At 46.0% G+C, this 116,828-nt stretch overlaps 1 protein-coding gene across 1 annotated transcript; it reads right to left on the reverse strand.

Moving 5' to 3' along the window:
• Nucleotides 1-7,634: 7,634 nt before the first annotated feature.
• On the reverse strand, nucleotides 7,635-98,613 carry gng12b (guanine nucleotide binding protein (G protein), gamma 12b). The gene is made up of 5 exons (XM_084338202.1): nucleotides 98,413-98,613; nucleotides 53,359-53,434; nucleotides 8,915-8,955; nucleotides 8,692-8,815; nucleotides 7,635-7,983 (listed from the first exon to the last, which is right to left on the reverse strand). The coding sequence occupies exons 4-5, from the start codon at nucleotides 8,782-8,784 to the stop codon at nucleotides 7,858-7,860; spliced, it is 219 nt and encodes a 72-aa protein (XP_084194328.1). The 5' UTR covers nucleotides 8,785-8,815; nucleotides 8,915-8,955; nucleotides 53,359-53,434; nucleotides 98,413-98,613; the 3' UTR covers nucleotides 7,635-7,857.
• Between the last annotated feature and the right edge of the window lie 18,215 nt (nucleotides 98,614-116,828).

Here is a 116,828-nt window from a genome sequence, read left to right on the forward strand (position 1 = left end):
ACCAGTGTCATTGCTCAGTTGACTGTTTTTCTGTCCACAATGGTGTCGGGTAGTGGGGCTGTAGGGCCAGCCGACGCCGAAAACATTGCGCGTGTTTTTGGGGTTATAACCGCAGGGAGGATCAGGATGCTATCAACTCTTATTCACAGGCATCTCTGGTTGGGGCAGTCTTCCCTTGAGGGCTCCCCTTTCCGCAGAGGGACTCTTTGGTCTTGCCGCGGAAACGCGGGCGGTATTTGACCTGGGCCCCACACCGCCTCGCACCACGCAGCCAGAGGTCAGAGCGCGGCCTCGTCAACGACTGTGGCGAGGCCCTCAACCAGCGGCCATGTTTCCCCCGCCTGAGGTACCCTGGACACAAAGAAAACAGGTGATCGCAAGGCCGACAGCCTTGGCGGCCAAGGGATCGGCTACATTAGATGAGCACGCCCTAAAAAAACATTGCCGTCTAGCTGTGTCTAGCTCGCTCTTCGGTCACTCCCCCCCCCCAATACCAGCGGGATAAGGGCTCTGATTTGTTTCCTTTGGTTGCGGGCCGCGTGCCTTCAATGAAGCGCAAGGGGCCCCACGTTTCGCTTCTCATGGGGACAGGGGCTGACACCCAGTTGATGGCTAGGCCTGGGTCTGTCCGTGAGAATGTTGTGCTGTCAAGTGGCTCCCACGCCACACGTTCTGTGTCTGTGTTTGGTGAGCCTGGTGTTATGTCTGTCAACAACAAAGGTTGTCAGCGGGGGAGCTCAAGGCCTCTTGGGGCACAGCGCGGGTTCCCCCAACCCCGCCTTCGCCAGGCCGGGTATCACGTTAGTGCCTCCCACGGCCGGATGACCGGCAGTGGTTAGGCAGGCGCTCGTGATTTGGGTGGTAGTAATATCACTGCAGGGCTACGGTGTGTAGGAACCCACCCTATCGGGCAGTGTGGGGTCCTCGCACCTCGCATGTCCAGCTGTAGAACAGTTCCTCAGCGATCCATGCTGGGGAGGTGTTCAGTGGGGGAGTTTTTGTCACCCAGTGTGACGTCAGCTTCCCCCGTATCAAACCGGCCCTTTCTGTCGGGGTCCCCCCTTGGGTGCGATTGCCTCGTTAGTAGTGTCAGGGTCCGATGTCCCGACTCCACGAGACACCCTGCTCGCGCGGTTGGCGGGTCCAGGGTTGGCAACGCACAGCGGGTGGGACCGGGCCACCTATCTACGGTTCCTGGCGGACCAGCGCCAAGTGGCGGCGGGTGCGCTTTGGGATTATCATCACATATGGCTACAGCAGTACCATATGTCGAGGTGGATGGAGAGAACGCTGAGGCGGGGGCTTGTGTTGCAGTTTGCGCTACCCCACCCTCCGTTTTCAGGTTTGGTGCAGACCTTGTTGTCAGGGTCAGCAGCAGTGACAGCTCTGGCCGACGAGATCCAATCTCTGCTTGTGAAGCAAGCCATCGTTGTGGTCCCAAGGGAGGACGCGATGTGTGGCGTTTACTCCCGGTATTTTCTGGTGCCCAAGAAATCGGGAGGTGTCAGACCTATTCTGGATCTGTCTGCGTTCAATCGGCTGATTGTGACGAGGCGGTTCAGGATGTTGACCGTCAAACACCTGATAAGCTCTGTCAGAGTGGGAGACTGGTTCACCTCCATAGACCTGAAGGATGCGTACTTTCACATCCCGATCTTCCCTCCTCACAGGAAATTCCTTCGCTTCCTCTTTCAGGGTGTAGCGTACAAATACCAGAGGCTGCCGTTCGGCTATTCTCTGGCCCCCCGCACATTCACCAAGTGCGTAGAGACCGCGCTGGAGCCTCTACGTCATCAGGGGATACGAGTTATTTTCTATCTCGACGACATTCTGCTCCTCAGCCGGTCGGAGGAGGTCGCCAGGTCTCATACCAGGCTGGTGGTGGAATTCCTCACCAGTCTGGGTTTTGCTGTGAACTGGGAGAAGAGTACTCCTCTTCCCAGTCAACAGGTGGAGTACTTGGGCTTGGTTCTAAGCTCAAGGCCCATGAGGGCAACCCTCTCGGAGCGGCGGCGAGTGGCTATTCTCGACACGCTCAGGGGGCTCCGTCCTGGCAGGACGGTTACGGCGCTGTCTGTGATGCGCCTACTCGGTATGATGGCATCTGCTCACTCTGTGGTCCCTCTTGGCCTCCTCTTCATGAGGAGGATACAGAGGTGGTTTTCCAGTATGAAAATAGACCTGGTGAGAGGCAAGTGGAAACGACTGAAGGTTCCCATGTCAATACTGGGGGATCTCGACCACTGGGGGAGGACTGGTACCCTCACCAGCGGGATCTCAATGGGCAGCAGGCTATCACACGTCACGGTCTTCACCGACGCCTCGCTCACGGGATGGGGGGGGACGTGTCAGACCAACGCAGTAGGGGGCAGCTGGACGTGCCATGCTACCCGGTCTGCACTGCATATCAATGTGTTGGAATTGAAGGCGGGCCTTCTGGTCCTCAAGTGGCTCGGCCACCTGGTGGTGGGCGAGCACGTGTTGGTCAGGACGGACAACATGACGACAGCGTCGTATATCAACAGACAGGGTGGAGTACGCCCCATCCGTCTGCACCGGGCGGCGGTCGAGCTCTGGCTATGGGCGTCTCTCAATCTGCGCAGCCTGAGGGTGCTCTACATCCCTGGCAAGCAGAATGTGGGCGCGGATGTGATGTCGCGGGGCGGTCCACATTCCGACGAATGGGGACTATGTCCAGACATAGTCAGACAAGTCTGGGACCGGTTCGGGGAAGTCACGGTGGATCTGTTTGCGATCAGACAGTCTCACCAGTGCCCCTTATGGTTCTCGGTCAGTCAGGGGGACAATCCTCCCTTGGGGGTGGATGCCTTCTCGATGTATCCATGGCCTTCCGGGATTCTGTATGCGCTCCCCCCCATACATCTGATAGCTCATCTGGAGCGGATACGTCGGGAGCACAGGACTTTGATCCTAATCGTGCCGGACCGGGCACGGCTGTGTGGTCCCCGGTCCTGATCCAGCTCTTGGTAGCCCCGCCGTGGCCTGTTCCTTGGTCATCGCGGGCCCTCGGGTCTCTGTGGCTGTTCCCTGTTCTGGAACAGCCACTGATGGTTTGGCTGTTGAGGGGGTGAGTCTGGAGGGGATGGGTCTTGACCCTTCTGTGGTCGACACCATCCGAAACTTTTTTGAGGGCGTTACATTGTTCAGCCACCCTCTTGTGAAACGTTTCCTGCTTGGCGCTTGGCGTCTCAAGCCAATGGCGGTGCGTCATATAGTAGGATGCGGGGGCGTGGCCTGGTCACGTGCATGTGAGTGCAATTGTTTGTTCGTGAGCATAGTAGGTGCTAGGAGATAAGAGATATCTCATTATGGTGAAGAGCGAGACGCTCAACCAGTATTCATATAACTAGGTTATAGGATAACCTTTCGTTATGATCACTCACTTTAAATAGTGCCGTCCACTAATGTTAATGCTCTTTTATAACATATTATGATGACACAATTTAAAGTGAATGATATAGTCCCTTCACCAAATGGGCCTTGTGTTAAGTTATTCACAGTATTAGTCAACAGCACTTGGAGAGTGTGATTGAAAAGGTAGTTAATCATCAGATTAGCAGGAATACTTCATTAAGGCCCTGGGCTGGTTATTAAGCTGCTGACTCACATCCTGGCTGCTTACACTTGACACTTTGCCATGAGACGTTTGTCATCTACTCCACCAGGATGCATTATAAACACCCTTTCTGGTGTACAAGCTCAATGGCAATGACATTAAAATTAAATACAACTCCAAAACTTTACTGCAAACATGTTGTGACCTGTGTATATTTACCATGTGGAGAAATATATATATATATATATATTTTTTTTTACATTTTCGTTTTCTAAGCAGATATACACTGCACTGCAGTGGTTCAGCAAACAATTGTTCAGAGTATATATCTGCTTGGAAAACGAAAATGTCTAATTATTATTTTTTATTTCTCCACATGGTAAATACACAGGTCACAACATTTTTACAGGAACGTTTTGGAGTTGTATTTTGAGTGTATTTCGTGACTGTTGGGAACTAGGCTACACTGGCACACCTACTTCCAGTGAATGACGCTAAGCTAGGCTAACGGTGCGGCTGTTCCCTAAGCCTAATGCATGCACAGAGAAGAAAAGGGTATGTATGTGCTTGTCTAACTCCAGGGTAGATGGCAAATAAGCAAATTTCCCAAAAAGTTGGTGTGTTCCTTAACAGTACATCAATGGCGTCTGGCTGGTTTCAATGGCATTGTGTTGCTAGGGAACGGCTTGGATTGCAGTTGATTACCTTGTTGCAGTGTTTGCCAATATCAAAACATTTAATCCCAATTAGAATTGTTTATGATCTCACGTTGGGACCCTATGATTGGGTGGTAAAATTCTAAAATAGGGTTCTGAGAAAACATCCTTAAAAAATGTGTTTTAACCCTCCAGTCACCCTTCAATAAACCCACTAACTGTCTCCCTAGTGACCGAAACTGCGATCTCAGTAAAACATATCTTTTTCATGTATTGTTCAATTTTTTTTTCATGAATATCATTAACTTCAGTCCTCACCATACATATAGAATATTTATTCATTTTCAGGATTTTAACCATTTCTTAAGTGACAGGTCTGGATGTAAAAAAAAGATATTATAAAATACTATAAAATAAAAAACATATTTTTCTTGCTTTGATATTGAATCTCCAAAGCCTGATTTAGAGGTTATAGTCGAGCAGTCACAATGCACTAGAGATGGAGAGGTAGAGCAAGAAAAAGTATTGCAGACATATAGATGTGAATAAATACAGCCACAGGAGACGCGCAAGACAATTTAAAGGTAGAATCCGCAATACGGTCACCGACCTCTAGGCAATGGAACCCTGGTTGGTGTTGCGCTTTGTTTACTTTTTTGTTTTGGTCTGACTTGTTGTGAGTTGGAGTTTAGGAACTTATCTTACTGTGAATTTCCCCAGACCTCTCTTGGTAGAACCTGGGGTAGACCTGGTAGAACCTCTATCTATACACACTGAAATCCAATCGACAAATCAGGACTAAAAGAAAAACCGTAAACAAAGCACAGTACCACGTTTTCATTTAAGGCCCCTGGTCTTCACTGAGCTCTTTGGGGCCGCGAGCACAAACACACAGCCGCTAATACATATAGATGGAACTCTTTTGAGTCACTCAATCTTGAGCCACTCGCGCACATACATGATCAAACGAGTAAATCGCGAGAGCTGAAGTAAACATGGAATGTTTCAAACCCATATAACAGTCTCTACGCGTTGACAGATTGCAAATTGCGTAAGAAGTAAGAGAACTTCTAGGAATAGCCTGAACTGTTTACGTTAAAACACTGGGAAAGTACTGGTGATACAAAAAAAAGAGCATTTCCTTGGTGTTGGTCAAGGAAACAATAAAATAAGGAAGGGTCATCATGACCTCACAATACCAGCGTTCTATGCTCTGCTCGGTGCCAGACATTGGGGCCAGTTCTATTGCAGCCTGTATTACGATTCTAAATACACAAGCTATCTGAGGAAATATACACCAACCAATATATTATCAAACGCTATCTAGTTAATAATGCAACATTGAGTTGATCCCATTCAACTCAATGTCGGCCAAACTGAACGTTTCTACACTTGGCACCAATGTGCTTCCTTGCGCTACACAGTGAGGTGATGACCCTTCCTTCTTATGTAGTTTGCTTGGTGTTAGTACAACTGCTGGTAATGAAATGGCACTGATGGCCGTGGATTCCTTCTTTTTACACGTGTGTTCTGCGCATTCTCACTGTCTCACTGCGAACAGACCAGAGGAAAGAATGTATTTTTACATCATTGTAAGGCATACCTCATTAAAGGGTCATGTCTGAATGTAGCATGATCTGCAATCGTATTTCATATTGCTGGTTTATCTACAGTACTATACATAATATTGCATGCTATCAAGAGATCTACTGCAAGTTAAGTCACATATAGATTCATTTATAAGGCAAATGCATGAGAAAATCTGTAACATATAGGGTCCAAAGGGAATCTACATTTCCTAGCAAGCATTCTTATCGGCATCTGACGTCCTTGTCTCAGATATAAATAGATGGCATTCTTATATGGTAAGTACATTGTGGAAATAGCTAACTGGAATTCGGATTGACATTTTGCATCAACTTGTAAAATCCCAAACCTATAAACAACACTAGAAACCTGCAAGAAAAATGCTCCACTTTTAAAAACCCTATGTATGTGTAAAGTTGGTTGTTGCTTCTCAAAAGGTTTACAAATAAATAACTGCTGTAACGGTCACAAGCCCCAATGAATATTGAACTGATTTCTGCCTAAGAAAGGAAATACCCTCTAATGCCCTGTCTGCAAAACACGTCATGTGTAGAGGCCGTAAATCAGCCGATGACCTTCGACCCCCTCCGTGTTCCCATCCTGTGATGGGCAGTGTGAGGTTCACAGGCTCAGCAACAGGGATTGTTATCTTTGGGACAGTTTTACAAAGTGGGGTTCTCGTTATCAGTAGCAGACAAACTGGAATAACTACCCTCCCCCCTCCCCAAAGTCGGGGGGTGGGGCTGACACAACCAAGGGACAGAGAGCTGAAAGACTAGGGAGTGAACGGTCCAAAGATTTAGTGGCTTTCTTTAACGCCCGCGGGGAAGATAAGAGAGTGAGGAACCTCTCAGCGGAAGGCCTGGACAGAGGCTATAACTACAGCGCTCACCACTGAGCCTCGACACAAACATCCACTCGAGGCCACAGCTGAGTTCTCCTGGCTATTGTCTCTCTGGTGGTCTCCGGTGTCGCTCCTATCTGACTGAGAGTGGAACGCGTCCCTTATCAGTGCTCGTGAAACTGGCCGCGTGGGGAGAAGGTACAGGGGGGGGGGGTTGGCTGTAAGGCGAGAAGCGTTAAAGGTGTGATCTGTAATGCCGTCGAACTGGGACCTCTAGGCGAAAGAGCCCCCCCCCCCCCCCCCCGCGCTCGGTATCGCATTTCGTTTACTTCCTGTTTTTTGTTTTGCTCTGACATGCGGGTAGGAGTTTAGTAACTTATTATGCTGTGAATCTCTCCAGGCCTCTCTTGGCAGGCAGAGCCTGGAAGTGTGGCCAGCACTAGCAACCACTCCCCCCCTATAGACCACCGCAACACTTCCGGTATTCTGAAATCATGGGAGAGAGAGCGGGGGGAGAAAATGAATGAATGTGGATGAGAGCCTTGACATTAAGTGGTTGTAGCTACGGCTGTGGGGGTGCTGGAGACATGATCCAATATACTTTTATACGACTGAGTCTCCTGAACACGGAGTGACCAATCCCAAGTCGATCGGCACTTTCTCGGCCGAGCTATAGTCACTTTTCCGCACCTACTCCCGAACTATGCATGCGCAGATTGCCCACGGAGTCTAGGTTCATCAATCTGCGTGCATGCGTAGTTCGGGAGTAGGTGCGAAAAAGTGACTATAGCTCGGCGGAGAAACTGCCGATCGACTTGGAACTGGTCTCTCCGTGTTCAGGAGACTCATGCATATAAACGACTATTGGATCATGTCTCCAGCACCCCCACAGCCGTAGCTATAACCACTTAATGTCAAGGCTCTCATCCACAGTCATTAATTTTATTCCCCCACTCTCTCCTCCATGAGCTCAATGTAACGCGGAAGTGCAGTGGTCTATACCCACTGAAATCCAATCAAGACAAAACCTGTAAACAACTCATAGTACCATGTTGCCATCTTTTGACTAGAGGTCGCTGTTTGACGACGTTACAGATTCTACCTTTAAGTACAACTAGGAAGGTTTCTCCCTATGAAAAATAATAGTAATCACAATAATATGAATAAGAAGGAGCCTGAGTCCAAGTGGTCCACTATAATATAGTGCAGGGTTTCTTGTCCTTGAACGGGTTCTCTGAGGCCGGGATCCCCATGAGTAGCGGGTCATACTTGGCGTGTTCTTCACAGTAGTGCATCAGATCTGATGAAGCCTTGGACACCTGCCAGAAACAGTCAACGCATCTAGTTACTCACAGGGGTGTAAAGTACTTGAGTAATTGTACTTCGTTACAATACTTAAGTACTGTTTTGGGGGATTTGTACTTTACTCAAGTATTATTAGGTTTGTATACTTGTACTTTTACTCAATTACATTTCATAGACAAAAAAACATACTTTTTACTCCTTACTATTTTACTATACTATTTTAATTAGTATATTTGTTTCTCTGGCCGAACTAACAATAACGTTATTAATCCTGCAGCTGCTAAAAACAGCCAATCAAATCCCCATCAATGGAAAATGAACCCGCCCATACCCATGCTGATTGGTCCTTGTGCAAGACTAGAAAGAGTGACAAGCTACAGAAGATGGCCACAATGAAACAATAGTAAGAGTGATGAAGAGGACGAACCGGAATATTTCATTGCCCCGGAATAAAAAAAGGTTTTTACTTTTACTTTTTAGTACTTAAGTACATTTAAAAGTAGAAACTTTTACTCAAGTGTGTTTTTAGCCAGATACTCTAACTTTTACTTGAGTACGATTTTGAGACGGTACACATACTTTCACTTAAGTATAATTTCTGGGTACTTTTTACACCCCTGCAACGCATGTAGTTACTCACAACGTCGCACACAAAGAAGAAAGAGCCCCCCCCCCCCAATCAATGTAACTGGGAAAGGTGAGCTAAAATGAGTGGATCACACCTTTATCCTCTCGATGCTGGCCTCTATCCTCAGCTGTTGTACCGACCTCCGGGCCATGGCTATGTTGTTAGAACTCTGCATTCTCGATGACATTGTAGTCCTCCTCGCACGCCTTCGATCCAACCTGTGCGAGTGAACACAAACACTGATTTAACAGTCTACTTTATTTAAGCAAACAAAAGAGAAAAAAAGGAATTATCCTGTGATGGTAAAATAAGATTACCTTCCACGGCGCTGATGACCCCCTGTGGCTTCCCTCTCTATCTGAAACACAGGAAATTAAGCCAAATGAGCACTTCAAATTAAACAATAGTAATATCTGCGTGGATGTACGAAAGCTCACCCTTTGCACCATTTTTATTATAGGCCAACAGACTGCAGAAAGACATTAAAGTTACACAATATGCGAGTGAGCAACACTGTGTGAAGGACATACAGGAGAGACGAGCGGACGCTATTGTAACAGGGTTGGTCCAATATAGCCTTGCAACTTCCCAAAAGCAACAGTTGAATTAATGGAATTGCCTCAACCTACGCAGGAGCCAGGGCCAATTTACGTCACAGATTCCTGTTTCACAATATTCACGCTACAGGGATGGGAGGGCCTGCTCGCGCTGGGGTTGACAGAGGGAAGTCACACTGTGTAATAATTAGATCTGATCTTGAGGAGAGCTGCAGCAGGGCTCCAGGTTCCTCTCTCTCACCCTGGCATGGGTGGATCGTATTCGCTTTGAGTTTGCATTCTGCAAAACACTTCAGTGCATTTCAGTAAACATAATACACGTCAAATCATAGGTTCAACTGCCCGACCTCTTTAACTAACAGGATGATGATATATTTTGACTTCAAGGTCTATTTAACCCTTTACCGGTCACTTCTTGAAATACCAGGAAATTCACAATTCCAACTCTAGAATGTTATTTTGGTGCTATTTCAAAAGTTATCTACAATTTTGAATTTTCTTTTTAATGATTTCCCCCCTGTAAATTAATGTTAACCGAAGTGTACTCAAAAAACTGAGTGCCCTCCAACCGAACAAGGCCACTGGCCATGACAACATCCCCTCCAAATTCCTCAGAGACTCAGCAGCCGCCATCACCCCAGTCATCACACACATAATAAACCTCTCCATAAAACAGGGACACGTCCCCAAGGACTTCAAAATTGCGAGAGTAACACCCCTGCACAAAAAGGGCAGCAAATTAGACCCAGGCAACTACCGCCCTGTTTCTATCCTTACATCCATCTCGAAAGTCATGGAAAAAATAGTATACGAAAAGGTTGAAAAGTACCTCGCGGAAAAAAATCTCATCTACGAATTCCAATCTGGTTTCAGAACATCCCACTCCACTGACACATGCCTTCTCCATTTGAACGACCACATCAAACAAGAGGTGGACGCGGGCAAATACTGCGGCATGGTCATGCTGGACCTACAAAAGGCCTTCGACACTGTCAATCACACCATTCTGATTGACAAGCTAAAAGCAATTGGTTTTGATAGTCTATCAGTGAGCTAGATACAATCCTACCTGGAGGGGAGAGAACAGATGGTGGAGGTAAACGGTACCCTATCCCCCCCCTCACAGTGAGCTGTGGTGTTCCACAAGGAAGCATACTAGGACCGCTACTATTCCTAATTTATGCAAATGACATGTCGTCAGCTTGTGACTGCAACTTGTTCCTGTTTGCGGACGACTCAGCCCTGCTGGTCTCTGACAAGAACAAGTTACAGGTTGAAAAAGCCCTCAGCTCGGAACTAGGCAAAATCTGCATATGGCTCACCGACAACAAACTATCATTACACATGGGCAAAACAGAGTCCATTCTCTTCGGTTCAAATAACAAACTCAGCAAGACCGACGGCTTCTCAGTTACAGTGGGTGACAATATTGTCACAAGGAAAGATGAAATTACCTACCTGGGTTCCATCCTAGAGGCTAATCTTTCCTGTGACAAAATGGCATCCAATGTAATAAAAAAAGTCAACCAACGAACTCGATTCTTGTACCGGATCTCCTCTCTGGTAAACAAGAATACCCTGAAGACTCTGGCAGGAGCACTCATTCAAGGGTACTACGACTATGCTTGCACCTCATGGTACCAAAGCACCTCAAAGGCACTAAAAAACAAATGACAAACATCTCAAAACAAACTAGTCAGACTACTGCCTGACCTGACTCCTAGAACCCACCTCACCCCTGCCCACTTTGACAACCTAGGATGGCTTAGAGTAGACGACAGAGTACAGCAACTTGCAATGGGCCTGGTCTACAAGATACACTACACGACCAAGGTACCCATGTACATGTCAAAATACTTCCCAAAGGTCAGTGAATACCACGATCACAACACCAGAGGGAGCTCCACAAATCATGTTAAACCCAGATTCGGCTCAAACAAGGGACTAAACACGTTTCGCAATTATGCCACATCAATGTGGAACGCCCTACCCAAAGCTGTAAAGGAATGTGAATCACTACCCACCTTCAAAAACACTCTCAAAAAACACCTACTGCAATTCGAAACTGGCCCCTACAAATGTCCTAACCCAGTTGTACAGTAAATGACCAAGTATGGCTTTGTCAGTATTCCAATGTACAGTGTATGTCATATATGTTATGATGAATTGAAAATGGGGGACCCTAATGTAAACAAGACGAAAGTCTATCTCTGGTCTGCATCCCCTTAACAATTGTATGTATTGAGCTGTACTGTACTGTACCCACTCTGCAATCTGTTAATAAACTTTTCAATCAATCAATCAATCAATCGAACAGGCCCTCGACCGGTACCCTAAAAATGTGGGGGCTATGGGGCATATTTTTCCTTAGGAGGCATATCTATGAAACTTGGCAGGCTGATTCATAACATAAAATAAATAAGAAAATGTATTGGGAGTTTTCTTGAATTTGCGTTGCCATGGCAACAGTAGCCGATAAAGGCCCAAAGAAGAATAGCGGACAAAACTATATAACTACATGGTACTACAGGGTACTACATGATACTACATGGTACTACATGATACTACATGGTACTACAGGGTAATACATGGTACTACATGGTACTACATGATACTACATGGTACTACATGGTACTACATGGTACTACATGGTACTACAGGGTACTACATGATACTACATGGTACTACATGGTACTACAGGGTACTACAGGGTACTACACAGGGTAATACAGGGTACTACATGGTACTACAGGGTACTACATGGTACTACATGGTACTACAGGGTACTACACAGGGTAATACAGGGTACTACATGGTACTACAGGGTACTACAGGGTACTACATGGTACTACATGGCACTACAGGGTACTACATGGCAATACAGGGTACTACATGGTGCTACAGGGTACTACATGGTACTACATGGTACTACAGGGTACTACACAGGGTAATACCGGGTACTACATGGTACTACAGGGTACTACATGGTACTACATGGCACTCCAGGGTACTACATGGCAATACAGGGTACTACATGGCAATACATGGTACTACAGGGTACATGGCAATACAGGGTACTACATGGCACTACATGGTACTACAGGGTACTACATGGTACTACAGGGTACTACATGGCACTACATGGTAGAAGTAATACCCTAAGTGTGACTGACTAGATGCATCGGGCATATGTCTAAAAATGGACACTATGTCACTTCACCTGAAGGGGCATATGACCGTTTATGGCTTCACCACTTTTTAGCTAATAACAAATCCTGATTTCACTAATCCTATGCATAAAACACCTATCCCCCTGTCTGTAGTGTGGTAGTGTAAGGGTTAACCTTCTGTAGTGTGGTAGTGAAAGGGCTAACCCTTTGTCGTGTGGCAGTGAAAGGGTTAACCTTCTGTATTGTCGCAGTGAAAGGGTTAACCATTTGGTAGTGTGGCAGTGAAAGGGTTAAGAACGCATATGAACCCTGGAACAACAGGGTTGAACATAAACAGGTGATGATTCCCTCACATCTACGTACGCCATAACATCTACATTTATAATTCATAAGTTGGATAACATGCATGACAAGATACCATACATGCTGTACCCAGGGTTCCCACAGACATTGCAAAATGAAATGCAAAGAGTTTCAAGTACTTTTCCAAGCACTATTTTTAGGGCATTTAAAAGGATACAATTCACTTTTAAATACAGTTTTTTTATTGAACAAAAAAATCTGATCCAATATTTATGGCTTAAAACCAATTTCCGACAATTAGTTACACTTTAAATAAAAAATTTCTTGATTCAGAACAATTTGATCATGGATGAACAAAACATTCAATGCAAATGGTTGATTTGAATTTCAAGGACTTTTTAAGCACCTTGTTAAAAAATTGGCTGCTTTCAAGGAATTCCAGGCCTTTACTTTTAAAGTTTTTAAGCACTTCAAGGACCTTGTGCGAACCCTGTGTACCTACATGGGATCGCTGTTGTGCTTGGCCTTGGTAATGAGGATTTCTGACATACAGTGAGGTAAATGTTTTTTTTATTTATATATTTTTTTGGGTGGGGGGAGGGGGGGAGGGGCAACGGAACGGGAATGGATTAGAACATGGACAGTGAACGAGAGCAGAAAACACAAAGGACACGAGGCCATGCCTCTCTCTAATCCCCCCCACTCGCCCCCGTCCCGGCCACCCACTCCCTTCCGCTTCCTCCACAGGAAACACCATCGCCTGTTCCCCTCTGAAGTATAAATGATTAAATATGGTGGGGCCGCTTTAAAAATAGAGTCAAGGCATGCCGCTGCAGAGGCGACTGTAAATAACCAACCAAAGAAACACAAAGCTGGGCTTCTGTGGCCATCCCATTCTGACTGCGTGGCTTTGTAATCGCGGGCACAGGCAGTACTACTATACCCCCGAGGAGAAACGATGGTGGTCTCTCTCCAAGCTGACATGTACTTTTTCAAGTCAAGTCAAGTGTCCCAAAGACAACACACTCAGCAGTGCGACCTGAAATGACTCGCACACAGCACTGCAATCTCGTCCCATCGTAATCTGGGTTGTGTTTTTTTGTATCCGTGGCCTGTGCACGCACAAGCACACACACACACACACACACACACACACACACACGCACACACACCTGAGTAAGCAACTCTTTAAGTGCACCGTGGGTCTTTAACAGTAGGTTTGAAACACTCCGCTGAACTAACCAGACGAGGACGGACCCAGGGACGTCATGCACTGCCAGCGCCAGGGAAAGCCTACTCGTCCCTGCCCTCCGACGTCTGCAGAGACGCTGCATGACGCCTGTGGCTGGAGCCTATATAGCCGAGAGGTCCATAGGTCTGCAAGGAGGCCCTTGAAGGTCGACAGGCCGTGACGAAGGAACACAAAAACATGCAGGCTATTGTCTGCCAACCTCAATGCTAGGTTAAGTGTTTTCTGTTCCGTGCCCATTGTTGTTGTCTCGGTTTCTTTCTAACAAGACATTACTGACACGAGTGCCGACTAGTAAAGAAACCTTTGTCCGAGGAGAGTCACTGTGTGCACGCCACTCATGCACTGTTTTTTTTTTTTGGTCCACTTTTTCTCCCATTTTCTATTTTTCTCCCATCCCAATTTCGTATCATCCAATTCAACCCTCCCCTGTCACGAACGCTGTTTCTTGCCTCCCACAAGGCGGCTGCAATGTGGACTAAGTCATACATAGCACAAGTCCCCTCCGGTACTTGAGGTAACAGCAGTCGCATCTTTTCACCTGCGCAGCTCGATCTCTCAGTGGCGAGGAGTAACGCGTGGGAGGCTCACGCTGCCCCCGACACTTCCTGATTCTACTGCGCAGGCGCACCAACCGACCTGTAGGAGTCGCTGTCCATAACGCCCGATCCCCACCCATCAGTTTCCCACCCCCTAATACGGCCAATGTGTATTAGTATGAACGACCAGCTAAACTGAAAGCAATGTGGAGCGCTGGGCTCGAACAGGCGAGCCCAGCGTCTCCGCATTCGTGGCGAGCGCCTTGCCCACTACGCCACGTAGCCGCCCTACTCATGCACTGTTTTTATGACTGTTCTCTCTCTCCCTCTTTTGCAACTCTGAAACATGCGTCAGTACAAGTCTGGAATTTGGCACAAAAGGCCTCGAGGTGGGAAGCAGGAGGCATCTAGCGGACACTAGAGAGATAGTGATTCTCCACGTTTCCTGTACGACAGCTTCATCAAAACAGATTTCAACCAGGGCGGAGAAGCGTGCCATGATTCTCTACAACATGTGGAAATGTTACTGTGACGTCAACATTCTGGCCAGCACTGACGTCTAGATTGAAAGAGAAATAACAAAAATATTATAAACAAATACATTCTAGAGAGTAAGGTAACCTAACCCCTTAATGTACGGCTCTTGTCAAGTGCCTTCTACAAGTAAGATATGATATGAATGCAGCTTAAAGGAACACGCCAACATTATGGCAAATGCGCGTAGGCAATATGATTTCCAATTTCCTCTCTGTGCGTTCAGTAGAGAGCTATCCGGCTGCAAGCTGGCCTAGCTTAGCACAAATTAATGGAAGTGGATACGGACCACTAGTCTAGCTGTTGGCCAAAAACACCTCTCCCAGAGTTTTAATCTAGGCTTGTGGTCCGTATTCGCTTCCATTCATTTGTGCTAAGCTAGGCTAGCTTGCAGCCAGATAGCGCTCTACTGAACGCACAGAGAGGAAATTGCCGCTGCTGCCATTTTGGTGGTGTGTTCCTTTAATATCTTTAATATTGGGATATAAGTAAAGTAAATAAGAGTGTTACGTTATTAGCAAATTCCCCACGTGTGTGTGGGGGTAGCAAATTCCTCATTTGTATCTTTGCAAGAGTACATTAGTTGTGTGTGTACTCTCGTATGTGGGTTGGGTAAACACTGCTTTTGGCCAGCATTGCATGTTCCGTCAGTTGCACACCCAGCCAGCCGTGTGGAGGCACAGAATGATCCACGTGAGCTCTGCCCGCTCTGCCAGGGAGCACAATGTACCCTGCAGTCACAGCCTGGCAGAGATGCCCGTTGGAGGACACACCTGCTGGGACGGGGCCATGATTCCCCTCTGGTTTTGGACAAACAACACACAACACGACTTTTACAGATACTAGGCTCTTCCTCCAGAAGCCGTCCGATCCGACGAGGTCGTCTCGAGTCTCAGATGTGCCGTCTTCTGGTAGAATTATCCATACATGTGAGGACAGGAGAGGCCACCGCAGGGCCACCCTCAGAGCAAACCCTGCAGACCTTCTCACCTTACAAGCAACTAGGCCTGTCCCCGACTAAGGATTTGTATAGTCGACTTTGATTGGCCAAAATTTGCAGATAGTCTCCCGAATGCAAAATATATATATATATATATATTTTCTTATATATTTTATCATTCTATTTGGGCTGTGGGGGGTGCTTAATGTCTGAAGGAGTCGACGGAAGGCTCCTTGTCCTCTGCGAAAGCATGCAATTGTTCCACTGATGGATACATCTTGATATTTGTCTAGTCTAGTGTGTTCATTAGACGGCTGCAATCCTCTTTCAGTGCCTCTGTGCCCGTTTTCTTAGGCAGTTAGCCTCGCTGGTATGTGCGCCATTAGCGTTAGCTACGCTTCTAGGCCTCTTTGCTTTTGGAAAGAATGATACAAATAAATAAATAAATAAATAATAATAATAATATTATATATATATCTTTTCTTTTTCTACTTTTTTTTGCATTCGACTAAGAGGTTGGCAGTCGACTACGGCTCCTTTCGATCGATTAGTCGACTACTCGACTAGTCAAGGTCAGCCCTACAAACAACCATAACGAGCTAAGCCACAATCCAGGATTTATAATTTTGTTTGTCTATATAAATTAAAGGTAGTACAATGTAAGCAGTGCACATTCGCAGCTTCAAATGAAACGTAAATGAAGCCAGTAGCTGAGGCCGGGGCCGTCGCATCACGCGGGCGGTTATACCCAGATTCTGGATTCCGCCTTTTCTTTTCCAAAAGAATGTTGGAAATACCTGCCGCCTGCCCCGCAGCCTCCCAATGTGCATCCCAGCTGCCTGAACGGGCTGCGGTCGCCGCGTGTTTACTGACGCCGGGACGGTGGAACCCTAGCGGCACACTGGAGCCTCTGATTACTAAATATATTCATATTCATACTTCATAGGCCTCACTGTACGGCGGGAGCCGCTGCTTTGATGTGTGACTGACGGCGTTGTCTGCACAGGTGGCTTTTTTTTTCACTGCACCCCATAACCAGGTTCTGAGGAGGTCATAAAACCTACGACTACCCCCGCGGAGTACTGTGTGTGTGTGTGTGTGTGTGTGTGTGTGTGTGTGTGTGTGTGTGTGCGTGCGTGTGCTCGTGTGTGTGTGTACGTGTGTGTGTGTGTGTGTGTGTGTGTGTGTGTGTGTGTGTGTGTGCGTGTGTGTGCGCGCGTGTGTGTGTGTGTGTGTGGCGATAATCATCGCCTTGACTGGGTCCTCTTGAGGCTGCACCCAAATAAAAAAATAAACAGACACACTTAATGAGATTGCATGTACCGCGCGCCGCTTGGCAAGTCCGCACTTGTCCTCCTCTCTCCTATCGCCCGCCCAGAATAGCCCTGACATTTGTCACGTTAATCAGTACAATATCTGTATCTGATTGCATTAATAACATATCGTGTGTAAATAACAGAAGACGACTGGGCTGGGCCGCCAGTGTCGACAGTGCTGGGAGAGAGACAGACCAGGGCCGAGCGGCGTAGCCTAAATTATCCGCTATCAGACGCCCGGTCCCTTTGCTCCTGGACCACAGGAGATTAAGGGACTCCATTATCTCTCTCCCCCTGCACCACTAAACTGCTTAGCAACATCACGGGCCGGGGCTCCGCAGTCCAACAGGAACTGCGCCTGACTCTGACGATAATCCCCCCCCCCCCCCCCGGTTTAGACACATTTAGAGAGGCACGGTGTGACAATGCCGGTCAAGCTATCAGTGTAGCGCCACACACACTCTGCACCACTATGTGTGTAATGTGTTTGAAAATAGACGTGAGACAACAGGAGCCCCCCCCCCAACGAGCCCTTTACGAGTTTAACTGCACCCTCATAAGTACTAATCTCAGACACAGCCTGATGCTATCTGATGGGAGCCAGACTGTCCAGGAGCAATGGGGCCAGTCAGGCGTGCAGAGGAGGAAACTGACAGACTCCCAAAAAAAATAAAAGCTCCCCACACACAAACAAACAACTGATTGGCCGGAGACAGCCGGTATGAGCAACGCTGCAAACGGCGTCCTCCCTGAAGGCCTAGCTTTGATTATGGATTATGATGGTGACGGATGATGTTCAAACATCAAAAGGGCGTCAAGTGCGGCTCGTTCAAAGCGGGGCCCGTCTGGAGACGTACACAAAGTGGGAAGTCAGTCTGGCGTGAAAGGAAACATATAGAAGGTGTTTTATTTTTGCAGGAGAGGAGGGCTCCAAGGGGCTGAGTCAGAGGCTGGGTCTCTCTCACCTCCACGGAGGCGACTCCTAGCCGGACCCCCTTCCACAGCTCTGTGGAGGCTTGTTGTAGGGTGAGGTCACATACGGGACAACTGATTCTCCTCATCCCTGCACTGTCTCTTTGTCTCTCTCTCTCTCTCTCTCTCTCTCTCTCTCTCTCTCTCTCTCTCTCTCTCTCTCTCTGTCATTCTGTCCGCTCTGCCCACCTGGGCCCCATGTGCACACAAACAGGTTCCCTTTGTGTGTGTGTGTGTGTGTGTGTATGTGTGTGTGTGTGTGTGTGTGTGTGTGTGTGTGTGTGTGTGTGTGTGTGTGTGTGTGTGTGTGTGTGTGTGTGTGTGTGTGTGTGTGTGTGTGTGTGTGTGTGTGTGTGTGTGTGCGTGCGTGCGTGCGTGTGTGTGTTTGTGTGTTAGAGCCTGACACAGAGTGGATTTTCAGTGATTCAATGAAATAATCCTCCCGTCCTGTTCCCGTTTGAGGGGTATAGGGCAGGCCACATTCCGACTGAGAAAAATATGAAGCTCTTTGGTTCGGGACAGAATTCCGTTCAGAATCATACTACAATATAGAATAATACTAACTGCCCAAATGACATCACCCAAAGTAGTTAACTACTGAAAAAAACTAAGCTCTAACTGTGATTTGAATGTAGTAAAACTACATTCAAATTGTAGTTCAACTCAAAATCTCGAACCCCGTCCTCTCCTCTTGATCCTCCAATCACAACGAGGGACGCAACAGTTGTGATTGGAGGATCAACAAAAGGGGGTGGGCCTTGAGATAGGTCAATTGTACTACATCTGTACTGTGCACCCCAGCACTGTGCATTGTGTGCGTGCACCACAGTATGCATGTGTGTGTGTGTGTGTGTCCACGTTGCATGCTGCAGACAGGGGGAGTGAGTATTTAAAGAACACTGTGAGTAATACGCCTTTGATTCCCTGATAAATGAGTTCCTCTATAGCACTTCACCCCCCCCCCCCCCCCACCCCCCCCACTGAAGTATAGTGAGTAAACCCCCGTGGATTAAGGTTCTCTTTGAAGTCCAGCGCTCCCCCTTTCATGTCCTACTACAGGACCTCAGGAAGTCAATGGACGACAAGCAAACGGAAAAAAACAGGTGTTGCCACACTGAACTACACACTGTACTACACACTGAACTACACACTGTACTACACACTTAACTACACACTGAACTACACACTGTACTACACACTGAACTACACACTGAACTACACACTGTACTACACACTGTACTACACTGTACTACACTGTACTACACACTGAACTACACACTGTACTATACACTGTATTACACACTGAACTACACACTGTACTACACACTGAACTACACACTGAACTACACACTGTACTACACACTGAACTACACACTGTACTACACACTGTACTACACACTGAACTACACACTTAACTACACACTGAACTACACACTGTACTACACACTGAACTACACACTGTACTACACACTGTACTACACACTGAACTACACACTGAACTACACACTGAACTACACACTGAACTACACAATGTACTACACACTGTACTACACACTGAACTACACACTGTATTACACACTGTATTACACACTGTACTACACACTGAACTACACACTGAACTACACACTGTACTACACGCTGAACTACACACTGAACTACACACTGTACTACTACACACTGTACTACACACTGAACTACACACTGAACTACACACTGAACTACACACTGTACTACACACTGTACTACACACTGTACTACACACTGAACGACACACTGTACTACACACTGAACTACACACTGAACTACACACTGTATTACACACTGAACTACACACTGTACTACACACTGTACTACACACTGTACTACACACTGAACTACACACTGAACTACACACTGTACTACACACTGTACTACACACTGAACTACACACTGAACTACACACTGAACTACACACTGAACTACACGCTGAACTACACGCTGAACTACACACTGAACTACACACTGAACTACACACTGAACTACACTGAACTACACACTGAACTACACACTGAACTACACTGAACTACACACTGAACTACACTGAACTACACACTGAACTACACACTGAACTACACACTGTACTACACACTGAACTACACACTGTACTACACACTGTACTACACACTGTACTACACACTGAACTACACACTGAACTACACTGAACTACACACTGTACTACACACTGAGCTACACACTGAACTACACACTGAACTACACTGAACTACACACTGTACTACACACTGAACTACACACTGTACTACACACTGAACTACACACTGAACTACACACTGAACTACACTGAACTACACACTGAACTACACTGAACTACACACTGAACTACACACTGAACTACACTGAACTACACACTGAACTACACACTGAACTACACTGAACTACACACTGAACTACACTGAACTACACACTGAACTACACACTGAACTACACACTGAACTACACACTGTACTACACACTGAACTACACACTGAACTACACACTGAACTACACACTGAACTACACACTGTACTACACACTGAACTACACACTGAACTACACACTGTACTACACTGAACTACACACTGAACTACACACTGAACTACACTGAACTACACACTGAACTACACACTGTACTACACACTGTACTACACACTGAACTACACACTGAACTACACACTGTACTACACACTTAACTACACACTGTACTACACACTGAACTACACACTTAACTACACACTGTACTATACACTGAACTACACACTGAACTACACACTGTACTACACACTGTACTACACACTGAACTACACACTGTATTACACACTGAACTACACACTGAACTACACACTAAACTACACACTGAACTACACACTGTACTACACACTGTACTACACACTGTATTACACACTGAACTACACACTGTACTACACACTGTACTACACACTGTACTACACACTGAACTACACACTGTACTACACACTGTACTACACACTGTACTACACACTGTACTACACACTGAACTACACACTGAACTACACACTGAACTACACACTGAACTACACAATGAACTACACACTGTACTACACACTGAACTACACACTGAACTACACACTGAACTACACACTGAACTACACACTGTACTACACACTGAACTACACACTAAACTACACACTGACTACACACTGAACAACACACTGTACTACACTGAACTACACACTGAACTACACACTTAACTACACTGAACTACACACTGTACTACACACTGTACTACACACTGTACTACACACTGAACTACACACTGAACTACACACTGAACTACACACTGAACTACACACTGAACTACACACTGTACTACACACTGAACTACACACTGAACTACACACTTAACTACACTGAACTACACACTGTACTACACACTGAACTACACACTGAACTACACACTGAACTACACACTGTACTACACACTGAACTACACACTGAACTAACACTGTACTACACACTGTACTACACACTGAACTACACACTGAACTACACACTGACTACACACTGAACTACACTGAACTACACACTGTACTACACACTGTACTACACACTGAACTACACACTGAACTACACACTGAACTACACACTGAACTACACACTGAACTACACTGAACTACACACTGAACTACACACTTAACTACACTGAACTACACACTGTACTACACACTGAACTACACACTGAACTACACACTGAACTACACACTGTACTACACACTGAACTACACACTGAACTACACACTGTACTACACACTGTACTACACACTGAACTACACACTGAACTACACACTGAACTACACACTGAACTACACACTGTACTACACACTGTACTACACACTGAACTACACACTGAACTACACACTGTACTACACACTGAACTACACACTGTACTACACACTGAACTACACTGAACTACACACTGAACTACACACTGAACTACACACTGTACGTACACACTGAACTACACACTGTACTACACACTGAACTACACTGAACTACACACTGAACTACACACTGTACTACACACTGAACTACACTGAACTACACACTGTACTACACACTGTACTACACACTGAACTACACTACACTGAACTACACACTGAACTACACACGTACTACACACTGAACTACACACTGTACTACACACTGAACTACACACTGTACTACACACTGAACTACACACTGTACTACACACTGAACTACACACTGTACTACACACTGAACTACACTGAACTACACACTGAACTACACACTGAACTACACACTGAACTACACTACACTGAACTACACACTGAACTACACACTGACTACACTACACTGAACTACCACACTGAACTACACTGAACTACACACTGAACTACACACTGTACTACACACTGTACAACACTGAACTACACACTGAACTACACACTGTACTACACACTGTACTACACACTGAACTACACACTGAACTACACACTGTACTACACACTTAACTACACACTGAACTACACACTGAACTACACACTGTACTACACTGAACTACACACTGAACTACACACTGAACTACACACTGTACTACACACTGAACTACACTGAACTACACTACACTGAACTACACACTGAACTACACACTGAATTACACACTGTACCACACACTGTACTACACACTGAACTACACACTGTACTACACACTGAACCTACACACTGTACTACACACTGAACTACACACTGAACTACACACTGAACTACACACTGTACTACACACTGTACTACACACTTAACTACACACTGTACTACACACTGAACTACACACTGAACTACACACTGAACTACACACTGTACTACACACTGAGCTACACACTGAACTACACACTGAACTACACACTGTACTACACTGTACTACACACTGAACTACACACTGTACTACACACTGTACTACACACTGAACTACACCCCACCCGTGCACATGCTCAGATGTTCTCATCAGGGGCGCCGCTGTTCTCCCTTTGATTGCTTTCCATAAACTGTGGCTTTTTGTAGGATATAATATAGAGAGACCACTCAGAGAGATTGCTTGGATTTTGACTAAGACAGAGAAGGCAATGAGGGAGCATGTGTGGAGTGGGGATAAACAAGAGAGAGAGAGAAAGAGAGAGAGTGCAAGAAGGAGAGAGGGAGTGTAAGAGAGCAAAGAGAGAGTGCAAGAGAGAAAGAGAGTGCAAGAGAGAGGAGAGAGAAAGAGTGCGAGAGAGGGGGAGAGAGTGCAAGAGAGAGAGCAAAAGAGTGAGAGAGTGTGCAAGAGAGTGTGCAAGAGAGAGAGGGAGAGAGAAAGAGTGTAAGAGAGAAGAGAGAAAGAGTGTGAGAGGGGGGAGAGTGTGAGAGGGGGGGGAGAGTGCAAGAGAGAGAGCAAAAGAGAGTGAGAGTGTGCACGAATGTGCAAGAGAGAGAGAGAGCAAGAGAGAGAGAGCAAAAGAGAGTGAGTGTGCAAGAGAGTGTGCAAGAGAGAGAGAGTGCAAGAGAGGGGGAGAGAGAGAGAGAGAGAGAGAGAGAGAGAGAGAGAGAGGAGAGAGAGGGAAAGAGAGAGAAAGAGAGAAAAAAGAGAGAGGGAGAGAGAGAGAGAGAGAGAGAGAGAGCAAACAGTGTCTGGAGCAGAGTCTAGAAGGCCAGATGCAGTGAAACGTCCCACCATCTGTTTCTATTAATACACAAGTGCTCACACACACAGAGCGTGGGCGTGGGGGGGGGGGGGGGGGGGGGGTCGCGGGGGGGGGGGGGGGGGTCATGCAAACCTGTTGCATGCAGAACATCACTTTGAAAAAAAGCACAATAAAAGGCCTCGCACTCAACTCTTGCCAAATCTTTTAAGGGCTTTTTGAATCTGTCAACTAGTGAGCAAAATGCTTTCTTTGATCTTATGTTCAGTAATACGTAACAGGAAAGAAGATGAGGACATGGAAAAGGGTGGTGAAAGATGGGGGGGGGGGGGGGGGGGGGGGTGTAGGGGAGCGGCACTCCAACACGTTTTAATTTATTTTTTGCTTTTTCCAGTGATAAACCAAATGTAAGCACTGTCAGACCGGTGGTTCCCAAATCCAGGGCACACCAAATCTCAAGGCACACCAACTTACAGTCACGTAAGTTGACTCAATTATGAAGATGTTATCAAATTCCCCTATGATATCAAGGCCTATGACAGACTATGCCTTGTTTAAGTGCAATCAGAGATTTCAGAAGCATAGATGAGAGAACAGTGTCACCGTCAAAAACAGCACAAGAAGCACTTCTATGTGGAAGTAATAGGCATCTGAATAAGTGCATATATTGTACAGTATTTGTATGTACCTCTTATCAGGATTAAACAAGTAGTAAGCTCATTCATATATGGAGGTATATAAAAAGATTCCCCACTAGTTATGAATAGGTGAGTGCTGAGTACTGCTGACATACTTTATCTTGTGCCGTGGCACACCGGTTGAAAACCACTGGTCATGGCTGTGGCTAGCCATGTTCTAGCATGGTATGGTGTGGTTGGGTTTGTGCCTCCATTGCGTTTCTTGTGAACTCTCTAGGCAACCATTCAAAATTCATACCACCAACTGTGGTGCACAAGATAAACCATGACGATACAGCAGTCCCAGCTGGCTTTGGTCAGGTCTGGCCAGGTTGCGAGAGGTGGCCATCTCAGCTGGGGTCCAGCCAGGTTCTAAAGACAATGGAGATGCTCACTGTGTGCCAGGGCTAAACCCTGGCTAGTGGAGACAAGGCACTAGACTCTTTATAATCACAGTCAGACAGTCAAGTCAAGTCATCTTTATTTATATAGCACATTTACAAATGACTAAGGCCAAACCAAAGTGCTTTACAGGTACATGATAAAAAACACATACACTACAGTAAAGTAAAAATACACCAAAATTACAGAAAAGGTACTGTAGTACAATTAAGAAAAAGCAAGAAACAAGGTGCAATATAAAAGAGACAAGAAATGTAATGAAAAGTCCAGAGTAGCAGCAAAAGTGGCCGGCTAACTCTGGTCAGTCAGTGCGCTTCATGTCTCTAGCAGGTGATCTTTGTGAATAGCACCACCGTTCAAGTAGCAAAATTACACAAAACCTTGCACACCTCTTCGCTATCACGGAGCAAAGACGTGTATCACGAGTGTGTGCAAATAGTCAATAAGAGTGTCCACAAGTAATAATAAGTCACTTCCTGTTTACAGTCCACTTTTCAATCATTCGATTGGGTGTGGTGGTCATAGTACGGCTTGGGCAACTTTATGAATTAGACGTGTGAAGATGTCGGTCACAGCATTCTCATAAAACACAGCAAGTTTTATGAGAATCGAGCAAAACTGCCTAGAAAAAGAGGGAAAATGTGATTATCCAAATATTCAAAGGCGGAAAATCCAATAATATGGCAGACATACTGCATTAATAATAGGTGGATATTGTGTTTCGAAATCTCATGTCAATCTGATTTATGGTGTAGAAGTTATGGCTTTTCAAAAGTTGCACATTTTGACCTTTTATTATAGTGCTACCGTCTGGCCGATTGGTGTGATATTTGTTGTGATGCCTTTGCGACCAATATCTATCATTGTGCCATATTTCACGTCTGTAGCACGAACCATGACATGTCTGTAGCATGTACTATGACATGTCTGTAGCATGTACCATGACATGTATGTAGCACATACTATGACATGTCTGTAGCACGAACCATGACATGTCTGTAGCATGTACCATGACATGTCTGTAGCATGTACCATGACATGTCTGTAGCATGTACTATGATGCGGCAAACAAAGTTCTGTGTTTTCTGAATTTACTGCATATCTTACATGCAAAATCTTGTGTTAAAGGTAGTTACTAGTAGTGCATGTGTTACAGATAAATGTAGTGGAGTTAAAAAGCAAGAGATTTGCCTAGATAAGAGATGCAGTACAAATATAAAGAGGAAATACTCAAAGAAAAAAGTACTTAACTGTACGAAAATAAAAGTACTTACGGTAGTTACTAGAAATCACATAAACACCCAATAATACGTTAAAAAAACAACCAAAAGAACAGAGATCTCTTTTGCTCAGACAGAGCGTGTACTTGGCTCCCTGAGAGGCCCAGGGGGCACGACTGAGGATAGGAGTTAATGAACCCTCAGTCGACCCTATTGTCTCATCTACCTCCTCGGAGTCTATGCCTTATCTATTGTACACAGTCCAATGAAAGACAATAGAGGCTTAGTGAGTGGTTCCATGACCTGAGAGCTGACTGTCTCCTCGTCCTGTTCACCTCATGATACCGTCTTCTGCACGCTGCTGTCTGGGGGGGGGGGGGGGGGTGAGAGTTAGGGAAACTCACTGTGAGTGAGTGAGTGAGTGAGTGAGTGAGTGAGTGAGTGAGTGAGTGAGTGAGTGAGTGAGTGAGTGAGTGGGTGGTGGGTGGGTGAGTGAGTGAGTGAGTGAGTGAGTGAGTGAGTGAGTGAGTGAGTGAGTGAGTGAGTGAGTGAGTGAGTGAGTGAGTGAGTGAGTGAGTGAGTGAGTGAGTGAGTGAGTGAGTGAGTGAGTGAGTGAGTGAGTGAGTGAGTGAGTGAGTGAGTGAGTGGGTATATTTACACCTCTGGCAGCTAAGGGTCAGTGGTATTGTTTGTATGAATATATAATGAATGAATGAATGAATGAGTGAGTGAGTGAGTGAGTTATGTGTGTGGGTGTGTGTGTGTGTGTGTGTGTGTGTGTGTGTGTGTGTGTGTGTGTGTGTGTGTGTGTGTGTGGGTGTGTGTGTGTGTATCTGTCTGTGCATGTGAGATGCAGGTTTAATTCTACTAGCTGCAACCAGCAGCTCTATACAGCAGCTCACTCTGTTGGTTGGCCCACAAAAGTGTCCCCAGCCTCTAGCAGCCACGGTTTTCACCCTAGGAGGCTGAAATTTGGCATGGAGGTCAAATGTGTGTGTGTGTGTGTGTGTGTGTGTGTGTGTGTGTGTGTGTGTGTGTGTGTGTGTGTGTGTGTGTGTGTGTGTGTGTGTGTGTGTGTGTGTGTGCGTGCATTGCGGATTCATGCTGGTTTCCTCCTCTAAGTGGTCACGATAAACACGTGGGAACGTATGCAGAGAGGTGTGCGGGGGGCCAGGGGCTGATCAGACTGGCCAGGGGCCGTGTGTGGATGGCGTGGTAAATCTGTCTGTGCAGAGGGGCAGCCCGGGAGGCTGCTTCCTGTCGAGTGGGAGACATGAAAGAAGCCCAGCGCTTAACCCCTCTGATATCACCGCTGCGAAATGCACTGAGCTGTCTCCACCCCATCATGGGAGAAAAACTCCCACTGCAGGAGAAAAGAGAGAGAGAGAGAGAGAGAGAGAGAGAGAGAGAGAGAGAGAGAGAGAGAGAGAGAGAGAGAGAGAGAGAGAGAGAGAGAGAGAGAGAGAGAGAGAGAGAGAGTTGACCCGCATTTTGTTCAAAATCCCCCCAGGACTGAGGAGTTCGCAGAAAAAGAAAAGAAAATCCCCTCTTCTCTCTCTCCCACCAAACACTTCCTGCTGGCTTGGGAGTGCAAAGCAAAACTGCTTGCGGCTGCATCGCGGAGACAAGGTTATAAATGCATGACAAATGATAATAAATCAATTATGGGATGTTGAGACTTTAACCCTTGCACTGCCGCACTACAAAAGCGTTAACGCTTTCACTACCACACTAACAAAGGGTTAACGCTTTCACTACCACACTACAGAAGGTTAACCGTCTGTCGTGCGGTAGTGAAAAGGGTTAACTTTCGATGGTGCGGTCGTGAAAGGGTTAACCTTCTGTAGTGTGGTAGTGAAAGCGTTAACCCTTTGTTAGTGTGGTAGTGAAAGCGTTAACCCTTTTGTAGTGCGGTAGTGCAAGGGTTAAAGTCTCAACATCCCATAATTAATTTATTATCATTTGTCATACATTTATAACCTTGTCTCCGCGATGTCTTGTCTCTTAACGTCACCGGTTTTCCACGTCAGACGTAATTAACTCCCATTCGTTCCGGCTTTGCGATTCTGGTCCCACGTACTGTATATGTATGATTTATTACGGTGTGCCCACACACACACATTAATGCTGAAAAGTCAGTCTCTGGGCTACAACTGCTGACAATACCTTCTTCATCCTTTTAGTTGCCCCGCTGCCCGGGGCAGTACTCCTGAATATGCCCGGGTCTCCCCGACAACTGAGCTTTGTCTAGACAGAGGCGACGGCTCAGCTCACTGGATAGGAATTCAGCACAAGCCCACAGAAACCTCGTTCTCACACTACCTTTACCCTGCCTCTCTCTCGCTCTCTCTCTCTCTCTCTCTCTCTCTCTCTCTCTCTCTCTCTCTCTCTCTCTCTCTCTCTCCCTCTCTCTCTCTCTCACATGGCACCAAACAACCGGCTCACAGCTCTCATTGTTAACAATAATCCAGCACTTACCCCGGGCTGCGACAAAATGCAGCGGCGCCCTGTTATCCGCTACAATAACCGACGGTGTTTATAACTACTGTCATTATGAAAATTGTTCCATTTTTGCTGAGCGACGGGGTTCTCTGTGCATTGGGGAAAAGTGGGACTTTTTTTTATTATCACAGGGCGGTAATCGCGTGGAGAAAATAAATAAAAAAGTAATGAGAGTGAAATGGATTGTAGAGAAGTCTGAATGAGACAATGCTGCGTGTCGGCTAGTACTATCTGGCTGGTGGGAACGTGGACCTTGTGCATAAAGTAGTGCAGGGGTAGGCAACCCTAGGCACGCGTGCCTGCATAGGCACGCGGGGGCATTTGCATAGGCACAGGAGGCAGCATAATATAAAAAAAAAAAAAAAAAAAAAAAAATTGAAATATTATAATGAAATATTTTGCACTGTTGTCGCATTTATCTTGTTGAAATCCTCCCACAGGTTCTTTTTACTACCACATATTTAATTGAGACCCTTTATTTGTTTATTATTTCAATTTAGATGGAATACATTGCTACATCATTCAGTAACATTTGCAGAGCCTTATAACAAAAACATTATTACGGTCACCATTGTGACCAGTGGGATTAATCAACTAATTGTATTATTTATTTTTCTATTTCATTGAACATTGCACATGTTAAAAGCCATTTTTTTTACTCAAAATGTGAGTATTACCAAGTCAACTTGTGTTCTTAAAACAATGACAATAAACATAGTTTTATTAGGTTGAAATAATGTGGTTGTGTACTTATTTTTCTGTTAACTTATTATGGATTGAAAACTGAAAACCTTAATGCACAGTAACTGAACTCAATATTTTTAAGTTCTGGTAACTTATTATATTTTTTTTACAGTGTAGTCTTGCGATCAATCAAAACTTATTTACACGATATACCTCACATTCACCCTCCATTCACATCCTGGTGTTCTCCATTAGGCCTGTAGGTGGAGCTATGACAGCACACGTACAGTACACACACCAATGGTGTGTGATGTGTCCAAAAATGAATGGGCAAATGTGAGTGAAATGGTCGCACTGTATGCAGCTGTTTGTCTGCATTGCATTCCCCCCCCCCCCCCCAACTCAGATTTAGGGTTGATACAACCATCATAATAATATTGTTAATAATAACAATAACAATAATGATGTAATAATGTAAAAATTATCATTAAAAAGACCTGATTATGAGAAAAAAATATTATGATGCATGGAATATTGTTGAGGCACACTAGTTACAACTATATTTCAAACAGGCACTCCATGTCAAAAAGGTTGCTGACCCTAGTAGTGCCTTAACTTTCCTCGATTACATTATTCTAGAATCGCCACCAATGGAGCAATACAATGCACACGCAGAACTTCTGGTACATCTGTTATTGTTACTTTAATTTTACTAGCTGCAACTAGCAGCTCTATGCAGCAGCTCACTCTGTTGGTTGGTTGGCCCACAAAAGTGTCCCCAGCCTTTAGCAGCCACGGTTACAGACATGTCATGGTCCGTGCTACAGACATATCATAGTACATGCTACAGACATGTCATAGTACATGCTACAGACATATCATAGTACATGCTACAGACATGTCATAGTACATGCTACAGACATGTCATGGTACATGCTACAGACATGTCATGGTACATGCTACAGACATGTCATGGTACATGCTACAGACATGTCATAGTACATGCTACAGACATGTCATGGTACATGCTACATACATGTCATGGTACGTGCTACAGACATGTCATAGTACATGCTACAGACATGTCATGGTACGTGCTACAGACATATCATAGTACATGCTACAGACATGTCATAGTACATGCTACAGACATGTCATGGTACATGCTACAGACATGTCATAGTACATGCTACAGACATGTCATGGTACATGCTACAGACATGTCATGGTACATGCTACAGACTTGTCATAGTACATGCTACAGACATATCATAGTACATGCTACAGACATGTCATAGTACATGCTACAGACATGTCATGGTACATGCTACAGACATGTCATGGTACATGCTACAGACATGTCATGGTACATGCTACAGACATGTCATAGTACATGCTACAGACATGTCATGGTACATGCTACAGACATGTCATGGTACATGCTACAGACATGTCATAGTACATGCTACAGACATGTCATGGTACATGCTACAGACATGTCATGGTACGTGCTACAGACATGCCATGGTACGTGCTACAGACATGTCATGGTACATGCTACAGACATGTCATGATACATGCTACAGACATGTCATGATACATGCTACAGACATGTCATGGTACATGCTACAGACATATCATGGTACATGCTACAGACATGTCATGGTACATGCTACAGACATGTCATGGTACGTGCTACAGACATGTCATGGTACATGCTACAGACATGTCATGGTACATGCTACAGACATGTCATGGTACGTGCTACAGACATGTCATGTACGTGCTACAGACATGTCATGGTACGTGCTACAGACATATCATGGTACATGCTACAGACATGTCATGGTACATGCTACAGACATGTCATGGTACATGCTACAGACATGTCATGGTACGTGCTACAGACATATCATGGTACATGCTACAGACATGTCATGGTACATGCTACAGACATGTCATAGTACATGCTACAGACATGTCATGGTACATGCTACAGACATGTCATGGTACGTGCTACAGAAGGCTGGGCCGTGTGCACCGGCTGCACCGTGGAATGAGCCAGGAGGACAAGAGCACGCAAGTCAGCCGGAGGGAATGAACTATTTCTCTCAGAATGGCCAACTCTTCGAAACAGTCCTATCGCTTATATTTACTGTTATTACGATCACAGAGGTATTAGTAGTAACTGTGGCTGCTAGAGGCTGGGGACACGTTTGTGGGCCAACCAACCAACAGAGTGAGCTGCTGTATAGAGCTGCTGGTTGCAGCTAGTCAAATTAAACCTGCATCTCACATGCAAAGACAGACACACACACACACACACACACACACACACACACACACAGAGGTAGAGCGGTCGTCCGGTAATCTGAAGGTTGCCGGTTCGATCCCGGCTCCTCCCGTTCAAAGTGCCCTTGAGCAAGACACTGAACCCCCCCCCCTCCAGAGCATGTTGCCTCCACTGTCGGATGTGAGGTGTGGGTTGGAAAGAAACCCCTGTGAGATGAAAAAGCAATGGATTTTAGGAGGGACTTGATTAGTCATCAATACGCTTCTAAAAGAAATCATCCTGAACCTTCTATTAGTGATAAGATAAGATAAGATATTCCTTTATTGATCCCCTTGGGAAAATGCAGGGCGTCAATCTTACAATCTTAGAAGCTGACGTGCTTCACAGGCCTGGCCTGTTGTTAAATATTTAACGTCAGCGACTGCACTTATTCTCACAATCACCTTTCCCCTATTTACTGGAAGGAACATTCCTCGCTAACTTGGCTGGAGCCTCTGTGCAGAAGCTCACAGCAACAGCTCTGATGAGAATAAACGAATAAACACATGCATTTAGAGGGTAATTCATGCAGGGCCATTTATTCTTGCAACAATTACAGGAACTTTTAAATTACTTTGTAAAATTGCACAACGGTTAGTGCTGGTAACGCTATGAGTGACGCAACGATCATATGACGCAAAAAGCAAAACTCCCCCCGAGTCCAGTCAATTAGTCTGAAGATGAAACCGAAACCGAAAAACAGAAACCACTGCGCTGCTTTCGAGGCACCGTTAAGAGAACAAAGAGGGGTCAACTCGCTGTTCAGCTGCAGCGCTGCGACGGAAGAAGAAGAGAGAGGACAAAGCAGCAGCATTCCAGCAGCAGCACCGCATTAGATTGTAGCAGACGTACGTAATGTGCACACACACACACACACACACACACACACACACACACACAGGCGCGCATGTGCACCACATACTGTTCAAGCTCTTATCGCTTCACATGAATGCCACGGTCCCTCGTGTTCTCTCTGTTATCTGTGCTGTAGGTGAGGTGAGGCCCCTCTGGCCGTCCCAGGCTACTGTATTAAAACACTACTGACTCTGACCCAGGCTACTGTATTAAAACACTACTGACTCTGACCCAGGCTACTGTATTAAAACACTACTGACTCTGACCCAGGCTACTGTATTAAAACACTACTGACTCTGACCCAGGCTACTGTATTAAAACACTACTGACTCTGACCCAGGCTACTGTATTAAAACACTACTGACTCTGACCCAGGCTACTGTATTAAAACACTACTGACTCTGACCCAGGATACTGTATTAAAACACCACTGACTCTGACCCAGGCTACTGTATTAAAACACACTACTGTATTAAAACACTACTGACTCTGACCCAGGCTACTGTATTAAAACACTACTGACTCTGACCCAGGCTACTGTATTAAAACACACTACTGTATTAAAACACTACTGACTCTGTCCCAGGCTACTGTATTAAAACACTACTGTATTAAAACACGACTGACTCTGACCCAGGCTACTGTATTAAAACACTACTGACTCTGTCCCAGGCTACTGTATTAAAACACTACTGACTCTGTCCCAGGCTACTGTATTAAAACACTACTGACTCTGACCCAGGCTACTGTATTAAAACACTACTGTATTAAAACACGACTGACTCTGACCCAGGCTACTGTATTAAAACACTACTGACTCTGTCCCAGGCTACTGTATTAAAACACTACTGACTCTGACCCAGGCTACTGTATTAAAACACTACTGACTCTGACCCAGGCTACTGTATTAAAACACTACTGACTCTGACCCAGGCTACTGTATTAAAACACTACTGACTCTGACCCAGGCTACTGTATTAAAACACTACTGACTCCGTCACCAGGCTACTGTATTAAAACACTACTGACTCCGTCACCAGGCTACTGTATTAAAACACTACTGACTCTGACCCAGGCTACTGTATTAAAACACTACTGACTCTGACCCAGGCTACTGTATTAAAACACTACTGACTCCGTCACCAGGCTACTGTATTAAAACACTACTGACTCCGTCACCAGGCTACTGTATTAAAACACTACTGTATTAAAACACTACTAACTCTGACCCACGTACAGCAACAATTTTCAACTTTCTTAGAAGATACAAGCGTTGCATAACTTTCTTAAAGATGTACTCTGTCTGTGTTCGCTACAAATCTCGTGGTGTTATCCAGGAAAGTACCAAAATGTTCCACCACTTCTACAGACTGGCCGTTTATTGTAACTGGTTGGCTTGGATGGAGCAGGCTACTGTTGCAGCTGATAGTCAGCTCTTACTAGTATTTATGACCAGTGTGCTGTTGGTACACCAGTCGACCACTAAAATATGACTCTTCACTATTTCTTTAAAAAGAATTATTATGTTTTTGGTAGAAATTGTATTGGTTTTTGCTACCGGGCAGTCCGGTAGAGAGAGAGAGAGGAAGTATGGGAGATAGAGGGGGGAAGACATTCGGCAAAGGTCGCCGGGTCCTGGAGTCGAACCCGGGACGGCCGCGTTGCACTGCAGCGCTGTATGTGGTGCGCCACCCTGGCGCCCGACTCTTCACTCTTGATGTCATGTCACCCTCCAGCAGTAGCCCGATCAATGCCATTTCATCAGCATATTTGTACAACTGGAATGTAGAATCTCTGAGTTGCATCTCATTGGTATAAATAGAAAACAATATTGGTGATAAAACACAACCTTGAGGAGCACCGGTGTTTAGAATGGTCTGCTCTGACAAGGTGCCATTAACAGAGACTTTCTGAGGTGTTTAGAATGGTCTGCCCTGACAAGGTGCCATTAACAGAGACTTTCTGAGGTGTTTAGAATGGTCTGCCCTGACAAGGTGCCATTAACAGAGACTTTCTGAGGTGTTTAGAATGGTCTGCCCTGACAAGGTGCCATTAACAGAGACTTTCTGAGGTGTTTAGAATGGTCTGCTCTGACAAGGTGCCGTTAACAGAGACTTTCTGAGGTGTTTAGAATGGTCTGCCCTGACAAGGTGCCGTTAACAGAGACTTTCTGAGGTGTTTAGAATGGTCTGCCCTGACAAGGTGCCGTTAACAGAGACTTTCTGAGGTGTTAACTTTCTGAGGTGTTTAGAACGGTCTGCCCTGACAAGGTGCCATTAACAGAGACTTTCTGAGGTGTTAACTTTCTGAGGTGTTTAGAATGGTCTGCCCTGACAAGGTGCCATTAACAGAGACTTTCTGAGGTGTTTAGAACGGTCTGCCCTGACAAGGTGCCATTAACAGAGACTTTCTGAGGTGTTTAGAACAGTCTGCCCTGACAAGGTGCCATTAACAGAGACTTTCTGAGGTGTTTAGAACGGTCTGCCCTGACAAGGTGCCATTAACAGAGACTTTCTGAGGTGTTTAGAACGGTCTGCCCTGACAAGGTGTCATTAACAGAGACTTTCTGAGGTGTTTAGAACAGTCTGTCCTGACAAGGTGCCATTAACAGAGACTTTCTGAGGTGTTTAGAACGGTCTGTCCTGACAAGGTGCCATTAACAGAGACTTTCTGAGGTGTTTAGAACGGTCTGTCCTGACAAGGTGCCATTAACAGAGACTTTCTGAGGTGTTTAGAACGGTCTGCCCTGACAAGGTGCCATTAACAGAGACTTTCTGAGGTGTTTAGAACGGTCTGTCCTGACAAGGTGCCATTAACAGAGACTTTCTGAGGTGTTTAGAACGGTCTGTCCTGACAAGGTGCCATTAACTGAGACTTTCTGAGGTGTTTAGAACGGTCTGCCCTGACAAGGTGCCGTTAACAGAGACTTTCTGAGGTGTTTAGAACGGTCTGTCCTGACAAGGTGTCATTAACAGAGACTTTCTGAGGTGTTAACTTTCTGAGGTGTTTAGAACGGTCTGCCCTGACAAGGTGCCGTTAACAGAGACTTTCTGAAGTCGATCAGTGAGAAAGTCTTTGATCCACAATATAAGTCCACCATTAGTACCAATATCCTGGAGCCTTTGCAGTAAGATATGTGTTGTCAATGCTGAGCTAAAATCTATAAACAAAACTCTTGCATAGCTTTTAGACAGCTGTAGATGTTTAGTAATTGAAAGTGTTGCATCTCCAGTGCCCCGTCCACGTTTATAAGCTGGAGCGGGTCCAGACAGTCGCCTGTGGCTGCTGTCAGGTGGTGGACTATGACCCGCTCCATACACCCGCTCAGAATACTGTCAAAGCAACTGGCCTGAAATCATTCAGTAAGGAGGCCTTTTTAGGTACAGGGTTGATTGTAGACCATTTCCATGACCGAGGTACAACATGTTCATCAAGTAGATACTGAAATAGTTTAGTAAGGACAGATTTAAGTTGGAAAATGCAGCTCTTAAGTACTGTGATAACAACCACAAGACTCACTTTAGCCTTTTTATATACACTGTTACACTACATTTGATGACGTCCACACCTTGCAATTCAAAATATGACAAAGAGCTGTGAAAGAGATCTAAATGCATTACTTTTGCAGAGCACACACACACACATGCACACACACACAAAAAGACACACACACAAAAAGACACACACACAGCACAGCCCCACAAATGGTGGGGATTGAGAGCTTTACCAGCCTTATGCAAGCAACGCTGCAGGATTACAGATTAGGATTTGCCCAGCTTTGATTAGCATATCAGTGATAAATAAGCCTCTCGGGCGTTTGCATACTACAGTATAACACAGACAACATAGCTTTTGAAGCAGAACCAGAATCTAAATAAAGAAATGAAACACAGACTGAATAGTTGGAAGAAGAAAAAAACCCAAAGCCAACCCCTCCCTTGTTGCAGGCAGAGCCGTGGAGGATGATCCAATCATGGCTTTTTCATTGTAGTATAATGACGTTAGAGAGAGAGTGGGTGGTTCTAGGATGTTGTCTACACTCCTGCCACCTGACTGCCGCTTATCAACGCTAACAAAACAAAACGAAAGGAGGAGGAGAAGGATGGCAACACACACATACATGCGCACACGCACACACACCCTTCTGACCTCACTAACAGGAATGAGCCTCCCCCACCCCCCTCTCTCCTTCCTGTGAACTTTGGAACAACCCATGGCACTAGTGCAAAAGGAACAGTCCTGGGTGGGGGGTGGACTTGGAGCTGTTAGGGGCGTTGGAGACAGAGGGTGTCTCTCTTTAGAGGAGCTTCAGTTTCTATGATACCCCCCCCCCCCCGCCTGGAAGCCACCTGACTGTAACTCAGCGGTCCTAATGAATTAGTCATCTGCCCTTTGGTCCTGGTACACATTCCTGGAGGTCCTTGCCGGTCGTGGTTACTTAAGGTGCGCTGCACTCTGCCAGTGTTCCCCCGACGGTCACATGGACATGACGACGACTGGCCACGCGCAGTGGAAATGTGTTGGGAGGAGGCGTGCTCTGCCATCGTTTTAGATTATTTATATCGTTCCCTGGTGGGCGGGACCGGAGAGAGCGTTCCAGTTTTGGCTTGGGACTATAAATTCACTTCAACTTGAACTTCAAACTACTTTATTTTCCTTTCGGAACTTCATTTGTGCAGTGGTTAAAAGACAAACATACAGTCACAATACATAGACATTCACCACTATAAAAAACACCAACTACATTAAAACTACAGTACTTAAAAGCATCATATCTTAAAATCCATATGGAGAAATATGTATATAAATAAATCTATATGTATATAAATAATAAATAATAACAATACAGATGATATGCGTCCATCAGGTGGAAGGGGAGTCTATTGTTAAGTAGTCCAACGTCCTTGGGGGGGGGGGCAGTCCGGCCTCCACCAGACCTAGGCGCTCAGCAGTCTGATGGAAGTAGGCATGAAGCTAACTAAGCCCCTTTTTTTCCAGATGTATTAAGATGTATCGAATTGATTTGAACCGAATTGAATCCCGAATCTATTACATTTTTGGCCCCACGCTGCAGGAAATATGTCAATGTCAAGACCAGGTCAATTATTCATCTAGACTTGTTACTCAACCGAAACAAGTAAATAGACCTATACTCGTACTCTTTTACTTTTACTCTTACTCATAGTGTATATATTCAGATTCAAACTGTATTGCCATATAATCTTTATAACGTATAATAAAATTATAGGGCATCATCTGCACTGTTCATTTATCTCATATTTTTATATTCAGATCAAATTGTATTGCCTATATTTATGTCTTTCTACTATAACCCTGCCCATACCTGTACCTCCCATCCCCCCATTCCCCACGTTGCTATGACGCCCGATTGATTTCCCCCAAGGGGATCAATAAAGGAATAATCTCTTATCTTATAACACGGGCTACATGATACAGGCTAATTATCAAAATATCATATCAACCTTTATTTATACTCGAAAAGACAATTGAGACAACCCTCATTTTTTATGTCGTTGAGACTTTACAGACATTTCAATGCACACATGTCTACAATATAACAATAATAAATATGAATAACTATCTATATAGAATAAAATGAACATAGGCATAGAATCAGCACACAGATTGACAGAATAAAAAAACAATGCATAAAATTGCAGACACAATAGGTATAAAAGCTAATAAAAGTAGTGCAATGTAAACGTGCAGACTTAATAATCGCATAAAATAAGAACAGAACTACGACATCCAACGCTGGCAGCCAGAGGCGGCACGTGGAGGGTCAGCGCAGGCGAAGGGCAGCCCTGCGGCGCTGGCACACATGGCAGCGTCACCACACCCGACTCCCCTCTCCCGCCGCCGCTGAATAACACCATTCATTCCAGAATGATGCTTCGGGAAGATTGCTTGGACATTCAGTTAGACTAATGTTAGGTATGTGCTTCGCCGGGGCATCAATGTGGCTCAGTTGTCTGAGAATGCTGCTCGTCGACTCCCTCGTCGATGCCGTGGAGCTCAACACTAGGCCTCACTGCTGGCTAATTGCGTGCACATTTCTAAATAGATGGGTTGATCCGACAGTCCGCACTTATTTATATATATTATATATATATATATATATATATATATATATATATATATATATATATATATATATATATATATATCTTGGAATGTCTTGTTTGACTCGAGGAAGCTGAAATATGATAAGCTGGTACAATATGAGGTGAACAGGAGGTTTTATCAGGCTATACAGTACGTTCAGAAAGATCGTGGTGAAACGAACTGTACGAAGTGCACAGTTTAATGGAAGCAGATGGGGGGGGGTCTCTCTGCACAATAGTGGAGAGGGCTGGCTGGCTCCCTGACAAGACACGCCTTCAGTCCTAATGAGCAATAACAACACTTAACACACTGTGCGTGCATGCATACCGTGTGCGTGTGAGCATGCATACCGTGTGTGTGTGTGTGTGTGTGTGTGCGTGTGTGTGTGTGTGAGCATGCATACCGTGTGTGTGTGTGTGTGTGTGTGTGTGTGTGTGTGTGTGTGTGTGTGTGTGTGTGCATGCATACCATGTGTGTGTGTGTGTGTGTGTCTGTGCATGCATGCCATGTAAATGGTAAATGTGTGTGTGCAAACTGTGCATGCATACCATGTGTGTGTGTGTGTGAGCATGCATACCGTGTGTGTGCGTGTGCATGCATACCGTGTGTGTGTGCATGCATACTGTGTGTGTGTGCATGCATACTGTGTGTGTGTGTGTGTGTGTGTGTGTGTGTGTGTGTGTGTGTGTGTGTGTGTGTGTGTCATATGATGAACTCTTGGTGTTGTCTGACTTCAACTTCAACTTGCAGGACCTAAACCTAAACCTATCATTGCAATTGAATGGAATCGATTCTTAAAATCCCAAGATCAATCTTTTAATCTACGCCTTTTCCGCTCAACGTTATCCATAGCGCCTCCCGTCCTCTAGTTTCTGTTGAAGCTCAGTTCAGCAGACGGTCCCGCTGGCCCCACTGAAACCTGGTGTGAATCTAAATCAAATCGGGTAATCAGTGCCCATACCCAGCTACACCCATATTTTGTAACATGCACACACACACACACACACACACACACACACACACACACACACACACACACACACACACACACACACACACACACACACAGGAAGCCAATCATGCATGTATACTGTATAAATTTGTTGAGGCAAGATCTGGGATTGACTACTAGGAAGCAATTACTGCTCATCAGCAGCTCAAGCTAATGTGCCTCACATAGCTACCAGAGCACCACGTGGTCAAACTGCAGTAATTCACTTACCTGAGAGAGAGAGAGAGAGAGAGAGAGAGAGAGAGAGAGAGAGAGAGAGAGAGAGAGAGAGAGAGAGAGCAAAAGAGAGTGAGTGTGCAAGAGATTGTGCAAGAGAGAGAGAGAGAGAGAGAGAGAGAGAGAGAGAGAGAGAGAGAGAGAGAGAGAGAGAGAGAGAGAGAGAGAGAGAGAGAGATATGAGTTCTGGATATGAGTTCTTTGGGGATATACGACAGCCTCCAGAGGCTTCAGAGCCAGAGATCTCCCCTGTCTGTGTGGCCGTTATTTATATTATTAGACACGGTTTAACCCGCTGACCCGCCAACATAAAATGAAATACATCTTTATTCACCTTCCACCAAAAACCAAAGCTCTGACTGACCGGGGGTTAACATCACACTGAGAGCTGTAAACGGTTTTCAAACGCACTCTAGCTGCTGCAGTGAGGTCAGAACGACGGCCCGGGGTCTGGTTCCGACCGCGTGCCTTTCGGGGCGACGCTATAATGCCGTATTCATCCGAGGCATCTTACAGGATCTCACACGGAAGGCATGCGAGGGTCGGTCGCGGCGGTTTGTTTGGAGAACAGAGTAACTCCAATGGAACGCGTCTGCAATGCAGAGCGGAATACCACCCAGTTTGCCCCCCCCACCCTCGCTCCCTCCCTCCTCTCCTAATGAACATCAATCAAAGGCACATTTTTTGTTTTTGTTTTTTTTCACAGTACTGCAGACCACCGGCAGCCCCTCGCTAGGCAATGGGGTTCAAGTTATTTTTTGCACTGGCAAATATTTCCTTTTCCTCTGTCGCCTGGTAGATAAAAGAGCTTTAGACAGACAAAAAAAAAAGAAAAGTCAAAAAGGCAACAGGAAAAAGCAGCTTGCAGGAGGAATTCCAGGCATGTAACCAGTGGCTGGACAGATCCTTTTTTCTTTTTTTCCCGGGAGCAGAGCAACAGCAGGATTCCGACAGCTCCCTGCCCGTTCCCTCTGTGCTGCCGGACCCTCGTGTCCGCTAAGGGAATGACAGCTCCCTGACCCATCCCTCTGTGCTCCTCGTGTCCACTACTAAGGGAACGACAGATCAAATCAAATCAAATGTATTTGTAAGGCCCAACAACACACGTTAATGTCTCCATGGGCCGGACACGTCTTCTTAAAAACAAGTCAAGAAGAAACAATCACAATAAATCAAGAACAAAGACAAAAACACCAGGAAATCCAAAATAAAATGTTAAATAAATAAATTTTATTAATGCAACACTCCCAGACATACCCAGTGATGCAGTGGTGGTACCACTCGGTACCACGCCGTCCTAGCAGTTCGCTGAGCAGAAGTGCGCGCACGAACGTGCGCGCGCACACAAAAATGCTTTCACAACTTTCACTCTACTGTCGCGCTGTGCGCCAAGTACCCAGCCCTTATCACCTAGTCTTTGTGTAACCCAGGGTTCAGATTCATAACTATTTAGTCATGGAAACATAAATAGTTAATGCCATTGAATAAGAACATAAATAGTTAATGCTATTATGTAAGAACATAAGTAGTTAATATTATTGGGTACCAAGTCCTTTGAATTACAGCACTGCCCTTTAATTTACTTCATGACGCTAGATAGATATCACGACAGCCACGCCTTGCTTTACAGCAGGTGAGTCTTGCACTACACGCAGATGAGACACACACATCCACGGAGATGACGCAGCTGAACGTTGCTGCTGCCGAGATGAAATAGCATGATAAAAACAGTTATCAAACAGTTATAAAAGATTCCCCCAGTTGCAAAACCGAAGAAGCGTTGCAGTTAAAGTAACCTGCGGTTTTGGTGAGTTTCATCAACATTGTGCTGTTCATTTGTCGAATATGCAAAATGGTTAGCTTCATGCTACAAACTAATAACGTTAAGCTAATTAACGTAGCCTCATTCTGAGTCATGCTAGCGAAGCTCCAAGCTTAATTTGGTTAAATGAAAACTAGGAAGGAACCATTTCAGAAGTACTTATAATTGTATTGATATGCTGTACGATATGAACAAGGTCTATATACATTTTGACTGTTTTGAGAGTTTAATATGGAACGTGAGGAATGTCCCATATGCTAGCGCACTTTAGCCTAACTTAGCATGGGACAGACGGACATTCCCACGTGCTGTGATAAGATAGCCTACTTTAGCTTAGCATAGCTAAAAGTAGCCTGATTGATTATTCATTCTGAAAGCAATGAAAGGATGATGAAGCGATAAAAGATGGTAAATAGCTTTTATTTTCTGAATGCCTGCTTGCAAGCAGGCCAGGTTTTTAGGTTTTCCCAGCACCCCGTTCCACCCTGGAAGTAGTTCCAGACCACCCATCACCATGTGTGCCCACGCGGGACGAGGCGGTGTGCCGGACCGATACAAGATGGCGAGCCAACCCACTGAACCTCTGATATAGCTCAAGGCTAATGCCAGCCTGATGTGAATACCCCTGTTGCTCAACTCCTGTTACCTCAACAGTCCGATAGGCTTGAACTGATTGAACTTGAATCATAAGAACTTCCACGGATTGAACTGACCTATATCCTTTTCTGATACACTAACTGATTGAACGAGAATACAAGGACATTCCAAGGGCTTCGACCCCGTTCACCTTTTGTTATTTTGATATTGTGTTTTGTATTTGATTTGATTTAATTTGATATATGGGTACTAATATTTCTCCTATAAGAAGGGATAATTAAAGGGTAAATACACCCAGTAAGATACTTGAACCATTGATATTTCTCCTATAAGAAGGGAGAATTAAAGGGTAAATACACCCAGTAAGATACTTGAACCACTGGTAAGATACTTGAACCATTGATATTTCTCCTATAAGAAGGGAGATTTAAAGGGTAAATACGCCCAGTAAGATACCTGAACTACTGATGTTCTCTTGTAAAGAGGACGAGTTAAAGGGTCAATGTACCCAATAAGATACTTGAATCCCATTGATGACATTGATTATAGTTGAATCACTGATGATTCTCCTGTAAAGAAAGATTGTTATGGTTTGTAACCGACCCCAATCGCACAACACAAGACAGGTATGAGAGTAAGCCAAAACAGGGCATTTATTCAATACAAACAAAAAGCGGCACTGTCCCTTTAAGGGAGAACACAAAAACACTGGAACAAAGAAATAGGGCAAAATGTGGCACTGTGCCTTTAAGCGGCGAGCAGGCTAAGGGGAAGGCTAATGGACAGGGCCAGGGCAAAGGTCAGGGCAGGAACAGGGGCAATGGAGAGGGGGAACAGGGACAGAGGCCCGGGGAGGCGGGCTGGAGACAGGGACAGAGAAACAGGGTTAAGGCCTAGGACAGGGCGAGGGCCAGAGCTGCTTACAGGGATGGCAGGGTTCAGACGGCGGAGGCCTGGCAAGGAGATCCTCCTCGGAAGTGAAGAGACGCATCCTCCCGTGGGATAGGAAGCGATGCGCGCCGGCTTGAGCGTCTGGAGTAGGAGCGCGCCGGCTTGAAGAGACGCATCCTCCCGTGGGATAGGAAGCGATGCGCGCCGGCTTGAGCGTCTGGAGTAGGAGCGCGCCGGCTTGAAGAGACGCATCCTCCCGTGGGATAGGAAGCGATGCGCGCCGGCTTGAGCGTCTGGAGTTGGAGCGCGCCGGCTTGAAGAGACGCATCCTCCCGTGGGATAGGAAGCGATGCGCGCCGGCTTGAGGTCTGGAATGGGACACTGGAAAACCTCCCGTAGAGGATTAGAGAGCGTAGACGGTGTCCCACTCCAGGCAAACGGCGACAGGTGGTGATGGCTGGCACCTCGTCTCACGCCGGAGACGCGGCAGGTGATAGTAACGTCCAGGACTCCATGAACACTGAACACAGAAAAGGATAAAGAGTCCAGAACAAAGAACCAGCATACAGAACGACCCGACGAGGACTGGAGGGGAGGTCCAGGTATTTAAAGCCCTCTGGGGCGCTAATCATAACTTATCACAGCTGTGAAAGGTAGTCCAAGGGTGGGGGCTGGTGAAGAGCAGAGGAGAGTAAAACATCGCGAGGGTGGGGGCTGGTGAGGTGAGGAGACAGGGAATTAAAGGTCCAGGGAACAGGCGAACCTCACAGTACCCCCCCCTCCACGGGAGCCACCGGGCGACCCAAAAATACAGACAGTGGGGCAGGGGACATGACAAAGCAACAAACAAAAAAAAAACTGGGCCATGCTAGCAGGGGAAGCTACACCTAAAGTGGGGCTAGCAGAGGGACAGGGAAGCTAACAAGGCTAACAGGGAAGCTAACAAGGCTAACAGGGAAGCTAACAGGGGAGTCAACAGGGGAACTAACTGGGGAACTAAACAGGGAAGCTAATAGGGGAACAAAAAAGGGCAAACTCACATACACTGTCTGTGCTGGCTGGGGTCGTCGACGGGTCGGGTCGTACTGTTATGGTTTGTAACCAACCCCAATCGCACAACACAAGACAGGTATGAGAGTAAGCCAAAACAGGGCATTTATTCAATACAAACAAAAAGCGGCACTGTCCCTTTAAGGGAGAACACAAAAACACTGGAACAAAGAAATAGGGCAAAATGTGGCACTGTGCCTTTAAGCGGCGAGCAGGCTATGGGGAAGGCTAAGGGACAGGGCCAGGGCAAAGGTCAGGGCAGGAACAGGGGCAATGGAGAGGGGGAACAGGGACAGAGGCCCGGGGAGGCGGGCTGGAGACAGGGACAGAGAAACAGGGTTAAGGCCTAGGACAGGGCGAGGGCCAGAGCTGCTTACAGGGATGGCAGGGTTCAGACGGCGGAGGCCTGGCAAGGAGATCCTCCTCGGAAGTGAAGAGACGCATCCTCCCGTGGGATAGGAAGCGATGCGCGCCGGCTTGAGCGTCTGGAGTAGGAGCGCGCCGGCTTGAAGAGACGCATCCTCCCGTGGGATAGGAAGCGATGCGCGCCGGCTTGAGCGTCTGGAGTTGGAGCGCGCCGGCTTGAAGAGACGCATCCTCCCGTGGGATAGGAAGCGATGCGCGCCGGCTTGAGGTCTGGAGTGGGACACTGGAAAACCTCCCGTAGAGGATTAGAGAGCGTAGACGGTGTCCCACTCCAGGCAAACGGCGACATGTGGTGATGGCTGGCACCTCGTCTCACGCCGGAGACGCGGCAGGTGATGGTAACGTCCAGGACTCCATGAACACTGAACACAGAAAAGGATAAAGAGTCCAGAACAAAGAACCAGCATACAGAACGACCCGACGAGGACTGGAGGGGAGGTCCAGGTATTTAAAGCCCTCTGGGGCGCTAATCATAACTTATCACAGCTGTGAAAGGTAGTCCAAGGGTGGGGGCTGGTGAAGAGCAGAGGAGAGTAAAACATTGCGAGGGTGGGGGCTGGTGAGGTGAGGAGACAGGGAATTAAAGGTCCAGGGAACAGGCGAACCTCACAAAGATGGTAAAGGGTAATTTCACCTAATAAGGTATTTGCATTCCCATAACCTGGAATATTCCTATTGGTACTTTTGTTGTGTTACACCTTCAAAGGAAGAGTTTAAAGGAGCATTTCACCTAATAAGGTATTTGCATTCCCTGCACATTTAAAGGTTTAAATGAATACGTTTAAACATTTACCTATTGAAATGATAAACTGATATAGTGTTTACTAATGATAAACTGATATAGAGTTTACTGGTGATAAAAGGATACATCCAATATCCAACCTTGAACCTAGCTTTTAGCTAGAGATAACCTCAGAGACGTCTGAACCAAACCTAATGTGTTGATCCAATCAATCTAGGACTTGATATCAAACTAACCCTCCTTAAAGGAGAGGTTATTGAAAGAATCTAAAAGGGATACTTCAAACAACTAGTACTTTACGTCTGTATGCCTGTATGTCTAGCTAGCGCGTTTTTAGTTAATAAACCGGTCATTGTTAACTCTGTCTCTGGTCTACTATTTTTTCAATTGTGCATATTACTCCTCTCCTCATTCGTACCTAGAACTGTGCCCGTGGCGAACAGCTGTTACTGTTAGTGACACAAGTTCACATTTGCATAGGATAACAAAGAAAGAGAAGTGCAAGACCAAAATACAAGCCATGTGGGGGGTTTGCTTGAGCTGGTCTGTGCACACGCGAGGGAACATGTATGCGCGTGCACGGGAGCGCTCGTGCACGTGGCGTCCAGGCAGTTCTGATATTACAACTGCACCCCTGGACATACCCCACACGAAGGTAAGGAAAAACTCACTAAAAACCTAGCAATAGGAAAAAAGCACCACAGGCAATGTGGAGGGGAGAAACCTTAGAAGGGACTTCCAAGGGGGGTATCTCCCTTCTTAGATGTCGGTGATAGTAGTGTTGCTAGAGTATAAAACAGGCGAAACAGTTGATAAGCATGTACATATACGTGTAATGAAACACAAAATAGGTACATGCAATAGCAACTGGGGTACATGAAAGATTGAAAATAGAGCTGATGACGGATCCATTTGAGGTATGGGGGCGACGTAGAGAGGATCGCATCCTCCCGGCCATCACCAGCTCCCACACCGGAGATGATCTCTGAGGCCGGTCGGAAATGCCGGCTTCTCCGCAGAGAACTTCCACAAGAGCATCTCCAGTGGAGACACGTGCGCCGCAGACAACGTCACGCATAACGCCATGTGTCCCTTCGTCTTTGGAAGGCCGCCCCGTGCCTCGCAGCCAGAAACAACACACGTTTTGTTCCAACAGACTTTTTTACCCCAGCGTTTGCAATAACTTTCACTTTACGCGTTCCCACACGGGGGGGCATGGCAGAGGAACAAAGGCATTTGTCGAATCACAAAATGTTCTGTTCCCTTCGGATTACGGACCATGACGTTCCCATTGCCTGGCATTTTTCACTGTGTTATTATGAAAATCCCATCCATATTAGACACACGATCTGCTGTGACCCAGTTCCTGAGGCAGATATTATGGGGCATGGAGGCAACAGCAGGGGGCTGCACCGGTTTTAATAATGCAGGTCTCTTAACGGTATCACTTACACCACTGGCACAGTAGCCACAATGATAACCCTGCTCGACGTTCACCTCATTATCCTCACAATGCATCCGGGTCACTGCGGCGCTAAGCATGCCGAATTTGTACGTATTGTCGTGTTTGCCGTGTGAATATTCTCCGGTGGGAATTTTTTTTTTTTTTAAAACAAGGCTGCAGACTGACTTGCAAGGCAGCGGTAGGTAGTAGGGAGGTACTGAGCAGGGAAGCGTCTGCAGCCGCAGCGCTGGGTGTTTTACGTCGTGGCCTGATGTGTCAGATTTATAAGACCGGTGCCCTACTTTTAGAAGCCGCCGCGGGTCTCTGCGTTACAACTCTGCAGACGGGACAGGCGATCCGGACGTGGGACACGCATACGTCAAGCGAGGGGCACCTGGGGGCCACCCAGTTAAAGTTTCACCGGCGCTTGTGATCTCGTCAGCTCTCAGAGAGCACCAGAGGTGGCAGGTGGACAGCCCGAGCATGCTGAGCGCGGAAGAAATTGAAACTTGAAACAGAATTATTATTTTTCTTACAAACCACGTGTAGCAGGGTCATATTCTCTAAGAGATTCAGAAAGGAGGGGGTCGGGGGGGGGGAGTCAGTGAGCCACCTGGAGCAGAGAGACTCTCATGGAATAGTATGCAGGGGAACAAAGGGCAAGGCAGCTGGAGGGCCTTCAACTCCACGCTATCTCCTGCAGATAAAAAACAGCCTGAAATGCTGCTCCTCCTGGTTCCAGGTACCCACTACCCACCCTCTGCAGACAGGGATGTTCTCTCTGCTCCTCCTGGTTACAGGTTACCCACCCTCTGCAGACAGGGATGTTCTCTCTGCTCCTCCTGGTTACAGGTTACCCACCCTCAGCAGACAGGGATGTTCTCTCTGCTCCTCCTGGTTACAGGTTACCCACCCTCTGCAGACAGGGATGTTCTCTCTGCTCCTCCTGGTTCCAGGTTACCCACCCTCTGCAGACAGGGATGTTCTCTCTGCTCCTCCTGGTTCCAGGTTACCCACCCTCTGCAGACAGGGATGTTCTCTCTGCTCCTCCTGGTTACAGGTTACCCACCCTCTGCAGACAAGAGATGTTCACTCTGCGAATGATCTCTCAGCACACGGTCGGCCGCGGGAATAAATAAATTAGCCTACAACACCCGTTCGAAAAAAACCAAACGACACAAAGGCAAAGTAAGCAGCGCCGGTTCACGGTTGCCGATCGCCAGACATCTGAACTGGCGATCAAACGAGCGCATTAACCACATTACTTCCTGCGACGGAAGAGAGGAGCCGCTCCTGCTGCACGACCCTGCAGAGGAGGAAGAGGAGGAGGAAGGGGGGATGTGTGTGTGTGTTCAGGAAGCGGACATAGAGGAGCCAGGCCAACAGAGTACAAGAAGGAAGGACTTGGGAGGATGCCCATATATGAGCATGCATGCTTATGAAACAGGATAGAAGACATGCCTGTGGAGGGCTCGGCCTATAGAGTGGGAAAACAATACTGTAAACGCAGCGTACACGACGCCACATCCTACACACAACACCATTATCACATTTATTGCACACACACACGCTCCCTCCCGGCCCACTCCCGCAGCTCATGTTCCACACGGCCCGGCAGGGGCGTCCATTCTCTGGTGACACTTCCATCATCCATCTCGTAAAGATGCTCATTCCGCACAGGAACCACGCCATTATGCAACGATTGGGTGGTAATTGTAGGAGGCTCATTGGGGAGATGCACCTTTTTTTCTTTTTTTTACTACAATGCAGGTGTTCCTTGCTATAGACAGAAACCTGACGGTGTCCAGTTGGAAGGCTGGTGGTGCATGATGTAGCGAACGCATGCATGTGTTATTCTATGGAAAGTTGCGTTATTCCATGAAAACAGTGCTTCGCCGTCCCCCACAATTCACCTTGTTACGTCAGAAAGAGACCTATACTACTGCTTATAGGACCGTGATTTGATCCGTCTACGATTAGAGTAAAATGAAAGAACAGGATTCCTTTTCCGTCTCTTTAAAACACATAAATAGATGTTTTTCCTGTGACCTGTATAAAAGGCCCAAAGTCCAACACTGGCGTTAGTGTTCAGTCCATTAACAGAGAGCAAGTGTCTGTTTCTGCAGACAGTGCAGAGTGAGGCCCTTCTGCCAGTGAACATCACACCTGCCCACTGGAAGAAACAGCCTTTGTCTATAACAGCTGCCCTGGTCATCTTGGCCGTGTTTCTCCCTCACACTGTAAATGCCAGGTGATGCACGCACACACACACACGCTCACACACACACGCACACGTACGCACATACATACACATACAGACTCCATAGTCTCCTAGAGCAGTGGTTCTAAAAAGTGGGATCCCCCAGGGGTCATTGAGTGGGTTCCAGGGTTTTTTATTTACTAGAAGTTATCACACTAAAGACTATCCGATCATAGGTTTCACTCCGCACCTACGGTATATAGACAGTTATGGGATTCTGGACTAAATTATACCTACCAACAAATATCTTATCAAATTCTCATCAGGTAAACACATTCCAAGCACACAAACAAGTTCCAAAGGAGAAGATTCATGTCACTGACATAGTTGGCTCCAACTCAATAAAAATTGATTCACGCATTGAACAAGGGGATTTCTACCAGCAGGGGAGGAGGCAATATGCTGCCCAATGCTGCCATCGTGTGGATAGAAATGTGTATGACAGAACTGAGATAATTCAGCAACAGATCTTCAGTGACTTTATTCACTGAAGAACATGACTGCAAGCGCTAACATTGAAGTACACGACTGGGCTGTCCATGACTAAAGAAGATCTTAGTCGACTAATACTCATAGGATTTGTCGTCAAATCTATGAGATTTGAGTTTCCCATATTCTGTCATGTTGAAAGCCCTCTTAAATCTATTGTTTACCAGGGATTATTAACTCATTCAGCATGGAAGAAAAAGCGTACAAATCGATGTATCCACTAACAAAGTCTTGACCAATTAATTACCAATAATGAACTGACTAATTGACCATGAGGGGGCTCTGCAGCCCAACGGTTCTTCAGATAAAGTTTGTTTACACTACAGGGTATTATATATGAATTTGTTTATTTATTTAGTTGCAGTGAAAGCTTGGGGCCAGCTTAGAAACAGACGCATTGTTGTCTACTAAGTGATTGCTTACCCTTGTGTTTCCTATTTTATTGAAATTATGTTTTTAAGTTACAGCAAATGGCTTTCTTTATCGCACATTATTTTGCCTCCAGGACGAGATCTTGTTTGAAGATCCTGGGGAAAGACCTGTGTTATATGTACTTTAATCATGTACTTTGCCCTAATGGTGGTGTAGGTCGTGGGTTCGATTCCCGCTTGGGGACCAGGTTTCCGTGTTGCCAGGTACCCAGGTGGGGTATCTCCCGGGCCTTTCTGTGGGGAGTTTGCATGTTCTCCCCGTGCTCGCAAGGGTTTCCCCCCGATAAGAGAAACCCAATGGAAAAACATGCACAACAGATCGCTGACGCTGTTGCGTCCCTGACAAAGACTGACAGGAGCACTTGGACTTTCTATTTTATACTTATTATACTTATTTCATACTATCTTGTTATTATCTAGCACACAGAAAGAAACATTTCATGCAAAGTATTCTGTATTCTGTATGACAACTAATAAAGAAACTTGAAACTTGAACATGGATTGTACCCTGGGCGTGGCGCTCGCTGCAGCCCTTGTCTGCTCCCGGCTGCCCTTTGGGGGAAGGACGACGGGATGGGAGGTGCAGAGAACATTTAGTCAGCGACTCAGTGCATGTGTGTGTGTGTGTTCCTGTGGGTCGCCCATCGCATGTGTGTGTGTGTGTGTTAATCTGATGACAAATAAAGACATTGCACGGAGCAAGTTGCACCCTTACTTACAATTCATTATGAATTGAAAATGGGGGACCCTGATGTAAACAAGACGAAAGTCTTTCTCTAGTCTGCATCCCCTTAACAATTGTGTGTATTGAGCCGTACTGTATTGTACCCATTCTGAAATCTGTTAATAAAATTTGCATTCAATCAATCACCGTGCAGATTGATTTATTGAATGAAAGTTTTATTAACAGATTGCAGAATGGGTACAATACAGTACGGCTCAATACACACAATTGTTAAGGGGATGCAGACCAGAGAAAGACTTTCGTCTTGTTTACATCAGGGTCCCCCATTTTCAATTCATAATGAATTGGGTGCAACTTGCTCCGTGCAATCCATTCTTTGTGGATTTAGCCCTACTTATACTTATATTCCCTTTCTGACAACCACACATGATTAATGTAAAAGGCTCACTTCATAAAATAATCTAAATCCAATTTTAAAGTATACCACATCAGATATATTCCAAAACTGTAATTGAGTCTGACTATTGCACCTAACTTTAATTGAGGGGCTTTGAATCTGGTCTGATGTTACCGACATAGTTCAGTTGACTTGGTCTACATGAAGAATAGCACAATGAAATTCCTCTGAGAGGGATAGAGTCAGCTCAAGCATTTACAACTAAATATCTTGCAGAGTGAATAGTCATTCTGTATAGTGACAATCTTCAAAACAAGACAGGAAACTATAAACGGTGGTTGGTTATCTGCCAAAGTGACAGCTGGCAGGGTTGGTTTTCCATCCTGCCTGTTGATTCAATGGATCACGGTATTAATTAGAGCTTCCCCTGGAAATTATGTCATTAGCCATCCAACAGCCTTTACACAGTGCAACATAGCACAGAACAAATCATCCAGCACATGTATAGAAAAACAAACTACTATTATTCCTGGGGGCATCACTCGAGACAGTGACTTCACCTCCACACCAGTTTAGTTTAATTTAGTTTATTTGGTTTATGAAAAGGACATTCATCATGTGTGGTTAACAAGAAGATGGTTGCACTAGATGTTTAGCAAGAAGCTAATTTCCATCTGTAATCCTAGACAGTAAACTAATAAGTACAAAACAGTCATACTGTCATATACAGTAAAAGAACACAGAATACAAAAAAACAAGAACACAGTCATATAAAAGCCCAGCCCTCCCTCCTGTTCTGAGTTTTCAGTGATGACATCACCTCCTGTTAATTTTCCCGCCTGTCTTCCCTCTTCCTGTATTAAAGCCTCTTTGTTAATGATATATTAATATGTCTCTTCAGGGGCGCAGTCCTGCTTAAAGAAACACGCCACCCAAAAAAGAAAGCTACATTTTATTCTGCCCATAATCTCACATATATCCCCAAACTAAAAGCGACAGTGTATAAATGAATTTGGTTTGAGAGTTACTGAGTTAAAAGAGTTAGAATGTGTGATGTCATCATGATGTCACATATTCCAGGAGGAATTACATACAGCTCAGTGAAATTATGAAAAAAAGGCCAGTGGCTGACAGTTGCAGGCTCCTTTGTAAGCCTTCTCTGATGTTTAAGACATGTATTATCCTCAAGGAATCCTATATTTTTAGCTGATCAATTGAGAACAGTCACACATTTCACCAGACAGGCGCTAAGTGGTGACCTGGTAATTAAACTGGTAAACTAATAGTTTAAAATCCACAGTGCGCTATAGAGCCATATTCAACTGGAGCATGCTACCAGTATCTACAAGGCAAGTAAAGAATAAATATAGTTTTGGTGTGAACTGGTGAACAAGTGAACTGATGTAAATTAGACTGATGTAGTAAAGATGTGATTGACTATTTTATGTTTTATTGAATTTTTTTTATATTTATTTATTATTTTTATCAATGGAGTTTCCCTTTCAGATGTGAGTTTTTGGGGTAATTTTGTCAAGGTTCTCATAATTCTGAAAGGGATAACTGCATATTGAACTAATTGTGTTAGGCCTACATCTACAATGTTTAGTATTAATTTTTTATTTATTTTGTGCTTTCTGGTTTTTTATTCTTATTTTAATTGTATTACTAATTACATTCTGGATTTGTATTGTTTCTTTGTGAGGACCCCGGGAAGACTAGCAGTCATAAATTTGGCAGCCAATGGGGCTAACACAATAAACAGTGCCTAGAAAGGCATAATGCAAAGACCTTGATACTTTATTTTATTTTCAGCATTTCACTGAGCGGTATTCAATACACATCCCTGCTCTTTAACTCAATAGCTAATCAAGCCAATTAAATTTGTATTTGTAAGTAGTTTTGGGATATGTGTGAGATTATGGCCATAATAATTCGGCTAATGTTTTTTTGGACGGCGTGTTCCTTTAATAATATTATCTATTTACAACTCCCTATGTGAATCCTGTTTAAACCACCAGAGGGGAGCATTAAACAGGCATTCCTGGAGAGATGTGAACGACTATTAGGGAACATGTGTGATTAATAATGGATAGACTGACAAAGTAGTAATGCTTGTAACTCGATTACTCCCTTCTCACAATTACAGCATCATGGGCTGGGGGTCGCAGAGTGCAAAAGTTGATAGGCACGGCTGACTACCTGAGAGTGAGACTGACCTTTTCTGAGGGAGTTCAAATGAGACGTACCGTCTGCAAGTCCTCGTCTCTGCCGTCACTGTAGTGTAGGCTGAACCTGTAAAGTAAAAGAGAAGTAAATATGGTTTAATGGTAAGAAACATCTGCTACAGCTTACCGTATAATTACCACATTATGTACCAGTGAGTGTGTGAGTGGAAAGGGTAGAAAACATAGGTGCACCAACGAGTCCTCAGCCACCAAGTGACAGCGAAACACTCTCTTTTGTCCTTTTCTCTGTCATTAGCAATCACAGCATACATGACACAACAACACACATGACACAAAAGGCAACAGGAAATACTTAGAGCGGAATTGTCCGGACCAGAGTTTCGCTCGGACAAAAGGAAAGCTGGCTTTCTTCTTCTCCTCTGCAAGAGATGTTAATTTCAAGCAGGGCAGCTGGCAGCCAGCGAGTTCCTACTAGGGAATGCACCGATCCGATATTGATATCGGATATCGGCCCCGATATGACTAAAATAGATAGATCGGGTATCGGAGACAATTTAAATAAAATTAAATAAAGAATTAAAAAAAGGTTAATAATTTTTATTTTATTTTTATAAATAACAATTCAGTACATCTATGTGTTAATTTGTTACATTTTGTTTCACTAAGTTAGGAAAGTAATGTTTTAAGTCAAGCCTGGTGTTGCCTTGCACAAAAGAATGATCCCAGTCTCTTCCACACAGTGAGGCATACAGTTTATTAATTGAACAATGGGTATCGGCCGATATACCCAAAGCCCAGGTATCGGTATCGGGACTGAAAAAGTTGGATCGGTGCACATCCCTAGTTCCTACCTCACAAGCTGATGATGACCAAACGATGATATAATAACACAATCACATTTGTCACATGCCATTTCAAACATCCTTCATCATCCTTAGCTGGACCGCGCTGACAACCTGTGGGCACGCTGCACAGAGGGTGGAGTCCCAGCCTGGCCTCTGACCACCACCACCACCACGCCAGTCAGCTGGCTATAGTCGGGACGACCACATTCTCTTCCACATTCCTGCGAAACCGTCTTCCGTTTGGTCTGCGAGCTCTCCGCGTGGCTGTGGGGAGGCCCGTACCACCTCCTAACGACGGCACAAAGCGGTGAAAACGTTCCTTTCCTTTCGTAGGGAAAAGCCGGCGCCCTGCGTAACTCGCTTGCATAGCTTCGCAATCGCAAAGACAACAAACGCAAACGCTCCCAATTCAGAGCGGTGAACAGAAGAGGCAGAGTAGGCCTTACGTGATATTAGAACTGTGACATTTTATTTGTGTGTGCATTCCCTAGTAATTTTGAGGCAGCGAGCCGGTGGCTGGTTCAGCCTGGCGTGTACCTACTTTTAGGCCATCAATTTGATTTGAAGGTGCTCAAATGACCATTGATTGGGGCAGCTGTTATGTGGAGGGCTGTTTGTTACCGTGCAAATACTCCACACAGTAAGACATGTCAAACTAAAACCATATACGGTAGTCTAGCTACAGTTACAATCAACTCACATGGCTCCATACCAGCACATTCTTTACATTCTAGAAAAACATATATCACAGCAGCTTCATGTTAACCGTGGGATTGGTATATAAGCTAATGTCTTTTGGGCTGTTATCTACATTCCTACTAATGGCACAGCGTGAATGTGAATCGACTTAAAGGATAACTCCACTTTTTTTTTAAATTAGCTTATTTAACATCTTCCCTGGAGTTAGACAAGAAGATGCATACCTTTTTTGTCTCTGTGCGTGCATTTTAGCTTTGGGAATAGACGCTCCGTTAGCATAGCTTAGCTTCATCACTGGAAGTGGGGGAGGACAGTAGCCTTACAGTGCCTTACAGTGTATTGCAAGGTCTGACATTGACCAAACTTGATATGCATGACCTTGGTGGGCTCTAGGTCAACTCCTGAAAAGGGGGTCAATGTCAGACCTTGCAATCAAAAGTTAGGGGCGCACTGAAATTATGGCAAGGGTTATTAGCCCCCTAATTTTTGATTGCAAAGTCTGACATTGACCCCCTTTTCAGGAGTTGACCTAGAGCCCACCAAGGTCATGCATATCAAGTTTGGTCAATGTCAGACCTTGCAATACACTGTAAGGCACTGTAAGGCTACTGTCCTCCCCCACTTCCAGTGATGAAGCTAAGCTATGCTAACGGAGCGTCTATTCCCAAAGCTAAAATGCACGCACAGAGACAAAAAAGGTATGCATCTTCTTGTCTAACTCCAGGGAAGATGTTAAATAAGCTAATTTAAAAAAAAAAGTGGAGTTATCCTTTAACTCAAAATTCAGAGTGAGGTTTCAGCACGACAGGCCCGCCGCCCTTGGTCCAGGAAGTGGAGGGGTTGCTAAGAAACAAGGTAGCAATTAGCCTAAATAGTGACTTATGTGAGCAGGGGAGTGACAGCATGGCAACTAGAAAAGACTACAGCACTATGTCAAACGAGGGGAAAGACGTGACAGAATCAGAATCACCTCGTACTTCTGTCAAGGTAACGTGTGACACACATCCAGTGATGCTACATTCACATAGGGAAGAGCCAGCTATACTGCCCTGCAGAAGCTAACTGCAGTAACTACAATTTCTTTCAAAATTGAGTTATTAGTGAAATTGAACTTCTTGATATCTGTTTTATCTTGTGGCAAAGTTTCAGAGTTCAATCTTGCTCTGTTTTGGAGAAAAAGGGTATAAAGAATTGCTGTAACTACAAAATCACTGGATAGTCTCAGGGTGTGTTCACATCTGAAAGTCCAGACTTTCTGGTGGACCAAATGTGAAAATGATACATTGTTTGCTTTTGGTCTGCGTTCACACTACCCTGTTTGGTGCGGATCTAATTTGTAAACAAAGGACATGCTGTCGCCAAGTCGTTCATCTATTGGACTAGCACTCACACACGTAAACAGTTGCCGCCAGCGTATTGACACACCTCGCCCACATGCCGACTGTTTAGATTTCATTTGTCTAGCTGTCACTCTCATGCCTGGTTGCTATGCCTGTCACAAGTGACGTATTAACATTTGCGGGTTTAGCGCGTGAGGGAAAGAGCCTTCACCTCGTCGTTACCCCACGTTGATCCTCGACTCATTGCTGTATTTTTTAATTTTTATTTTTTGCCGCTGTGAGATACAGACTGAGACAAGGCTGCTAATGTGAGGATGAAGTTATTAGGTGGAGTTGCGCCTGCGCGCTCTTTGGGGAAGAGTTGGGTCGCGACTCGCGCGACTGCTCATTCATCTAGAGAGACAGAGAGGAAGAGAGAGACTGTCCGCGCGCCTGTCATTCATTTGAGTTGGGTTGCAACGTGCGCGCAAGCTGTCACTTGGCGCTGTCAAGTTGGGTCGTGCGACCGCCGCCACTAGGCACCTGTCACTCATTTGCTCTAGATTAGATACTATATAAAGTTCGTTTTGCGTTCACACCAACAGCAAACGAACCATGGTCCACTTTGAAACGAACCGAGTCCCAACTTTTCAAGAGGACCATGGTTCGGTTGTTTGGTCCTCATTATAGTTCGGTTTGCATTCATACCTGTACAAACCAAACGGACTATCGATCTAAAGGGACCATGGTCCACTTAAAGGGACCATGGTCCACTTAAAGGGACCATGGTCCACTTAAAGTGGACCAAACAGGGTAGGTGTGAACGCGCCCTTAATTAATGTCACTGTGTGTGTAGTTACTGCGGTTAGCTTCTGCAGGGCAGTATATGCTATAAAAGAAAAACAAAAAAGAAAAGACAAATGATAAAAACTAGCTAGCCCAAGTCCACACAATCTGAATTGTAACAGTTGAATATATTGTTTAAAGGGTGATGAATGGTAATATAGCGTAGGCAGGCTATGGTGAGGCAGGGATATAGTCCCCAAGGAGGTTTTTGTTTAGTTATAGCGTGTGCGTGTGTGTGCGTGCGTGCGTGCAAAATAAGAAAAGGCTACTTCATTTAGAGGGCAGGGGGCATACGTGGCTCTTTGGGGGCTGCCTGGCAACAGGCAGGGAGTTTGTCATGGCAACCAGAGACAGTGCACTCCAGTGGAAACCATTTTCAATTAACCAAGTCATAATCTGGAAGGCTAACAATGTCAAAAAAATTCTATTCTACACTTCTAACCACACTCATATTTTTTTGCAATGTCAGCATAAAGAAAAAGATCATCACAAAAAGATCACAGTATCAAACTTTGGACAGATCAATAAAAAGTGCGGCACAATGATTTTTCTTGTCCAAAGCCTCCACAATATCATTAACTACTTCAGCAGCAGCAGTCACAAATATGATGCTTCTTAAAGCCAGATTGAAGAGGAGATACAATGGCATTTAAACAAAGGAATTCCTTAATTTGTTCATTTACTAGCCTTTCAAGGACCTTGGCTAAGATAGAAAGCTTGGAAATGGGTCTGTAGTTATTTAACATTTTGGGGTCGCCAGCCACCTTTCAAAAGTGGGAGCACAGAGGCGGTTTTCCAGACCTCCGAAATTACATTATTTAATATAGACATATTAAAAATATGTGATACAGGTTCAACTATGAAATCAGCAGCCAGACGCAGAAAGTAAGGCGGAAGTTTGTCAGGGCCTGCCGACTTCCTGGAGTCCAGCCCCCTTAAGGCTTCACACACTTCCCTGACAGAAAAAGGAGAGAAGGATAAGCTACTGGAGTGACTACCAGAAGCAATCATAGGGGGATAAAGTGCTGAACAAGGAGCCAGAGGCTATAAAATGTTAATTAAAATGATTTAGCATATTTTTTTTATTACACACCAGGACAGAGTCAACAACAATACTAGGAGGTAGCTCAGGGGGAGGCCCGAGCCGGCAGAGAGAGAGTTTACTGTTTTAAAAAATCTCCTGGGATCGTTCAGATTTTCAGTGGTCTGAGAAAGATAGTAATCATCACTCTTTGCCTTTTTGACAGTCAAATCAGTAAAGTGATTTCGCAACCGACGAAAAGAGAGCCAGTCAGCCTCAGAACCGGACTTCCTGGCAGCCGCCCAAAGCTGGTTCCTTTTACGAAAGAGGGTTGACAGACAGCTCACCAGTAAACCAAGGGCTAATCTCGAGCCTGAAACGACGGAAAGGGGCATGTTTCATGTTTATTCATAAAATAACTAAAACGATCATAATTCCAGGAGAGATCAACATCACCAATCAAAAGAGTGCAATCCCATCTAAACTGAAATATGTCATGAAGGAAAAAAAAATTAGGTTTCGTTATGAATAATACAGGGCTTAGAGCGGGGGATTTTTGTGTCTCTGATGGCACCAATCACACAATGATCACTAAGATAATTTGCAAAGACTCCAGTTGCAGAGAATTCATGAGGCCTGCTGGTGATTAGAAGGTCAAGGAGAGACGATTTGTCTAAGCGTTTCAGATTAAGACGGGTAGGCCCTTCAATCAATTGAGTAAAATCAAAAGACAAACAGTGGGCTTTAAAATCATCGAACACAGGAGAAAGCCAATCCCAATTTAAATCACTATCAAGGGCAATTTCATTGAAATGAAGCTGAGCTAACAGCTGCATTAAACAAGGCAGTGACTCTGAATTGGCTGAAGGAGGCCTGTAACAGCCAACAATAGTTAAACATTGACCACCAGACAGTTCCAAATTGAATGCTAAGATTTCAAACTGCTTAGGAGCAGATTTGGAGAGCAAGACGTGTACAGTGAGATTTGTTTTAACATAAATCGCCACACTCCCGACTTTCCGGGGGCGATCAGCTATGTATATTAAATCCATTAATAGCAACATCTTTGTCCAATATAATGAATGAATGAAAAAGTTTATTTTTGAACATGTATTCTCCATATTCCTCCAAACAAATCACAGTATCTAGCTCCGTCAAACAGAACAATCATAATAATAAAAAAGAAAGACATTATAAACAAAAAGTCAAGAGCAATGTATTTAGTTAGTTGACATGTTCAAAAAAGGAGTAGAGGCAAGCTAAGACTAGATATAACATAATTTAGTATAATACATTATAGAATATGCTTTTACTTGACAGCAGTAAATGCAATACAACACTACATAACACAATATAACGAAAGGTTATCCTATAACCTAGTTATATGAATACTGGCAGAGCGTCTCGCTCTTGCCATTATGAGATAACTCTTATCTCCTAGCACCTACTGTGCTCATGAACAAACAATTTGCATCCATGCACCTGACCAGGCCACGCCCCAGTGTCCTCCTATAAGACGCCGGACATGGTCACACTCTACCTTACTCGGAAAAAAAGTTTCCAACATTGAAAACCCAACCAAGGGACCTCAGGGCGCTGAGAGCGAGACGCTCTGCCAATATTCATATAACTAGGTTATAGGATAACCTTTCGTTATATTATCATACTGTCATCGCGTCTCGCTCTTGCCATTATGAGATATGGGGCAGAGCAGACACGTGGCCCGACAAGTGTACCCCCTGAGGGCCCGTAAGCCCCACTACCAGGGAGGAGGGGAGTCCCGTCCACCCGCCCGTCCTAACGAAGGGGGGGAGGAAGTCAACTCCACCAAAGTGCGAAAAAAAGGGCAACCAGAAACCGCTAAAAGCACACAGTACAGGCGGGACCACGTGTGACACAGCACCCCGTGGCACACACCCACACACCCCTGCTAGCCCACCAACTGGCGGGAGGCAGGGGAGGTCCCAGACCTCAGAACCGCCTGGGAGACAGAACCCCCAGTCATGTCCATGAGGTAAAACATAACAAAGGGACCCGGGGAGGACCAGGAGGCCGCAGCACAGATGTCCTCCACCAAGGCCCCCCCTAACAAGGTGGCAGAGGCCGCCACTCCACCAGGGGGGACCTGTCCAGCCAACGTGTAGCAAAGGGCAATGCCCTCGCACAACCAATGTGACAGGCGCTGCTTGGACAGTGCCTTACCTGCGCGAGGGCCACCGTAACAAACAACAGTTGATCGGCAGCCCTGAGATCCTGCGTCCGACTGAGGTAAACCCCCAAAGTACGGACAGGACACGACAGATGAAGGCTCGCCTCTAACCCACTAGTGTGAGGAGGCGGATGAAACGCCTGAATCACAATATCCCTGGAGCGAAAAGAGCTCCGGATATTCTTTGGCACGAAGACTGGATTAGGCCTCAGAGTCGCACCGCTATTGGCTTGAATAGACTGAGGCCGCACCGAGAGAGCACACAGCTCACCCACGCGTTTAGCGGAGGTGATGGCCAAAAAGAACGCGGTCTTCAAGACAGCAGATCCAATGGCGCCTGCTCAAGAGGCTCAAACGGGGCCTCCGACAACCGGCCCAGGACCAGTTGGAGGTCCCACTCGGAGACAGAGAACGTTCCACAAGCTTGAGACGCAGAGCGCAAAGCAGGAACGTCCCACGAGAGGGTGGCTGAACAACGCTCCGCCCCCACACTCGACCATATGCCACTCCCCAGCGTAAGCCGCGGTAGAGGACGGAGCGCGCGCGTACCGGATAGCCTTAACCACAGAATAGTCAAGACGCATCCCCACCAGATTCACACTGTCAGCAGCCAAGCCTAGAGGCTGCCCCAGAACAGGAAGGCAGAACAGAGTTCTGCGTGCCTGAGAGAGGGCCCGCGGTGACCAGGTCACGGCGGGGCCACCAAGAGCTGAATCAGGGCCGGGGACCACACAGCTGAGCCCCGGCCCGGCACAACCAGGACCAAGTCCCGCGCTCCCGACGTACCCGCCCCAACAGCTGAGCTATCAGGTGTAAGGGGGGGAAAGCGTACAGAATCCCGGACGGCCACGGAATCTGTCCCAGACTATGTCTAGACGTAGTCCCCACTCGTCAGGGTGAGGACAGCCCCGTGACATCACACCTGCACCCACATTCACCCTGCCGGGGATATAGAGAGCCCTCAGGCAGAGCAGATGGAGAACGCCTATAGCCAGAGCCCGACCACCGCCCGGTGCAGACGGGGGAGCGTACTCCTCCCTGTCCGACAATATACGACGCTGACGTCGTGTTGTCCGTCCTGACCAAAACACGCTTGCCCACCACAAGGTGGTCGAGCCGTTTGAGGACCAGAAGGACTGCCTTCAATCCCAACACATTGAATGTAGCGCAGACAGGGCAGCATGGCAACTGCCCCCTACTGCGTTGGTCCGACACGTCCCCCCCCCATCCCATGAGGGAGGCGTCGGTGAAGACCGTGACATGTGACAGTCTGCTGCCCAAGGGGACCCCGCAGGTGAGGGCACCAGACCCCCAGAAGACGAGGTCCCCCAGTACTGACATGGGAACCTTCAGCCGCTTCCATATGTCTCACACGGGTCCATTTCCATACTGGAAAAACCCACCTCTGCATCCTCCTCATAAAGAGGAGGCCAAGAGGGACCCCAGCAGCAGGCGCATCACGGACAGCGCCGTAACCGTCCTAGGACGGAACCTCCCGAGCGCGCAGAGAACCTAACCACTCGCCGCCGCTCTGAGAGGGATGCCCATATAGACTGTGGGATATTTGTAGATATCCTGATGAAGAATGTGCTCAGTCAACCGAGGCTTGGATAATAACAAAGGTTTATTAACCAAACAGATAGAATACATAGAGAGAATGGCTGAGGCTCTCGCCCCAGGTGATCAGCTGAAATTACCCAGGTAAGAAGCCTTGATTGTGGTCGGGAGGAGCCCTTTATAGTTCAACAAAGGGGGTGTGTGGTCCCATTTGATAGGTCAGATGGGGGGGAGGGGTACAGGTTTGGGGACACAGGGGAGGGGGGTGATTCCACAGAGAGGGGGGGGCACAGGTAAGGGGAACATATTTACATGAGGACATATTATACCACAATACTCACTTTTCTTTCTTATAATGTGGGTGAGATTAATGTATAATATACCAGGATTGTTTGGAACAGGTAAAAGTGGGGACCGATGTAATCCATCGGTTATCAGATAATGAAAAAAATAGAAAATAATTAAAATAATGAAAATGTTGGCCAATGTGTTCTGTTGGTTGGCCTAATAATTTAAACTAGTATTATTTATATACATGATTCATGACATGATCGACTGGACTGCGGTCTGTGTTATTTTGATATCAGAGATGTGGGAATAGATATCACCCTTTTCTTTTATTAATCGCTCAAAATACCTATATCAATGAGTGGTCCTCAACTCTGATATCAAACAACAATTAACATACTCATTAGAAGCTATCGCTGTGCAAATATCTTGGCATACCTTCAGTCGTTCATGTCGTGACTCAGGGGAGCTAATGTGATCTGGTTGTACATACAGGCATCGTAAACCAATTAAATACATGCACTGGTCAGAGTGCACAGGGTGAAAAAACAAAATTGTGTGCATAATTATTAGGAATAGGATTTACACATAAGGCTAATGTGTACAAAATAAAATTGAAAACCATTAACCTAGTGGTTAATATAAAAGGTGATTATGATAATCGTTATGCATTGTTCTGTGGTGCATACTATCAATGGTCAAAACAAACTTGGTGTCTTGGAACAATCCAACTGGTTCTGCCCTGTTTAACAATACCATTTTGCAATGTGACTCTGTGATCATTTCTCATTGTCATTATAAAATTGGTTAATGCAATCTTACTGATTGTATTTCATCATATTCCTAGTCAATAATTTTCCAGATACATATGAACTCTGTGAAACAGTTCTTGTTTGTGAATCTGACAGTTGCTGTGAAGTGTTGATCATCTGTTCTCGGTCTGTCGTGTGGCAGGGCCAATACATACATAACAATGTGGACAATGTGTGTTCAGAAGTATCTTGTTCCACAGGTCTCTGATGATGTCTCTTCTTGACGATGCAGTCGGGAACATTCACTGGTCGTCGTTCATTCAGAGGGGGCCTACAGGAGGTCGCCGTCCGCTCCCTGTGTACCTTGTCAAGGGTCACCGGTAGCAGTCAACTATAGTGGTCTTTTCCTGCAGCCTATGTTGTTCTCCACCACCATCACATGTCTGCCACTGTGCTCACGCTTGGCCCCTATCAGGCCTAGAGACATGGTGGTCAGGGCGTTTTTGAATGTGTTGTGCTGGTTTCGCTGTCCTCTCCTCGTCATTGCGGTACCACTTGATGGAGGGCGAGGGCCCGCCGGTGTAGTGGCTAGTCAGTAGGACGCTCTCTCTCACACGGATGACAATCTTGTCATGGGAATCCACCTTGATGGTCGGGGACTTCAGTTCGGCCGTCAAAAGGTTGATCTCCTCTTCGTCAGTGTCTCCTTGGTCAGTCTCCTTCGTGGTCCCCTGCTCCACTTTCTTGGGGATGTCTGTGGGCTGGGTTGGATGGTTCTCCCACGGTTGTTGTCGTCGCCTCTGGTTGTGTCCGCAGCTCCTTGGCGGCGTCCCTGGTGGTTCTATGCTGTCGTGGGTCGCTCAGGTCACTGGGTTGTGTTCCTCTCTGTCTGGTCCTGCCGTCGTTCGTGGTTCAGGTCACGCGTCGTCTCACTCGTCCTGTCCTCTCACCAATTCGTGATCTGAGGGTGATAAACACTGCCTTAGAAAACTCCTCACATAAATGATTCAACGCCTTTCTGCTAAAGTGGAAAATCATTTTGGGATTAATTCAATTCATTGTAAAATAAAATCACTTAATTGACAATAGGAAATGCAAACCAATTGCATTAGCAGTGATAAAATCACTTAATTGACAATAGGAAATGCAAGCCAATTGCATTAGCAGTGATTCCTTACGTCAAGAAGGTCACATTCACTACAATTTTATCAGATCTTGTATCTAACTAGATCTTCCAGCATTACACTTTAAATAAAATTTGTAAATGAATGGCCAAAGTCTTGAATCAGATAAAATAGCTCCTTGTCTTCATATTCTGATGGTCTTAAATTGAAGTTGATCTTACCTCAGGCCGCGTACGATGGTGTGCTTCTTCAAGATACTTACCTCGCCATGACTTCTCGGTTGTTCTTCACATCTCAGTGTGGCTCATCATAGCATAGCATGGGGAAAAAACATAAAATCTAGGTAGCCAGTTAATTTTGCATGAAAAACCATCATTTGTTTTGTCATCTAACCCTAACTAACCTTACTGTCATGCATTTGTCCTAATAAACTAACCTACACTGTAGCACTCAACACTTTGATGACCATTGTTACTCAGCTGATAGAGGTGTGCCCTGCCTGATGTCCTGTCGTACAGAACCTGTGAGTCGCTTTGGATAAAAGTGTCAGCTAAATGATCAATGTTGTTGATATCTTGTACATTTAGATAATTGTGCTGCAATTTTGGTGGTTGATAATTTTGCAGTCATGGAAATGTATTAGTTGTTAAAAGAATAGTCTAAGGAATAGTCATGCATGTTATTGGTTATAAACAGAGAATAGAAGGAGGGGATTGTAAGTAGTTGTTTTCATCATTAATCTTTCATCTCGGGCACTTCTCTAATTCATGTGCCTCTTGAAAAGAGATGATGAAAACGACTGGTTAGTTATTGTTAGTATGGGAGTTAGGTAGATTTTCATAACTGCAAATTCATCACCGGTGTCTAATTCATGTTAATTAAGTGGTTCTCTGTTGCCATCCACCGCCAGGTGAGTTCATCAAGTCTGTGGTCACGAGTGTAGGCATTTGCATTGCTTTGTCTCCCAAGTGTAAATCTGCATCTAAAGCGATACTTCCTACTATACTAAGTGGAGATACTAAGTTGAGTCTCTATAGGTGTGGTCAGACTGGCTATTTGCATTGTCTTTCACTCCACATCGTCCTCAGCTGGTTTGAGTGTTCAAATGTAGATTACTTTGGGGTCTCAATTTAAATGATTGTAGCTGGTCTCACTTTGTGTCTTGTCTGTGTTCAGATGCAAATCACTGGAGTTTCAACTTTTGTGATACAATGTGTTTACACCCATTCTGCATCTTGACCCAGAGCCAGATCTCTTGGTTGTCTGTAAATACAAACACATGTTAATTTCCCACTCTTTTCTTTTATTCTGGGTGAATCCGGTGTAGTCATGCACTGTTTTGCATCTCGCCTCAGAGCCAGATCTGTAAATACAAACACATGTTAATTTTCCACTCTTTTCTAAGACCATCTGAGTGGGTTCTCCTTGATTGTCTGTGAGCTTAACAAAACATCAGCTATTTCTCATCCATCCTGTCCTAGGATGTAATGATAGTGTTATCATTTATCAATCATATCGCATATGTACACAAGCATCATATGAATGTGGAACCACACATTTTGAATCATGTTTAAAAATGTCTTACAATGGAAAGGGCTAGTTATCTTTCATTGGTTCTTTAGATAAACACATTAACTCAAGTGAATATAACCTAAACATCTTACTTTTAAACATAATCTATGTTGTTTGTGTTCCAAGTTTTCAACATTGAAAGCTTATAAAGTCTAATCTAACGCTGTTTATGTGGACTACAATTCCTGTACTGCCATATACTGGGAACCGGAAGTGTTTGTTTAGCTCCCATGGTCAGTATGCCCGGTACGCCCACAGATGTATTATAATTCTGAAACAGACATTGTAATTAGCTTTATGTGACTTATAATGTGTAAATTAAAGCAACATAAACACTCAAGTGATCTGAGATAGTTGTAATTTGCTGTAACTGAGATGATAGTTGTGTATATGTACAGTTTCTACATCAAATGACTCCCTTTTCTTGACTCCTTTTGTATCACAAACAGTACTGAATTTTCAAATCTGGTATGTCATAAATGTACAGATGTAGCAGTACTGACTATCTGTATGTCATGTATGTCATAATATGTCCTGATAAATTGAAAATGGGGGACCCTGATGTAAACAAATCTGGTATTGAAAATGGGGGACCCTGATGTAAACAAGACTAAAGTCTCTCTCTGGTCTGCATCCCCTTAACAATTGTGTGTATTGAGCTGTACAGTATTGTACCCATTCTGCAATCTGTTAATAAAGTTTTCAATCAATCAATCAAAGCATCTATATTGATGATTTTCATACTCACCGGGGAAAGCTGCAATGTTCGGTTCGTTTCTCCGGTGGTCTGGGATAATGCAATCCTGGAAACACTCTTCTGCATCTCGCCACCGCAACTCAACATTTTCCAATGGCAGCGCGCACATACATATACAAATAAAACATATACTACACGTGGATTTCATATACCTTCGGCCTTGGGCATATTAAACTTTACGTTTGCCTATGGATAGTTTAATATAAAATCATAGCTTCACGGCGCGCATAGCGTGACGTCATCGCTCCATGCAACGTTCGTGCGTTCTCATTCGCCTCGGAAATAACACTTTGCAATTCATACAGTATTTTTCCAACGAGCTCTCAATAGCCTGGAATTCCTATACCAGCGTTTTGTTACCGAATGAACGCGCCTGTGCATATGTGAAACGTAAACAACCTGAAACGATAAAACTATACTTCCCCAAATGGCCGTTCCCGTGGGCCGGTGTTCTGCGGAATCCGGAAATTACTATCCTAGTTTGTTCCCGTGAACTGCACTTCAATGTTATTCTTTGTATAACGGTAACTCGTCTCTCAATGCTCGTCGCGCTATCCGCAGCCGGTTCTTGACTCAATAAAGCAACGCGACGGGTCCTATAATACTTATGCACATACAAACGAGACTTAAACAGACAAACAAACATTAATACATATAAGTTAACGTGTGTGTATATCTGACTGTATTGGATCGCTGTTCGTTTAATCGCCCAGCACCCTGCTGCGATAAGGCATTTATACCCTTGATATACACTATACACCGTTATTAAAGCATAACGACCGAATCCTGAACTTCGAAATTTAATAGCGATATATTAGATTATATATACCTTTTAATCATAGTCTCGGTCCCTTCAACCAGCGATTAATGTCTCGTTAAATGTACATTTACGTACTGTCGAGGCACCGCCGGTTTTCCTTCCCGCTCTCTGTATGATTAATTGATTAATTCAATCCAAATATATCGTTTTCAGGAATGGAAGAGGTTGTGAGCTTATTTTAAGGTTGTATCTATGAATATATATCGTTACTCTGTTAAATCTAATTAGATTATAACAGCTTCTCGGTCCTAGCGTCCCGCCTCTTTGCCACAAGAATCATAGAATAGTTTCTAAGAGAGTCGCGTTTTCCAATGATATCACTCTAATAAGCTCACGTATCTTCCTTTGTTGACAACCTTACTGTGTGCCTTAGCTTTTGGTCGGCTCCGACTCGACCAGGAATAGCACTTCAACCTTTGTGCCTAAACTTTAGGGACTAGCACATATAACCCATCCTTTCAGAACCGCCTGATAAGGACCCAGGTGCACGCGCGCCCTGGTAACGATTCTCAATACAGATCAGATATATTAATGCACATTATTCTTACTCAGCCATGGTCTCAATATTTGACAACATTCTGTAATATTCACCTGGCACAGAGAAAAGCGGGAAAGTTTTAATTCCTTTCCATAAATTTTTGGTCGACCAGTCTATATACTCACTTTTCTCTGTATAGATGAAATGATACAGCATGCCGGGAGGACGCAAAAAGTCCGTCACAAGTTCGTAGACGCCAATTGTGGGATATTTGTAGATATCCTGATGAAGAATGTGCTCAGTCAACCGAGGCTTGGATAATAACAAAGGTTTATTAACCAAACAGATAGAATACATAGAGAGAATGGCTGAGGCTCTCGCCCCAGGTGATCAGCTGAAATTACCCAGGTAAGAAGCCTTGATTGTGGTCGGGAGGAGCCCTTTATAGTTCAACAAAGGGGGTGTGTGGTCCCATTTGATAGGTCAGATGGGGGGGAGGGGGTACAGGTTTGGGGACACAGGGGAGGGGGGTGATTCCACAGAGAGGGGGGGGCACAGGTAAGGGGAACATATTTACATGAGGACATATTATACCACAAGACCTTGAGCTTAGAAAAAGCCCAAGTACTCCTGTCTGTCTGGGAAGAGGAGAACTCTACTTCCAGTCTACAGCTAAATCCAGGCTGGTGAGACACCACCTGCCTGGTATGAGACCTGGCGATCTACCCTGACCGGCCAAGGACCAGAACGTCGTCCAGGGCAGAATACAATTCGGAACCCCCGACGATGCAGAGGCCCCAGCGCAGTCTCCACGCACTTGGTGAAGATGCAGGGAGCCAGAGAGTAGCTGAACGGCAGCCTCTGGTACTCGTACGCTAAGCCCTGCAAAGGAAGAGTAGGTAAGCCCTAGGATGGAAGATCGGGATGCGAATACGCATCCTACAGGTCTACGGAGGAGAACCAGGCCTGACAGCGTCTAACAGGTGGGAGACGGTCAACATTCTGAACCTTCCATGGGACAGGTCCAGTATGGGTCTGACACCCCCCCCCCCCGATTTCTCGGGCACCAGAAAATACCGGGAGGAAACGCCACGCATCGCGTCCTCCTTTGGGACCACGACGATGGCTTGCTTCGCCCACAGATATTGGATCTCGTCGGCCAGAGCTGTCACTGCTGTTGACCCCGACAATAGGGTCTGTACCAAACCTGAAAACGGGTGGGGTTGTGTAAACACAAGTCCCTGCCTCAGCGTTCTCTCCATCCACCTCGACATATGGCACTGCTGTAGCCATATGTGATGATAATCCCAAGCGCACCCGCCGCCACTTGACGCTGGTCCACCAGGAACCGTAGATAGGCGGCCCGGTCCCACCCGCTGTGCGTTGCCAACCCTGGACCCGCCAACCGCGCAAGCAGGGTGTCTCGAGGAGTCGGGATATCGGACCCTGACACTACCTGGCAATCGCACCCAAGGGGGGACCCCGACAGAAAGGGACGGTTTGATACGGGAGAAGCTGACATCACACTGGGTGACAAAAGCTCCCCCACTGAACACCTCCCCGGCATGGATTGCTGAGGAACTGTTCTACAGCTGGACATGCAAGGCGTGAGGTCCCCACACTGCCCGATAGGGTGGGTTCCTACACACCGTAGCCCTGCAGTGATATTACTACCACCCAAATCACGCACGCCTGCCTGACCACCGCCGGTCTTACGGCCGTGGGAAGCACTAACGTGATACCCGGCCTGGCGAGGGCGGGGTTGGGGGAACTCGCGCTGCGACCCCAAGGGCCTCGAACACCCCCGCTGACAACCTTTGTTGTTGACAGACACAACACCAGGCTCACCAACACAGACGCAGAACGTGTGGCGTGGGAGCCGTTTGACAGCACAACATTCTCACGGACAGACCCAGGCCTAGCCAGCAACTGGGTGTCAGCCCCTGTCCCCATGAGAAGCAAAACGTGGGGCCGCTTGCGCTTCATTGAAGGCACGCGGCCCGCAGCCAAAGGAAACAAATCAGAGCCCTTATTCCGCTGGTGTTGGGGGGGGGAGTGACCGGAGAGCGAGCTAGACACAGCTAGACGGCGACGGTTTTTTAGGGTGTGCTCATCTAATGTAGCCGATCCCTCGGCCGCCAAGGCTGTCGGCCTTGCGATCACCTGTTTTCTTTGTGTCCAGGGTACCTCAGGCAGGGTAAACACGGCCGCTGGTTGAGGGCCTCGCCACAGCCGCTGGCGAGGCCACGCCCTCACCTCTGGCTGCGCGGTGTGAGGCGGTGTGGGGCCTAGGTCAAATACCGCCTGCGCTCCTGCGGAAAGACCAAAGTCCCTCTGCGGAGAGGAGAGCCCTGAGGGAAAAAACGTCTCTCCTCCTCAAGGGGAGACTGATCCAACCAAGATGCCTGTAAACAACCGTTGACAGCATCCTAGCCCTCCCTGCGGTTATAGCTTGCGGCTAGGTCAAAGATAATAACCTAAAAACCTTGCGCTATGTTTCGACGTCGGCTAGCCCTAAGGCCCCACCACCCGACACCATTTTTGACAGAAAAAACAGCAATTCGTTGCTGTCGCTGCTAATTCTATACCGCGGCGGTATAGGCTTTAACAGCCCACCAGCCACCTGCCGGGCCGACTCGCCTCATGGCGTCGGCCGGGCGGGACACCGTTCCACCATGTCAGAGGCAAAGGACTGATGCCACCTGCTTCACAAGCACGGAGCACCAGTGGTGGCTGCAGACAAAAGACTACTACTAGTGAAGCACTGCCTCACTACTAGTAGGCATGCAGCAACCTCCACTGTGGTGTGCACCCATGAAGGGGTAAATGAATAAATTAACGAAAACTCCACTAACACACTGCAGAATGGGCTGGCCCATACACACAAATGTTAAGGAGCAGCAGACCAGAGAAAAACACCAGTCCCGCACACAATTCATAGATTCACAAAAAGCACACCAGCCCTAGGCCTCAGCCCATCCACCCATGAAAATGGTAAACAAGCCCCCGTCAAAACTCCCAACATTAGACACCGATTGACCGTCAGCATGAATGGTTAAGAGGAGGGAAGACCTTTTATTAAAGACAGCCCTCGGCGGGGAACAAGAACGGAGACCCAGCATTGTAGCATTAGCATTAGCCGCGTGCACTAGGATAGCTGGGAAAACACCCAAAACAGAGTCATGACGACCATGTTTTCCCAAATATCCTGCCCCTCGCGTCAATACACGACTCGGCTGTCTCACGGGACAACGAGCAGTATCACAAATGCTAGCATTAATGCCTGGTAGCGCAGGCCCTAACTGTGCTCGACCTAGCCCGACAGCTAGCCGCCGCGCGACGTCCCTCGATCCGCTGTCACGAGACGAGGAAACCCCAGGACAGGCCCGATGCGCTGTTAGGATGTGCCGAGAAGATTCCAGGGGCTGGTGAATCTCCGGCGAAAACCCAACAGTGTGTAATTTCTCTCTGCATTTCATAACAACTAGTTCATGGAGTGCACTGCAGCGTCCATGTTGGAAACAAGAAAAGAGGAAGGTAGAGTGTGACCATTTCCGGCGTCTTATAGGAGGACGCTGGGGCGTGGCCTGGTCACGTGCATGGGTGAAAATTGTTTGTTTATGAGCACAGTAGGTGCTAGGAGATAAGAGTTATCTCATAATGGCAAGAGCGAGACGCGATGACAGTATGATAATATAACATAACTTTGTTTATCCGCATTACTCATTTCTGTATTTCTCTAATGTGTATTTTTTTAAGCTGCTTTTTAAATTGTGCCATATGTTTATGTATTCAGGTAAATTATTCCACAACTTCACTCCACAAACAGATATGCACATGCTTTTCAGCGTAGTGTGTACCATTGGTTGTTTAAGATTCCCTCTCCCTCTTAAGTTATATTCTCCTTCCCTGTCTCTGAACCATCCTTGAATGTTGCCTGGGATTAGTTTATATCTGGCTTTGTATACAATGAGGGCAGTTTTGAAATCAACTAGGTCCATAAATTTCAATGTTTGTAGCTTTATAAATAAGTTATTGGTGTGTTCATAATATCCTACATTGTTGACTATTCTTATTGCTTTTTTTTGCATGGTGCATATTGGCTGTAGAGTGCTTTTGTAGGTATTACCCCACACCTCCGCACAGTAGTTCATATATGGAAGGAAGAGCATACAGTACAGTGTATACACAGTGTTTTTTGGTTTAGAATGTGTCTTATCTTACATAAAATACCAACACTCCGTGCCAATTTTGTCCTGACATTTTTTACTTGAGGTTTCCAGTTGAGTTTGTGGTCTATTATTACACCCAGAAATGTATTCTCAAATACCCTTTCCAGTTTAATACTATCAATCATTAATCCAACCGGTGTTTTCTTGTATATCATGTTTACCAAATATCATGAATTTGGTTTTCTTTATATTTAATGATCATTTATTTGCATCAAACCACACTTTCAGCTTGGATAGCTCTTATATACCTTTTTATAGACTCTTATAGACTTGGAAAGCCAAGTTTCAGAAACAACAATTAGATGCGCACCAGTCATATTGGCCCAAATACGCATCAAATCCATTTTTGGGAGCAGGCTACGAGCATTGACATGTATGTCTGATATGCAACCCAGCCATACTCTTGAAATCTTCTGGCGAGTTACATATGATTGGAGGGCCAGGATTTGGCTGGATCCCAGACAGTAGCAAAAGCAGTACAATTAAACACACTTCAGTTTCATTTTCGGTGCAGAGAAGCCAGAGCGCGTGAATATTAAAGGCAACCAACTTGTGTTCAGCTTTTCGTTCAGCGTTTCCCTGATTGGCCGCACGGCCACATGACCGCCCTAGCACACGCCCTGCGGCAGAGAGGACAGGAATGACATTTTTGACATGAGGGGGGCTGTAACTGAGGGGTACAATTCCCTGACTGTATTACTAGATATGATACTTACTACCACTACCTTTGTACTTAATATTCGGCCACCCAGTACTCGGCATAAATATATTATGATGAACACTGTCACGTAGATGAAACGGATCCAACACAAATGTACGAATTAGAAATAGGTCTTTATTTCTACACAGCGATGGTGTGTAGAGCAAGCACTTAATCAAATCAATCACATTTATGAATGGGAATTAGTATGCACTTTTATGGCAAGAGTATTCATCGGTATATCAATAGAGAATGTCCAATCTCTGAAGGCGCAGGTGGTACATATACGACCTGGAATAGTTTAAGGAATAACAGCAATGATACTTTAATGATTATATACTGGATACACTAGGGGGGGTTAATCCGGTCGCTTGTAAGCCGACAGGAGTAGGAAGGGGGGGGGGGTAGAATCCGGCTGCCTCATCCGGCCAAGGGTATCCCAGGTGAACCCACTGTAGTGCCGTTCAATGCGCCGGCGATCCTTGGACCACAGATGAAAGCAGATGGACTCTTTGTGGGCCGGCTCTCTCCGGTCCACGGGGGAGAGACGTGAAGCGACCTCGTCTTGCAGAGCGTCTCCTCACCTTGCGTCCTCTCCAGGGGGGGGGGTTCCAACACACGGCAGTGTCGGGGGTCTTTATCCATGGAATAATCAACGTATACAAAGCATAATCCGTGCCTGGGAAGGCGGGCTGTCGTCGGTAGAATAATCCGGTATACAGGTCCACTCGCTCGTCGGCTCTGGGGCTCCTCGGGTGCAGCTTCACGTGGGGTCAACCACCCTGGATAAGCAGCCAGTTCTCTGCCCGAAACGATGGGGTACTGACTACGGTAGTATTCTCACCGTACGAAGCACTATATATTAACAGACTATTATTAGCTTAATAGACTACGTCCAACTCGACGATATAGTGCCAAATATGACTATTCAAATATTAATATACACGATGTCTCAATACCGATGGTAGGCGAACTTGGCCTTACTCCCACACGTGGCGTCGCGGGGAGGCTTTACGTCTGTGACTCTATTGGAGGGTAAGAAACTGGACTGAAAAGGAAGTCCTACTTTAGTAGCGCAGTATATATACGCACTATGAACAAATAGTCCCATTAGTGGTGCGGTAGCCAGATTCCTACGCGGAACTAGGACTTGTTCGTACATGTTGAGCGGTACGTTTGAACTGGGTCTGAGGGGTATGGCAGCCTGGCACCAAGGTCTCGACCAATAGTAGAATGGAGACTATTATGGGATGTTCAGTAGGCTAGAATGGATATTCAATGCATATTGTACAAGGAATATACAAGGGATATCAAGGAATATTAGAGAATATACAAATACAATTAAATATATATATATAATAAATATATATATTCGGTTTAATCTGGCCCTTCACAACAGCCACCCCCTGATTGGTCCCAGACCTAATCAGTTAAACAGAGACAGATTAATCGCGTTGTCTATTTACACATAAGGGTTTGCTGTAGGGGTCAGTCAACTTCACAAAGTCATAGGGTTATAGGGTCATGGTCATCATCGATTGTGTCTGGGAGTCGGGGCAGTTCTATGAGCCTCGCCACGGGACGGGTGTAAGTGCGACCCTGGACGAGCACTTCAGCTGCTCGGACCTTGCCGTCGGCACCGGTGATCACTTTGCTTACGCGGCCGGCCGGCCACATAGCTCTGGGCAGTGATTGATCAATAATCATGACGACTGTTCCTTCTGTCAAATTGTCTCTCTCCTTTACCCACTTCTGGCGGGTCTGTAGAGACGGTAGGTAGTGCAGTAGGAAACTGCTCCAAAACTTGTCGGCTAATACTTGGCTGTACCTCCACATTCGTCGGCCGTTCGCTTCTTCAGGCCGGTACATTGTCTGGGGTAACGCGGGATCTAGCCGCCCCATCAGGAGTGTGTTGGGGTCTGCGGAGATAACAGTGCTCAATCCACAGAACACAGGCTTCTTATTCTCAGCCTCCTCCTGACTGGCTTCCCTCGGGATAGGCGTGGGCCACTCTCCTTCCGGGAGCTTTAGGAATGCTGGGCCGTCACTGTAGACATTGCGACGGGTGAGGTCATCCAGGGGCATCCCCCGGGTGATGATGTCAGCTGGGTTCTGTTTTGTATCAACGTAGCGCCACTCTGTTTCTCCGGTTAACTCTTCGGTTAAGTCTTGAATCTCGGTGACTCTGACTCCCACGAAGACTTTGTACTTGCATGAGTCCGATTTGATCCAGGCGAGTACTGTCGTGGAATCTGACCACAGGATTGTTCTAGACACCGGTATGGTGAGCTCACATTGGATGAGCGTGGCTAGGTGCGCTCCGGCTAGGGCTGCGCAGAGCTCTAGGCGTGGGATAGATTGTTGCTTGCGTGGGGCTATTCTCGAGCGGGCGAGGACAAATGCTGTGTAGATCTCTCCCCCCTTTTCTTGGGCCCGCAAGTAGGCTACTGATCCGTATGCGACCTCTGAGGCGTCACTGAAGACGTGTAAGTCCATTTTACATGTCTCTGGCCTCACCGTGGGTGGGAAGTAGCTTCGGCGCATATTAACGCCTGGGAGTGAGTGGAGCTCCATCTCCCACTCTCTCCAGGTGGATGCAAGATGTGCGGGAATGGGGTCGTCCCAGCCCTGGTCCTTGTCCCACAATGCTCGTACAATCATTTTTGCCCTGGTGGTGTACGGTAGAATACATCCTAGCGGGTCATATTGTCGGGCGAGGGTTGTGTACACACTCCGTCTGGTGGTCGGCGCCGCCGCCGGCCTTCCCTGCTCCGTAGTCAGGGGCTTGTGTCTGTAGTGAAGCGAATCTGTTTTGAATCGCCACACCAATCACAGGGTCATCTCCTGGGCTTCTCCCGGGATTGTAGCCATCCAGGTCTCGCTGCTGGCTGCCTTGTCCTCGGAGGAGAGGCTGCGCAGTACTTGCGGATCGCTGCTGGCCCACTGCCTGAGATCAAAGCCGCCTTTGATCAATGAGGCGCGGAGTTTAATCAGGAGAGCCTCGGCTTCTTCCTGGGTTGAAAGGCTTTGTAGACAGTTGTCTACGTAGAAGCTGTTCTTTACGCTGTGTCGGACCTCTTCGTCCGCTGCTGGGTCCTCTGCTACATGTTTCTGTAGTGCAAATGTAGCACAGCAGGGGCTGCACGTCGTTCCGAAGGGGAGGACTTCCCATTGGTAGATGGCTGGGTGCTCATCTCCTGGCTTCTCTCTCCATAGGAACCGTAACAGGGGCTTGTCCTCCTCTACTAATCTCACCTGCAGGAACATTCCTTTAATGTCCCCGCTGATGGCCACCTTTTCCTGGCGGAAGCGGAGTAGAACGCCGAGTAGGGAGGGGCCGAGTGTGGGACCGGGCAGTAACTCTTTATTCAGATTTTGGGATCCGATCTGGTAGCTGCAGTTAAATACTATGCGGTCTTTACCGTTGTGATGGACCTTGTGGTGAGGCACGTACCACGATTCAGTGGTCTGGTCAGCCTCTTTAATGTCCATCTTTGTGACGTGTCCCGCTGTGATGAGCTTCTCAATCTCAGCGCGGTATACACTCTCTTGGGCGGGGTTCTTGGCTAAGCGCCGCTCCGTGTTCAGCAGGTACCGTTCTGTGGCGTCTGTCTTGGCGTGGAAAGTAGGCATTCCTTCTCGCCGCAGGAGTGGCGTGGCGTATCTCAACACGCCGTTGACCGGGACTCTCTTGGTCCCTGTCTCGAGGAGGTGAATGGCGTAAATGTCATCTTTAGAGCGAATGTCTTTCCTTCCGTTCTTAAAGGGCATTTGTTCCAAGGTCCATAGCCGCTCTACGTGTTGCAGGAGTGCGGTTTCTCCCTCCGTGATTCGGGAGTGGAGACATCTAGTGGCTGTACTTCGGTTGAGAGATTTGGCGAGCGGGCCTTGGAGAGTCCATCCCAAACGGGTCTCGACTGCTGCAGGACAGCCTCGGGGTCTATCGGGACAATGAGGTCTGCATGGTCGGAGCCTATCAACAGGGTCGGCATAGCATTGTCTATGAGCGGGATCGGTAACTTGCGCAGATGTGCATATTTCTCCATCAGCTTGGCGACGGGGTATGTGTACCGCGACAGTCCTATTTCTTGGCTGGTGAAAGCGTCTGTAATCTGGTACCGTCGCTCAGGCTGGCCGCTTGCTGCGATAGAGAATGAGACATTCTCGCCCTTTATCGTCTTCAAATCTCGTCTTATTGTCCGAATTGTCATTTGGGTTTCGCTTCCCCGCAGCCCTAGCTGGGCCGCAGCGGAGGCGAGCAGAAGGGTCTTCTCTGACCCGTCATCGAGGACGGCGTAAGTGTCCAGGACTTTATTCTGGTAGCTTAGTGTCACACGCACTACTTTTAGGAGTACTCGGGCTCCACTGCTGCTGGCGGGATCGATGTACATGACGCTCGCTTTGCTGCTGGATGGTGCGGGTGAAGGGCGCCGTCTGTTACTGTCGTGAAGTATGTCCAGATGGGCTCCATCGCACTTGGTGCACCTTTTCTTTAAGCGGCATTCGGCTGCCATGTGTGAGCGCGCACAGCGAAAACAGCGCTTGTTGGACTTTATCCATTGACTTGCTTCCTCCGCGTTCAGCTTGGGGAAGGAGTCACATTGCGCTAGCCAGTGTTCTTTCTCACAGTAGGGGCACACTATCTTCCACTTCTCCGTTCTGGAGGGGGTACTGTGGCTCCTGCTGCTCGGTACTGACTCCGATTGGTGCATCACAGTCACCGATCTTCTTCCATCATTTAGTCGTCTGGTTCCTTCTCTGGAGCCAGGGGTGCTCCGTCCGAATGTATCTAGCCGTAGGCTGCTGACTTCTCTCGCCAGGAAGTCTGCTAGATCGAGGAGGTTCGGTTCGGGGCCATTCGGTTCTCGGTGGTCTCTCTGCCGCCTAAAACGCTCCTGTCGAGCGGGCGGCAGCTTCTCCAAGATCCTTTCCACATTTGAGTTGGCGTAAAGTTCATGCCTCCCCTTCTCTCTCTGCGCTCCCAACATCCCTACCAGGGACTGCACTCTGATGGACAGGTCGTCCAGTGCTCGATTGTCTATTGCTGGGGGTAAGCGGTCGATGTGTCGGATCTCCTGGATCACGTAATCCCATATGCGCCCATACCTCTGGTCCAATGCTACCAGCGCTGCTGTGTATGGGGTGGTGGATGTCGCGTAGGCGAGCGCTATATTATGTGCGCGGGGTACCTTTAAGTGCTTCAGTAGGATGGCGTATTTATGGCGTTCATCCAATACATCCACCAACATGGTCTCCAGACACATGCGGAGTTCTGTATACTGGGCCCGGTTCTCTTGGGTGAAGTCGGGTACCATAGGCGGGCCAATGTATGACGCTGACTGTGGATACATCGGCGAGCGTTGGGGGAGAGGCCTCCTAGGCGAGTCTCCTCCCGCTCCTTGGTATGGGCTGGTACCGGCAGTGTACCATGGCCCGCTTGTCCAGGTGCTGTTCCTCGGTGCGGGTCGTGCGTCGTGCTCACCCGTGTATAGAGTCGGGGGTCTGTAGCGCAGCTCCGCGGGAGTATAGCCTGGGCTGTACCGGACCTCCTGGTCCGGTAGAGTACTGTGCTGTCGTCGGGCGTGGTTCTCCTCCTCTTCCTCTTCGTCTTCAGTTAGGTCATCCAGTGCTTGTAGTCTCTGGTTTAGCCTCTCCACAGGATATGCTGCTCCTTCCCGGTTGCTAGGTCTCGCTTGGACCGGTGGGGGGAGGTGGTCTGTGGGGGGTATAGACCTCGTCTGTTGGTCAAGTTCAGGGTTGTTTACTCGGCTAGGGGATGCCGCCCTGGAGGTGTGTCTAGACGAGTTCCTGGAGCCTCTGGCGGAGGGAGAGGGTGTTGTCCGTCTGATCAGCTGTTCTATTAGTTGCGCTTGCTGTCTGTCGCGCTCTGCGTCCCGTAGAGCACCAGCAGCTGCTCGCTGGCTGTCTGCTCGGTCTCGGGCCACATTCTCTTCTCTCTGAATGCGTCTTATTTCTAGACGTATATGCTCTTCTTCGCTCCGCTGCTGGATCTGCAGTCGGTCGCGTTCAGCAGCGGCGTTCAGGCTGATGAGGAAGGCCTGCTGTAGGGTCCTCTCTGCCTCGCTGGGAGAAGGCGGTTGTATAGGGGAGCCTTCCCTCGGGGTACTCCTTGCGGAGCCTTGGAGCTCTATCTCCACGGTGCTCTCCCCGTCTTCTTCCGTGCCGAGTTCTGTCTCGGTAGCGTTGTATTCCTCCCGGGACTCATCGGGGACTACTTCTTCAGTACTGGCGGGGTGTGAAGTCATGTCTGGTTCCCACTGGTCCCCACCGTGAACTTGGTCAGTTACATTAGAGCCCGTAGGGGCCTCTATGGTCGGGGTAGTCTGGGCGTTGGGGTTAGACATACTTTTACTTTCTAGTTTTACCGCGTTTACTGTTAGTAGAAGACTAGGTTGTTGACTGACAGCGTAAGCCTCTAAGTACTGAGGGAGCCGTCGTTCGCGCTGCGGGCGTTGGTTAGGAGGATCGTTTCGTGGAGTGTTCATCATAGGCCATTTCAATATTAATAACACTATATTAATATTACACTAATTACCATCCGGCTCGAAGGACCAATTGTAACTGAGGGGTACAATTCCCTGACTGTATTACTAGATATGATACTTACTACCACTACCTTTGTACTTAATATTCGGCCACCCAGTACTCGGCATAAATATATTATGATGAACACTGTCACGTAGATGAAACGGATCCAACACAAATGTACGAATTAGAAATAGGTCTTTATTTCTACACAGCGATGGTGTGTAGAGCAAGCACTTAATCAAATCAATCACATTTATGAATGGGAATTAGTATGCACTTTTATGGCAAGAGTATTCGTCGGTATATCAATAGAGAATGTCCAATCTCTGAAGGCGCAGGTGGTACATATACGACCTGGAATAGTTTAAGGAATAACAGCAATGATACTTTAATGATTATATACTGGATACACTAGGGGGGGTTAATCCGGTCGCTTGTAAGCCGACAGGAGTAGGAAGGGGGGGGGGGTCGAATCCGGCTGCCTCATCCGGCCAAGGGTATCCCAGGTGAACCCACTGTAGTGCCGTTCAATGCGCCGGCGATCCTTGGACCACAGATGAAAGCAGATGGACTCTTTGTGGGCCGGCTCTCTCCGGTCCACGGGGGAGAGACGTGAAGCGACCTCGTCTTGCAGAGCGTCTCCTCACCTTGCGTCCTCTCCAGGGGGGGGGGGTTCCAACACACGGCAGTGTCGGGGGTCTTTATCCATGGAATAATCAACGTATACAAAGCATAATCCGTGCCTGGGAAGGCGGGCTGTCGTCGGTAGAATAATCCGGTATACAGGTCCACTCGCTCGTCGGCTCTGGGGCTCCTCGGGTGCAGCTTCACGTGGGGTCAACCACCCTGGATAAGCAGCCTGTTCTCTGCCCGAAACGATGGGGTACTGACTACGGTAGTATTCTCACCGTACGAAGCACTATATATTAACAGACTATTATTAGCTTAATAGACTACGTCCAACTCGACGATATAGTGCCAAATATGACTATTCAAATATTAATATACACGATGTCTCAATACCGATGGTAGGCGAACTTGGCCTTACTCCCACACGTGGCGTCGCGGGGAGGCTTTACGTCTGTGACTCTATTGGAGGGTAAGAAACTGGACTGAAAAGGAAGTCCTACTTTAGTAGCGCAGTATATATACGCACTATGAACAAATAGTCCCATTAGTGGTGCGGTAGCCAGATTCCTACGCGGAACTAGGACTTGTTCGTACATGTTGAGCGGTACGTTTGAACTGGGTCTGAGGGGTATGGCAGCCTGGCACCAAGGTCTCGACCAATAGTAGAATGGAGACTATTATGGGATGTTCAGTAGGCTAGAATGGATATTCAATGCATATTGTACAAGGAATATACAAGGGATATCAAGGAATATTAGAGAATATACAAATACAATTAAATATATATATATAATAAATATATATATTCGGTTTAATCTGGCCCTTCACAACAGGGGCCCTGCAAAGCACATTGGATAACCAGCGTCAGAGAAACAACATATCTCCCGAACCCTAAGACAAAGATGTTAGTAGTGGGAGTCCAACGGAACCATAATTGCATTTGACAACTGACCAATGCAACTGATCACTTTGATCGTCCAGTGATGACGTCACCCGACTAGAGGACACTAGCCGTGGATGTAAAGTGTCAGGGTTGCCAATAGCATAGTCAAGAAAACTCACAGACTGACCTTTGTTACCTAAAAAGCTAAAAAAGAATGTAAAAAAATAGACAGGCTACTAACAGCCTGTCAGCCATGTTGGCTTGGTTACCTAGGTCGCTAAAACAGTCACGTACAGACAACATGTGAGTACTCCACAAAATAAAAAGGTTATCCACAAAAGGTAATCCACAGAGTTAATATTAGCACAGATAAGGGGCTAACCATAAAGGCTGATACTAGCTGAGGTCCAGGCTGCGTGAATATTAAAGGCAACCAACTTGTGTTCGGCTTTTCTCTGATTGGCCGCGCCCCCCCCGCCCCCACGCGCAGGCAAGCGCAGTCGTCCCACGTCCCAAATGAAATCCAAGGAGCGCAAGCGAGCGGCAGCGCGGGCAACCAACTTGTGTACCATGGGCTGCTGTTCCAACGCACTTGTGTTGGGCTGCTGTTTCACTCGTGTATAAACAAAGCCCATACAGTTATGAAATGCGCTGAACTAGAAAGCGTAACGTTATTATGTTTCGCGTTTTTAACAACCAACTACCAGATTCACTCGTGTATAAACAAAGCCCATACAGTTATGAAATGCGCTGAACTAGAAAGCGTAACGTTATTATGTTTCGCGTTCCATTGATTAACGCCATTACCTGCTGTGCTGTAGGAAGCAGAGGTACAGTAAGTTACAGTAGGTGTAGGTTACATGTTTAATCAAAGCCCATACAATTTTTTAGATGAATGATTGTGGATATAATATAGAAAACACATCATTATGATATTGTCAGAGGGAGAGGCATGACTTCGCGACAGCAATATTAGACACTCACTGTACATCAGTGTGGAACTGTAACGTTATATGTTATTTCGCCCGTGGAGGCTGCTGAGCCTGAAGCGCCAGCGGGGCGACGCGGTGGTTTATCCCCGGCTTTCGTGCGCCGCCGCCGGCTTGATACAGCTTCAGCAGCAGCAGCGGCAGTGCTCTGTTGTAGGAAGCCCTTCAATGACAGCGGCGCGCTCTCATATTTTGCGAATGCATAAACTATATCTTAAATGATGGCTATGTGTCTAATATGGCTGTCGCTTATCAATGACTTCGCGACAGCCATATTAGACACATCGCCATAATTTAAGATATAGTTTATGCATTCGCAAATATGAGAGCTCTGTCATTGAAGTGGGTGGTGGCAGCATTAATAACAGTAGCGATTTTTATTGTTTTGTCATGACCAAACATAATCCCAACATAGATAGGAGGTGTACTGTATGTCAAATGTCGGTCATGTGGTGGAAGAGTTTAGTACAGTCACACAACAGAACACCGCTGTAGTACAGTCACACAACAGAACACCGCTGGTTCGACCAGCGCTCCTGCCGCGTCTCGCCGCAAGGGCGTGTGCTAGTGGATTGATTGATTGGCCGTGTGGCCAATCAGAGAAACGCTGAACGAAAAGCTGAACACAAGTTGGTTGCCTTTAATATTCACGCGTCCAGGCTGTAGTAGGTGTAGGCCCAGGCTGAAGCTAGTTGAGGACCAGGCTGTAGTAGGTGTAGACCCAGGCTGAAGCTAGCTGAGATCCAGGCTATAGTAGGTGTCGGGCCAGGCTGGAGCTAGCTGAGATCCAGACTATAGTAGGTGTCGGGCCAGGCTGGAGCTAGCTGAGATCCAGACTATAGTAGGTGTCGGGCCAGGCTGGAGCTAGCTGAGGTCCAGGCTGTGTAATAGGTGTAGGCCCAGGCTGGTTTTGAGTCTTGACATAGCAGCAGGCTATGTAGATGTAGATTTTCGGACTAAATCCAGCCAGTAGATCAATGAAGGCAATATCAAGCTAATTTTGCAAGAAAAGCCATAAAAAGCCATAAAAACACATTTAAAAGACATAAAATCTCACAAAGACACAGCATAAACACATGGAGCAGCCATCTTGGAAAAGGGGCGTGTTTTATATGACTGTCAAACTAAATTAATGTGTGCAAAACTGTTTTGGGATGTGTGTGAGATTATGTGTAAAATAAATCAGCATTGTTTTATTGGTGAAGTGCCCCTTTAAGAAATGTAGGCATTATATGTATCCCAAATTGATTATGGTCACAATATCACAGAGAGGATGGAGTTATAGAGGTATTCTTGAACCATACCATACTGTATAATAACATACACAAAGCTGGATATGTTCTACTCATAGCCATCAATCCAGGGAATCTCAAGCCCCACCCTCTTTTCTTGATCAAGACATTTATTTGAGTTATCTCCAGACATCTTTTCTCTAAACAGTAAATGTCTAACTGACAAAAAGAGAATGAGGACATACAGAGAGAGGGGGGGGGGGGGGGGTCTGTAGGTCATGTTTACACAAAACAACAGCTTGGATCGTGTGCGTGCATGCATGTGTGTGTCTGCGCGTACATGCGTGTGTGTGTGTGTGTGTGTGTGTGTGTGTGTGTGTGTGCGTGTGTGTGTGGGTGCATGTGTGTGTGTGTGGGTGCATGTGTGTGTGTGTGCATGTGTGTGTGTGCATGTGTGTGTGTGCATGCGTGCATGTGTGTGTGCGTGTGTATGTCTAACTGGAGAGAAACCATGGCACGTCTCTCCGTCTGTCGGCACTATTTCCAATATTTGAGGCAGAGCCACAGACGCCTATAAATAGAACAATAATTGAGATTATCGCTTAGAAAGATTTTTAAGAGATTTTTCATCATCCACATCAAAACTCCTCAGGTCACAAATAACAACCACAATACGCTGACGATACACCACTATACACTCGAATCGATTCAATTTCCGATTAAATTAGATTCTGATTCACAAGGTCCGGAATCAAACCGAATCGATTTCCGATTAAATTAGATTCGATTTCTATAGAATGTAAATGGTTCAAGGAACCCTCTAACATGTTGCATTGTTAAAAATATCAATGTTTACATTAAGAATTTACTCTCAAGTGGGCGGCTGGGTAGCACAGTGGACTAAGCACTTGCCTACCACCACAGAGACTCTGGGATCGAATCCAGCTGTCAGCGGTACCTCCGGCTGGGTCAGTCGTCCCTACTAACACAATTGCCAGTGTTAGAGGGTGGGAAGCCGGTAGGGTATATGTCCTGGTCGTTGTAAACAGCGACTCCTGCAGGGAAGGGATCTGGGGGGGATGGTGTGATCCTCCTACGCGTTACCCCCAGTGAGAGTCCTCGCTGTCAGGTGATACAAGCGGCTGGCTGACTCCACATGTATCGGAGGAGACATGTGATAGTCTTCACCCTCCCTAGGCCGACAGTGGGGGGGAAATGCGTGCAACGACCAGGAAGGGAATTGGCATAACGACTAAATTGGGATGGGAGAAAAATACGGAAAAAAAAAGTGAGAAAAAAAAATAGATAAAAAAAAGGAATTTACTCTCAAGCAGTTACATGAATGTACTTTTTATTGGAACATTGGCTTTTGCATGTCACGTCTGGGTGATGTCTCAGTAAGTGGTTTCGTAGATTTGTTGTATTTCCACAATCATTATTTTGTCTGTCACTATAGCCAATGGAAATGCTAGAAATGGTCACATGGGCTGGAAGAACCAATGAATGGAAAATGCCTATCCCGAGGCCAAACTTAATTGCCGACCCCTGGTCTATACACCCTCCCAAGACCGACAGTGGGGCAATGCGCACGACGACCAGGAAGGGAATTGGCATAACAACAAAATTGGGGGATAAAATATATATATATATATTATTATTATTTAAAACGAATTACGATCGTCTTGGAATTTTATGAATCGATAATCGATTCAGAATCGGGAAATCGATTTTATTTTTTACTCAGCCCTACTATACACCACTATACACTACTATACACCACTATATACACCACTATACACAAGCCTGGGAATGTGATTAACGGACAGAGAATAAAGTGTAGATTTCTCTTCAACAGTAAGGGGTCTGTTATTTGTACGATGCTGAAACCAAAGATGTTTTATTGCCCGCTGTGTCTTGCAGTTGCCAGGCAACCTCTCACTTCCTTGGCCTGCTCATAATATGCCACCGGTCCATCCATTCCAGTCCCTGGCGTAGGTTGGCAGAGAATGTCAGGTCTTATGGCGGTGGTGTAAAAACAGCATTGTAATCATCGCATTGCCACTAAAACCGTTCCAATAAAAGACTCAGGCATCAATACGCAGCTCTGTAAGAATAAGGATTTACACGGTTAGTATACGTGACTCTGGTGTCTAAAAACTATTAGCGGGGATGGATTGCACGACATGTTCTGTATTAGGGTTGGACAATGTTATATGAGATACTTTTTATGGCTTTCTCTTGTAATACAATTGTCAGGGTGCTATTTCATTCAAAAGGGTCTATATTCTCTGATGCATAGCTGCAGAGCATTTGTATTTGATTAACTTAAAAAATATACAGTATGTATGTATATTTTATTATTTTGTTACAATATGTGTATACATATTGTAGATTGATCCCCTTGGGGAAATTCTGGCATCATAGCTGCATGGGGGAGGGCGGAGGTATAGTTAAATAAACAGAGTAAACAATATAATTAACTCTGAATATAAAAATATGAGAAGAATAAACAGTGTAAAAAAAGGTGAGGAAAGGACGGTCCCAGGGCAGGTGGGTGAGAGGTGGTCCCAGGGCAGGTGAGAGATCCGGTTCTCTCTGGCTCACCGTGCCGGTTGACACGTCGGCGCCACGCATGTGTAGATGGCAGCCGATGCGAAGAGGAGAGGATAATTAAATGTAATGCCAGCCAGTGTGCTTTTTTATTAGGAGGCAGCAGGAGACGCGCCTGGGGAGGTCTACCTTGGAGGGAATTTAAATGCGACTGTGTCTCTCAGTACAGATAGTCGTGTCACTCCGCAGCCTGTCGTGTGTCGTCCCTGGCAGCGCGCGGAGGATAGGTGGGGGCTGAGTGCGGAGGCAGAGGTCTATAAATAAACATCTTATCACAGCAATACGACAGGTTCCACATTGTCCCTTCTCATTGGCCCCGCTGACATCCTACAAGGGTGTGCGTGTGACCTGTGGCCAGGAGGGTCAGCCTCTCTCTCTGGGAGAGCACATGCCACGGGCAGATGAGGCAGGTGAGGGTGTCAGAGAGAGAGAGAGAGAGAGCGACCCGCGCGGCTATTCAAGGACATCCTGCCAAAGGAGCCATACAGGACGAGGAGGAGCGCTGAGGCGATTTGTTCACACAAGGATACAGAGTACACATCCACGTGTATTGGATGCAGATCCCCCCCCCCCCTCCCCCAGATTCAGAATCAACTGAAAAGAAACGACTTCAAAGCAACAGATCCTATATGGTAAAAAGAAAAAAAACACACACAAACATGGCCTTGGACTAAATCCACATAATTGATAAATCCCTTCGATCATGTTGTGTCTCTCAGCTACTCCCCCTCGTGTGCCTCTCCCTCGCTCCCTGAGGAGCTAAAGGAACTGACGCTTTTCCATCATGGCATTCACAGATGAGTCACGGGAGCACCGACACACACAGTACTACTCTGTGGCTGCAGGTGGGGGAGAGGCGGTCCCAGCCAGGGCAGGTGGGGGAGAGGCGGTCCCAGCCAGGGCAGGTGGGGGAGAGGCGGTCCCAGCCAGGGCAGGTGGGGGAGAGGCGGTCCCAGCCAGGGCAGGTGGGGGAGAGGCGGTCCCAGCCAGGGCAGGTGGGGGAGAGGCGGTCCCAGCCAGGGCAGGTGGGTGAGAGGCGGTCCCAGCCAGGGCAGGTGGGGGAGAGGCGGTCCCAGCCAGGGCAGGTGGGGGAGAGGCGGTCCCAGCCAGGGCAGGTGGGTGAGGGATGGTCCCAGCCAGGGCAGGTGGGTGAGAGGCGGTCCCAGCCAGGGCAGGTGGGTGAGAGGCGGTCCCAGGGCAGGTGGGGGAGAGGCGGTCCCAGGGCAGGTGGGGGAGAGGCGGTCCCAGCCAGGGCAGGTGGGGGAGAGACGTCCCAGGGCAGGTGGGGGAGAGACGTCCCAGGGCAGGTGGGGGAGAGACGTCCCAGGGCAGGTGGGTGAGGGACGTCCCAGGGCAGGTGGGGGAGACGTCCCAGGGCAGGTGGGGGAGAGACGTCCCAGGGCAGGTGGGGGAGAGACGTCCCAGGGCAGGTGGGGGAGAGACGGTCCCAGGGCAGGTGGGTGAGGGACGGTCCCAGGGCAGGTGGGTGAGGGACGGTCCCAGGGCAGGTGGGGGAGAGACGGTCCCAGGGCAGGTGGGTGAGGGACGGTCCCAGGGCAGGTGGGTGAGGGACGGTCCCAGGGCAGGTGGGGGAGAGGCGGTCCCAGGGCAGGTGGGTGAGGGACGTCCCAGGGCAGGTGGGTGAGGGACGTCCCAGGGCAGGTGGGTGAGGGACGTCCCAGGGCAGGTGGGTGAGGGACGGTCCCAGGGCAGGTGGGTGAGGGACGGTCCCAGGGCAGGTGGGTGAGGGACGGTCCCAGGGCAGGTGGGTGAGGGACGGTCCCAGGGCAGGTGGGTGAGGGACGGTCCCAGGGCAGGTGGGTGAGGGACGGTCCCAGGGCAGGTGGGTGAGAGGTGGTCCCAGGGCAGGTGGGTGAGGGACGTCCCAGGGCAGGTGGGTGAGGGACGGTCCCAGGGCAGGTGGGTGAGGGACGTCCCAGGGCAGGTGGGTGAGAGACGGTCCCAGGGCAGGTGGGTGAGGGACGTCCCAGGGCAGGTGGGTGAGGGACGTCCCAGGGCAGGTGGGTGAGGGACGGTCCCAGGGCAGGTGGGTGAGGGACGGTCCCAGGGCAGGTGGGTGAGGGACGGTCCCAGGGCAGGTGGGTGAGGGACGGTCCCAGGGCAGGTGGGTGAGGGACGGTCCCAGGGCAGGTGGGTGAGAGGTGGTCCCAGGGCAGGTGGGTGAGGGACGGTCCCAGGGCAGGTGGGTGAGGGACGGTCCCAGCCAGGGCAGGGCTTTCACAAGGATGATTAAACACACTTTATTTAGCATCAGATGACACATAAATACAGCCTGACATTCGTCGGATTCAGCTAAAGTATCACAACGGTTTGCTGCCTTATCCATCCTCACCACAATTTGTTGGCCAATCTATGGAAGAAAAATATTATATCCATCCATTTCTTGATCCCAGGAGTTGGGAGTGAATGGATTAGATGGGGTGATAGCCTGCTAACCCAATGACACAGATGAAGACAGACACGGAGGCTTAATTCCCTCTATGCTGTGTTCAGTTGTCTTGGCAACACTCTGCTCCTTGACGTCATCATCCCATCGCTGTCCAATAGACCTCTGCTTCCATAACCCATGGCAGGGATATGTAGGAATACCCCCCCCCCCACTCACCCAAGCACACATCCACTCACACACCCAAACCCTGTGGCTTGAAAGGGTGAACACTAATCTAATGGAGGATTCTAGGAAACTGTGATTTTCATAACTCTGCATATGTAATTATGATCAAATTATTTAGACAAATATGCACCCCTAAAACACATTGCCAACTATCATTAAGCAACACCAAAGTTCCTGTGAAAAACCAGGGCCTAGGCTATTATGTACGGTAATAAAGACCTAGTGGGCCTACCGCAAGGCTGTATCTCTGATGAAAAGCATTCATACAAAGTTATAAAACATCTTTTCCAGTTGTAGGCAACAGCACCGCACGAAAATCAAGGGAAAACAAAACAGAAAGACGACTCAAATCGCCCGACTCTCATAATTGTGATTGTGTCATTTCGAAAAGGAGAGCCGACATCTAAAACACCGTCCGCGGCCCGTGCCAAGGTGAAAGCTTCTCATCAATGGTTAATTATCAGGCACCGTGGCAGCAAAATGAGGGTCTGTTAACAACTAGGGATGCACCGATCCGACTTTTTCAGTCCCGATACCGATACCGATACCTGGGCTTTGGTTATCGGCCGATACCGAGTACCGATCCGATACCCATTGTTCAATTAATAAACTGTATGCCTCACTGTGTGGAAGAGACTGGGATCATTCTTTTGTGCAAGGCAACACCAGGCTCGACTTAAAACATTACTTTCCTAACTTGAAACAAAATGTAACAAATTAACACATAGATATAAATGTACTGAATTGTTATTTATAATTTTATTTATTATTATATTATCATTATAATACTATTTTTTTTTTATTTTTATTTTTTTTTAACTTTGGCCATTCCCCTGGCTCTTTTTTTTATGTGTTTATCACATTTATACTGGTCAAGGATGACCGACAGAAACAGGCTGAAAGGGTTCAGATGGGGGGGAAGACACTCTGGGAAAGGCACGGCTGCAGTCGGGATTCGAACTCGCTAAGCCCCAGATCCGTGACGAGCACGGTTGTCCACGGCGCTGAAATAGCGCTCGCGGTACGTGGTGAGCTACTGGAGCTCCCCTAATTTTCTTTTTTATTAAATACAATTTGTATTAAAAAAATTATTGTCTCCGATACCCGATCTAGCTATTTTAGTCATATCAATATCGGATCGGTGCATATTAACAACCAAACAGTCCTCTCATTCTGGACAGGGCACAGTGGATTCACAGCTGTCTCTGTATCGTCCTTTCCTCAGACTCTCTCCGCCAAAGGCCGCTACCATCACTCCATCACTTTGACTCCCTCTGACGAGGTGCTGCTCGAGAGACTTTTCGGGGCCTATTTGTGCCGAAGCCAAAACGGACCTCTTATTGACCAATAGCGGGGCTCGAAGTTGACAACGACAATTTGAATGTGTTGACAAGAAGCTTTCTAGAGAGGCTTTGTGACCCAGGCAGTGACGCAGAGCCAGGCTCCCTGGAGGCCAAGCGTGGAATTTGAGTAGAGGAGCAGGAGGGGGAGGGGGAGAGGAAGGGGGGGCACACTCTCATGAGATTAGCCGGCCTAACCCACACACACACACTAGGGTCCACACACTGTAACTAGGCAACATGACCACACACACACACACACACACACACACACACACACACACACACACACACACACACACACACACACACACACACACACACACACACACACACACACACACACACACACACACACACACACACACACACACACACACACACACACACACACACACACACACACACACACACACACACACACACACACACACACACACACACACACACACACACACACACACACACACACACACACACACACACACACACACACACACACACACACACACACACACTGACGTCATGACCTAAACCTAACTCAGGTAGTAGCCAGATTCAGACGGCGGAAGCTGGTAAAAAAAATTATTCAAAAAGATTTAAGGAAACAGCCCAATCTGAGAACATGTATACTCCAAGCCGTAATTGATTAAGTGGATCAGATCAAATGGAATGGAAATTAGTTGATAGCTTTACTTCTGTATTTTCTTCTCTCTCTCATCAATAATAGACCAGGCTGCTTTTGTATATATGTAAGAATTTGTTCTTAATTGCTTGCCTGGATAAATAAAGGTTAAATAAAAAATATGTAGCTTTCGAGGGCCAAATTGTAGATTACTGGTTGAGGGAGTGGTTAATTTTTAAGCCAAGCTCTCATAATTTTACATTTACATGTAGTAATTTAGCTGATGCTTTTATCCAAAGCGACTTTCAAGTTGTGTACAGCAAGTCAGCAGGAAGGTTACAACTCTGGTAGCTAAGGGTAAGTAAGATTGTTCGTTAAACAGTGTTGAACTTGAGTGCTAGTCCTGAGTGCATAGTAGTAAAGACATATTGGCCTAGTAGGTAAGTAGTAATACAGGCAAGGTAGATTCCTTAGTAGCAAAGTGCATAATAGTAGAAGACAGTCGAACATTAGTCGTTTTAGTTTTTTTTCATTTCAGATATTGATTGAAGAAGTGCGTTTTTAGTTGACGTGGAAGATTCTGCGGGTTTTGAGAAGATTTGGCGGGTTAGGTAAAATGATAAATGGTAAATGGTGCATTTATATAGCAGCTTTTATCCAAAGTGCTTTACAATTTGTTCCTCACATTCACTCACACATTCACTCACACATTCACTCACACACTGACAGCAGCGGCAACCATGCAATGTGCCAACCTGCTCATCGGGAGCAGTTAGGGGTTAAGTGTCTTGGACTCAAGGACACTTTGACACGCTGCCAGGGAGGAGCGGGAATCGAACCCGGTACCTCCAGATTACCAGACAACTGCTCTACCTCCCGCGCCTCCTTCATGAAATGTTCTTACACACAAATGTGTTCTTTCACACTATAGACCAGTGCACCTATGCTTTTCCCCCATTGTAGCCACTCATTGAAGATCAAAACTATTACACTAAGTATTACAGTAAAAAATAATCATTCTGGCGGGCGTTACTGCAGCCAAGAAGCTGATAGCCATGAGGTGGAAAGAACCTGAGAGGCTCACATTGATTAATTGGTCTCTGACACTGTTGGATTAATTTATATGGAAATCTCTACTGCACGGGTGATTGGGGTTGAACAGGCCGGCATTGGACTTTGGGTCTCAGCGGCAGAGAGAGTAAAGGCTACAATCTAGCGGCGGAGCGGGGTCGAGGTGTTGGTCCTGGGGGGTCCGGGGGTCCTGGGGTGGGGGGGGGGGGGGAGGAATTGTCTTTTGTGGCGTGTCTATTGTGGTGTCTGTAATAGTATAAGTTGATTCTTTATGTTATGTTCTGTGTTTATTATTTTTGTTATTGCTAATGTCATTGTTGTTATTATTGTGGTATTGTGAAGTCTTGTTATTGTTAGTGTTACTGTATTGTGTTTGTCTTGTTTTGCTTATAAAAAGAAATTAAAATATTTGATTTAAAAAAAAAAAAGTATTACAGTCAAACCTTATTGTGTAGGTTCATAATCTTTGACAGAGGTATATATTATTTAATTCCTATACTGGTACAACCAATGAAGGTTTTTGTGTAATCTTTGAGAAAATGTGTTTTATAACATAATCTTTACTCGTTTCCATGGTAACTACTACAGTACCCATATGCCTCTGCATGCCTCATCAATCTTCGACCAATCACAAGAGCACTACTATTCATGACATGACAAGGGATAACCTCGTTCCCAGCTTTAACTCGAGAGATAAAGCCTGGTAAAGCACTACGGCCGAAAGTGTGAATCGGGTAGGAAGTCCCGCCCCTGAAATCACGACAGGTGCTCGTGAAAATGCACTCCCCCCGAATCCTGTCGGCAAACAAGCTAGAATGTCCCGGTCATGTAGCAAATTCTTAAGGCAAAGCCGTTGCAGTGGCTTAAACGAGGAAATATTGTGCACTTCACACGTTTCTATAATTGTTTTGTTGAAAATGTCCGCTGATAACTCCATTGTCTTGTTTTCGAGATGTACGAGCGTCTGCTTGTTCTTTGTTTCACTGGGGACTATAAACAGAACTGGGGGTGCCCGGAAACCGGAAAGCCTGTAGCCGGTATTTCTGTATTTCCGATTCACACTTTAGGAGGCATAGCTTTACCAGCCTAGACAAGGGATGACATCCCTTGACAGCGTGATTACGAAACCTAGCCGCATTTCTCGGAGACGCTCTCTGATTGGCCGACGCCTGTTTCTACACTGGTTAAGCTTAGGCACTCTTCGAAGTTAGTTAAGGTTAGAGTTTGTCTTAGAACGTGACGGCAAGTTCTTTCGACGGTTAAGCTTAGGCACTCTTTCGAAGTTGGTTAAGGTTAGAGTTTGTCTTAGAGCATGGCGATAGAACGCCAGGTAGTTTGCAGGCTGTTTGACGTGGAAATGGGCAAAGACACAGCTCGTCACGGATTGGGCAAACGCGCCAGTGGCCAATCAGAGAGAGTCAGTCAGTGCCAATCAGAGAGTGTCTCCGAGAAATGCGGCTAGGTTTCGTAATCACGCCCCTTGACATTCTCGTAGCTTATCACCGCCATCTTTGTTTTCATTTGAGACATCAATAAAACGTTAAAAACAAGAAAAGCGACAGCGTTTTAAAACAAACAAGTCAGGTAATAATCATGAGTATATAATTCCAATATTCTGTTTTGATTATTTTTGGTTTCCTAATGTCGTCCTCTCAGCACAGCAGTGTTCACTCAAGACTGGTCATTAAATGCAATTAACCCTTTCCTCGGTTAAGATGTAGTTTTGCATAGTCTTGTACCCATGGCTTTCTCAAATGAAAAAATGCAGATCTCATTCAATTACGCTCAACTCTGCTCCTGTCAAAGGTCATACCAATTGAATACAATGAACATGAATTGAACATTTCCCGACTCCGGCCATCTCTCCCCGACTCTGTAGCAGAGACTCTCATCCACGCTTTCGTCACCTCCCGTCTGGACTATGCAAACTCTGTCCTCATAGGGCTACCCAGTAATGCCCTGAACAGGCTACAATATGTCCAAAATTCTGCTGCCAGGGTTCTCACCCGCACCAAGTCCTGGCACCACATCACCTCCACCCTCATCCACCTCCACTGGCTTCCAGTCAAGTCCCGCATCAATTTCAAGATCCTCCTCATCACCTACAAAGCCCTTCACTCCCTTGCCCCCTGGTACCTCCTCCATCCCTACATTCCGCCCCGGAGGCTGCGGTCCTCTGACTCCGGTCTCCTCTCCATCCCCACCACCAACATGCGGACTGTTGGTCCCAGAGCCGCACCCAGCCACCCACCCTCTGGAACTCACTCCCTCCAAACATCCGTAGTGCTACATCCCTGCACTCTTTCAAATCCCAACTCAAAACCCACCTTTTCAACAAATTTGTAAATGACTCTGCCTGATTTCCCCTTTTTATTTCGTTTTCTTTCTTTTCTTTCCTTTTGATTAATATTTTGTTGTTACGTTGTTCCCTGTCCCCCTCCCTTAGCTGTTAAGCGCCTTGGGTCTCCTGAAAGGCGCTATATAAATTTAAGATATTATTATTATTATTATTATTAATACATGGAACCATATAAACCCTCTACCTTATGAAAGGCCTAGATGGTAAAAGACCACAGGCAAAAATGTGTCCGGAACCAGGCAGGTCTTAAAACTGTACCACATGACTCCCTAGCTCTATAGGAGTTATTTAGCCCTCAATTTAGTCTTACAGACAGGAAGCGAAGCCTGGTGGCCATTTGTAACTCCTTGTCCCTGACATATTGTGTACCTCTTGTAACTGCCAATCACCAAGGTGAAGAAAAGGAGTACGAACAAATTTGTGCGTAAGAACCTTTCATGAATGAGAAATTTTTTCCACACTAAAGGTTAAACAAATCCCTCAACTGGCAATATGGCCAAAATATCACGTCATGATATTTTTCTTAGTCTTGCTGGTATAACGTTATCATTTCAATTTAATACTGTTGCAAGGAAATGTACCTATATCAAGCCCTGCCCTCTTTTCCTGATCCTCCGATCACAACTGTCGCTCTGACGAACCTCGGACAAGCGACAGTTGTGATTGGAGGACCAAGAGAAAAGGGCGGGTTTGAGATTTCTTTCTTAAGTTAAACATATGCAGTATATGTAGACCTATCTTCTTCTTTTTTTATTTACGATATGTAGCCTATAGCGTTACCTATATCGTGGACGATGGTATTGTCAAGATCCATACCGCTGTTGTTGACATGCTGTTTTCTGTTGAAGATTTATTATTTTATTTTTATTAACCTTTATTTACCCAGGGTAGGTTCGCTGAGCTGATGCTCTTTTTCAGGGACGCCCTGCTTCACAATCACACAGTTCCATTCACACCTGAAGACATCAAACTCTCCTGGGCTGCAGTATAAGGTGACATGTTCCAGCTTCATGTCATCCAAACAAATGTTAATTTTATTTTATTTTAAATTCTTTGGTTGTTTCTTTGTGCCTTTTTTCCTCATTTAGCTCCCATCCCCCAATTTAGTCAATGTGCCAATTCCCTTCCTGTTCGTTATTCATTCACTGTCGGTCTGGGGAGGGTGTAGACTTACTACCACCATATGTCTCCTCCGATACACGTGGAGTCGCCAGCCTCTTCTTTTCACCTGACAGCCTGGAGTTTCACTGGGAGAGCTTAAAGGAACACGCCAACTTTTGGGGAAATTAGCTCATTTGCCATCTACTCTGGAGTTAGACAAGCAGAATTATTTTTAAACAGGGCTTTTAAGGTGATGAAATCACTGCGCCCAGACAGCAGTGGTTCGGCAAAAAATATTCTGAGTATATATCTGCTTAGAAAACGTGTCAACATTTTTTCAAATAATTGTCTTTTATTTCTCCACATGGTAAATACACAGGTCACAACATGTTTACAGGAAAGTTTGGAGTTGTATTTGGATTGTATTTCGTGACTGTTGGGAACTAGGCTACACTGGCACACCTACTTCCAGTGCATGACCAAATTGTTTACACTGCCTGTGTTGTTTTTACTACCTGTACACTGTGTTGTTGTTTTACTACCTGTACCCCCCCCCCCCTCCCCCCCATGCTGCTATGATGCCTGAATTTCCCCAAGGGGATCAATAAAGGAATATCTTATCTTATCTTATCTTATGACGCTAAGCTAGGCTAACGGTGCGGCTGTTCCCTAAGCCTAATGTATGCACAGAGAAGAAAAGGGTATGTATCTGCTTGTCTAACTCCAGGGTAGATGGCAAATAAGCTAATTTCCCAAAAAGTTGCCGTATTCCTTTAACGCGCAGGGAGGTTCACGCTATCGCCCCACTGCCAATTGTGTTTATAGGGACCATCTGACTATTTGCCCACCGGGACTTTGGCGACCACTAGTGGCTTGGGTGTGCATATTTTGTAATACAATATATATATCGTATTGAAGCCCCATTTGTTGCCTGTCGATAGCCATTTCAGGTGACAAAATCCGTTCAGCGGTTCTCGAGTTACATGCCGGTATTTGAGGCTTGTGCAAAGTACACGGTATTGCGCAAAATACCACTCCCGACTCTTGGGGCTCTAGTTCCGTCAATCATTTAGCGATCTCGAAGATGATTGTGGAGGGTTGTAGCCAATGAGTGTGGCTTTCCAATGATACCCCATCTGGGGATGTATGAATCAGGGGTGAAAAACTAACAAGCAAAAACAGGAAGAGAAAAACAGCCGAATGAATTATTGAAGTCTATGAGAAAACTGAGTTTTTCTTTTGTACACAGTTTACCAAAATCACTCCTAATCACTCATTTCTGAATGGATCTTTGAGATTTGGACATGTACTACATAAGGCTTCAGGCTATGGATCTCGGGAGTTTTCTAAGCCATACCACCTTCTGGGGAAATACTACCTCTGGACTACTAACTACTACAGAAAAACTTGAGTAACAAGTTTGTCTACAACTCAAGTTCAGACCTATGTTATGCTGTTCATTAGCACTAAAAGTTATCTTTCTTTATTGTATCATAAACTTCAGAATGTTATCTTTCAGAAGAGACCAGGCTCATGCATGTGCTATAAGTATAAAGTATAGTATTTTGGTTTGCAAAGAAAGTATGCAGTCCTCAAAAACTAAAATGGCCACTTTTGGGGGCGCAGGTTAAGAGGAGTGCTTAGACCTCTACACTACCCCAGCTGCCTTAATTTACTGAAAATGGCCAACCCTCCCAAATGAGATTTGAATGCTGATTCAGACCATCTAGAAATGCTAGCATTATGAAACCTCATTTGGTTGTAAGAGCTCATGCAAAAATGTTATGGCCTCAAATTCAGAGCCCCATTCATTGTCTATGGAGCAGTCCCAGATTTTACATCCCAGTGACATCACTGATTGGAGGGCTCTCTCTATCTGATTCTAGGTTCAGGAGAGAGTGGCACATGTTCACAAATACTAAGAACATATCGTCAGATGAAAACCAATTATCTCCAAAAAGTTAACTTTTTAGGATTTCCAAAAAACAGTCAAATTTTTTGATCGACATCCATTAAAGTCATACATTGGGTTTTCAATGTGTTTCATAGGTCCTAAGGTCATGAAAGTGGCTCACACGATAGAGAACCGTGTAAACATTCATTCCCAGTCAAAAGGGAAAAAAACAGAAATGACCAAAACCGGAGATAAGTTGATTTCATCCGACGGCGGTGATAATAATGTGAATGGGTGGCGTTCCCCTTTAAGAAGGAAGGGCTTCCTGTGTTTGGAGTCACTGGTGTAACTCAGTATGGGATTGCACCTCCAACAGCCAAATCTATGGGCAACCACTCTAACCGCATGGGCCACAGACTGAGCGGGTGAAAGCTGGCTTAAAACACTCTGAGGATGACATGTGAGAAGTGCTGCCCACCCTTTATCCATTCATCCAGAGTCAGCCATGCATCCTCCTCTCTGACCCCTTCCTCCACTACACTGTGTTAGAGTTTCACGATTGAATTCACCGGGAACCTAATATTGTTCACCATTTTGTCCAAAACGGATGTATAGTAGTCATCCCTGTCTCTAGTAAACTTTCGAACCTCACACAGAGGGGATAAGGTCACCGAAATGTTGTTAAACCCGCCACGATTAACTGAGGATGAGCCAGTCATCAAAACACAACACAAAAACAAGAAAAACAAAACAAAACAACCATGATGAACATCCATGCCTTAAAAAGTTGAATGGATATTGTGATTTCTCTCTCTCTCTCTCTCTCTCTCTCTCTCTCTCTCTCTCTCTCTCTCTCTCTCTCTCTCTCTCTCTCTCTCTCTCTCTCTCTCTCTCTCTCTCTCACACACACACACACACACACACTAAATAATTTCCTCACAAAGCAGAAAGCACAGTGTTTGGGATAGTGTGCTCAGAGATGAATGGATGAATGAATGAATGAATGAATGAAAACTTTATTTAGCAGATTGCAGAATGGGTACAATACAGTACGGCTCAATACACACAATTGTTAAGGGGATGCAGACCAGAGAAAGACGTTTAATTGTCTTGTTTATGATAGATGATATCGCCTACTACTGTATGGTTGAGAAACCAGACAGTACTGACTAACCTGGCAGGATCAACTCCCAGCCGTCTATGATTCTGGCAGAACTCCTGTCTCCTTTCCTGCACATTGGCTACCTCACAGAAATACGAATGGAGTGGCAAAAATACATAACAAGACAGTATTTATTTACATAAGTCACTCACAGTATTAAAGAGTAAAGGCTGATGTTCCGCTTAAGCCTTGAGGATGGAATAGAGAAGTACAGGCAGAACACAAATGTCACTATATTAGCACTATTATTTCACCAACAACAAGGTGCCACAATGAAAGAAAGCACAATAACGATTTGATCATGGTTTCAGCCTCTCCAACATAATGTGTCCCACTGACAGAGTTATGCAATTCTGTGCTGCATAATATCTAACAACAAAATGATTCCCAGATAGGGGCCCCTGGGGCAGAATCTTACAACCCAACGATACCGGCGGGGGACGGGGGTCCTTCACTTTGAAAAGTTTCGGGAATATAGACCCGGTTCCGATCACCTGGACCGACGTCTCCCCTCTTGTCCTCTCAACTTAATCTCTAATAATCAAGATAAAAGATAATCATGATTTGTACCCATTGCCACTTTCAAACGCGTGGTACCTTCTCTTGTCGTGACAATATCTATCGGTGACCGTGGCGTTATTATACAGTTTCAGGCTGCCTGCTCTATACTATAAATCAAGTGCGTAAAATATTACACTTTCAGTTCAAAATCAATGGTCATATTTCTCTAAAGTCCTATGTAAGCTTCGCACCCGGACAACCCCGTGTGTAGTCACCGTCCTTACCTGACCACCGTCCCGGTGTGAAAATGAATGACAAAAAAAACGTCACCAGCTTCTAGCTGTTGCTTCAATCTTGATGTATTTTCAATTACTGTATGTAGGTTGATGTACAGTACGCGGGCAGCGGGTCGCGTTGTTTGAAGTACACTATATTAACCAAATGTTTATAAATGCCGATTATGCCGACAACCAAGTAAGCTACAATAAGTTTAGTTCCACTGCTGTTCAACTGCATGGGTGTCCACAAGAAAACAAGCCTCTACGCAATTCTCTCCGGGTTCTGTCTGTGGTGGGAACACTGGCTAGAGGACTGGTATTGTGCAATTTCTATAATCAGTCCGTTAAAAAAAATCCAAGGGCGCCCTCTGTCTTTAAACTTGACACGTTCACTTATGGTTATGGACAAAACGGTAGCCGACCACCACTCTGTGTAAGAATTGATATATTATTCCTACATTCGCCTAGGCTATGGGAGGCAATAGTATCCAGCTGCAGACCTTCAGACCAGCGCTTACAAGCCCCGCACATACAAGCACCGCACATAGCAACCCCTCGCTTCCATTGGCTGATTTTGGTGACGTGATTTTGGGTCACGTTGCACGTTGCACTGCGGGATTGATTGATTGATTGATTGAAAACTTTATGGTGACGTGATTTTGGGTCACGTTGCACGTTGCACTGCGGGATTGATTGATTGATTGATTGAAAACTTTGGTCTGAAGGTCTGCAGCTGGAAGCATCTCATGGGAGGACGCATATATGCAACTTTGTGGACCACGAACAAACTCGAAGTTGTGACGTCTGTTTAAAACGGCATCAGAATTGATTTGGGAAAGGGGTGATGGTGGTATAGATAGCCTATGGGGTTGGATATAGGTTATAAGCATACATCTCTTTCAGGTATGAAAACTCGAGCATCCTATACACCACAAAATACAAGTTTCCCATGTTGAGCAGCGTTGTGCTACTTAATATACGAGATTGAATGAGTAACACACGTGAACGATGGAGCACTCCACTTTAGAATAACCCCAAGATAAGACAACCTATTAACATTATCAGAGGTTCACTTAAGTGCACAGTGAAGAAAAGTCAGACATTGTGGTCAAATCTAAAACAAGTGCATGTTATAGGCCTACAGTGATTTCATATCAGTTTTCTTTTCCACAAATATTATTATTATAATGTCTATAGGCTATCAAAAACTACTAACATAGGGACTGCAGTGCCAGATTCAAAAGATCCTTCATTCATCCCTTTACAAAAAAATATCAGTGTATAAAAAGTTATGTATTTATTTAAGTATCATGGTATTTCCATCATTATTTGGTCACTATAATTGGTCACACACACAAAGCAATTGGTTTTGATAGCTTATCAGTGAGCTGGATGCAATCCTACCTGGAGGGGAGAGAACAGATGGTAGAGGTAAACAGTACTCTATCCCCCCCCCCCTCACAGTGAGCTGTGGTGTTCCACAAGGAAGCATACTAGGACCGCTACTCTTCCTAATTTATGCAAATGACATGTCGTCAGCCTGTGACTGCAACTTGTTCCTGTTTGCGGACGACTCAGCCCTGCTGGTCTCTGACAAGAACAAGTTGCAGGTTGAAAAAACCCTCAGCTCGGAACTAGGCAAAATCTGCATATGGCTCGCTGATAACAAACTATCATTACACATGGTCAAAACAGAGTCCATTCTCTTCGGTTCAAATAACAAACTCAGCAAGACCGACGGCTTCTCAGTTGCAGTGGGTGACAATATTGTCACAAGGAAAGACGAAATTACCTACCTGGGTTCCATCCTAGAGGCAAATCTTTCCTGTGACAAAATGGCATCCAATGTAATAAAAAAAGTCAACCAACGAACTAGATTCTTGTACCGGATCTCCTCTCTGGTAAACAAGAATACCCTGAAGACTCTGGCAGGAGCACTCATTCAAGGGTACTACGACTATGCGTGCACCTCATGGTACCAAAGCACCTCAAAGGCGCTTAAAACAAAATTACAAACATCACAAAACAAACTGGTCAGACTACTACTTGACCTTACCCCCAGAACCCACCTCACCCCTGCCCACTTTGACAACCTAGGATGGCTTAGAGTAGACGACAGAGTACAGCAACTTGCAATGGGCCTGGTCTACAAGATACACTATACGACTAAGGTACCCATGTACATGTCAAAATACTTCCCAAAGGTCAGTGAATACCACAACCACTACACCAGAGGAAGCTCAACAAATCATGTTAAACCCAGATTCGGCTCAAACAAGGGACTAAATACGTTTCGCAATTATGCCACATCAATGTGGAACGCCCTACCCAAAGCTGTAAAAGAATGTGAATCCCTACCCACATTCAAAACCGCTCTTAAAGAGCACCTACGGGAGGCTGCAATTCGAAACTGGCCACCGTAAATGCCCAAAACCCCCACCACCTCCTAATAGACAGTCTCCTCCCCACCGCATGTATATATTCCCTCCCCACCGTATGTATATTTCTCTCCCACCCACCCACCCCCTCCTAATGTACAGTCCCCTCCCCATTGATTGATTGATTGAAAACTTTATTAACAGATTGCAGAATGGGTACAATACAGTACAGCTCAATACACACAATTGTTAAGGGGATGCAGACCAGAGAAAGACTTTCGTCTTGTTTACATCAGGGTCCCCCATTTTCAATTCATCAGGACATATATGACATACATGACATACAGATAGTCAGTACTGCTACATCTATACATTTATGACATACCAGATTTGCAAATACAGTACTGTTTGTGATACAGAAGGAGTCAGGAAAAGGGAGTATATACATTTGACGTAGAAACTGTACATTGGAGGAGGTTGGGTGGGGGGGGTTGGGTACACTGGGATATTGACAACCATACTGGGTAATCTACATTGGAGGTGGTTGGGGGGGGGGGGGGGCACACTGTATATACAAGCAAAACTGTACATTGAGGGGGGGGGGGGGGGGCACTGTACAAACAAACAAAATTGTACATTGGACTATTGACAAAACCATACTAGGTAAATGACTGTACATTGGAGGGGGTTGGGTTAGGATATTTACAGGGGCCAGTGTTGAATTGCAGTCTCCCGTAGGTGTCCCTTGAGAGAGGTTTTGAAAGTGGGTAGTGATCCACATTCCTTTACAGCTTTGGGTAGGGCGTTCCACATTGATGTGGCATAATTGCGAAACGTGTTTAGTCCCTTATTTGAGCCGAATCTGGGTTTAACATGATTTGTGGAGCTCCCTCTGGTGTTGTGATCGTGGTATTCACTGACCTTTGGGAAGTATTTTGACATGTACATGGGTACCTTGGTCGTGTAGTGTATCTTGTAGACCAGGCCCATTGCAAGTTGCTGTACTCTGTCGTCTACTCTAAGCCATCCTAGATTGTCAAAGTGGGCAGGGGTGAGGTGGGTTCTAGGAGTAAGGTCAAGCAGTAGTCTGACCAGTTTGTTTTGAGATGTTTGTAATTTTGTTTTTAGCGCCTTTGAGGTGCTTTGGTACCATGAGGTGCAAGCATAGTCGTAGTACCCCTGAATGAGTGCTCCTGCCAGAGTCTTCAGGGTATTCTTGTTTACCAGAGAGGAGATCCGGTACAAGAATCGAGTTCGTTGGTTGACTTTTTTTATTACATTGGATGCCATTTTGTCACAGGAGAGATTAGCCTCTAGGATGGAACCCAGGTAGGTAATTTCATCTTTTCTTGTGACAATATTGTCACCCACTGTAACTGAGAAGTCGTCGGTCTTGCTGAGTTTGTTATTTGAACCGAAGAGAATGGACTCTGTTTTGCCCATGTGTAATGATAGTTTGTTATCAGCGAGCCATATGCAGATTCTGCCTAGTTCCGAGCTGAGGGTTTTTTCAACCTGTAACTTGTTCTTGTCAGAGACCAGCAGGGCTGAGTCGTCCGCAAACAGGAACAAGTTGCAGTCACAAGCTGACGACATGTCATTTGCATAAATTAGGAACAGTAGCGGTCCTAGTATGCTTCCTTGTGGAACACCACAGCTCACTGTGAGGGGGGGGGATAGGGTACCGTTTACCTCCACCATCTGTTCCCTCCCCTCAAGGTAGGATTGCATCCAGCTCACTGATAGACTATCAAAACCAATTGCTTTTAGCTTGTCAATCAGAATGGAGTGATTGACCGTGTCAAAGGCCTTTTGTAGGTCCAGCATGACCATGCCGCAGTATTTGCCTGCGTCCACCTCTTGTTTGATGTGGTCATTCAAATAGAGAAGGCATGTGTCAGTGGAGTGGGATGTTCTGAAGCCAGATTGGAATTCGTAGATTAGATTTTTTTCCGCTAGGTACTTTTCGACCTGTTCGTAGACTATTTTTTCCATGACTTTCGAGATGGAGGTGAGAATAGAAACAGGGCGGTAGTTGCCTGGGTCTAATTTGCTGCCCTTTTTGTGCAGAGGGGTCACCCTCGCAATTTTGAAGTCCTTGGGGACGTGTCCCTGTTTTATGGAGAGGTTTATTATGTGTGTGATGATTGGGGTGATGGCGGCTGCTGAGTCTCTGAGGAATTTGGAAGGGATGTTGTCATGGCCAGTGGCCTTGTTAGGTTGGAGGGCGCTCAGTTTATTGAGTACCTCATCTGTTGTTACCATTTCCAGCTTGAAGTCGTCCTTGCGGACCCCTAGGTTTTTGTAGTAAGCTACTATGTGTTCTACCCCATAAAGCCCTGAGTGGGAGGGTAGTTTGTTTACCAGTGTTGTGGCTATGTTTGTGAAGAAAATGTTTAAGTAATTGGCTACATCCAGCTTGTCTGTGATGAGCGTGTTGTCCGTTTTTATGTTTATGTTTGAGAATCTGGTTTTAAGTTTTTTACTGCATCCTAGTTGATTATTGAGTAATTTCCAAAGTTCACATGGTTTGTTTTTGTTTTCCTCAGTTTTGTCATTGATGAAATTCTTTTTTGCAGTTTTGATCATGGAGTTTACGTCGTTTCTTAGTCTGTTTCTTTCTAGTTTGAGTTCAGTCACGTGGGCTTGGAGTTCACTGCTCGTGCTTTTAGTAAGCTTTGACTGACTTTTACGAAACTCAGAGCATTTTTTGTCTCTGGTTTTCATAGCGGCCAGTATTTCGGAGTGCATCCACGGCTCAGCGCGATTTTTTACCCTGGTGGTTCTTATCGGTGCCATGTCGTTTAGTATTGTGGAGAATTTGGTTTTGAAACCAAGCCATGTTTCTTCAACCAGTGTACCATTGAGTTCATCTGACCAGTCCAGACTCTCCAGTTCAAGGTTGAAGGCCTCGCTAGAGTAGGTTTTTAGGTCTCTAGATGTGACTGTTTTGTGGCAGCCACCCATCATATGTATATACTCTGTCAGGATCTAGGGGTAACAGTACTGTATATTTGAATACCGTTTATGTCACAAATGTATCAGTACTAAATACCTATATGTCCCTATGCCATAAATGTCATGTATGTTGTGTATGTCATAAATGTCTATATGAATTGAAAATGGGGGACCCTGATGGAAACAAGACAAACGTCTTTCTCAGGTCTGCATCCCCTTAACAATTGTGTGTATTGAGCCGTACTGTATTGTACCCATTCTGCAATCTGTTAAATAAAGTTTTCATTCATTCATTCATTCATTCACTATCATGAATGAATGAATGAATGAATGAAAACTTTATTTAACAGATTGCAGAATGGGTACAATACAGTACGGCTCAATACACACAATTGTTAAGGCCAAGGGGATGCAGACCAGAGAAAGACGTTTGTCTTGTTTACATCAGGGTCCCACATTTTCATTTCATATTGATGATGCATGGTTGAAATGCTAGAAAAGCAGGCAGGTCTCGGTAAAACCTGAAAACGGGTGTGTTTTTTGTGAAAGAGTCGCCTGGTATCCGGGGCGCGTCTATTCGAATACCAACCGGTTCGTGCTTCCGCGTTCGCGTTTTGCGCTCTGATTGGCCACTGACCTACGCTAGTGCGCCCCCCTTATCTACGCCAGTTATCTACCGCAGTTCGCTTGAAGCCTTTTTACAACGCATCCGCGTTTCCGGGTTCCCGTTTTGCACTCTGATTGGCCAGGTCATGTCATGTGACATGAGCGCCAATCGTGGGACGGCAAGTTTCTACACTGGTTAAGCTTAAGCACTCTTCGAAGTTGGTTAAGGTTAGAGTTTGTCTTAGTGCATGGCGATAGAACGCCAGGTAGTTTGCAGGCTGTTCGACGCGGAAATGGGCAAACACGCTATTGGGCGCACATGTCACATGACCTGGCCAATCAGAGCGCCGGAAAAAGCGGATGCGTTGTAAAAAGGCTACACGCCCCCAGTTCGCCTCCAAGAAAGTTTAAAGTGCTTAGAAATGCCGGTTGTGTTCATTCATAGTTAAAGACAGTAGAGTTTGAGTACTTTATTAGCTAAAGATGTTAAGTTAGAGTGTTGTGTTCATTCATAGTTAGACATTAGAGGTTGAGTAAATATCTAAAGATAAGTTAGATGTCAATGTTTTGGTTTGTTGTTTGTCTTACTATGCAATTAAATGATACACACTGAAATCTACGCTCTCTCATCCTGCTTTCCGCAACTCCTATACTTCCTGAGTAACTTGCCCAACACTGCTTAATGGTTGTTTAAATATTTTACATGGGGCACGTATAATCCACAGGGCACGTGACATTTACACACACTGTGACATAATATGAGAAAGTCCACATTCCAGTTCTACTTTTGTTTTGATGTGAAAAGGGATGCTGCACTTAGCACTGACTGAGAAAGTAAACATTACAGTTCTACTTTATAAAATGCTAATTGTAAATATGTTTGTCAATGTTAATAATATGCGAAAGTCCACATTACAGTTCTACTTTTGTTTTGATGTGAAAAGTGATGCTGCATAAGATGACTGCACTTAGCACTGACTGAGAAAGTAAATTCATTAATTGTACTGCCCATGAAATTGGCATTCATAGTCCTCTAGACTCACAGAGGTGCAGCTGAGAGCGTCGTTTCTTGACTCTCAGCTGAGAGCGTAGTTTCTTAAAATTGTCAAGCTACAATATTATAAAATACAATTTATTATAAAATCCTGTCAGGAATTGTGCCTCAAAGCATGAATGAACCGGCATTTACCGGCATTTCTAAGCACTTTAAACTTACGCAAACTATAGCGCACATAAAGTCACGGAAACAGCTGTTAAACAGCTGTTCTTGGAGGCGAACTGGGGTAGATAACTGGCGTAGATAAGGGGGGCGTACTAGCGTAGGTCAGTGGCCAATCAGAGCGCAAAACGCAAACGCGGAAGCACGAACCGGTTGGTATTCGAATAGACGCATCCGGGGCTATAGGTGATGCAATCGGCACACAGACGTCAATCAGCTCATTTGTAACCCTCAAAAGTAGCTATACAAACTATCTTTTTGAAAACGAAAAGGGAATTACTTATTCTAAAATATATATATATATATATCAGCATTGTTCAACAAGTTAACTGTGAGGATTGGTTCTTTCCCCACCACAGGCTTCTTAAAGTACTGTGATGATTGGTCCGTTCCCCGCCACACGCTCCGTTCCTTTAAGGTACTTTGTTGATTAATTGCATTCACCACCACGCGCTCCGTTCCTGTAAGGTGCCGTGTTGATTGGTGCTCTCCTCGCCACACGCTTCTGGAGCAAGTATCAATTTCATCCCGCAGCTGTCACAGCTTGTAATCAGCGCCCTGTGGCTTTATATACCCTGATCCCCCTACTATCAATGTTGGATCGTTCTGATTACTCCTGCATTTGCCTGCCTTCCCCGTCGCTGTTTGCTGTCTTTTGCTCTCCAGGACTTTCGTGGAGAATCCCTGTGGAGAACCTGGTTTTCCCGTTCTGAGCTGCGCCTCGCTATCTGCCCGCTTTACGCGTTGCGCTCTGGTGAGTTTTTGGAAACAGTTCTTTTGGATCATCAGTTTTTTGTGTGTTTGTGAAACACCGAAGAGATCCCGTTTTTTGTTTGTACTGTTCTCACCTATTTTTGTGTTGGATTTACACCTTGGATTACCGTATTGTTTTTTCTCTGGACTCTGCTAACTGTGTGTGGTACACCGAAGATCAAGTCACTTGGATGTATATTGGATCAGTCACCTCTCTGTTTCTGTTGTGCGCTGGGCTAACTCAGATTTCTCTCTCTCTCCGTTTCCACCGGGAGTGAAAGCTGGGAGGATCTGCAGAGCGGCTTCAGACGTCACTAGCCAATTCCTCACCACCACCTACTGGGAGAATCTGCAGAGCCGCAACAATCTTCACATGCCAGATTCCCCGTTTGTTCGGTTGCTCAACTTAATTCCATCTTGTAACTCTGAAAATAAATACGCCCTTGCTTTGGCTAACTCTGAACAAACTCTCTCTGTGCCGTTGCGCTTGAGGTCGGTTACAAACCCTAACATTAACCCCAACAATATAGAAATACACCTTATTTTAATCCCTTTCTTAGCTTTTTTAACAGCAAATTTACAAACATCTCAAATCATATTTTCTCTCCTGTATTGAAAAAGAAAAAAAGGTGTTGCACACAGTCCAGGAATAACTTTGCTTTAGCTCTGTACATTATGGGCATTCTTTTATAATAAACCAAATCATTATATTTCATAACATTGTCCATTTCCTGCAGAGGGAATAGGTGGTTCTGTCTCTCTGTCTCCTGGTTCTATCCCTCCCCAACATGTCTTCAATAAGAGAGCACTAATCAATGTTTAACATGTACACAGTCGTCAACAGACTTGCATTGCTATAGAGAACAGCTTGCCTTGGACGTATACGTTTATATCCTGTCAGCTATTGATATTAGCAAATGCTGCAATAGGAAATTAACTGTATGCCAAGTTGAAACCGTCTATATTATCTATATCTCGTGAAGACTTTGGATGTGTGATCATCATCATCATCATCATCATCATGTTGAAGTGGCAACACCTGTTTGTTATCCATCTCCCGCCTCGTCTCTGTGGTGCTCTGGCGAGACAGGGGAGAGAATGGTGAGCACACACGGGTTCCAACATGCCATAGATGACAGTGACAGTGTCTTGTTCACCCACCTGGGAACTCTTCCATGGTCCAACGTTTGAATGATATAATTTTACAGAATATCAGTGACATCACCACGTATGTCAGGCTGCTGTGTGAATTGTGAGATGTTACTATAAGCTATACTATAACAACATAATTTGTTAATAAATTAAGCATAACCCCCGGGGCAGTGGATCAGGAGGTAGAGTGGTCGTCTGGTAATCAGAAGGTTCTCGGTTTGATTCATGCTCCTCCCGGCAGTGTGTCGAAGTGGCCTTGAGCAAGACACTTAACCCCTAAACTGCTCCCGATGAGCAGGTTGGCACCTTGCATGGTCGCCTCCGCCATCAGTGTGTGAGTGAATGAGTGAATGTGAGGCATAAGTTGTAAAGCGCTTTAGATAAAAGCTGCTATATAAATGCAGTCCATTTATCATTTGCCATTTAAAGTGATCTGATCATCATATCACTGTAGTAAAATAACAACAGAACAGATTATGAAAATAGTGAAACAGCAAGCATCCCTTTTGTCTTATGTGTTCTGTATGGTGCTGCTCATCTGGGTGACGGTGAAGAAAATGACAGACATGGCTGCACAGAGAGTGACCAGCACCAAGAACTATGAACCTAAAGATAATACCCTGTCAAACCAACACAAGTAGGAGATCAGAGAGAGGGGGGGGGTGAGTAATGATTACTATGTTGTGAGAACACTGCTGTGTGATTAGATTGTTTTCTTTACTGTGCATACTTGCCCTTTCATGCATGAATAACCTGTACATTGTAGGCTATATTATATTGTAGGTTACATTTGCACTCTCGTTGGATGCCAAACTTATTTTCATTGTAGTGTACTTGTGCTGTATAATGAAAATACATTTGAATCTAATCCAATCTAATGAATTATTAAAAAACAATAATGGCTGCCTATGGCGAAGTTACACTGCAATCAAGAAAAATTGGCTAAAACCCATTTCATATTGTTCATGACAGTTTTTTTTATAGAGAAATATATTTTATTTTTTACCTGATCTGTTCTCTCTGAGTATAAGGTTTTAACAGAGACATCTGGCTCTTCTCTCACACCATTGGCATTCACTATCTTGTATTTACAGTGTAAACAATCACAAAGCTCAAACCAGATTCAAGTTGATGGTTCGTGTGTACGTTCTGCGTTACACCGGTTAGATTCGATATTCTGCCACCAAGCGGTTGGCAGATCGCGGCTGTATCTTATGAATTTAAATCAGCCTTAAATCGACCTTCACCCTGAACATATAAACCTAAATCTACTTTGTGTGTACTGTGTCAAGTAGGTTTTCAGGCAAATCCTTTCAAATAAGAATCTCGTTCTTGACTCAGTAACCTCTACAAATAAACTAAACAAACCTTTTTAGGCACGGCCTCCTGACATCGCAGGCAGGCCGTCACCGCATTTTCCCACCGGTGCTTCCCACCTAAATACATGGCACACCGAGACACAAAGGGAAAAAGCATTAAGCAAACAGAAATGCCAGCCATAATAAGGAAGGTAATCTGGAGGGATCGTCAAGGATGAAGCTCTCACTGGAGGAGGGGTGAGAAACCACAGGCTTATGTAACAGTGGGCATTATATTATGTGCAATGTGAATATCTGAAGGATGCTGCAATATTTATCCCAGAAGATGACGATGCCCCAATTACATTTAGTCATTTAGCCGACACTTTTATCCAAACCCACTTACAAATTGTGTACAACAAGTCAGCAGGAGGGGTACACCTCTGGCGGTTAAGGGTAAGTGACATTGTTTGCCTAGCAGTGCTGAGGTTGAGTGCTATGCACTCTGAGTGCATAGTTGTATACACTGTACACATATTAGCATAGTAGGTAGTAGTATAGATATAGTAGCATAGTAGAATAAATATAGTAGCATAGTACATAATAGTAAAAGACAGTAAGAGTGTTTCAGCTGCCATGACTGTGATGGGAAGTCCGTTCCACCACCGTGGAGCCAGGACGGAGAATTTCGATGACCCCCTGCCGCAGGAGCCCTGAACAGACCACTGCACTTCCGCGTTACATGGAGCTTGTGAGTGGGAGGGGGGACGGGGGGAGGGGGAGCGCAGGGGGATAAAATTAATGAATGTTGATTAGAGCCTTGACCTAAGTGGTTGTAGCTACGGCTATGGGGGTGCTGGTGGAGACATGATCCAATAGACTCAGACAGACCAACCCCAAGTCAATCGGCACTTTCTCGGCCGAGCTACAGTATAGTCACTTTTCCGCACCTACTGTACTCCCCATCCGGCGCATGCGCAGATTGTCCAGAGAGACTCCCTCGAATTAACATTCATCATTTTATCCCCCTGCGCTCCCTTTCCCCCCTCCCCCGCTCTCTCCCATGAGCTCAAAGTACCGGAAGTGTTGCGGTGGTCTATAGGAGTGGTGTCTCAGGCGGAGAGAGGGAGGTCAGGAGGCCAGTGCCTCCACCGTGCTTGGAGGGTACTGTGCTATTGATTGATTGATTGATTGAAAACTTTATTAACAGATTGCAGAATGGGTACAATACAGTACAGCTCAATACACACAATTGTTAAGGGGATGCAGACCAGAGAAAGACTTTCGTCTTGTTTACATCAGGGTCCCCCATTTTCAATTCATCATGACATTTATGACATACAGATAGACAGTACTGCTACATCTATACATTTATGACATACCAGATTTGCAAATACAGTACTGTTTGTGATACAAAAAGAGTCCAGAAAAGAGAGTATATACATTTGACGTAAAAACTGTACATTGGGGGAGGTTGGGTAGGTGGGGTGGGGTGGGGTTTGGGTGGGTGGGGGGCTGTACATTGGAGGTGGTTGGGTGGGTGGGGTGGGGGGTTGGGTAGGAGGGGTGGGGGGGGGGGGGGTAGGAGGGGTGGGGGGGAACACTGTACAACTGTACAAGCAAAACTGTACATTGGAATATTGACAAAACCATACTTGGTCATTTACTGTACATTGGAGGGGGTTGGGTTAGGACATTTACAGGGGCCAGTTTCTAATTGCAGTCCCCCGTAGGTGTTCTTTGAGAGTGGTTTTGAAAGTGGGTAGTGATTCACATTCCTTTACAGCTTTGGGTAGGGCGTTCCACATTGACGTGGCATAATAGCGAAACGTGTTTAGTCCCTTGTTTGAGCCGAATCTGGGTTTAACATGATTTGTGGAGCTCCCTCTGGTGTTGTGATCGTGGTATTCACTGACCTTTGGGAAGTATTTTGACATGTACATGGGTACCTTGGTCGTGTAGTGTATCTTGTAGACCAGGCCCATTGCAAGTTGCTGTACTCTGTCGTCTACTCTAAGCCATCCTAGGTTGTCAAAGTGGGCAGGGGTGAGGTGGGTTCTAGGAGTAAGGTCAAGCAGTAGTCTGACCAGTTTGTTTTGAGATGTTTGTAATTTTGTTTTTAGCGCCTTTGAGGTGCTTTGGTACCATGAGGTGCAAGCATAGACGTAGTACCCTTGAATGAGTGCTCCTGCCAGAGTCTTCAGGGTATTCTTGTTTACCAGAGAGGAGATCCGGTACAAGAATCGAGTTCGTTGGTTGACTTTTTTTTATTACATTGGATGCCATTTTGTCACAGGAAAGATTAGCCTCTAGGATGGAACCCAGGTAGGTAATTTCATCTTTCCTTGTGACAATATTGTCACCCACTGTAACTGAGAAGCCGTCGGTCTTGCTGAGTTTGTTATTTGAACCGAAGAGAATGGACTCTGTTTTGCCCATGTGTAATGATAGTTTGTTATCAGCGAGCCATATGCAGATTTTGCCTAGTTCCGAGCTGAGGGTTTTTTCAACCTGTAACTTGTTGCTGTCAGAGACCAGCAGGGCTGAGTCGTCTGCGAACAAGAACAAGTTGCAGTCACAAGCTGACGACATGTCATTAGCATAAATTAGGAACAGTAGCGGTCCTAGTATGCTTCCTTGTGGAACACCACAGCTCACTGTGAGGGGGGGGGGGGGGGGGGGGGAGATAGGGTGCCGTTTACCTCCACCATCTGTTCTCTCCCCTCCAGGTAGGATTGCATCCAGCTCACTGATAGACTATCAAAACCAATTGCTTTTAGCTTGTCAATCAGAATGGAGTGATTGACAGTGTCGAAGGCTTTTTGTAGGTCCAGCATGACCATGCCACAGTATTTGCCCGCGTCCACCTCTTGTTTGATGTGGTCGTTCAAATAGAGAAGGCATGTGTCAGTGGAGTGGGATGTTCTGAAGCCAGATTGGAATTCGTAGATTAGATTTTTTTCCACTAGGTACTTTTCAACCTGTTCGTAGACTATCTGCGCCGTAGATAAGGCTGCCGGTGTGGTGGAGTTATTCTGTGTGATCCAGGTCTCTGTGAGAGCCATGAGTTGGAGGTCTTTGCTGTGAGCGTAAAGCAGCTATGTAGTCTGCTTTCTTCGCGGCCGATAGGGCAGTTGGACCTCTGGAGCCATTTGAGAGTTCAGCGGCTTGCTCAAGGGCACTTAGGCAGAGATGGTGGACACAGTAGATGTAATACAAATGTAAAACGATCCTAAACTAAACAGGAGAACTAGTAGGCTACTCTGCAGAGAATAATGGAGTAATGTTCAGGGTTGGGAGTTAACAGGATTACAGTAATCAGATTTGTGTTTTTAATTGGTAAATGTAATCCGCTGTAGCTACTTTGACAGACGCAATATTCAGAGTATAGATTATTTTGAAAGAAACAAATAATAAGTAATTTCTTGTAAATTTACTTACAATTTAAAAGAAAACGTTTTTATTGAAGAATTCTAGACATTATTTATTTTTCTTACAACTTATAACACTTAAATAATGATTAGTCATCATGGCTACAGGTGATGATGATAATGTTTAAATTACAGATCAAATCAAATTAAATGTATTTGAAGGCCCGACAACACACGTTAAGTCCCCATGGGCCGGACACGTCTTCTTTAAAGAAGTCAAGAAGAAACATCACAATAAATCAAGAACAAAACAAAAAACACCATGAAATCCAGAATAAAGAGGGCGGCTGGGTGGTATAGCGGAGATTGCGCTCGTCACCAATGCAAGAGACTCCGGTATCGAATCCCAGTCTCAGCATTGCCTTCGGCCGTCGTACTGGCTCATTTGGCAGAGTCAGCGGGTGGAAGTCCATGGGTGGGGATTGGACGTTGTGAACAGCGACCCCTTCAGGTGGGTTGGGAGACGCCTGCACAGCAGAGATAGGAAGTGGCGAGGGTAGTGTGAGCCTCCCATGCGTTACACCTCGCCAATGAGAGTCCGCACTGGCAGGCGAAAATATGTGACAGGCTGCCTCCTCGTGTGCCGGAGGGAATTGATTGATTGATTTTATTGATGGATTAAAAACACACAACAAGGATCCAAAGGATAACATGAGAAAGAGTAAAACCCTTATTTCCGTCATGGTCCCAGGGCTGTTAGGCCACAACAAAAACACAACAATAACACAAAACACATACATTTAAAACATTAGAAGACTAACCTATCGCTAAAATTGTATACCCCACAATAACTAAAAACTGATTGGAAACCCATTCAAACTATAGGGGGCTATTCCTCTATTCTGTCCATGAGCCACTTCCTGACACTTCTCTTGAAGCTGTGGAGGCTCGAGCTCTGCTTGATGGGGATAGGCAGCTTGTTCCAATCCTGGGCTCCAGAGAAAGTAAGGGAGCACTGGCCCAGTTTGGATCGGAAAGAAGCAGGCTTCAGGTTTGCTATGCTTGCTCTAGTTCTGTGGTTGTGGGATTCGTTGACCGGGGTGAAGTAGTTCTGGAGGTATCTAGGGGACCTTTGGTTTATAATATTGTGCACTATGTTCAGTCTGAGCTGGGTAACTCTGGCCTCCACAGGAAGCCAGTTTAGCTCCTGAAAGTGACTCCTCCCTATGTGGGTGCGAGGGCCGCGTGAACATTAAAGGCAACCAACTTGTGTTCAGCTTTTCTCTGATTGGCCACGACCCCCCGCCCCCTTTTGCCGCGAGCGCGGCAGACGAGCGGCAGAGGTCCCAAATGAAATGAATGAAGCGCGGAGCTGTAATCTTTGTCCGAATCGAATCGCGCTAATACACAACGCATTTATCAAAACAACTACACGCTTCACTCGTCAGTGGAGGCTGCTGACTGATTAACTAGAAACTGTACATTGTAACGTTATATAATGTATAATGTTATTTCGCGAGGCTGGAGGCTGTGGAGGCTGCTGACTGATTAACTAGAAACTGTACATTGTAACGTTATATAATGTATAATGTTATTTCGTGAGGCTGCTGACTGATTAACTAGAAACTGCACATTGTGAAGCGCCAGCGGGGCGATGCGGTGGTTTCTCCCCGGCTTCCGTGCGCCGCCGCCGGCTTGACTCGGTCCACCTCCAGCAGCAGCGGCCGTCTTCCGTTGTAGAAGCCCTTTCAATGACAGAGCTCTCATATTTTGCGAATGCATAAACTATATCTTAAATTATGGCTATGTGTCTAATATGGCTGTCGCTTATCAATGACTTCGCGACAGCCATATTAGACACATAGCCATAATTTAAGATATAGTTTATGCATTCGCAAATATGAGAGCTCTGTCATTGAAGTGGGTGGTGGCAGCGTAACAGTAACAGCGTTCACTTCACCCTGATGTAAAGTAGCGATTTTTATTCTTTTGTCATGACAAACCCATTACATAATCCAACATATGTGTAAAGAAACAACATATTCCAGTTAACGGTATATTTTTTTAATGATTCATTACGGTATAAATTAGGTTAACTGGAGCTGCGTATTGCTGGCTCTCATATTTGCGAATACAACAGCGTTCACCCTGATGTAAACAAAACAAGTCATTGCGACGGCCATATTAGACACATAGCCATAATTTAAGATATAGTTTATGCATTCGCAAAATATGAGAGCTCTGTCATTGAAAGGGCTTCTACAACGGAAGACGGCCGCTGCCGCGGGCGGCGCAACTCTCTGCCACTCGCAACAACACACAGAGCGGCAGCGCGGTCACGTGGCCGTGTGGCCAATCAGAGAAACGTTACAGTTGTTACAACGAAATTTAAAATGCAGCCCTAGGTGCTAGTAAAAATATAAAAACACAGTCCTAAACACAGTATTAAATATAAAAACAGGAGTAAGGCATAAATAATATTAACATAAACAGGGGGTGTAAAAGATAATTGCACTATCCCTTAATGTTGTGTGTGCGTGTGCGTGGGGGGGGTGCAAGGTTTAGTGCAAGGTTTTTTTGCTGAGTTTAGTGCACATATGGCCCTAGGATAAAAACTAAACTTCAGTCTGTTAGTCCGGGTGGGCATGACGCTGAAACGCCTGCCCGAGCGCAGCCGTACAAGGTGTTTGTTGCCCGGATGGTGTGGGTCTTTCAGTATTTGTACTGCTTTTTTAAGGCAGCGGGAGTTGTATAGTCCTTCCAGTGAGGGGAGAGGGCAGCCGATAATTTTCTGGGCAGAGTTGACGACCCTCTGGAGCGCCTTCCTCTCTGCGGCTGTGCAGCTGATGAACCACACGTTGATGCAGTAGGTGAGGATGCTTTCCACGGAGCAGCGGTAAAAAGACACAAGCAGGTCTTGTCTGAGGTGGTAATTTCTCAGTATTCTCAGGAAGTAGAGTCTCTGCTGTGCCTTTTTCACAATCTCCATGGTGTTGATTCTCCAGGTCAGGTCATCCTCCAGGTGGACACCCAGGAACTTGATGACCGAGACTCTCTCCACGCATCCCCCGTCGATGTACAGGGGCTGTATGTTGGTTCTCTTCCTCCTGTAGTCCACGATCATCTCCTGGGTCTTTAGCTTATTCAGCTGCAGGTTGTTATTTTTGCACAGGGCTGACAGCTGCTCTACTTCATCGCGGTACGCGGTCTCGTCGCCTTTTGAGATGCAGCCCACCACGGTGGTGTCGTCAGCGAACTTGATGATGGTGTTGCTGGGGTGGACTGCGGTGAAGTCGTGTGTATAAATAGAGTAAAAAAGGGGACTCAGCACGCAGCCCTGGGGGGATCCGGTGCTGAGGCTGATGGCTGTGGAGGTGTGGTGGCCTATCCTGACCCTCTGGGGGCGGTCAGAGAGGAAGTCCTTGGTAGGGAGGTGAGTGCGACTGAACGGTAGTCGTTCAGGCAACTGATGGAGTTCTTCTTTGGGACCGGGATAATTATGGAGGTTTTCAGGCAGGGTGGGACGATGGCCTAGGACAGGGACTGGTTGAAGATCTTAGTGAAGACCCCTGTCAGCTGGTCAGCGCAGTCTTTCAGCACCCGTCCCACGACCCCGTCCGGCCCCGCCGCTTTCCTAGGGTTCACTCCCTTCAGTGTGCGTCTCACCTCGTGCTCCGTGAGGATGATGCTGCTGAGGGCTGGTGAGTGTGGTGTGGATGTTTTTGTCGGCCTCGCCTCGAATCGTGCGAAGAAGGAGTTCAGCTCCTCTGCCAGCTGAGGGTCACCCTCGTTGGCTGAGGAGTGGCTGGGTTTGTAGTTGGTCATCTGTTGGACCCCCTGCCATACCTGTCTGGTGTTGTTGCTCTGGAAGCAGTCCTCGATCTTCCCCTTGTAGTCGGCCTTGGACCTCTTGATACCTCGCTTCAGGTTGGCTCTGGCAGTGCTGTATAGCTCCTGAAGGCAGTGTCCCTCTCTCTGAGCAGATGCTGCACCTCTCCCGTCATCCACGGCTTCGTATTGGGATAGACCCGGATACGTTTGTCCACGTTGACAGAGTCTATGCAGTGCTTGATATATCCCAGCACTGATGAGGTGTACAGTTCCAGGTCTTCATGTTCAAAGACCTCCCAGATGGTGTTCTCAAAACAGTCCTGCAGCTGTGGGGTGGCGCTTACCGGCCAGGTAGGTCGTAGGTAGGTCGTCTTGAGCGTCTCCATCGTGATACTGTCTAGACGTGCCACAAGCTCCATCTTGCTGATAGCAGGCCTCCCCAGAAACGTTGTGTGCAGGTGTCGAGCGACGTACACGTCCTCCAACACCTCTCTCTCTCCTCTCCTCAGCAACAGCTTGGCGACGCCCACAACATCTAGTGGACTCCTCCCAGGTCCCATCAGTGGTTTTGTTGCTTTCTGTAGAGTAGGTGGATCCTTGTGTCTGTAGATCTCTCTGAATACAGTGTGAGGCATCACAGTAACATCAGCACCAGTGTCTATTTTGAATGGCATACGTCTGGCATTGATGTCTATGTTGACCATCCATGGCTCACCATCAGTTGTGATGCTGCCCAAGAACATGTACTCCTCCTCACCATCACAGGAGCAGGAATATTCCTCTTCAACCTCATGTACATTTTTGGATGATTTACACACACGCTTATAATGCCCCATCTTCCCACATGAATGGCATT

This window comes from Notolepis coatsorum (assembly GCF_963971535.1).
Source record: "Notolepis coatsorum genome assembly, chromosome: 2".
NCBI classification, from domain to species: domain Eukaryota; kingdom Metazoa; phylum Chordata; class Actinopteri; order Aulopiformes; family Paralepididae; genus Notolepis; species Notolepis coatsorum.

Bases quoted from the DNA above. Each gene is read 5' to 3' on its own strand.
- gng12b (XM_084338202.1), bottom strand. From the start codon at position 8,784: ATGTCATCGAGAATGCAGAGTTCTAACAACATAGCCATGGCCCGGAGG. The intron at 7,984-8,691 runs GTGTGATCCACT...TGTTTCTGGCAG, and splicing joins CCAGCATCGAGAGGATAAAG to GTGTCCAAGGCTTCATCAGA.